This window comes from Notechis scutatus, chromosome 5, assembly GCF_049901735.1.
Source record: "Notechis scutatus isolate UNSWTSFEM ecotype Mainland chromosome 5, rNotScu1.2, whole genome shotgun sequence".
In the NCBI taxonomy this organism is placed as follows: Eukaryota; Metazoa; Chordata; class Lepidosauria; order Squamata; family Elapidae; genus Notechis; species Notechis scutatus.
In genome coordinates this window covers 22,499,036-22,643,214 of record NC_142013.1, presented here as the reverse complement: position 1 = coordinate 22,643,214, position 144,179 = coordinate 22,499,036, and the positions used below count along the sequence as shown (strand labels likewise).

The 144,179-nt window shown below is 39.0% G+C and overlaps 2 protein-coding genes across 3 annotated transcripts; one reads left to right on the top strand and one right to left on the bottom strand.

Moving 5' to 3' along the window:
* Positions 1–31,712: 31,712 nt before the first annotated feature.
* Positions 31,713–39,952, bottom strand: POLR1D (RNA polymerase I and III subunit D). The gene is made up of 3 exons (XM_087966323.1): positions 39,850–39,952; positions 34,947–35,021; positions 31,713–33,172 (listed from the first exon to the last, which is right to left on the bottom strand). Exons 1-3 carry the CDS (start codon positions 39,873–39,875, stop codon positions 32,881–32,883), a joined length of 393 nt encoding a protein of 130 aa, XP_087822449.1. The 5' UTR covers positions 39,876–39,952; the 3' UTR covers positions 31,713–32,880.
* Positions 39,953–43,647: 3,695 nt separating this feature from the next.
* LNX2 (ligand of numb-protein X 2) lies at positions 43,648–124,531 on the top strand. 2 transcript variants are annotated; one of them, XM_087966321.1, is made up of 11 exons: positions 43,648–43,930; positions 44,633–44,767; positions 107,040–107,516; positions 110,854–111,101; positions 112,684–112,883; positions 115,781–116,149; positions 117,860–118,003; positions 119,343–119,520; positions 120,090–120,321; positions 121,685–121,843; positions 123,258–124,531. In XM_087966321.1, exons 3-11 carry the CDS (start codon positions 107,122–107,124, stop codon positions 123,391–123,393), a joined length of 2,061 nt encoding a protein of 686 aa, XP_087822447.1. In that variant the 5' UTR covers positions 43,648–43,930; positions 44,633–44,767; positions 107,040–107,121; the 3' UTR covers positions 123,394–124,531. The 2 variants fall into 2 exon arrangements, with proteins under 2 accessions (XP_087822447.1, XP_087822448.1); XM_087966322.1 differs by lacking the exons at positions 43,648–43,930; positions 44,633–44,767 and adding an exon at positions 81,508–81,772.
* The last annotated feature ends 19,648 nt before the right edge of the window (positions 124,532–144,179 follow it).

The following is a 144,179-nucleotide window of genomic DNA, read 5'->3' as shown; positions in this document are numbered from 1 at the left end:
CATACAAAGACTACTCACCAAAATTTATAGGAAAAGACTTAAGAATGCACAGCCTGTGGTGCACATCATTCTGTCACTTCTGCAAAGACTGGAAAAGTTTGATAACAAATGCACTGAAAGCAGAATAATAGCTGCCTGAATAAGAAAAGAAAGTACTGTATAGGAGTGGGAGGTTATGTGGGAAACCCCCAATTGATGAGAGTGATTCATCAATTGCAGAGGAAAAACTTTCTTTAAGAAAGAAGGTTGAATGAAATTTAATTCTGGGATAGATGCACTTGAAACTATCTCAAAGAAGAGCAGTAATATGCTCAACTATGTTTTCACATTAAAGGCCATGCTATCTAAGTTCATCTTGAACTAGCTGGTGAAATAAAACTTCCATGTTTATATGAAGCAACATTGTTTGGATGAAGGAGTATTGTAAGCCTCAAGATTAAACAAATAATCATCAGGAATACCATTAACATGGGTTTCCCAAATATAATATTGCAACTTTTATCAGGTAATAGTAAAAAATGGCTTAGGAGAAAATTTACTGCCATGGCTAAAAAAGATGAAAACTGAACTATAGGCCATGTTGCTATAAGAAAAACTGTCTATATGAAGAAGCATTACGTTTACAGAAAATGATAGACATTGTAATCTTTGGAATAACTCCATTAATAACTTGTTTCTTTTTGAAATGCCATAATCAAAGTATTCTGCTTTGATTTAGTAAGGGCATTCAGCTCACACATTTCTGTACCTTAAAATATGTCATGAATCTAAAGGAAAGACATTGTAACACATTTTAATTTTATGCTTTTTTATGCAAATGGAAGGATTGCAAGACAGCTGCATTTTGTTGGATTTCTGTGGATTGTCTCCAGTCCATATTTCTTTCCCTTTTTTAACTATTTCCTTTTCTTAGCTTTTGATCTAAGAAATTGATAACCTCCCTTATTAGACATAAAAAAAGACATTAGCTCCAGGTAAAACCCACTTTAAAAAGCTATAAAATGACAACAGCAGGAGTAGCAGCAATAACAACAAAACTGTACTGGCTTTTGAGAGGCAGTAAAGTGGGGAAGCCAAGTTGGAGTTCATTTGATTTAATGGCCAAGATATTTTCTTAGGAAAAGATATGATGACACCTAGATAATGTTTGTAAAGTGTTCATAGCATCCATGATACCAGTTCTAATAAGATTCCCTTCCAATACAGGAAGTATTTACATCTATTCATTTAGGGAGCCTTTGTAGTTAAAATGGCACCGAAAAAAGTGACTTATGACCGTTTTTCACACTTATGACCATTGCAGCATCTCCATGGTCACATGATCAAAATCCAGGCATTTGGCAACTGGCATGTATTTATGATGGTTGCACTATCCCGGGATTATATGATCACCATCTACAACCATCCCAGTCAGCTACAGACAAGCAAAGTCAATGGGAATTTGCTTAATGATTACACGATTCACTTAACACCTCTGGCCAAAATGGTCATAACCCTTTGGCTCAATTGTGGTAATTAAATCAAGGGCTACCGTACCTGTATAATTTCAACATCAGCTTTCTACAATTTCAGATCCCCAAGCGGTATTATGGTGGAACAATACAACTTAGAGATCACCAGGTTTGCAAATGGTGTTCACAGCTGCAAACACTATTTAAGTGCCCCCCCAGTTAATGCAAGGATGGTAAAACTCAACATGGCTTTCTTTCTTATTAATCTAAAACAAGAACCACAAGCCACATAAGTTGTATATAGAGTCTCTACAGTTTTGCAGGCTTTCAAGAAATAGTATGTTGGGGACCCAGATCACACTTACACAAACTCTAGCCATTCCTGGCTCATTCCTCACTTGTAGTTTCCATCGTCACTTGAGTGCCAGGAAAATCCCAACTTTATTTCCAGGCCAAGGTGAGCCTACATTAATCATTGGTAGATTCAGATTCAGAATTAGAATAGAGCTGGAAGGTCTTCTAATCCAACCCCCTGGTCAAGCAAGAGACGCATTTCAGACAAGTGGTTGTCCAATCTCTTCTTAAAACTCTCCAGTGTTGAAGCATCACCCACAACTTCTGAAGGCAAGCTGTTCCACTGGTTAATTGTTTTCACTGTTAGGAAGTTTCTCCTTAATTCCAGGTTGCAACTCTCCTTGATTAGTTTCCATTCATTACTCTTTGTCTTGCCTTCAGGTGCTTTGGAAAATAGGTTGGCCCCCTCTTCTTTGTGGCAGCTCCTCAAGTATTGGAACACTGCTATCATGTCACCCCTAGTTCTACTTTTCACTAGAGTAGACATACCCAATTCCTGTAACTGTTCTTCATATGTTTAGTCTCCGTGCTCTTAATCATCTTGGTTGGTCTTCTCTGTCCTTTTCCCAAAGTCTCAGCATCTTTTTTGTAATGTGATGACCAAAACCAGATGCAGTATTCCACATGTGGTCTTACTAAGGTTTTATAAAGCAGTACTAATACTTCACTTGATTTTGATTCTGTGCCTCTGTTTATGCAACCAAGTATTGCATTAGCTTTTTGGGCTGCTGCCATATACTGCTGGCTCATATTTAAGTGATTGCGCATTAGGACTCCAGGATCCCTCTCACAGTTACTGTTTTTGAGCCAGGTTTCACTTAATCTGTACTTGTACCTTTGGTTTTTCCTGCCTAAGTGTAAAAACTTGCTTTTCTTCATATTAAATTTAATTTTCTTGGATAGGGCCCATTGTTCAAGTCTTTTTGGATCCCAAGCTTGTCTTCTGAGGTGTTGGCTATTCCTGCCAGTTTAGTGTCATTTGCAAATTTGATGAATTCCCCTTTTATTTCCTAGTCTAAATCATTTATGAAGACATTGAAAAGTACTGGGCCTAAGATGGAACCTTGTAGTACCCCACAATCCCTGTAGATGTAGTACTATTAAGACTACTTGTTGAGTATGGTTTGTCAGCCAGTTACAAATCCATCTGGTGGGGATGCTTCTATCGCACATTTTTCTAGCTTATCAAGAAGTTAAGTTGTGGTCTACTTTGTCAAATGCCTTACTGAAATCTAAGTATGCTATGTCCACAGCATTTTGTTGGTCTACTAATTTAGTCACTTTGTCAAACAATGAAATAAGACCGGTTTGGCACAATCTTTTTTAACAAATCCGTGCTGGCTTCTACTTATAATTTTATTTGTTTCCAGATGTTTGCTGATCTGTTTTTTGATTATATTTTCCAGCATCTTCCCTTTTTTGAACATGGGAATCATATTAGCTCTTTTCCAGGCCTCCAGGATCTTTGAAAAATATGGTTCTGGGATAACATCTGTCAGTTCCTTCAGAACACTGTGACGTAATCTGTCAGGACCTGATGATTTAAACTTGCCAAGATCAGACTGGTGGTTTCTTATCACTATCTATCATCTATCTATCTATATCACCTATCTATCTCTATCTATTAATCTGTTTATCATATTAACTTCTTCTTCTTCCTAGCTTATTCCCGCAGGTGCAGGGTCCACTTTTCAGATCATTGAATGCCACATTGCATGGTCAGCTGTGTCTGCATATCCCACCGTTTGCATATCTTTGTCTTGTCATTTCTGTTTTGGGCTCCCCTGAGGTTGCTGGCCATTGACTTCTAGTTAGTAGACAGTCTTGGCCACAATGAAAGGTACTGCTCTCAAGACATGTCCTTACCAGTGGAGTCGGCCTTCTCTCATCTTCTCTATAATTGGTTCCACACCAAAATGTTGTTGAATGGTGTCATTTGTAATGTGGTCAAGAAGGGAAAGGGAATTTATCATATTCACTGCTTATCTTTTTTCCAAGGAGGTAATAAAGTATTTTATTAATATAAAAATCTGTCTCACCCTTGTAATGTATATAAATTTAAATCTGAACTTCATTTAGATGAGATTCTGCTGAAACGAAGTGCTCACAAATATATATATATATATATATATATATATATATATATATATATATATATATACCCTGTTTCTCCAACAATACGGCCTCCCCCAATAGGAAGTCCCAGCATGTTTTATAGGCATGAAATGAAATTAAGCCCCTCCCCCCAAATTAAGGCCTATATTAAAACATGCGAAATGGGGGTGAAATGGTGGGGGGGGCTTGCCGTTAGGAAGTACTTTTATTGCACACCCGGATATGGTGCTGCCTGTGTTGACCCCGATACTAAGTGCCTCACCAACGCCGAGGTCAACATCCAAGCCGTCGCTGCCCGCCCGCCCAAAGATGCAAGGGGGGGAATTAAGTCACCCCTGAAAAGACGGCCTAGCCATTTTTTCGGGGCTCAAAAAAAAAAAAAAAGACCCGGCCTTATTATATGAGAAACACGGTATATATAGATAGATCTTTGGTTATTCGGGTTTTCTCCCACGTAAGATTGGAAGTATCTAGGCAACGTTTTGATGAAGTCTCATTCATCATCTTCAGGCTTGTGTCTTCGGCTCTGTGCTTCTCAGAGTGATGTGAGCTTGCAGCTGCTTCTTCCTTTTAACTGCTAGTGGGGGTGTGACTTGATTGGGTGGGGGCTTGGCTGTGTTCTGATTGGGTGTGGGTGTGTTCTCATTGGTTGGGGGTTTGGCTGTGTTCTGATTGGTTGGGGGGTTGGCCGTGTTCTAATCTGGCCACATGGGAAAGAAAAACTGAACAACTTCCTCACACACCTCAACAGCCTACACCCCAAAATACAATTCACCATGGAAACAGAAGCTAACAATCAACTTCCCTTCCTAGATGTCTTGGTATACAAAAAATCCAATGGCTCCCTAGGACACACCATCTACCAGAAGAAAACACATACAAACCGCTATCTACACGCACTCTCACACCACCACCCAGCACAGATCAATTCTGTAGCCGAGACACTCATCTCCAGAACAAAATGCTTAGCCGATGAACAACACCTAAAAACTGAACTACACACTCTCACCAATGGATTCCAAAGAAAGATTACCCACCTAATCCAAAAAGAAACCCCAACCAAATTCCAAGACAGAGAACAAGAGAACGGCAAAGCCCTCCTCCCATATATAAAAGGCACTACAGACAAAATCAGCAAGATCCTCCAAAAACACAACATTAAAACAGCATTCTGCACAAACAGAAAAATATCCACCATTCTAAGAAACCCTAAAGACAAAATCGAGTTAGAAAACCAAGGAGTATACGAAATCCCTTGCACTGCCTGCCCCACCGCATACATTGGACAAACTAACAGAAGAATAAGTGCACGCATTGAAGAACATAAGAACTCAATCAAAAAAGAAGAACCGACCTCTTCCCTGGTCCAACACCTCAAAGCCATAGGACATGAGATTGACTTTAAAAATACCAGAACTATCGCCAAAACTGAACACTTCAATAGCAGAATAATCAGAGAAGCCATAGAGATAGAAAAACGCCCACATAGCATGAATAAACGAGATGACATCTCCCACCTACCAGCCATTTGGAAACCCGCCCTCATGAACAGACGAGTACCTAACATGAAGAATGACACCAGACCCACACCCATGAGGGCCACACAAGATGCGGCCACATAAGACACCACCACACTTCCACGTAGAAAGCAGACTCACACCCACACAGAAGATGAGACACGACCACGGACCAGAAGCCGCACTGCAGCTGCATCACTACCCACTTCAAACCCCTCCGAGCCATATATGAAGCGAACTGACACCCACCATGAAGATGCGGCACGACCACAAACTCGAAGCCAAACAGCAGGATTACAGCTCACCAGCTCAAATCCCCCAGCTACCAAGACTAACCTGAGCACAACCAAGCCCCCACCTGAACAGAACACGCCTCCAGCCAATCAGAACATGGCCAACCCCCCAACCAATCAGAACACATACATATACATATACACACATATACACATACACATACACACACACACACACACACACATATATATATATATCACAGGGGCATAAGAAACATTGATGACATTATCAGCAATGTTGTATTATTGCTCTGAACATCCCAAGGAATAATAGAAAACTGATTATGGATAATTTAATCAAGTTTTATCCTGTTCAGTGCTGAATGGAAGATCCTCCTTTAGTCCAGTTTTCTCAGCCTTGACAACTTTAACTTATGTGGTCTTCAACTCCCACTTTTCTCCACCCAAGATGCTGCGAATTGAAGGCTTTACATCTTAAAATTGCTAAGACTGAGAAGCACTGCTCTAGTCTGTCCTTCCTACATTGGAAGCTAGGTGTGATCTGATCAATTATTCTAAGTAATTCTTCATTAGTTCTTTTCTCCTAAACATTAATTCCTTGTTTTGAAACTATGTTATATTGTCCATCATTCCATGGTTTAGAGAACTGTCCCCACGCTCTTGTTCTGACCCATACCTTGTTCCAAGGAAACAAACACGAAACACGAAAAACCAAGACTATTTTATGAAATCAAGGTTGGTGTTAATTTAAAAAAAGGGGGGGAAGCAGACTTCAATTCCTTGGTTATGCCCCCCATCTGGATTTGTTTTTACTGAAAAAAAATCTGATTTTTCCCCCCCTTGTACCCCATAAATGACTCTGGATAAAACATACTTCCTATTCCATTCCAGATACTTTTTTCTGAATCAAGTTGTTACTACTTTTACCGATGAGGAATTTGTAATTGTTTGCTACATTACTTAACCGATTTGATTATTGTTCCTGGAATCATCTGAAGGAACATTACATTCATACTTAATTAATTAGTTCAGTGATGTTTATACCCACAGAAATGTGAAAGTGTTTATTTTAGCACAGTGAGATTCTTTTCTTTTATAGGGTGCTTGTTTTGATTTTTAGTTCCCTTCATTTTTTTTCATACAAAAGTGGAATTAAAATATTTTATGACAAGTAAGACTACGATGGCACACTGGACTTCACATTCCAATGAAAAAACTAGAATTTTGACACTGAAGCTTTGGATAAATATGAGTTGCTCTCTTTCGGCCGAATGCTTAGCAAATTCCCTGCTGTCTTGTTACTTGAAGGAGTCTTTGCTGCTCTCTGCAGGTCAAGGCTGAAATCATCCCATTTTTTTAAAGATGAGTATGTTATTTTAAAAAGTTAGTGCTACTTTGAGGATTTTCAAGAGCATGCAAAATGTCCTGCAAACCATTGCATAGTCTTCTTAAGTAAACAACAAAAAAAAAAGACTTTTATCTATAAAGTGCTAATTCATTCTGAATCAAGGGCATTTTTCTCAGCCAATTTGATGTTCTTCCAGTACTTTGAATTAGTACTTCTAGTACATCAGACCGGTCACCATGACCCGCTAGAAGCAATGTAGCCTATGCAAGTTTTGGCTGCTAATGATACTAGTTGAGGCCATGTATAACTTTGCGTGAAATGTGGGTTTTCTTCTATAATGTTAATTCTTGGCACAGTTGTTTTATAATTTTATAATCTGATAAGACTTTAAAGCAGGGTGTCCAACCTTGGCAACTTTAAGGCTTGTGGACTTCAACTCCCAGAGTTCCTCAGCCAGCAAAGCTGGCTGAGCTGGGAGTTGAAGTCCACAAGTCTTAAAGTTGCCAAGGTTGGACACCCCTGCTTTAAACTCTTTAGGTAATATCTCCCTTGCTAAATAATTGACCTGTCAGGCCCACAATGGAATAAATAAGAGAACCACCAGATGCATAAACATATTGTTCCAATTTTTCTCATAAAGGGAAGGAGGGATCTAGATAAGCAAGTCCAAAATCTAAAATTACTTAAAACACCAATTCCTAGAATATTCCATTTTCAATCTAGTATAGCCCTGTGGTTTGGAAATTGGACAACAAATTATCCCAAGAACAATTTCCTATGTGGCTTTTCCTGAGAATAGTCAGAAATATATATATAATAGTCAGATATATACAACGCTACAAAACTAAAGAAGAAGAAAAGAGAACTCCAGGGAATCCCAGGATATAGATTGGGGAGTTGAAATAGACATCCCTAAATAAGGCAATGGCAAACTTCGTTATTTTACCAAGACAACTACATGGACATCTTCATGAAGTCATCAGACGTAGATCTTGAGTTCAAAGGAGACCTGAGCTGAAATGAGTTGACTTGACTTTCCCCACATGGTCACTGTAACTAATTGACAAACTATTTTCTTTTATGGGTTTCTCTATCCTTTTCCCAAATTATTTGGGGAGCCATCATCAACACACTTTGTGCTGTAGATCCATGATGGGAAAAATATTTTCCTCCTTCATTCCTATGTGTGCTATCAAATCACTTTCTTGTATCACCTCCCAATACTAGCGTTTTGAAATTAGAATTTTTAATACCACAGGAAACAACATTTCTGGAGCAACGCTACACTGAGGCCATTTAAAAGATCTTCTGGGTGTCATTAAAAAAAAAAGAATATCCCAGAATGTGATAAGAATTTCATCTCCAGAACTTTAGTGTACTGTCTTTGCCATTCAGTGTACTTTCTGGTACCCCCATTTAAGAAATTTCTAATGGAGAAAAGGGTAAATAAGAAAGAAGATCTCCCTGTTTTCTTTTAATTTTTCTGGGAAAGGATCTCTATTGCTTAACAAAGCAAGTTATAAATTATTCAAACTATATGTTACACATCTGTTTGTTTCCTACTCTTCCTCCCTTTTATTCAGTTTTAGCTGGAAATATATGGAAATGCCATCTCACCTCCAAGAATTCTACAATTGCAAAATAACTAATTTGCTTAAGAACAAGTTAGTTCTTTATGGACCAAGGTTCAAATCATCTGTGCCAGTTCATCTCAAACACTTTGAGTCTTATATTTTAGGAATGCTTCCGAATTTCTATGAGCTCATAGATTAAACCATATCAGTTCACATGTCAGGCATGTACACAATGGATTCATCCCTGGCAGATATGTGGGTTTCAGCACCCAAGAAGCTTTAATTGGAATTAATTACTATGAACTTTCCACTAGCAGCTGCATCATTTAATATGGAGGAGGCAGCCTTGGATCACCTAGAAGAAACTGTTGCTGATTATGCTCTTGAACTGTCTGTCCCACAGTTATTGTTTTTATAAGTTATTGTTGTTTTATAAGATGCTGTTTTTATAAGTTATTATAAGAGCATATTACAAATGTTCTTTTTCAATATTGTATGGCACATGCCTATCTCTTGCCAATATCTTGTAAATTCCAAATTTGTGAAACATGAAATAAACCTCTAGATCTCAAAAATCTTACTTATTTGTTTGCCAATGATTTCACACTTTATTTAAGATTGGAGGGCTAGTCAATGTCACCTGTATGGTCATCCATTGTCAGCCTCTTTTTTTGGCTTCTGGAATCCCTCGGATGATACAGCCCAAATCTGAGTGTCCATCATTCAAATTACACTAACATAATTTTCTTTTTGTTCAAATAAAAGTAAAAGATTAAAACTGATGTATTAAGCTTCCATTATGTTTTAGTGGACTTAGCAGTTTCATATTCTGCACGCTTATACACCTGTGCGCACCCACCCATCAATACACATTCATTAGGACTTTATTTGTTTGTATCCCACCTTTTTTATTTTTACAAATAACTCATGTCAGCAAACATATCCAATGTTCCTTCCTCCTTTAATTTTCCCCGCAAGAGTAACACTCCTGCAAGGTACTTTTCTTTGTTTGTTTCTCAAAGCCTGAACATTGGTGAACAAACGCCTGAGCTACATTATGCATAGGAAACAAGCAGTTAAAACCCATAGTGCAAAAAAACCCAACAACCCTCAATCAGGGGTTTTTAGTGCCAGTGTTGAAAGTTGTTGCACACTTCCACATTTTAATTGCTACTTCTTTTTGCTTGATTCCTTTGACGAATCATTTTGCCTTGTCCCTGGATTATCTTTATTCTATTTCTGCAGGAATGAAAATATTTGCAGTATGTTTTATCAAAAATAATTGAAGTGATTCCAGAAAAAAAATTATACACAAGTTCATTTGTGATTATTTCTTTCCATCTCAATAGGATCAGAATTTTATCATTCATTCATTCAGCTTGCCCATATACTCCTTTGCACAGTGTGATTCAGGATGGGTAACATGAAAATAATAAAAAGACTGCTAATACCACCACAAAGTCTATTTAGACAGACATATGTTATAGTAATGGTATTTTCAATTATTTAAAATAAGCCAGGTCACATTACAAATCTAACCTGTTTACTATTTTATTAAGAAATGGAAGCCTTTTACCAAATGCATATTGTATCTGAATAGCCAACCATGGTTTTCATACTTTTGATGGGAATTATTGACAAAGCAAAGCAATAAGTCAAAATATATTGTTGTTATTCTTCATCCTTCTTAGCCACAGAGTCCAATTATTTTGCACTGAGCTTGTTTAGTTATTAAAACTTACTAATCCATGGTGCAATAAGGTGTTTGTAAAGTGCACATCATCAAGTTATCACAACATCAGCTTATCTCAGAGCCTGATGCTGGTTAGGGCTCAGATGGGGTGACTGGTCCAATATTACTTTTGAATTAAATTCTTTATTGTCATTGTACGTGGAGACACAGTATACATACAATGAAATTCACACAGCAACCAGAGACCAGATCCAACATGCACACAATCCCCAATCCCCAAACACCCCCACTCACCCACTAAAATTCCCCGCCCCTAAAAACACACAAACATCCACACAACAGACCAAGTAATACTGTCCAACAGCTCACTGACAGTGGTCCTTAAGTTCATTGTTAAGTGCAATTACAGCTCTGAGATAAAACTGTTCAGAAACAATCCCCAAACACCCCCACTCACCCACTAAAATTCCCCGCCCCTAAAAACACACAAACATCCACACAACAGACCAAGTAATACTGTCCAACAGCTCACTGACAGTGGTCCTTAAGTTCATTGTTAAGTGCAATTACAGCTCTGAGATAAAACTGTTCAGAAACGTGTGGTCCAAATTTTAATTGTTCTGTATCTTCTGCCAGAAGGCAACAGCTCACAAAGATTGTAAGCAGGATGGGAAGAGTCTCTGAGAATGTTGTGCAACTTCCTCAAACAGCGAGATGCGAAGATGTCATCCAGGGCTGGTAGCTGGAGCCCAATGATATTCTGGGCAGTTTTAATGATTCTCTGTAGAGATTTTTTGTCCGCTACAGAGCTGCTCCCACACCATGCAAGAATGCTGTATGTCAGGACACTCTCAATGGTGCTGCGGTAGTAGGACAGAAGCAGATGCTGAGATAGATTTATTTTCCTGAGCATTCTCATTTTAGCTTCCATGTGTAAGGAGGATGAAAAACTGGGCCTCTCTACCCTTGTCAGTACCTTGAATACGATACTATGTTGAGTCACAAGAAGCTCAAATATACAATCATATTTCTTTATATTTCTTATTTCCTTCAACTTTTATTCCACTCCAAACATAATAACCTTGAGTGACCACAGTAAACCAATAAAAAAACAGCAAACTCATACAAAAAAAGGAAATAAATAACATAGTTAAAAACAATCCTCTCATAGCTCTTAGATTCTTATACTGCTTCATAGTCCTTTACAACCCTCTCTAAGTGGTTTACAGCAGTGATCCCCAACCTTTTTTATGCCACGGCCCGGTACCGGCATCAGCTGGGCGCCGCGGCCCGGTACCGGCATCAGCTGGGCGCTGCCATCTTTTTTTGATGAAAAAGTGCTTCCGGTGAGCTTTCTACCCGGAAAAGCTCACCGGAAGCACTTTTTCATCAAAAAAAGATGGCGGCGCCCAGCAACCAGCGGCCCGGTAGGACTTGTTCCGCGGACCGATACCAGTCCGCGGACCGGTGGTTGGGGACCCCTGGTTTACAGAGTCAGCCTATTGCCCCCAACAATCTGGGTCTTTATTTTACCCACCTCAGAAGGATGGAAGGCTGAGTCAATCGTGAGCCTGGTGAGATTTGAACTACCAAAATGCAGGCAGCCATCAGTTAGCACAAGTAGCCTGCAGTATTGCATTCTAACCATTACACCACTGTAGCTCTCATAGCATATATAATACATACAGCACAATATTTTTTTTTTTTTTTTTGAAATAAGCAACTTTATACTGTTTGAGAGTCAGTTTGGTCTAGAGGCACCAGGCTAGAAAGATGTGAGTTCAAGTCCTGCCTTAATCATGAAAGCCAACTGGGTGATTGGGGGCCAGCCCCTCTCTCTTAGCCCAATTTATCTCACTTGGTTGTTGTTGTGGACAAAATAGATGGAGGAAGATGTGTTGGATATGTTTGCTGCCTTGAGTTATTTGTAAGGATAATAGATGCAGGACACATACAAATAAACACAGAGCAGAGAAAAGGAATAAGATACAGCAAGCCAAAGAAATTAAAGGCATGAGATAAAAGAAATATAGCTAAATCTCATTTATATCAGCACCATTCATGCGGCAATACTACTTTATACTGTCCTTAAAAACCATTCTTGTTTCCAACATGTCCATATGTTTATTTTATTCGTTAAACTTCTCATTTTTTTTCTTCATGAGGATCTCATCACCCTGATGTCCTTTTCATGCTTCCCCTTCTCTTGACATATTTCTTCTTCCTTTATTGACTTTCAGATTTGAAAGATTTCAGATTTCATTTATTCATTCTCTATAATCAATCATCTCAATGTTCTTCTTTTGTACTGATCTCACACTTATGTATTCAGTCTTTCACATATGTGCTTTTTAAGTAACCATAACTATTAAATCAAACAAATCTTCCATGTAGCAAAGTGGACAGGAAAGCCATTTTTATGTCCATTTTAAATTCATGCTATGATGATTGAATGCGTGTTGAAAAAAGAACTTTTTCCAACACGCATTCAATCATCTTAGCATGAATTTAACTCAACTCTTCAATGTATTGCCAACATTCTGATATACTGTATATAAATCCCTGAAATCTTTCTTCCAGCATTTTTTTACTTTGCTTTCATCCCAAATCACTTTACCACTTTTCTTTTTAATTGCATTTACTGTGCTGGAAATTCATCATTTAGTTTTTTTCACTTATTTTTTAAATACAATTTTATTCCATTTTTACTTGTTCTGCATTACTTCTTCTTCCTATGGCTACTGTCTTTACAACTTTGGGTGTTTTTCTATACACATTATACAGTAAATTTCTCTCATTTGTGCAGCATTCATCTTCCAGTGTACATTTTTTTTGTCATCCATGCCTCTTTCAGCTCAGCACTTAACTTTCTTTTTTCATTCTTCCTATCTTTGCCATTCTGCACATTTCTATAATGATCCATAACATAATGTTTTTCACTCTGTTTCATGAAGTTTCTAAATACACTTTTCAAAGACCCACTTTCCAACCAGTCTTTGGAAAAATTAATTTTCTACTTCTTCAGCATTCACTTCTCCCTTACCCCCCCCCCCCTATGTCTACTTACCCAGGACCACTTCACTTCTAGGAAACTGTTACATCAAAGTCTGTCACAGTCAATAATCAGCAACTACAGCTTTTACCCACATTTGCTACATAGGATGGTCAACTTTGACAACCCATTAACACACTTGTAACCCCATCCTTTTCTCCCACCCAATGGTCAAACAAGAAATTTTTCAGATCCGCTCATCATTCAAATGGTACGCAATTTTTCTTAAATGCCACCTCTGGTTCTTCCATGACTACCATTAATTGGAATATGCAACTACTCTTACTGAGATTTCAAATGCGAACAATTTTCATATTATGAAATAAGCCACTTTTGTTTAGTCTTGCACTAATGCAATGAATCTTGCAATCTTATATACTGTAAGAGTGTTTCTACAGCTCCACTAAGGCGAAGGGATTTGGTTTGTCTGGATCCCTAGACCAGTGGTGGCTAACCTTTTTGGCACCGAGTGCCCAAAACACACATGCATCCCCAAAATGCAATATGCGCATGTCCCCCCCACATGTACCTCTCCCCCTGCATGCATGCTGCTCCCGCGCATCCGTAGCAGAGACCCAAAGACCAGCTAGCCACTAGGAGGCGCTCACACGCATGCACAACAGAGCTGAGCTGGGGCAACGGCTTGTGTGCCCACAGAGAGGGCTCTGTGTGCCACCTCTGGTACGTATGCCGTAGGTTCGCCATCACGACCATAGACTGTTACGTGGTTGTTCCAATGTACCTCCTCATCTGATGCTTCATGCATTTAGGAAGATATAAACAAGGATTTCACCAGATGCTCACAATGAGCTTCACCAAACATCATTCCAGCAAAGGTAGTCATGTTTAAACAAATATTAAGCTTCTGGTTTCTCCAGCATGTTGTATTTTTATCCTTTTAATGGCTATCCAGCCATCTGAGGGGGACAGGGAACCTCTAGATTGTTACTGAATCAGTGGGGTGCATTGCTGAGCAACAATAGGGTCACTTTCATGTGGATGCTGCAGCAGGCAAAGTCTTCCAAGGGCAGGGAGAGTCTGAATGTGAATTTAGCTAGTTTTGGATAAAGACGCCTTTCAGCGTCAATAAACACCATGAATGCAGCCACAGTAGAGTTACAACTTAATGAGATGAGGGGAAGTGCAGGGGGTCAGGCCTCCTCTTTGGGCCTCTGTCATGGTAATGAACTGGGCAGCCTGCAGCTGAAAAACTGATGGAATTTTTATTTGCATTTCATTTAGTTGGAAGGAAATTGACCCAGATGGTCTACAAAGGCAAGGGAAGGCTGGCAAATAGTCCAGCCCTGCACACTTTGAGAAGGACTCCCTCTTGTTTGCCCATCCTTTTCAGAGTCCAGGCCATAAAAGACTAAAATAGCGTAAGGGAATTGATTTCATGATTTTTCTTAAAGATAACTTCTCCAAGATTTCAAAAAGGACATTGGGGTTTTTAAAAAAAGCCACCCCTAATTTAATCTGCCAGGACCTCAATAGTAATTAAAGGGAAGAAAAGCCAGAGTAATGGAGGAGGTGGTCATGACTTTTTTTGGTGTTGCTGGTGGGAACTTTTCTTAATTAGGAAAAGCCCAAAAACGTAATGATGTTAATAGAGACAACCATGAACACTTATTGCAGAGTCTCCATAGCCATGGTCAGCTTTGATGATTAATTGTGCAAACAGCTGACTGTACATGAAAGCTTGAAATAAATTGCCAAGTCAAATGGTTGTCTGAAGACTATCAATGGCATTGTTACCCAAAGCTGATATTCTTACATAACTGCCATGGGGCTCCACACATCTATAATCTTAGGCGTGTTGTGATCATGCTTCTTGAAACAGATGGCTAGAGAGATGCAGAGAAAATTAATAGTCTTTTCAATGTAATGTTATAGAAGAAATCCCTTAGAAAATTCTGCTTATTTAGGTTAAGTATACAATGAGATTTCAACAACTTCTCGGGCCATCAGTTTTCTATGTCTGGTGTAATCATAAATATTTAGCTATATATTCCATTTTTATATTGCTGTAATCCCAGGGCTGTGAATGATATAAATATAAGCCAAAGTATTATGGCAAAACGTCCACCAAATAGTAATAAATAGTAATCGGCAAGAAAAATACAGACTCTTGCTACCTGTAACATTGGCATAATGAACTATGAGTCTAGTGCCAGTCAATCAGCAGGCCTCTGCATTTTATATCAACTGTTGGATTGGAGTTGTTCCCTCTAATGTAGAGTGCAGTACATCAATCTAAATCTCCTAATAATAAGAGCATGAGTTACTGTTATAAGAGCCAACCGTACTAAATATGGCTATAAGATGCACCAGCTGGGCAAACATTCCCCAGGCAATGGCTTTCACTTGCCCATTCAAGCAGAAGGCAAGAGAGATTGAACTTAAGAACTTCTGCAGGTAGAGTCTGAATTTTAAAATGAAAGCACACTACAAATTCCTCGACAAATCGGCTCTACAAAAGCCATTAAGAGCCAACTTTTCCTTGGGCAATTGGGGCCAGTCCCTCCTGGTTGTTTATATTATGGATCTTGGTCACTTTTTATATTCTGTATTTCACATTCATCTTTACCCATTTTGTATGTTTTAATGTTATGTGGTTCTTTTCTGGCTCATTGTTTTTGTTGTTGGAACCACTAGAATCATCTTGAGTTGGGGGGCCTTATAAATACAATAAATAGATAAATAAAAATTATTTTATTTAAATAAGTGTTTGAAAAGTGTAGCAGCTGAAACAGTACTGGCTGAAAAATCAACATAACACGACAAGAATGAGATCATTTTTCTCCCATGCGGCTTCTTCTTTTAGCAATATTTGCAATTTCTCTTAATCTGTACAAGCAAGGGTGGGATTCAAATTTTTTAACAACCAGTTCTGTGGGCGTGGCTTAGTTGGTGGGCATGGCTTGGTGGTCATGTGACTGGCTGGACGTGGCCAACTCAACATCACTCATATCGAGGCACGCATCTCCTCGCCTGGCCTCTCATGACTGTGGGGATGCTGCAACTGTCATAAGTGTGAAAAACGGTCATAAGTCACTTTTTTCAGTGCTATTGTAACTTTGAATGGTCACTCCACACAAGCAAAGTACCTGCAAGGGAGAAAAAAAAAACTCCAAAGAAGTTCCAGAGACAGGAAGTCTAGTCCTGCCAAGAATGTAATATGGGTTAACGGAGAGGCAGTTTCTGTAAGCAACACCAGAATGTTTCCTTCCTGCCTTCCTTACAGGATTAGCCCAGTAATTTCTTCTAACAACCGGTTCTCCAAACTGCTTAGAATGTTAACAACCGGTTCTAGAGAATAGGTGCGAACCTGTAGAATCCCACCCCTGTGTACAAGCGACAGTGGAGAAATATTGAATATAGATATTTAAATTTTCCCAGACTATAAAACCAACAGCCCCACTGCAATTGATTCAACTTACAGTACTGATAGAACATTTCCTATTTTATAAATGCCCTTCAAATGTTATCAGTTCTGATAGCAAGTTTATTAGCCTTGCTAGAACGAACAACTTGCAACCTCCTAAAAAATACGGACACATGAAAGGGTTGCCAGACCCTGGAAAGGGCAGGATCAGCCTTCCACTAAAAAAGCAAAAAGAAGAAAGGGGAGCAAAGAATCAGCTGCAGCTGAAGCTTTTAAACACCTCCCTATCCCACCCCCTCCTCCTCCTCCTCCTCCTCCTCCTCCTCCTCCTCCTCCTCCATATAGCATCATTTCACCTTTTTAACTCCAGCCATTAAATTACTGTCATTGAACTGGAGCCTATGCGGGTGATGGATGCTTCTCTTTTTATTGTAATGTCATTCTGAAGCTCGATGCTTTCAGCCCCATTCTCCCTGGATGTAGATGGAGGCAGTAGATCACTGCTCTATGTCATGTTTTGTCCTGCTTGGTCTACAGGTTAGTTAAGAAGTCTGGCAAGTGCTTTACATCACCATAGGCCCACAGGACAAGACCAGAAAACTCCTGGCTGTTTTTCATTCATGTGAGTAATGGTACATCCAGACCAAACTCTACTCAGGCCAATGCATTTCTTGAAATTTTCACTCTGCCCTGCATCTCTTGGTATGGCCTTCATTCACACGTGACATCATCTTAGAAGTGACTTTCCTGATCTATTGGGTATATAGCAATACTAGGCAGCTGTCAACGTTTGTTAGCTAAACTGTGGATTAGGCAGTACAATTCATGTCGTAGGCTGGCGAACTGCTGCCAGCATCTGGATCTGGGGAGAATGGGTACTGAAAGGTGAAACTGAGGATATGAGCCCCCTGAACAAATTGCATTGAACTCTGAACTCTGTATGCTGGCAGATATGGTGACTAAGTTGAGAGAAGGTAGTGTTCAGGTCTCTTCAGCAGCAATTGATAGCTGTGAGAGCGCAGTGCTGCAATGAAGCATGGATAGCTAGCGAGTGTATTTTTGAGGAATCACTGTTTTAGGTAACCTTGAGGCCCTGCTGAATGCACAAACTGACAGAGCTTGCCTCATAGGCTAAGTTAAAAAGGTTTATTTTACATCGGGGTATCACACTTGCGTCGTCACAGCGGCATCATGTGACATATTGGGACTTTCCCCCCCTTCACTAAACCGTGGTGTGGGCGTGGCCAGCGTGTGATGCACCTGGCCCATGGGCCATGAGTTTGAAAGTCCTGTTTTATGTGGTTAAGCAAGCTTTATAAATGATTTGAAATAATTGTTTATTTAAATATGGATTTAAATATTTAAATACAGAAAAAAGCTACATAAATGTCATATTAAGCTATATAAAGCTCAGCCATCTATATAAAGCAATATGTGGATGACTGAGAATCTCCATAGATGTCAAGCTATATATGTAAATGTTTTAAATAAATAAATAAATTTAAATAAATATTGTAAGTCCAGAGTCTTTCAATCATATTTGCCAAATAAAGTGTTATCAAAACTAGAGTGCAAACAGGGTGAATTTTCTATGTATTCCAAATGCTTTGTAGGGTTTGAATTTGTGCGTCTGTGTTCGTATGTGTGCCTTTTTCAAAGAATATTTTTGCCATTCTCTTCTGGTTAAGGAAAGATTACATAGACATGGCCTAAAGAATGATTCTGGCTTTGCATACATGTGCTTTCTTATTATTTTTATAAATAACTCAAGGTAGTGACATAACAAACATCCTTCCTACTCCTTCCTAATCCTAGTTGTAAGAGAAAGTATTGGCCCAAAGTTACCCAGCCAGCTTTCATGCCTAAAGTGGACAAACTCATGATCTCCTGGTGTCTCTCTACCTTAACTACTGTACCAAACTGGCTCTTCCTTTTGCTATAGCCTATTTCCACCTCTCTTGCAGCAATCTTGTCTACTTACAACTATAACTACTTATAATTATACTTATATAACTACATTATATAAGTACTTATAACGATAACTGTGTTGCTTGTATCTTTACAATTTATATTGTTTTATTTGTTCCCTAGTATGATTTGATTGCTTATTAGTAACCTATGACTATCACTAAGTGTTGTATCTTATGATTCTTGATGAATATATTATATTTTTTCTTTATGTACACTGAGAGCTTATGGACCAAAGACAAATTACTTGTGTGTCCAATCACATTTGGCCAATAAAGAATTCTATTCTATTCTATTCCATTCCATTCCATTCCATTCCATTCCATTCCATTCTATTCTATTCTATTCTATTCTATTCTATTATTCTATTATCCTATCCTATCCTATCCTATCCTATTCTACTACATTTAAAAAAAATGCTGTCTGGAAAGAAGCTATATGACTGCTATATGGAACTATGTCCTCCCAAATAACTCTAGTTGGCTTCATACCAATATATAAATACTAAAAGCCACAAATTCAAACATTAAAAACAATAATACAAAATTACTAGTACTTTATCTTACAAACTCTAAAAAGGAGGGACTTTTTCTCACCTCCAGAAGCACTATTATCTATACAAAATGCAGCATTAGCTAACAATTTGAAAACTTAAGAGAGTGGGTTAGTCTGTGCAAATAACTTGGTTCCCATCTTCCCATATTTACTTCCAATGAGCTGGCCAGACTCATTTGCTATTTAGGATCATAGAATTATATAATTGTGAAAAGATCAGAAGGATACTCTCACCCAACTATGTGTAGAGTGCTGGAAAACCAATGAAATCATACAGAGGGATGGTTTTGCAACCTCTTCTTCCAGAGATTAGGCATCATAACTTCCATAGGTGAACTGTTCCATGATCTTACAGTCAGGAAAGTTTTTCTTCTTATATTTAAATGAAATGTAGATAGCTGCAAGTTATATCTATTACTTTCAATCTCCCTCAATTTTCTGTCCCAAAAGAAAATAGTTCTTCATCATTTTTGCTGTATCTTCTCTTCATTTATCTGAATATGTCTCCCCTCAGATTTCAGCTCACCAGAAATCATTTGAGTTTGGACATTGGAGTCCATTTAGGTTGATGGTACATATTTTCCATTTCCATCAAGACATATTTTCTCTGAAGAAGCACAATGAAATGATAGGTCGGTTTTTCCTTTTAGTGGCTCTAAATGCATTTTAAAAAGTTTTTTTATTCCTTTCTTGCTGTCATCTATCACACTGGATTGTCATTACTGGTTGCAGTGATTGAATGTGAGTTCATATATGTTATGTTCAGAGAATCTGATCTAACACAAGCACTCCAAGAAGTATGTGTAAGGAATATAACTGTAAACATCTAAAATATATATTTCACTGGGCTAGAGATCCATACTTCCTTAATCCTCTCTGCGTTTTATTAAACTTTTTCGAACAATGTCACACAAACCCTTGAAATTTTCAGTAAGTTTTGTACCAACAAATACAGTGAACTTGCTAATAATCAATAGACTTTTCAGACCAACTTGAAAAGCTAGTTTTGTGGCTAACGATGAAGAAGAAACCAGAACACCAGAGGCATCATTCAGAATGTGGTCCTCATAAGTAAAAGTGGGTAAATGCCACTCCACTGCTGAAAAAGCTTATAAAACTCGCTGCCAGGTTGATGGTAAATATCAGTGCTCAGAGAGTAAGAAGGATGATCTAGTGACAAAATTCCCTTGTCGGATGATATCATGGACACTTGATATGGAGGAGGAATCATTGTCATCATATGTGTGTGTACTAGCAAGTACTTTGGATTTACAATTGAACAATGGATGTGCAGAGCATGAATTGGCTTATGATAACATATAAATGAGGGGAAAGTGCTGTTCTATATATCACTGAAAACCCAAGTTTCAGTGAGAGATATTTTTGGCTGGCTATTATTTTGTGGGCAATGGTAGGGACCGGAAAAGGTGTGCTTGGATAAGCACTGATGGAGCATCCATTAGTTCAGAGCAGTAGTGGGATCCTACCTGTGCCACTACTGGTTTGGTGGGTGATCGATTGTGTGCATGAGCAAATGCGCGCACCCCTAATGCATTAATTAGCTGAGAGGATGAAGAAACTAAAAGCTAGGAGCTACCCTCCCACCCACCCATGTGCTTTTCTCCTATTTTATCCTCACAGCTGATCGGAGGCTTTTTTTTTTGCTACCGGTTTGGTTGAACCGGTAGCATACCATCACTGGTACAGCATAAGGATGTGCTGTACATGCAAAAGAAATTACTCCTGAATGTCTGGATATATCCTGCTTTATTCAGAGAGCCACAACCATAAAAACTCAGCCTGTCTTTCAGTTTAGATGTGAAACAAGTGGTGAAATTAGGGATATGATCAAACTGTTGTCATGTGTACATCTTTTGAGTGGCCATGACTTTTCATTGAACTGTGTGAAGCAATGAGCAGTGAATAAAGGCTATGTTTGTCCACACAGAAGTATGGTCATTGTCAAGGAGAAAGGCTCTCACAAAGGGTTTTGAGCTGTGACAAGAAATAAAAAAAACTTTATTGATGACAGTAAAGAGGCCCACCAAGATGTTCTTCATTGTTTCAAGCAGAGTTTACTTTAACGATACATTCAGTGCTCTGAATAGCCTCTGCCTTTCATGTCAGGATCAGTATGTCCAGGTAACATTTCTACTTTAATAACTGTACTGAACTGTATTTGGATTTGGGGTGCAATTTAAAGTTCTGGTTGTCTCCTTTAAAACCAGCTAAATCATTACATGGCTTAAAAATGATATGTGAATGCAGCTATTTCGCATATAAGATGCTATTTTTGCATTGGTCTTTAAATTGCTTCTTGGTCAAGCTATTTTCTAAAGCACCCAAAGGCCAGACAAGGAATAATGGATGGAAACTGAACAAGGAGAGATTTAACCTGGAAATAAGGAGAAACTTTCTGACAGTGAGAAGAATCAACCAATGGAACAGAAACTGCCCTCAGTAGTCGTGGGAGCGCCATCAGTTGAGACCTTCAAGAAGAGATTGGACTGCCATTTGTCAGAAATGGTGTAGGGCAGTGGTGGCTAACCTTTTTGGGCTCCTCTGCCAAAAATTGTGTGTGCGCTTGCACGCTTGCATTCACGTGCCAGCACCCAGAAGGCAATGCGTGCCCCATGCCCCCTATGCATGCGCATGTAATCCCCACCCCGCTACCCCCCCCTTACCTGCACTGTGCCTCACAGCTGGTTTTCTGCCAGTTTGAGGCCTTTTCTGGCTTCCCAGAGGCTTGAGGAAGGCTTCTGCAGGTTTTGCAGGCTGAAAACTAGCCCCATTTCGTCACTTCCAGTATTTTCGGAAAAACAAGAAGTGACAAAACAGGGCTATTTTTCAGCCTGCAAAGCCTTCCTCAAGCTTTGGGAGGCCAAAAATCAGCGGTGAGGTGCGCGCATGACCAGTGAGGTAAGTTTGCCTGCAGTTCGCGTGCCATAGGTTCCCCATCACGGGTTTAGGGTCTCCCACTTGGGCAGCGGGTTGGACTAGATGACCTACAAGGTTCCTTCCAACTCTGATTATCTGTTATATTATCTGTTATATCTTTTATTACATTGCTGAAGGGAGCCCAAGGACAAAGGGAATATAATCTAGAAAGGGTGTCAATTATTAATATGTAAGTCCTCAACTTACGTTCACAATTGAGCTTAAAATTTAAGTTGCTAAGGGAGACAGTTAATTTTGCCCTATTTTACAACCTTTCTAGCCATGGCTGTTAAGTGAATCACTGTAGTTATTATGTTAGTAACACAACTGTTAAATGAATCTGGCTTCTCCATTGAATTTGCTTGCTAGGCAGTTTCAAAATGCGATCATATGACTCCAGGATGCTGCAACCGTCATAAATACGAGTCAGTTGCCAAGTGCTTGAATTTTTATCACATGACCACGGGGATGCTGCAACACTATGAAAAATGGTCATAAGTCACTTTTTCAGTGATGTTGTGACTTCGGACTAAATGAATTGTTGTAAGTCAAGGACTACCTGTGATGTACAGTACATTAATAATGACATACTATATGTTTGTATGGTATAAGCAGGAAAATCCCATCACCTGACTTGAAAGTGGTGTTTTGCTGACTGTGCTTTGTAGCAGTGGTGGGATTCAAAATTTTTTACTACCGGTTCTGTGGGCGTGGCTTCATGGGCGTAGGGGAAATCTCCAGTCAGAGGTGGTATTTGCCAGTTCTCTGAACTACTCAAAATTTCCACTACCGGTTCTCCAGAACTGGTCAGAACCTGCTGAATACCACCTCTACTTTGTAGGTGGATGTAAAAACAACTCAACTCTTTAGCTGAAGAACACTGAAGAAAAAACTTTATTCTATGTTAAAATCATAGGAAACCGGAGAAAATGTATATAGCCTTCTATATAACTCACAGTTCCATGGCTATCAGACATCTTTTTCTATACAATACATAGTTCAAAAAGGGAAAAAAGTACTCCAAAAAGGTTTTGTATAGGAACTTTAACTTCCCATCCCATTTGACTTTAGGTCTTTTAAAAACAGGTCAAATCAATGAATTTAATGAAGGCCACTGAACACAATAGCTTTGCCTTGCATTTTGACCCAGATAAAGAAGAGTCAGTCTAGGTCAAAAAGCTTTAGCAAAACTTTAAGTGGTTAGTACACAAATGTGACAGAATGTTTAGAATCTCAGAGTCTTGCTATTCCCATTGACAAGCAGTTAAAAGTATTTGAAACGACTGCATGAATGAACTTCGATAAGGTAGGCCCATTGTCTTCCATTGTTGCTTTCTCTTCATACCAGAACATCTCCCTCAAGAAAAGAACAAGAGTCAATGAATGTATAATGTAGTCCCACTTTTACTGGATTTCTTTGGACTTTTTGTGGGCTGTTCACTCCATTTAAATGCCTTGCTACACATTAAAATCTTTCCCAAATGACTGTGACTGTTGAGTCATCCATATCAGACAGAAAACCCTTTAATGATGCCAAGAAAACTATAATGGGTTGGGACACAGATTAATAGAAACGAAGATTTAAATTAGGGATCTTCTGCCTTTCTCACAAAATGAATTTTTTAAAAAAAATTCCACTGATACCAGGTTGCTTAGATACCATAGAGTTAAATGTTGAGAAAACAAAATTTGACACTGGAAAGCTGGGTATCATTCATATCTGGAGTTTTCTTTGAAAAGCAAATTTGATAACAACAAAACCATCTCTCTCTCTCTCTCTCTCTCTCCTTCCCTCCCTCCTCCAATTATCTTGTGGGACTTTGTACATAACAGGTTTAGATAAAATAAATCTCTCAGAATTAGAGGGGGAAAAAAGGAAAGAATTAAAGATTCCCACAACTGTGTTAAACTTTCTGACAGATGAAAAAGTTCTTTCCATGCCCAGCAAAATGACTAGATCTTACACAATCTCAGCAAAAAGCATGTTCTTGTTATTTAAAACAATTTTGCAAGTTCAAAGACTAATTGATCTTTTATGTATATTTTGGATGGACTGCTCCAAAGAACCATATGTTGATTTCACATGTGTTCTGTAGTCTTCTTGAGCACCATGGTTTTTGGAAGGTTTTCCCCTCAGTAATTTTCTATAGCTAGGTTTTTATTGTATTTTACTCTTTTGTTTAGTTTTTTGTGCTTGGGGAAAAAAATTCCCCCTTCATTCACAGAAAGGCAACTTTCTGTCACCCATCTCTGACTTTTCTCCTTATGTCTGCATTAAAGCTGTCATTTACTTTTTTTTATTCCCTCCCTCCCTTCTCAATATTTGACAGCCAAAAGCCCTTGTCTGCTTTTATGGCTTTTTTGTTCACATTAATGACATAACCTGTGCAAAATGGCAACAGCTCCCCCAATCTCTGCATGTAAAATTTGCAACATTTTTTGAGACGGGTCAATGCCCATTTTGGGGGTCCTTTTCTTTATGTGAGGACCGTGTTAAAAGTTTTTGCAGATGTGAGCCATTCAGGAGCGGTCTGTGACTGCATGCAGAGAAGAGGGGGGGAAGAAAAGACCTTACTATTTTCTGATTGCCATAGTAACTCAAGCATTGCCTGTGCATATGTGTGTGTGTGTGTGTGTGTGTGTGTGTAGAAGGATTTTTTGTTTTGGTTTTTGTGTGCTTTTTAAAAATGTTTTCTTTGGATTTCCCTCTTTTGGTTTAGTAGATCAAAACAATTAGATTTGATTTCCTATGCAACCAAGCATTCTGCTGACGAATCTGGCACGGATGTCACCAAGTTGCCAAGAGGACAATATGGCTTGTTTGTATAAAATAAAACTATCTAAATTCAAAACAATAACTGGCTTGAGTCTATTTTGCTACTATTTCTCTGGAACACCAACAGAAAGTCCAATTATTGGAAATATAGCAGAAGAAACTAAGATTTTTTTAAAAAAAAAATGGTGAATGATGTTTCAATAGGTAGAAAGTTCTAACTGGCTATTAAGACTACAGTTAGCCCAATCATATTATGGAGTAAACCCATTCAGATACTATAAAACTAGAGAAATTATTTCTAGAATATGCATAACATGGAATTTGAGAATGGGAATTGATAAAGGAATATACCTCCATACTCTCCTAGTCAGCATGGCCCAAATCTCATCTACTGAGTTTAGTATAAAGCATGGGTGTCAAACTCACAGTGTCATGTTGCCGTTACATGATGCTTTGCAACATTTTTTTCCCCTTCGCGGAGCTGGGGTAGGTGTGGCCTGCATGTGACACATCTGGCTCATGGGCTGCCAATTTGACACCCCTGTGTAATGTGATTTGTTCCAGCTTGGCTTGGCGTGTTACATGAATTTACCCAGTCACTTTCATTTGCAGACCACCATAAGAGTATTATGACAAAAGAGTATTCTGTGAACGCAATCAATTGGGTTGATTTATCTGCAGAACGTCAACCCACTCATGCTCAGCCCAATGGATTTGGCCTAAGTCTGCATTCCCTTTCCTGAAAGCCTATGCCACTGAAATCCATTGATGCAACATGTGTGGTGGCTAGATATAAAGCTGGAAAATACAACTTATGAAGTCCAGAGCAACAGTTCCCGAGTTGATGAACACAGGAATAGATAAGACTTGAAATAGCTTTGCTTCTTTTGCGTCTCTGTGGGATAGGGATTCATAGCTTGCAAGAGATACTAAAGAGTTAAAATGCTTTGTGGGCAAATGAAATAATCCTCATTTCCACCACTGCTCAGCTCTGTGTTTAAGCTTGATTGTATTGACACCTGCACTGGGAGGAGGGTGATGGGATGCTCTCCTTTTGTCACTTATAATAGATCATCATTATTGTTCTAACGCTTTTAAAAAGAGAAGAAAGGGTGAAAACCCACAAAACCCTAATCTTCCCCTTGGTGCTGGTGACAGTCAACAATGGCGAGATAGTTTATTTTTCCCCAGTTCTTCTCTTACCCTGTCCCTTAACCTTCCATTGTCCCTGCAGCCTTTCTGCTAGCAATACTGTGGCGTCGCCTGGCTGGTTAGGGGGCAGTTTCTTGTACTGTACTGCCCCGTGCTTGATTGTTTAAATCTTCCTTATTCAACTGTTTTTTTTTCCAACTGTTCTGAAGATTTACATTTTTAATGGCTCATTTATGTAATCCCATAAATAGAGGAGCAGCAAAAGCAGCCCCCACACACAAACGAGAGAATCGGGGGGCCTAAGAGGAAAAAAAAAGCCGCTAGTGGGGGGTCACCAGGGGTCTCAGCTGCAGAGGCCTTGATTGGTATCAACCACCTCGTAGCCACTGTGGCAATGGACTTAAGACCACCCAGTCAGCCCCCCAAATGGTGCTTTGCCAAGGAATAGGACGAAACTTCTATAGTCCCCTATTTATGCAGCAAAGACTCATTTACCTTATTGCTTTGACAGCTGCATGTCTCCCACCAAAAAAATAAAATAAAATGTTGCCGTGATTAACTTGCCTTTCTGCTAGCAAGCAGCTGAGGTTGTCAGGGTTTCCTCACATCTCTCTCCCATTCCCCTGACCCCCCCCCCCTACCCCAGTCTCCTTAAGCACTATATGCCTAGGCCTGCTGTATTCCCTTCTGTAAAGTCAGTGAATCCGACCAACTGTCCAACAATGCAGTTTGAATTCCTGGATAGAAAATTAAAAAGGAACTAATATTCGATGACTCTCCATTCTTCTGCATTCCCTCCCTGCTCTTTGCTGCAGTACAAAACTTTGGAGAATGTAAAATACATTCAGTAGGTTTACGGAGGGAGAGGGAGAGGGAGAGGGAGGGAGGGAGAGAGAGAGAGAGAGAGAGAGAGAGAGAGAGAGAGAGAGGATAAATGGCAACCTGGTGATTGCTAGTTTATCTTTAATAGCTTTTTCCATTTTCAGTGCAATTTCACCTAAATTGTAACATGGTTTTGATTCCATCACTGGTTTACTGTGCGTTGCAGGGAAGTATTAGTTTCTTATGTCAGTTGATTTAAAATGGCTGTTTTGAAAACTTTCAGAGATTGCACTATGAATATGATATATTTACAATATTCCACCTGGCAATATACACTATATACAATTGAAACATGTAATGATTAAACAGTATGGCAACCGTGAAAGTATCTCCAATATTAGGATCCATAAGAGATAACGCTCTTGATTTGAAACCAGTAATCCAATATTATAAGGAATTAAAAAAGAATAAAAATTAGTATTAGGTGAAATGTGAAATGGAGAAATGGAATATCCAAAATTGGAAAATAATTGGGCCTGGTGTTTAAGAAGCTAAAACATACTTTCTTTAAGAATGAAATTCATTAATCAGAAACTCTTATTTATATACAGTATATTGAATGCTTCAACTGATTTTTTTTAAAAATGCTGGATATCAGATATTTTTTTGCTGGCATAAGTAATTTTAAGATTTTTTAACTGATATTTAGTTTTGTCCAGTTATAGCTTTGATTTCAAATGACTTGTTAATATTATCATAACATATAAACATGGTGGTGAAATATATTCCTAAAACATGGAATCTGCATTTCACGAAAACCTTGAACTCCTCCAAGTCTGGAACATGGCAAGGAAGGTAATTGTATGTAAACTGAAAGAAACCTATCCCCTGATATTAAGAATTGGTTTCAGAATATGATTTTTATCTATGTTTTGTTATGTTCTAAAAATGAGAAGGTACTTAAAAGAATATATTCCTATATCATCTGGATCAAATGATAAGGTTGAGAAATGAATTGATTTTATGAATATCAATAGCAGATTGATATTACATGGATTTTTAATTAGTTTCCCTTTTCTGTTCCATTTAGTTTAGTCACTATAACTTTTTTCGTTGCTACATATCCTGTCAACTTTCTCAAATAAAAATTAATAAAATTAAAAACATAAATAAAAAGATAACAGAAAGAGCAGACTGGGTCTTTTTCTACCATCGGTTCTTTCTTTCTTTCCTTCCTTCTTTTTCTTTCCCTTCATTGTCTGCCTGCCTGCCTCTCTGTCTGTCTATCGTTCTATCAATCATCTATCTATCTATCTATCTATCTATCTATCTATCTATCTATCTATCTATCTATCTATCTATCTATTTTGCTAGTTGGTGGGTGAAAGTTATTCACAATTTCATAGTGAACATATTCTAGCTAGGTTATATTAATCATATTACCATACTCACCCAGCATGGCGTTTGGCATTATTTCATCTGGAAAACACACATGGTCCGTTTCTCATCAATCAGGGATTGTCATATAGGGGGACCCAGGAAATGTGTGATTTCTGTACCTGTGCCTGCCATTTGGAGTATCGTAATGTTTACGATTCAGATGACTCTAATTCTGCTCATCTTTCAGAAAGCCTTGGAGATCTGGCTGTTATTCCTGGCATGGGAGTCAGGAGACCAACTGAATCCACATTGTTGGGGCATGCTGCTTTCAGTAGCGGAAAATATTGCATTTGATTTGTTATGATATGCATGTTTTCAAAACTTTTACTACTCACATTAGTGAGATAGAAGGCAGGCAACATCAATCAATCATCAGTCAATCAATCTTAATGGTAGACAGCCAGTTGGTATCTTTTATTTGTGAGCACTAACAAAACTCACTGTAGAAATGAAGTAACCCTAAGACTTCTCCTAGCTCCCTCGTGTTTAAAATGCACTTGCTACATATTCCCAATAACAAGTGAGAGCAGTAAAAATGCCGTGGCAGGAATAATTCCACTTTCTGGCCACTGCGAAATCATGTTCACTGGTAACTTTTCCTTTACCAAAATTGGTTCCTTAGCTTTCAATTCAGATGGCATACTAAATGGATCACAGGGAATGAAATTCTTGGGGCAAGAGGACGTAATTCCAAGGAACAGGAAGTTTCAGGGACTATCAGAGGCTTCCTTATTGTGTTATTATTAGAGGCCGGGACCAATGATTGTGCAGCTAGTATGATAATCAGAGGATGACTTGCCTGCATGATATGAAGATTCAGGATATTGTGTACCTTTTAGTTCAGTAGCAGAGGTAGCATCACAAGGAACTGGTACTTATGGTGCATATCAGCACCAAAGACATAAGGAAAAGTAGGTTTGCATCCTTATGTTTTGAAAAGATTTGATTTAGCCTATCAGATCTAATCTACTGAGCCATACAAATCCAGATTAATAATTATTAAATGGCTTGTCATTTTCTGATTCCCCCCTTCCCACCAAGCCATTTGCAAAGACAGATTGGAAGGGAAAACACAGGTTTTGTCTCTGGTGAGCATAATCACCATAGAAAACAACCATGTACACAGTATAATAATTACATGGGTTTAGTGAATCACAAAGTTGAATATTGTTGTATCTTTAGTACCGCAGACTAGGTTATTTGTGGGACTGTCCCCAAGATTTTCTCCCTGTTCTAACAGGTCAGGCTGTTTTTGTGAGCTGCCCAGAGTTGAGATGGGCCGCCATTTAAGTAATGTCATATATATAAATAAAAAAAATAACTGACATTTCAATTTCAGCACAACTGAAATTGTTGTGTTGAAAATGATCAGCATCATTTTCCTAAGGAATGTTAAGGAGGGAGATTATTTAAAATAGTGATTACATAGTTACCAAACACTGTCTTGTAGCAATTTGATTCCAGAAAGTGTAGAGCAGTGGTCCCCAACCTTTTTTGTACCAGGGACCAGTTTCAAGCAGAAACACTTTTTCAAGGACGGGGGGGGTGAGTCCGAGTTTGGTGGTTTGCTTGCAGACGTTTCATTACCTGACTAGGTAACATCTGATGTTGTTACCTAGTCGGGTAATAAAACGTCTGCCAGCAAACCACCAAGTTCAGGGAGCGCCAATGCCTCCTCATTGCAACCCTGAGCGACAGATATTCTCTTCTATTGGGACATTTAAAACGGAGGGTTTCAGCTGCAGATTCAGGAACTGCGCCGGGCTGAGGAGCGCCTTCAAAACTGAGCGCTGGGCGGCGGCGGCGGCCCACGGCTCTCGGCCCTGCCTTCCTCAGCCCCATCCCTCAGGTGTCTCCCTCCCTCCCTCAGGTGTCTGCCTCGTTCTCTCTCAGTCGCTCTCTCGCTCCTCCACCAGCCCAGGAAGAAACTGCTTCAAAGAAGCCGGCAGCGTGGCTTTTCCTGTCGCCACAGCTCCTCCAAAGCGCCTGTTCACCCCCACCCCGCCGCCAGCGCGGTTCAATCCAGTGCTCCGTTCTGCCTGCCTGCCTGCCTGCCTTGGTTTCTGGTTGTTTGGGAGCAGCTTCGGCTGATAAAAAGAGGCGAATAGTTATTATTCTCAGCCGAAGCTGCTCCCAAACAACCAGAAACCAAGGCAGGCAGGCAGGCAGGCAGAACGGAGCACTGGATTGAACCTGGATTGATTGCTGGCGGGGTGGGGGTGAACAGGCGCTTCAGGGGAGCTGCGCCGACAGGAAAAGCCACCCTGCCAGCTTCTTTGAAGCAGTTTCTTCCTGGGCTGGTGGAGGAGCGAGAGAGCGACTGAGAGAGGAACGAGGCGGGAGGAAACCGAAGCCACTGAGCCGGAGAGCAGGACAGGCTTTGGTTGCTTCCTCCCTCCCTCCCCTTCTTTCATTTGTGTCCTTGATCCCTGATCCCAGCAGCATTCACCGAAGGCAAAGAAAGCCGCCATTTTTTATTTTATTTTTCTTTGCGGCCCAGTACAAAGTGATCCACGGACCGGTACTGGTCCGCGGCCCGGTGGTTGGGGACCCCTGGTGTAGAGTGTAGAAAATATAGCAAAAAAATTAGCAGGTACCAAAGCAGCAAATAAAACAGATATGGAATAGGCCACTTTTACACATCACACACAAAAAATACTTTTTATCTCTTATTTTATAACCTCAAAGTGTTGGGCTCTGACCAGAATATTTTAATGAAACTTGTTGTGAAATATTATTTCAGTTGAGAAAACAATTGAGGAAGTGGCCTTTCAATTCTTGGGCAATTAGCTGATTCGTAGAATGGTTACTTGACTAGTTACACACATCTACCAATAGGCAGTACCAAGTGTGCAACACATTTGATACTAGCAAGCTTTGTGGTTTAACATTTGTAGTGGTTTTAGCATCTTGATTTAGAACTGCTTACTCTTCTCTCTGTAATCTACCAGCATCTGATCTATCAATTACTGTATTTCATAGTTTCTCCTACATACTTTTCTTATTCTTATCAGTTTCCACCAGAAACAGAATCTGTCCTCTTGTTTTTAGCCATTCTGAATTGCAGCTTAAAAGGCCTGGCAAATGTCAGCAATTTGTAATTATCTTTTCACTTTATCAACCTTGTATTGTATATCTCAATCATGTTTTTTTTCAACTGTCCATTCTTTTCTAATGAATTCTATTTTGAGTTTTATCAGTTATTTACTATTCAAGCTGTGTTATCAGTAAAACTGAAGGTGGATTTATACTATTATGCTGAATTGATGTGAATTTTAAATGGAACAGACACAAATATATGCTGAAACCAGAATGGTACCTGCAGATAGCTGAGGATATTTTCACTTTTATTTCAAGAATGATTGTCACTGACCAGTTACTATCTAATTTCATTATTTTCAGGAAAAAAATACTTGAAATATAATAAAGTATCAATTATATAATAAGAAAATCACAGAGTTTGACTCAACTGTAGAAACTGCAATTGCCAATGTTCAATATCCTTCTGCAGTTTACATATTCAGAATTTTAAAAATAGAAGTCCTGAGATACAATTTTAATTATCTCTTAATACAGAAAAAAATGCTTCATTGCATTTATTAGCATGGAAATGCACATCATTTTAACTAGACGAATTCAAAACATTAAAACTTTACGATCAGGAAAAAAATGATGAATTCAGACATCTGAGTTAAAAGAGAACTTATTCACTTTGGTGTTGGGAAAAGTAAATCCATACATACATTTTATTATGAAAAGAACAGACAGATATTTTTCACACAGCATTCCACATCCCTACAGGAGCTCTGTTATTTAAATAAAAATTTATAATATTCAGTTACCATGTAAATGTTTTTTCAAATTAAACCTACGGCAAATATATTGGGGAAAAAAGCCTAGAGAATGGTCAAGATCCATATCTAAGAACAAAAAAAAAAATTAAAATTGTATTAAGAACTTTTCTGAACAGAGTTACAAAGTGTATTTACATATTGTACTATATAGCACAGGGGTCCCCAAACTTGGCAACTATAAGACTTGTGGACTTCAACTCCCAGAATTCTGGGGGTTGAAGTCCACAAGTCTTAAAGTTGCCAAGTTTGGAGACCTCTGATATAGCAGGAAAAGATCATTCCTTACTGGACTGGGATCAGTGGGGCAGGTTCCTTCTCTATGATTCTGATCAACATCAAACAGAGAAATCATTTCTCTAGGCAGCGAAGAAATATAGACAGCTGCCCCACAGGTGGTCCAAGAGATAATTTCCAAAATATCTGAGCCCAAAAGTCTTCACAACCATCAAAATTTAATTTGGGGTGATATAGTAACAGAAAGGAAGCACAGAATCATTTTTAGGTACGTAAGGACTCAACTTTAAACTGTTACAACAGATATTTGTACTGAGCAATACTTTCAAGTCACAAGTTAAATGAACATTTCCCCACAATTAATAGCTTAATTATATTCTTCGCCATAATGTTTTCTCATTATTTGCTGGATCGCTTTTCATCCTTGTCCTTTGTGTTCTGGTTCCTGTGCTTGCGCCTATGCCTGGGAGGAGAGTAGCTGACTCTTCTCCTAGACCGAAAACTAGGTTTGTAAGGATGCAGTCTGTGTCTCTTTGGTTTGGTTTCTTCTTCCCTGCTCTGACTTGGCTCAGATTCTTTATTTTCTTCTTGATGCTCCTGTTCTTGGTCTTGCTCTGTTGGTGAGTGCAATGTGTTCTTAATAGTGTTAATAAGAAATCTTTTATTTGTACTGGCAAGAGGACACTTCATCCTGCGAAAGTATCAAAAAGCAGTAATATAATATCTAAAATACACACAAAAATAAACATTATGAATATACAAAATGAGTACTACAGCTATTTTATTTTGGCTTTCCTTGTATGCCACCTAGTGTATACTTGAAGTACAGAAAGAAGCAGTCAAGACACGTGCATTTTATCACAGGTTTGCCCCCCCACCCAAAATCAAAGACTTAATTTCTTCATTAAAAGATATAGAATATCTAGTGACATCTGCACATCTGTTACAAATGTAATTATAGACATTCATGTGACAAAATAAACTCTAATAGATAGAAGCTTTTGCCACAATAAATTTGTTATGACATAAACCTTTGTGCTTTACTGTAAAAGATTTAACAGTTTTTCCTCGGCTATACACAAACAAGGAATTTAAATCCGACATGCTTCAACTATTTGATTCGTAAATTAAGTACACATATCAAAGCATTCTTATAAACCACTTATTTTTCGAATATTTGGTACATAATTATGTTCATTCTTAGACATTACTAAATTAATTACCAACACTGAAATTAAAATAATTGCAAACCAATATTCTTTCAGAAATAAGTGACAAATATGTCACAACTATTAAAAATCTCAAATCTCAAATCAGATTAAAATGACTATTTTCAGATAGGGAATATCCTCTATTTTCCATGGTGCCAAAAAATATTAACTAACGGTAGATGGGAAAAATAGACTTGCTGGCTTCTTTTACTGAAACTCTTCTTTCTTGATAAAAGACCTCACAAGTATTCCAGCTTTCTGAATTCAGAAAGAGGACCCCATCTTAAAAATGTCTTTGTGAGCTTTTTGTTTTTGTTATATTTGTTATATTTTGTTTTTGTTATATTTGTTATATTTTGTTATATTTGTTGACTATGCAACCATAGTGAGTTGACAGAATATGACAATTTCATGTGATTTATTTTCAAGTACTTAAAATAGCAATCATATCCTGCTGATTATTATGGTGCAACTTAGGATTCCAAGAATGTAGCATTAATTGCCAGAGTATTTTGATCTGATAAAATTAGGGCATCCAGTTAAACCTGTTTTTACAGCTCATTAATCCCACAGTAGCTACAAGGAATTTTCACTGGATATGAGTCTATTACTTACACTGAAGAAGGAAAGTGCTACCAGGTTCCTGAGAAAGTAAAATTGTTTCTACACTTGCAACCACATGCCATAAATTCATCCAAGAGTAACAGCATTATTGGAGTCTCTAGAATACCAGTATCATCTATTTCCATTAAAAAAAATAAGAGCTTCTGACGGGTGGCCAAGTAAGGTCTCTTTTCAAATAGGAAGAATGGAATTACTTAGACATATTTCAATCTTTTTCTTTCTATATAGCACTCCAAGTAGACATTCATATATCTCTGTTTTCATTTCAGAAATATAGAAAGATTCTAGAGAAATGTTTTACCAGAAAATGTGTTCAAATGTTTAAGACAATTACAGCTAGATACTGAATATAATAGACAATGACCAACATAATTTCCAAACAAGTAAGAAAAACTATACATAAAAGAAACTAATTCTTATTCTTAGTTATGTGTCTGTCTACTTACCAACAAAAAATACAATATTTTAATCCACTGGTGAAGAATTTATATAACAATGCTCACTATGCATTCTTACTCTAGTCCCTAGTGAAACTTATTTATTAAAGCACATTTGAAATTGCAATGTTTAGGATTTTTTTAAAATAAATATTATTTTAAAACATTACTATATTTAGCTTGAAGAACTTACCAGCCCATGGGCCCCATTGTTTCTGCTCTAGTTTTCCCACGCTTAGCTTCTGTCAATAGCTCTTCCACTGCCTTCCTAAATATTAAAAACAAATAATAATTTAACATCTCTTCCAATACCTTTGGAATGTGGGTGTGTTTATTTCATCCAACAGTAATGCAGATTATTACAATTCACTCAAACTGCAGTCCCTGAATCAAAATCAAACTATAATAATTGAAATTCAGATTGCAAATAATAATCTTTCATGTTCTAGATCCCATTAGTCACTGGACAGACACTTAGGCATTTATCTAGAGAGTCGCTATCTAGACAGCCAGTTAGGTATATAATTAAGGTGCCAATCTACAAGTAGCCTATAACTTTAATCCTCCCTTAGGCACAGAAACCAGCTGGGTAACTTTGGACTAATCATTCTTTCTCAGGCCAAACCACCCTCCCAGAGTTTTTGTGGTAGAAATAAAAGGATGTAAAGATACGTTAAGATTTCTTTTATCACATTTGAGATACCTCTACTCGATTTTTCCTCCACTTGATGCATAGAGCTTGTCAGCTATATAAATTGGGGAAAATGTTTTAATTTTAATTATATTAAAATTGGTTAAAATCTCATATGGACACAAGGAAATCAGCAGAGAGATTGGTAACAGTAATATATTGTGATCATGAATAATTTGTCCAATATTGGGTTTTTGTATGGATTAATTTTCCCATTAGAATTACAGCATATACTTTTATTCCACTTACATTACTTATCCTTAATATAACTTTATAGACTGGGGTTAAGGTACCCACAAGATAAGTTAACCCAAGTACATCTCCTTAGAGTACCTGACTTTTTATAAAGTCTATTTTTAAGTGGGAAGTTGCAATGCTGATCACTAAGTTTTATTTGCAATAATATATCTAGCTTTCTCACAGCTCTCTAGGCACTGATACAATATTCACCTGTATTATGGAAGGTGGAGTCATCATATACACTTTACTCTATTTGCTACCTAATTTATCAGACATCTGAATCTTTTGATCTCTTTTTCTAATCCTGATATTGATGCTAATTAATTGTGGAAAACTGATTTTAATTCAGATTGTTCTAGGTGATGGTGGAAGCTTTAATCTCACTCTTCTAGTTATCTAAACATTAGGGGTGAGGCATTTCTATCAATTACAATAATAAAGTTTTTAAACTGATTTAGGGGTAAAGAAGAGGCTGAACAAAAAGGTGTGTTTTGACCCCTGCCCTTTACCTAGTATACCTATTTTTTCACACTTCAAAGAATTTCACAGGAACAAAAAGACTTTTTTAAAAAAAGACTTGAAATTTCTGATCCCAAGAGAAAAAAAATGCCTTCTTGCATGAATATACAGAGATATTTATAAGGGAACTATGATAGTGTGTATGCTGCCATTTGTGCACCCATTTATCTCTTTTAAGAGTTAAAGTATTCTGCAAAATAGAATTAGGGTTTTGAGAACAAAAAAATTTCAGACTATGTTAACATTCATTATTCTTCCCTCCCTAGTCAATTATTTTCTAGCTGTAAATGGATCACACTGGAGTTATACTACTTGCCAATACTGTATCTTGAGTGTACCATTCCAACACTTGTAAATTGTTGATGGGATACAGGAAACAGCATGTTGGCTTGCAAGGTGGCTCTAGATCAGGGGTCCCCAACCACCGGGCCGCGGACCGGTCCCGGTCCATGGAACATTTCCTACCGGGCCACTGGTTTGCTGGGTGCCGCCATCTTGTTTGACGAGAAAGTGCTTCCGGGTGAGCTTTTCCGCTTGAAAGCGGCGTTTGTCCTGAAGGAATCCTCGCGCCTTAGTTTCATCGAAGGGGGAGGGCTTGAACGAAACTAAGGCGCGAGGATTCTTTCAGCACCCAAGGCAAGGCGAGCCGAGCAACTGTCCCGAAGCCGTCCCGAAGCCCATCGACAAAGGTACAAAGGAGGAGTTGAAGGTGGCGGGGGTGGGGACGGCCGGCTGGCCGGTCGCTCGCTCGCTTGCCTTGTCATGCGTGCTGATGCCAGTACCAGGCCGCGGCACAAAAAGGTTGGGGGCCACTGCTCTAGAGCAGGGATCCCCAACCTTTCGACGCCGTGGCCCGGTTCCGGCATCAGCTGGGCGCTGCGGCCCGGCACGGCGTCAACTGGGCGCCGCCATCTTTTTGACGAAAAAGTGCTTCGGTGACATCACCGGAAGCACTTTTCGTCAAAAGATGGCGGCGCAGCGCTCGGTGACTTTTCGGGTAGAAATGGCTTTCTACCCGAAAAGCTCACGAACACTAGCCGCCATCTTTTTGATGAAAAGTGCTTCCGGTGAGCTTTCTACCGGAAAAGCTCACCGGAAGCACTTTTTACCAAAAGATGGCGGCGCCAGCAACCAGCGCCCGGTAAGGCTTGTTCCGCGCCCGGTACCGGTCCGCGGACCGGCGGTTGGGGACCCCTGCTCTAGAGCACAGATCCTAGCACGCATAGAGTAAGCTTTAAATAAAACCAGGCTTTAGCTATACTTGGGGCATACAAATAAATATGTGGCAACCTTGACTCAGATTGCACCTTACATTTAGCAAGGAATGCTACATGTGACATAAGTACAACAAAAGGAAATGCCCTATTCTTCATTTGCCACTGTTTCTCTTACTAAAACACATGCAAGTTACAATTGGTCAGTCATGCTAGGCAGTCAGTATTCATGAACCCACCTGTTGACAACCACGGCATATAGAATCTCAAGAAAAAGGGACCATCAGGTTAAAGGAAGCAGAAGGTCCTTGTTTAAAATATTATTTCTGTAGCAATAGGTAAATATAGAAAATCCGTGCTGGATTTGTATTCTATGGCATTGTCTTTTTTTCTCTTTTCTATACCAATTAAAAAATTGGGATTGCTATCTTTGAAGTACACCACAAAATACGTTACATGAATAACACATTTTCTTTACAATTGCCTAATCTTGGCAACACTCATTTGGAACTCTTGTCTCTATATGGTAAATGCTATCATATAGTCTTGTATGCTATTTTGGATTTTTTCTTGTTTAATTTATTTGATCCCGATCTGAAGTTCTCTGCCAGCTATCTCCTCGCACACTGTTTGCATGTTCCTATTTAAAGCTGCAAACTTTTTAATATAATAGATTTGCTTTCCCCTTTTGGCAAAATGGGTGGTTCTTTGTTTAGGGTTCATTGGCTCAGGGAGAATTGCCACCTTTGGTCTTGGATGGGGCTACCACAAACAGACCCTGTGCATAATCTAGGGGTTTTCCTGAACGCACAACTCCTATTCAAAGAGCAGGTAGCGGTCGTGGCCAGGAAGGCCTTTGCGCAACTGCGGGTTGTGCACAAGTTATGGAGTTTCCTGGACCAGTGGTCCCTATTCACCATTATTCATGCCCTAGTCTCTTCCCATCTTGATTATTGCAACACGCTCTACATGGGGCTGCCCTTGAAGAACATCCGGAAGCTCCAGTTGGTGCAAAATGCAGTGGCCTGGATGGCTTTGTGCAGACCCTGGTGTGCACGTTTCACCTCTCGTGTGGGAGCTGCACTGGTTGCCAATTTGCTTCCGGGTACAATTCAAGGTGCTGGTTGTCACCTTTAATGGCTTGGGACCAGATTAACTGAGGGAAAATCTCTTGCCGGTTACATCTACCCAACCCATTAGAGCGGGGAGACAGGGAAAGCTGTGGGTCCCATCCTGGTGGGACCCAGAAGAATGTCCTCCTCCGTGGTGGCTCCCTCTCTCTGGAACATCATTCCCCCAAAGATTAGAATACTCTTCTGGAAGGCACTGAAGATCTGGTTCTGCCAGCGGGCCTGGGGAACCCAGAGCGGGATGGAATCCATCAAATGGCTTGTGTGATCTGCTGTCATTGGGGCGGGGTGGGTACGAGTTGGGGGTGATTTTTTTTTCTTCCAGATTTTGTTCTATTGTACTTTGTTAATTTATTTGATTTTTTTTTATTTTAAATATGGTTTTACATTCTGTAAACCGCCGCAAGTCGCCATGGGTGAATAGGCGGCAATATAAATTCTATAAATAAATAAATATATGATTGTCTTATATCTTCTTTGGCACTAGATGTATTGTTTACAATTCTGCAACTTGAACAGTGTTGGACTTGTAGCACCAATAGTAGAAAAATAGCCCCTAGTATTGAATCTTCTCAATCAATCACAATTTATAATCAATGGCAAACACATTAAATAGCTATCCCAATTCCCGATTCTCCATTCTTCACATATTCCCTACAAACATCTCTACATTTGCAGCATAGTTAAGAGGGATAGAATTGGGATAATTCAGTTTAGGCTTTGTAACTGTTTTATCATTTAGTCATTGCAAACTGACAAGAACCCTCCTGATTGAACTCTGCAAGTAGATAGAAAGTGACATCATAGCCCCGCCCCCTTTATTTTAGGGTCAGTAATTTTTAAAAAGCACCATTTTCACTCCCACGTTTGGATCCAATATTTCTTTATGGACAGGAAAGGACACCAGGAATTTGATGCCAGAGTTAAGGCTAGGCAACTCCTTCAAGCCCTCCAGCAAATGTCCCGGGTTCTAGGTTGCAAAAACTGTTCTAGGTTGCAATTCCCCGAGAACTGCAGCCTTAATTCTGGGAAGCCCTTGACCAGCCCACAACTAGGCGGTTAGTCAGTGACGCAGCATCACTTGACTGAGTAATAAAACCGCTCCAGGCTAACCTGGTGCCCGTGAAGACGGAGTACAATTCCTATAATCCTTTGGCCTGGCTAGGGATGATGGGAAATTGTCCTCCCAGTCGGGAGGCCGGCACCAGGTTAGAAAAGGGTGCCTGCTCGCCCTCCGCTTGGCACGCAGCCGGCGGGAAGAGCACGAGCGCCTTCCGTCTTTCCGCCGCCTTCCAATCTCACCTTTCCAGCTCAGCATCGTCCGCCATGGCGGGCAGCGGGGTCGAGGGGAGCCGCTCTCAAACTCCCACCGCCTCCATCTTGTTCGTCTTGCCGGAAGCGCAGCGGCAGTTCCGCGAGAGCGCGGGCGACGAGCACCAACAGCCGCTCGCGAGGACTCCGAAAGGGGCGGGGCTCGGCAGCAGGCAGCCCTCAGCCCCGCCCTCCCCGGCATAGCTCGCCCTCTGCCTCGTCCGAAGCGGCTCCTCTTGGGGGAGGGAGGGGGGAGGGGGCGTGGCAGCCTGCTGCCGGGGCGGGGCTTACATCTGACTGGAAACCTGCCGGTCCCCTTTGCAGATGCTGAGGGAAACGTGCGGTGGTCCTGTCTGTGGATGGAAGTTTTGATCTGCTACACCCTTTGGCCTGGGATAGTCTCCTTAACTTAACGCAACTTGTTTCTCTGACATAGTTGCATACAAGTGTAGTAGCACAGGTTTGTGTGTGTGCTTATACACATACGGTATATTGCAGGGGACTCCAACCTTGACAACTTTAAGACTGGTGGACTTCAACTCCCAGAATTCCTCAGCCAGCAAAGCTGGCTGAGGAATTCTGGGAATTGAAGTCCACCAGTCTTAAAGTTGCCAAGGTTGGAGACCCCTGGTATATTGGATGGATGGATGTAGATGTAAACACACACAGCAGATAGTTAAATCATATACAAACACATCCTAGATAGACATAACACATAGGCCTGTATCCATAACCCTAATTCCCACAACACTGTCAAACTATTTAGTAAGACTGTATTACTATTATTATTCTCATCCTTCCTATTACCTATCTCCTCCCACTTATGACTATAACCATGCAGCCTGCATCTTTGCGATTTGTATTGTTTTTATTTGTTTCCTAGTATGATTTAATTGCTTATTCATAACCTATGACTATCACTAAGTGTTGTATCTTACGATTCTTGATGAATGTATTTTTTTTCTTTTTATGTACAATGAGAGCATATGCACCAAAGATAAATTTCTTGTGTGTCCAATCACACTTGGCCAATAAAGAATTCTATTCTACTCTACTTCTATTCTATATACACCAGGTATTTATTTATACAAACACACATACAAACCAAATAGATAGGTACATTTACATACCAACATATACACACACAAAACCTACGTGCCTCCTTCCTTCTTTTCCTCCCTATTGATCTATTTGGTTGTCACAGCAAATGTATTTACTGCTCTAGCCTTTACTTTCTATGAGGGTAGAACATTCCTAATTAATCTTCATCTATTAAAGTTATTTAAGCTTTGGCCAGTCATCAAATCTTATTAATTATGTGCCACCAAGTCATTTTCAACTTCTAGGGTTCACAACGCAGGGCCGAGAGATGTTGAGGGGTTGGGGGTTCTGTGACTTTGCATTCCCTCAGAAACTGCATGCTGATGGGGCAGCCCAATATTGTTCCCTTTTTCCTGCTCAGAAGGGTCCCAAGTCTGAATTGATTGTTAGGAGAGGTCTTTAATAATATGCCCAAAGTTAGAAACTGTGGACAAGAAATTATAAACTAACAATGTCAGTGGCTTATAAAGAAAATTTGTATGTTTTACAGGTGGCACTTACCCCCAGCAAGAATAGCCAAGAAGTTTAAAGGCAAATCGGCAAAATGTTGGAAATGTCATCCGATACCTGGATCATATTACCATATGTGGTGGACATGCATTGAAGCTAAAAGATACTGGACTAGAATACACATGTGATTGGAAAAAATGATAAAACAACACATAGATTTGAAACCAAAGATATTTTTATTGGGAATTATGCCTGAAGGTTATAATAGAGAGATAACATATTTAATTATGAATGTATTAATAGCAGCTAGAATTGTACTTGCACAAAATTGGAAAATGAGAAAAGTCCGACAGAGGAGGAAACAATTAAGAAAATAATGGAATGTGCAGAAATGAGTGGACTAACAATGGCAATTAGAGAACAGGAAGAAAAAGAGTATTATAGGATTTGGGATTTATTTTATGAATGGTAAGATAGAAGAATAAGAAACCTAAAGTATGTGTAATAGTAATAATATACTATAATTGATCAATCTTGAATGAGTAAGAGAATGAATATAATTTAGCAAGAATGAGATATGTTTTTTTAAATAACAACTACGTCAATAATATCATAATTGAATAATATGATATAAAATATTGTTTAGAATGGTTTATAAAGATGATTAAGTAATGTACAATAATATTACTATGCACACAAGATATATGTACCCAACCAACACATTGTAAATTTGAAAGATGGTTTTATTTGTTGTCTTTGTATAAAATAAAAATAGTATGCCCAAAATTGCTGTAGCTGCAGCCACCTCAAAATTCACTTAGCTCAAATGATTCCAGGAATCCTACTGAAGTTCACATGATGGGAAATTACAAACAATCCATCAGAACTTGGGTGTTCTCTCAAAATCTTGACTATTTACAGAACATAAAATATGAAAATCAAAGTAAAATACATTAAGGTTTGCTATGTTTAGCGAGTTCAATCAGCAGTTATATGCAAGATTTACTGAGCATATTAGAAAGATAAATGTCTTAATGACTGTGGTTACCCATGGTTAATTGAACTAGTTTATTGTATTAGCTCAATTGTATGGATTCCTACTGTGTACAGTATTAAAGCATAAACTAACTCTGCTGCACGTGATTGCAGATTGTACATGAATGACAAGCTTGATAATCACATTTTACTCTGGCTGTTGGACCATTCATATTCTTCCTGCAGGCCAGTGTCTCTAACATGGGAATTTCAAGATGCATGGACCTCAACTCCCAGAATTCCTCAGCCAGCATGCATTTTGAATAATTCTGGGAGTTGAAGTCCACACATTTTAAGTTCCCAAGGTTGAGAAACATTGCTGTAGGGAAATGATTAAGTACATGCAAAATCAAATAGTGGCCTTAGATCACAGTGGCAGGTGTATAGCCCTGCAGAGATTGTTGGAAAGCATAATCCTTCACTTTGGCCAGGCCATTAAGGCTGTTAAGACAATTTAGCCTAGAGAGGGGGGATAGACACAACCCATCTTTTTTGCACAAGCTTTTGCAACTTTAATACAGCTCTCATCATCCCCATCCTTAATAATGGGTGGATACCTGGTGGGATTTGTTGCTTAACAAGGCCATTTAGGGGAAGGCTGCCTAGCGTTCCTGCCATCTTTGCTTCTGCATCTCTAAAAGGAACCAACCACTGGCAACCACTCATAAATGTCTCGCAATTACTGCAAGATCTATTAAGGCTACCAAACCAATCAACAAGAGAGCTTTCACCGTGATATATTTTAAGGCACTGACCACACTGGCACCCAAGACTTTTTTATAAGCTAAGGGGAATAGGACAAGACAATCCTGCTGATGAAGACAATCTCGCTGATGATGTTACCTAGTCTGGTAACGAGACGTTCAGAAACTAAATTGGAAGAAGCTTGGAGAGCAAACCACTGCCAATATTTTAAGGTTCTCTATCCCTTCCTCCCCCCCCCACCCCCAATCTTGCTCCGCCAAAGAAAACTGCTACAGCCCTCAAGAATCAGGCGCGTAACAGAGACAACAACTCCGGCAAGACTACCACGGCCTGCGCGCCGCATCCCTCCCGGAATAGCTTCCGATGGGCTGCAAGCTCTCTCTCTCTTTTTTTCTTTTTTCTTCTTCTTTTGCCTTAAGGCTGAGTCGTTCTGATTGGGCGGAACCTGCCGTCGTTCGGCCCGCCGGAGAAAGGAGTCCCCTGGCCGCGGTCGCGCTCAGGCGCGGGTGCGCGCAACCGAGAGGGAGAGAGATTGGCGGTCGGTTAAGCGCCGCTTGGAGCTTCGCCTCCTTTCCCGAGACCGGCGCCGGCGGTGTGGAGGTAGGAACCGACCGCGGAGGAGAAGGAGGAGCCAGAGCCCCAGCCCACGCCACTCCATCTGCGGCGCTGGGGAAGAGCTGCTCGGCGTCAGTCTCCCACGATCCTGCCCCTTCGCTCGGAGAGCACGATGCCCGGGATCGTGCGGTGACACCCGGAGCTTTGCGCTCCCCTACCCGGCAGGGTAAGTTCGGGGACCACCGATCCGACCTCCGAGTTCTTTTTTTTTTAAACCCCCTCTCTCCCGCCTTCCTTCCCGCGGTTGTTTAGCCCAGCACCGATGCTTGCAAGCTAGTTTTCAGAACAGATCTGACCCCCCACCCACCCCACTTCTCCGATCCTTAACGCTCTGCGCTTTCCAGAGCGATCTGGCAGCCCCTTTGCCCTCTGCAGTGGATACTGCCCGTGTCTGACTGGCTCCGCTGCCCAAGAATCCTCCGGGTTTAGAGCCTCTCCAAGATCTTCGAATTTGCCTTTACCGAACCCAGGCGCAGTTTTGGCTTGGGTGGGGGTGGGGGGGGCTTTGGGCAACCTCTCTACCTGTGAATCTCTTCCGGGCATTTGCCTCCCGCTTGGGTTTGTTATTGAACAATGTGTTAAGCAGCGAAGCCTCCTGGCTTCTCCTTTCCCAGGTCAGCCGAGAAAGGGTTGCTGGTGACTGCCTACCTATAGGGATGGGGGAGAGGCCCACACCCTTTCCAATGTACTCAAGGATGGATGGATGAATGGGAAATCGATTTCCCCGGTTGCCAAAAAATGGTGATGGGATGCAGGGTTTCTTCTTTCCTCTTCCCCTATCTGAAGAAGTTCTATTTTTTTTTTTCATAACGAAGTATTTTGCACGATATGCATCATATGCTCTTGCCTCCCACCCCTTTCATTGTAGGTTTCCAAACTGCTGTTTCAAACCATCACCTCATGGACATCTTACCTCACACACTTGAAGTAGGGGCTCTCCAAAGTTTGTTAGATGGGTCCTCTGAGGAACCGCCAGAATTGCTAGCTCTTCTTCCTTTCTCTGGTGAGCTGTAATGCATATATTGATTGTTAGAAGCTGCTATGGATTCTTCTGCTTGTAACATTGGCCTTCTAAGCCAGGGGTCTCCAACCTTAGCTACTTTAAGACTTGTGGACTTCAACTCCCTTTGCTGGCTGAGGAATTCTGGGAGTTGAAGTCCACAAGTCTTAAAGTTGCTACAGTTGGAGACCCCTGTTCTATGCTACAGGATATCCTCCTCTTCATATTCCAGTTAATCCACTGCCTCTTGCTTTTGTAAGAAGTTAAGATGAATCTTGTTACTTGGCTGGGGCTTGTGCAGTTGCGGCCTCACCTTTCTATTCTAGTCTATCGTTTCCTTAGATGTGAATTAGAAGAGCCTCTTGCTGAACTGCCTCCCTTGGTTTTGTCTCAGTTAATTGAGTGTTTATAAATGCTCCCACTTGACCTAAAGAAGCTCAGAGAACAAAGCTGGAGGAACTTTGAATCTACAGATTCATGAAACAATTGGCATTCTGTTCATTGGCAGAATATGGAGGGGTAATGTGAGCAAATGAGTCCCAAACACACAAAACTTTCCTGCTGGGCCCTCCCCTTCCACCCACCTTTTTTCAGGAAAATGTTAAGAAACTGTTTATAATCTGAAGGTGGTTACTTAAAAGGTTTAATCAAGAAACATCTTGATGTGCATGCATACTGAAGGCAAAGGTTGGCTCTTAAATTATAGATGATGGGATTGGTTTAAACTAATAGGTGATTTTATTTATTTATTTATTTATGTCAATTGCTTACAAGATAATAGGTATAAGTAAAAACATAGTTATGAATACATGGATACATATAAGAAAAAAATTTTTTAAAAAAAGAAACAAAAGGACAGGGATGGTAGGCACGTTGGTGCGCTTATGCACGCCCCCTACAGACCTCTTAGGAAAGGGGTGAGGTCAATAGTAGACAGTCTAATGTTAAAGTTTTTGGGGTTTGGGGAAGAAACCACAGAGTCAGGTAGAGTATTCCAGACATTGACCACTCTGTTGCTGAAGTCGCATTTCCTGAAATCAAGTTTGGTGTTGTTTACCTTGAGTTTGTATCTATTCTTTGGTCTTGTGTTGTTATGGTTGAAGCTGAAGTATTCATTGACAGGTGGGACATTGCAATGTATGGTTTTATATACTATATTTAGATCAGACCGAAGGCGGCGTAGTTCTAGATTTTCTAGGTCTAGAATTTCTAGTCTGGTGGCATAAGGTATTCTACAACAAGTAGAGGAGTGGAGTACTCTTCTTGTGAAATATTTCTGGACTTTCTCAACTGTGTTAATATCAGATACGTAATGTGGGTTCCAGACTGATGAGCTGCATTCGAGTATTGGTCTAGCAAATATTTTGTATGCTCTAGTTATTAGTGTCATATTACCAGAGAAAAAGCTATGTAAGATTAGGTTAACAACTCTTAACGCCTTTTTGGCTATGTAGTTACAGTGGGCTCTAGCACTTAGATCATTAGATATGAGTACTCCAAGATCCTTGACCCGAGTTTGGATTGTCAACAAGGTCTTGACTATTCAGCCTGTATTTTATTTTCTGATTTTTTTTTGCCAATATGTAGGACAGAGCATTTATTTGTTGAGTTTTGAAGTTGCCATTTGTTTGACCATTCTGATACATAGTCAAGGTCTTTTTGAAGGGTAGCAGTATTGTCTGTGGTGTTGAATAGCTTTACATCATCAGCGAAGAGTTGCTCTTGATATGGTCACAGAGGTCATTTATGGAGAGTATGAAAAGAGTTGGTCCTAGAACACTGCCTTGGGGGACACCACTGTTGAGAGGTACAGAATTTGATAGGACGCTCCCAATTTTGACCATTTGTTGTCTGTTTGACAGGAATGCTTCTATCCAGTTAAGCAGGTGTCCAGAGATACCATAAGATTGTAGTTTTAGTAGTAGTTTGTCATGTACCACTGAATCAAAGGCTTTACAGAAGTCTATGTAGATTGCGTCTATTGCTTTGCCCTGATCGAGTTGTGTAGTCCATATGTTTTTGCAGTGTAAGAGTTGCAGATTACATGATAGTTTTTTCCTGAAACCAAATTGTTTATTAGAGAGTAGGTTGTTTGTTTCTAAGTGGAGGATGATGGATTGGTTAATAATTGATTCCATGACTTTACAGGTGACGGTGCATAAAGAGATTGGTCTGTAATTTTCAACTAGGCTGGAGTCTCCCTTTTTGAAGATGGGGATGACCGTGGCTTGTGACCCTAGTTTTGGCAAGGAGCTAGTCCTGAAAGATTTTTCAAAGATTATGCTTAGAGGTTATGGCAGTGGATAGCTTTTTTCCAAGGATAGACTGCCCCATGGAGGCCTACAGCACAGAGCTGGTGAGAAGAATGTGACTGGCAAAAATGTCCCAAGTTCACTTTTACAGGGATAGCATAATAGGTCAGAATCTCCAAATTAGAATACTTAGACTTTAATGCTTTAAGGCAGGGGTCTTCAAACTTGACAACTTTAAGACTTGTGGACTTCAACTCCCAGAATTCCTCCTCCAGTCATGTTAGCTCAGGAATTCTGGGAGCTGAAGTCCACAAGTCTCAAACTTGCCAAGTTTGAAGACCCTTGCTTTAAGGCAAGTCCCTCACATAGAAATAACTGGCAGTGAACATGAACCTTAAGGGTAATTATCACAAACATATCTGAAATCAATCTGTTTTTCCCATGAATTAATGCTCACTTCTCGAGAATGATTTGAAGATAACCTAGGAACTTTGCTGAAACTATGGGTCTTGATCTGATCAGGACAAATCTATATGCACTGGCTGGGTGGCTTGTAGCTTAGAACAATGTATAAAGTAACCATTGGGATTTATTCAGTAAATCATAGCTAAGCAAACCAAACTGATATTTGTGAATCTAATAATTGTAGGGGAAAAGGGTAGAGTTTGACAGCACATTTTTCTTTCAATGTTTAATGTCCTTATGTCTAGATTGTATTTAGGTATATGGATCTAATAACTGACAGTATATTACAGCTACCAGTATTGCCTAAAGTATTTGTAGATCCATAATTAAGGAACCACATTAACAATATAATGGATTTGAGTATCTATTATAATTGCCCATTATATTATATTATGTTTGTTCTGAGAGATCAAATTGCCCAATAGAGATCAGTATGTATTCTCCAACTTGCCCTCCAGGTGTTTTGGGTTATAATTCCAAAAATGTATAGCTAACATAGAAAGAATTACTGAAATTGTAGTGTAACATACTTGAAGAATGGTTTATTAAGTTTCTATAGTGAAACTTAATAATACGTAGAAGGCTTTCTCTTTCTTACTTCTATGAGTCAGGAAATGCCCACCATTGAATAGTGACGCCTTTCATGAAGCCATTATTCTGCATTTGCAATCTTAATTTTGCTTGGGATAAATTGGCCATGAGAGTCCAGATGAAGAGTAGCAGTATATCTGTTTTCATTGAAGAGCTTATCATCATCTCCAGATAGAATTGGAGAATCCTTTCTGGACACAGGTCAGCAAAGTTTGGGTCTTTTTCTAAGATGACCTGGATGTCTCTCTCAAATTATTGAGATCTTGGGCAAACTATCTCATATTTCACATGGTTTTATCAATTTTACAATGCTCAAGGACTTTTTGGCTATTTTGTAATCACCATTTGAAGTTTCCTGATCTGGAGAGATTAGTGGTGTAAGCAGGACTGATATTCCTGAATTAGACTGGATGGATGTAGCAGTCATTTTAGCAGTAATTTTTTATAGTAATACTACTTTCCTAGTTTCTGCTAGAGATGTGATGTTTGATATATCCTGGCATTTTAGTTTGCCTGTTTTGTACTTCATGACTTTTTGTGGTTCCTACTTTTCACCTCCTTTCTACAGAGATAAACATAGTGAATAAAGAACTGTTCGATTTTCCATGATTATTGTATGCAGTTTTGGATTTTTACTGCATGTAATCTAAAGTATTTTGTTTCCTTCTGTATAATTGTACCCTTTACCTTTCACCTGCACTGTTCAGCATGGTATCATCCATTTTTTATCCCACTAGCATTTTATTCTTTGATTCCTGCAAGTTAGTCTGGAAAATATTAGATAAAACAGGATCCATATCAAACTCCACTAGATAGTTTTTCCCTCTCCACATCCACTAGCTTTAAAGTTTATTTTTGATAAGAATTATCATACCTATCAAACATTGTATTCATTTACAGAATTCATCTGCATTCTGTCTATCAATACTAGACTTAGTAAAGCCTTTAGAAAGGCGCAACTGGGATATATAATAACACCTCAATGTTAGTATTGCCTGCCAAATATGGCACCATTGCTGAATATGCTACAATTCTTTTCAAGTAATTCATTGACATGTTATGAGTAATGGATTCCATAGACACAGTTTGTGAAAATTGGTGACATATCCTGCCATTATATGATGAAGAAATACTAAGATTCTGTGATAACAATTTCTATAAACTAAATTCAACTCTGTTCATATCATACACATATATACAAAATCAAATTGCTCCCCAAACTCTTAAGACAATAGCCAATTAGGATATGGTTGCAGGGGTCTACGTCACCCCCTTCAAATTAACTGTGTCTCCTCAATTATCAAAAGGTTGCCTACCTTGATCTAAATATATACAGCCATTTTATCTAGATGATTAAGTGAGGTCTTAATGATTTTTTCTACTGTCTGAAACCGGCAATGTTTCCTCAGTCATGTTTTCCTTTTCTATCCTTTAACCCATTTCCGAACTTGCCTGTTTTCTGATTACAGTATTTGAGAAGGCAGAGGTTTATCTGCAGAGAAAAATCAAGAGATGGGAGGAGTAGGCACTTTCCTCCCACACTCCTTTGCCTTTCACTTCCCACTCAGAAGAGTTGGTTGCTGGTATTGCTATCTAGCTAAAGGGAGAGTTGATAGCTGGATGATGGTTAGCCACTCCTCCAATTAGATCATTCTCCCTTGCTCATATCCCTCGTTTACCTCTTGGTTGGCATTAGCGCAGGTTTGATGTAATGCTGGGAAGTTTTACCTGAAGCCATTAGGTGTTCAGTTTGGGCTAAGCAATTTGCTTGTGGTTTGTAAGCCAGTGCTTACAGTTTTGTGAATTGGTTGAGCTCAGCCAGATGTGCTTTCTTCAGTAAATCATGTTTTAAAAAATGCTCACTATGACACATGAACCCATGTTATGAGAGTGATTGAACCATTGACTTTAGTGAAGGAGAACTTGACTTAGAAAGAGGATATTGTTCCTTGTTGCACCTGTTGTCTTACCCCCTTAGACTCTAGAGAGAGTTGTTAAGCTTTAAATTGTCTGTTGTCAGTCAGCAGTGTGCTTGTGAGTGTCAGTTGTTTGTGTACAGACAGTTATAGATATGCTTTCCTTTTTGGGAGAGTAACATATCACCTTTTGCCTGGATGACGTTGGGTAACACAGTTCTTAGATGTGAAAAAAAATGGAATTACTCTGTGTGTGGGTGGATGAGAGAACAGCTGCAAGCCAGCCACTGTTACAAGAAGAGAATTCAGGTTATGATTAGTCCTGGCCAAAAAGAACCAACCCTTTAACACTGGGTAACTTTCTCTGGAACATATCAAACTCATAGTTCTTTGAGAATTTTAGTTTGAGTGTATCCACATCATGATTTTACAAGTTCTTTCTCTCTGACACTTTTTTTCGTTTAAAATTATAGTCTTACAGTGTTCTGTTTTTTTCCTTTTAAATGCATATTTCTGTGTTGTTACAAAAACACTGTTTGCATTTAGTTAATTGATTGAATATTAGTTTTATAAAATTGACATAATTGAGAGCCATTTAAATTTTTTAATATAATTGTAATCATTCAAACTCAAATCTGTGTTCATGCAAATATTAGCAAAGTTTTCAACATTTATGATTTTATTTTATATGAAATGAATAAATTCTGTCTGTTTTGGTTTCACAGTTTTTTCTCTCATTGCCTTTGGCTGCTTGGTAGTAGTTGGTTGTTTGCATTTGTAGAAATCTGTTAAGTATTTCTGAGTTTTGTTTCATTCCTTTTTTATGTAACATTACATTATAGGCCTTGTTTTGTTTTTCTTACATATACAGGTACGACCATAATTGAGCCCAAAATTTCTGTCGCTAAGTGACATAATTGTTAAGTGAGTTTTGCTCCATTTTACAACTTTTCTTGCCACAGTTGTTAAGTGAGGCACTGCAGTGGTTAAATTAGTAACATGGTTGTTAAGTGAATCTGGCTTCCTCATTGACTGTGCTTGTCAGAAGGCCGCAAAAGGTGATCCCGGGACTGCAATCATCATAAATAAGAGTCACTTTGCTAAGTGTCTAAATTTTGATTATGTTGTTGTGGTTCACCAGCAGCCAGTGCAGATAGCAGTGGTATCGGACCGTGAGGAAGAAAGGGAACCAATCGGGGAGTGGAGAAGACTTGGACGAGGGTCCTGCGTCCGATGCAGGGATGGGGTCAGGACCATCTGAGAGTGGGGTGCTGCCTTTGGAGCCTTTGGAGTCTGGCAGCAGCGAAGCAGAGAACCGAGGGGAGCCTGTTCCCCGTGCGCATGTGCACAGAGCTGCTAGAAGGCGAGAGCAGCTGAAGCAGAAGGGGGCGACTCGGGAGTAAGGTTGGGAGGTGATTGCCCCTCCCATACGGGATATAAGTCAGACCTCAATGACGAAAGCTTTGCAGGAAGCAAAGCAGTTCAATAGATTCTGAGCCCTTCTTGAAACGGCGTATTCTAGTCGGCTTTTTATTTTTTTATTTTTTTATTTATTTTATTATTTTTCTGCTACTCTTATAATTAATTTGTTTTTGGCAGCATTCCACAGCACTGATAGGCATCTGCTTATCTTGAGGAACTGTTTGAGATTACTTCTGGCTGTGAATGAAAATAATTCCCAGCGTTGCATTAAAATAGGTTTTGCTTTTAAAACAAGTTTGTGTTTAATTATGTTTGACGAAGCCTGGTCAGAACATATGTGACCATGGAGATATTGCAACAATCATGTGTGAAAAATGATCATTAAAAAGTCACATTTTTCAGTGCTGTTGTAAATTCATCCGGTTACTAAATGAACTGTTATAAGTTGAGGACTACCTGTGTAGAAATACTATCAGATTCAAAGTAGCTGGGAAATATATTTAGTTCTTTAAAAAAAAAATCTAATTTGTAAACATGATTGGATTTTTATTAAGAAGGAAACTGGCTAGATTTTTGATCTTTTATCTGTTATTTTGTTACCTATGTAGTCATTGTGAATTCTTCTTTCCAATTCTTAGACTTGCCAATATTTTATAGTTGTTAAGTATATAATAATCAGGCAGAAGATCAACAAGGTTAAAGAATCATGTGCATTGAGTTGCTGTTCCAGTAAAAAGAAGCTTCAGTCATATATGGTTGTTTGGAAATAAATTTCTTTGTGTAGAAATAAACCCATTCAGTACTAGCAAAATGGAAAATTGTTATACAACATTTGCAAGATGAGGAGTGATACCGCAGGCAGATTTAAAGAACCATTGCTGAGTGAAAACCAGCCAGCCTGCCTAACTGTGAGAGATATCAGGAGTTGAGATTTAGAACATCTGGATGGTAACAGTTTCCCTACACCTGCTTTAAGATGTCTTATATCCTGGGGAATTATTCAGTTATATAGGCATTCTGGTTACAAACAAGGACTCTGTGTGTTTGTGTATGTGTGTGTGTTTATTTGTTTTCAATAATAAGCATTTCATAAGAGTGTGGAAATTCTTCTGTAAGGCCAGATGAATAATTTCTTTGGCTTCATCTTCAAGAAGTATGCTAAGTCTCAAGCTCCAAAAATGGACCAGGCCAGGACAAAATTCATGGTAATTTACGCTCAAATTAAAAATTAATTAAACTCTGCTGACCTGACTGGTTCATGCCACACCTCAAATTACAATTTGGCCAAGGCTTTCTATGGTGCACCAGACCTTCTTTCTTGAAATCTTGAAGGATATCTCTTCTATTGTTGATAGGACTGAGATCAAAGGGCAGGAAGGGAGTGGCTTAAGTCCCAACATAGGCTATATTAATGACAACACAACCTTGAGGAGTGAAAGAAAAGGAAAGTATGAATGCTAAATAGAAAATCAAGAGTGAATCCTTGTTAGCATAACTGTAGATATGACTTGGCTGATCCTGGAAAATTATGTTGGGTTGAACCTAATTACCTTAATAATTGGATGGGAGATCATCCACCAGTACTAGAGCTACAGTTTAGCCTAGGTAACTTAGGGGAAGAAAACCTGGTAGGAGGCAACAGAAAAACCCATATTGTTTCCTAAAAGATAACATGGATGGATCCATAAATTTATCAGATATCAGACTTGATTCAAAAGAAATGATATCTTTTGTATATGTTTTGGGTAGTAGTCATCTCTTAATTCAGTCATGTAGACTTGCCTACTTGCCTAGAATGAATTCCACTAACCATGATACTTTTTCTGAAAAAGGATAAGATTGGGTATAAAAATGTGAACATGGAAAACAGAAACGAAATCAGCAGGACTGAAAAGAGAATCTGGAATTAATCAAATTCACGACATTTTGTGTAGAAGGGTTTTTTTGTCAAATTGACATGAATGAAATACAATATATTGTCTAATTTTAATTGGGGGTATTTGAGAGTAGGAATCGTTGAAGTTCTAAATAATCTTTAAGGCAGTAAGGTTGTCTAATTTTTTGATATGTTAGTAAAATATAGAAATAAAGTGAATAATCTACAGTATACATAGGTCTTACAATATTAGCATGTTACATTTTTAATGTTAGAAGTACTAATTTATATTATGGTACTAACTGAATTGGGCATTTTCCTAATTCAGGATGGTTCCTTTAAAGCAGGGTTTTTCAAGTGTGGCAACTTTAAGATGTATGAACTTCAATTCTCAAAATTCCCCAGCCACTCTGGTAGCTGAGTAATTCTGAGAGTTGAATTTCACATATCTTAAAGTTGCCAAGTTTGAAAATTACTGCTTTAAACTATTGTATATAATGGAATAAACTGTGCTTACCTGCTTCCTCCTTGCTTTTCTTTCCATTGTGAATTTGTTGTTTGGTTTATTACAATTTGTTCAGATCCTCTGAAACAGGAAATGCTTTCAAAACAAAGGTTTGGAAAAGATACAAGATTTAAAGCTCCCACAGGCTCGTGGAACTAGTTTTATGGTTCTTTGAGTAATGGTTCTGTTGAAATCTGCTTGGAATTTTCTCAAAGAGATAAAAATAAAGACAATTTCTTTAAAACTTATTTCTAGCCAGTTGACCAGCAGCCAAAACAGCTGTGCATTATTGAAACTATTGTCAAACATATCTTTATTATTCCACAATGGAGAAGGTTATCACAATCTAATAAGGAAATTGTTGAATTGAAGGGAGCAGCCAATGTCAGTGAGAAAAACCCAAAAACCTAAATTATCACCAGATAACAATTTTCAAGGCAATTCAAAACTCTGCTCTAACTGGGGAAGCAGTTATTTTGCATTGGACCTAATATTTCAAGCAACTTAAACTTAAAATACAATTGTTTTGATAAGAGGCAAAATAATCCTATTTTAATGTAATCTTAAATGTGGACTGTATTCATAGATGAAATTCCTCCGTGTGGTAGAGGAACACTTATCAGCTGAAGGTAACAAAATATTTGTGTCTGCTTCTACTGTGGTCAATACTGCTTGATTTTTTTACACGCTTGAATTATTAATGAAGCAATGATTTTAGACAGTAATTTAAAATCAAATGATTATTGATAAGTCATTCTCTGGAATTCAAATTCTTTTTGTTCTTTTCCAATTTACTTGTGGCACAATTGGTTTTTAGACCCAGTAAGTCCAGAAAGAACTTTGTCAGATAATAAGATGCAGGAGTATTTTTTTTTTTAAGTTGCTTGTTCTTAAAGAAATTTGAGTTCAGCAAAAGTGGCAAGGCAAATTTGGGATTGATAAGCTGAAAAAGAATTCCCTAAACCTCTATCGCAATCCACTGGACAAATATTTTTCTATGGCTTCTCTTAAGCACCTGTTGGGCAATATGTAATACAGTCTGGAGTTGAGGTGAACGATGCTAAGCAATAATATGGTTTCTTAGTGATTTTGTATGTTGCCTGCACCCAACTGTTGCCATTTATTTAACAAAAACAGTTAAAACCATGGCTTAATGTAATATGTGAGCCCAGGCACTGTATTATACTAGAATAAGAAGGGATTTTGGAGTTCAGCCCACTGCTGATTTCAGGAAACTTGCAGCTGTAGCATTCTTGACAGATGGTTGTCTGACCAACAAAAGAAAATCCTTCTCTTCCTGATGTAGAACATTTTAGTAGGCATTTTCATACTTGCTAGTGAAGCCCTGGATAGCCTGAGTATTTTCCTCATATGTATTCATATTTTCCAACATGTCCAGGTCTTATAAGGAGCCCCTCCTCTAAATTAGACCAGAATTGAGGCTAGTACAGGCTACAACCACAACTGAGCCCAAAATTTATGTTCCTAAGTGAGACATTTGTTAAATAAATTTTTGTAAAATGAATCACTGCAGTTGTTAAATTAATCTAGCTCGCCCACTGACTTTGCTTGTTAGAAGTTTGCGGAAGGTTGAACACATGATCACAGGGTACTTCAACTGTCATAAATATGAGTGACTTGCCAAGCAATTGAATTTTGATCATGTGACCATAAGGATGCTCAATGGTTGTAAGTGTGAGGAACAGTCATAAGTCACTTTTTTCAGAGCCATGTTAACTTTGAACCATTACTAAATGAACTGTGGTAAATCAAGGACTACAGTACCTATATAGCAGCAGTATTTTGTTCTTCCAATTTAGGCCACAAAGTTTTGGAATGATATTCTGGAGGGATAGCATGTTTTATGTATTCCTTTAACAATGCATATATCAGTATCATTAGTATTTTTATATTTTTTTCTTTTTTCCGTTTGTGTTATTAATTAAAAAAAAATAAAAAAAAAATTTCAGATTGTTCATCAACCCACAAACTTTCATTATAGGAAAATAATTTAATAAACACTATTTTAACTAATAGTACTATCAATAATAATATAAGTAAAAACAACAACAATTTGACTCCTTGGGTATTCCCATTAGCCCTTGGAGGCCAATTTTGATGACTTTGGGGAAATCTGATTTAACCCTTTTGTGAAAAGATTTTGCAGATTAAATTGGTGTTATTACTTTTACTTCTGTGTCTAGCCATAAGTGTAATTTATTTATTTTATCATGGAAATGGGGCATCAGAAACATATCACTTTTAAAGAGTCATTTGTGCTCTGTGTTCAGCATATATTTGAAAAAGCCTTCATGGATGTGATTTGCAACTTCCTTTCACGGTTGAATAAACTGGCAGGAAATAGAACAAGCGTTTTCTGGCACTGCAAATCGGCTGCAGCTTTCCCTCAGGGATCCCCAACCCCAGTTGCTTCTGTTTGTCAGGGGAGTTTTGGAAATGGATCTAGAAATAAGGATCAGAGAGTAAATAGCTACCACTTATTACAGTAGCACTGAAGTACAGGTAGTCGTTGACTTACAACAGTTTGTTTAGTGACCGTTCTAGGTTACAATGGCACTGAAAAAAATGACTGATGACCGTTTTTCACACTGACGATCGTTGCAGCATCTCCATGGTTACGTGATTTACATTCGGATGCTTGACACAATAGTTCATATTTATGACGGTGGTAGTGTCCCACAGTCACATAATCATCTTTTGTGACCTTCTGACAAGTAAAGACAATGGGGAAGCCAGGCTCACTTAACAACGGTGTTATTAATTTCACAGTTACCATGATTCACTTAACAAATGTGGCGAGAAAAGTTATAAAATGGGGCAAAACTCAGTCTGATATAGTACAAACCTGCTACTGATTCTTTTACAGCCTGAGAAGCTAGGGAGGGTCCCTTTTAAACTTCTTTCTCAGCCCATTATGCAGCTATAGATTATGCCCTCTCTTATCTGTTCATTCCCTAGGCAGCATCTCTCCCACACACCCCACCCCAAAGATTATTCACACATACCATTATATTCTGACAATTGAACATATGTTCATATCAGTGGTGGGATTCAATTTTTTTTTTACTACCGGTTCTATGGCCATGGCTTGGTGGGCGTGGCAGGGGAAGGATACTGTAAAATCTCCAGTCAGAGGTGGTATTTGCCGGTTCTCCAAACTACTGAAAATTTCCGCTGCCGGTTCTCCAGAACTGGTCAGAACCTGCTGAATACCACCATATTAATATTCATATTAAGTTTATATTTGGATTCAGGTGGCTCAAAGCTATTCCTGGAAAAGGTGACTGCTTAAGATGCATCTGTTTTAGCCCAAAAGGTATGGAAGTTGTAATATTAAGCATGTTAAACATCATGGGATATTTGCATTTAGCAAACCCATTTAATCATTTTGGGTGGACTCCATTATGTGTTCCGTTAAACAGAGAGTGTGCTGTAAATGTTATAACATCTGATAGGACTTGGAAAGATTTTTATTTATTCATTTTATCCCACCTGTATTATTTTTATAAATAACTCAAGGCAGAAAACATACCTAATACTACTTCCTCCTCCTATTTTCTCCCCAAGAACAACCCTGTGAGATGGGTTGGGCTGAGAGTGAGTGACTAGTCCAAAGTTTTCCAGTCAGCTTTCATACCTAAGGCAGGGCTAGAACTTACAGTCTCCTGGTATCTAGACCAACACCTTAATCACTAGATTAGGGATGTCAAACTCAAGGCCGGCAGGCCAGATGTGGCCTGCAGGGCCAACCTGGAAACAGCGAAGAACTAACCCGAGTGCTTTGCCAGCGAAAACGGGCTCCCGAGCTCCGTTTTTGGCTGCGACAGCCTCCTTCAACCCTCTGCCAGCAAAAACGGAGCTCGGAAGTGCTGCTGGTGGCCATCCCAAGCTCTGATTTTGCTGGCAGAGGGTTGCAGGAGTCCTTCGCAGCTGAAAATGGAGTTCGGGAGCCTGTTTTCTCTGGTAGAGCACTCAGGCTACCACAAGCGCCCCCGACACGAGTGATGTTGAACTGACCACGCCCACCCCGGCCTCTGAGGTCAAACAGAACCCTGATGCAGCCCTCAATGAAATTTGACACCCTTGCACTAAACCAACTATCTGGTTGTTTACCAATTCCTACTCGGCTAAGAGGGAGAAGCTGGAAGGCTCTACCTCAGCTAGTTTTGCTCTCTCACTTTTTATCATATGGTTTTCTCTGATTCTGGTTAATTCTTTTCCCTCTGCAAAGAAAAAAGTGACTATTTTTGTCTTGGATGAGACAGGTTGGGTGCAAAATGGGGAGAAGTCACAAGTCAAGCTACATCCTAACCCCAAAGAGTCATATTTTAAAACAAATCAAAATAGGCATGACTTTTACCAAAAGGGTTCAAAAGTTTCCTTATCATCTCCTAAACCAGTGTCTTCCACCTCTCTATACTCTTACTTCCTTGTAGTCCTTGACCTATAGCCATTTGTTTAGCAACAGTGGTACTGAAAAAAGTAACTTATGTTCTGTCCCCATATTTATGACTGTCATAGCATTCTCAGGATCTCAGTTGGCCACCAGCATGGATTTATGATGGTTGAAGCTTCCTGGAGTCATGTGATCACCGTTTGACATTTCCAGCTGGCTTCCAACAAGTCAATGGGGGAAATCAGATTCACTTAACAACTGCATGATTCACTTAATAACCGCAGTGATTTGCTTAATAACCATGGCAAAAAGGTCATAAAATCAGGCACAACTCACTTAACAACTATCTTGCTTAGCGATGGAAATTCTGGTCCCTTGTCAGTCAAGAAATAACTGTGCTAACTTCAGTGCGCAAAATGTAATAGGTGAATTGGGTTTCATTAATAGTTGGAAAAGAACTAATACAAAAAGAAATCATACAAATACAAACTGCCTATTTGAACAGTTTTATTTTTCCTATCTTGCTGTGTAGCACAGTTCTGAGGAGAAAATGTTGCTATATTTACTATCTGTATGTGCTTGCTCTGGAATAAATCCAATATGTTTTATATCCAAATAATTGTGTGTAGGACAGCTATTCCCAGTTTTCCATAAGTGTGTCTCTCAACCTCTGGGAGGTTGGCTGACATGGAACATGTAGAAGATGTTGATAAAAAGGGATAAATATTCTATATTGTTGAGAAAAGGGTATATTTAGGATTGGCATTTCAGCATTTTACAAGTATATCCTGATCTTAAGTGTGCTTACTCAGAAGTAAATTCCCATCAATTGCAATGAGACTGTTTCCGGATAGTGGTCCTTAGCACTGCTACCTAATACATACCCTTTTTTTTTCTCCCATGACCGTAATTGCTAATGGATTAAAATGTAACATTACCTCCCAAGAGCTGTGCAGATCAATGCCAGGATGGTTGAGGCATTTCAGTGTACCTTGGAAGGGGAAATAATCCTGACCTAAGTAATATTACACTCAATAACATTGCTTAAAGGTTCTGCTCTTCCAACTTTTGAGTTATTGACATTGACATTTTAATGTGTATTAGTCAACCTGTGACCCACTGGGGCATCATTTCAGAGAAACAGAATGACCATGCGCAAAAGAATTAGTGGGAACGGAAGTAATTTCCAACTTCCTGCTGGCATTCCCGTTGATTTTCCTTCTAAGACGCTGGCAGGGCGCATTGGAAATGACAATCTCCAATTCTCTAGTCGCTCCAATGTGACTAGTAAAAGCAATCTTTTTGGCCAGAAGTTGGTGAATGTGAATTTTCTTCAAAGAGATCTTGTTCCTTGGCTGGGCATGCCTGTGAGCATCTATGCAAAAAGGCAAAGATGTGTGGTGGGCCAGGGAGAGGGCTCAGGCTTCCTGGCCCACGACAGGTTTCCATGGGTCAGTGGGTAGTGGCCCTCCCGGGGTCTCCCACACCACATTTGGATCAGAATTTGAGATTCTCAGGGACAAAAAAAAATCCTTGTCTATAAAAGAGATGGAAGGGTCAAATTATTTTCCAAATGACCAGAGGGCAAGACAAGAAACAAGGGATGGGAACTATTCAATGACAGAAGCAACCTGGAATTAAGGAGAAACTTCCTAACAGTGAAGACAATTAACCAGTGGAATTAACCAGCCTTCAGAAATTGTGAGTGCTTCATCACTGGAGGTTTTTAAGAAGAGACTGCACAGTCATTTGTCTGAAATGGTATAGGGTCTCCTGCTTGAGTAGGGGGCTGGACTAGATGACCTCCAAGGTCCCTTCCAGTTCTATTCTGATTGATTGATTGATATGGCTGATGCTAGAATGGGTTGGATTTTATACTCAGCAAGTCTTTTTCGTTGCAAGGATCAATTCCTTTGTGGAAGATCGGTGATATGTAACATATGTGGGTAATAGGATAGAACTGGGGAAATGTTTTTGTTTTTTTTTTGAAAAATACTTTATTAGTTTTACCTTTAAAAGAACAACATAACTACAAATTATGTACAACAAAAAGACAAATAGGCCTTGGCATAGGCCAAGAGGGAGAGAGAGGAAAGCCTAAGAGAGGGGAAAGGGAAGAGTAAGGGAGGGGAAGGATAGAGTAGGGAAAACAGTTAAAATAAAACCATATTTTGTGACTGTCTGTAAGATCCTTTCTTCTTCAACAGTATCATCGGCGGTGCTTTTCTTTATCTCTGCTTCGGAGGCCCTCGGCCATAATTTTCCTAGAGGTGATCTATCTTTGGTTTAGCCAATTATACAAAGGATTCCAATTGTTGTAATAGGATGAGGATTCTTTATTTTTTAGTGCTTGGGTTAGTTTGTCCATTTCGGTAGCATTGTAAAATTTTCTGAATAACCATATGTTCAGTGGGAATGGAAGATAATTTCCAGCACTGGGCAAATGCCAGTCTGGCTGCGGTTAAGATATGAATTACAATATACTTCGATTTTTTGGGTATTTGTTTATCGAAAATTCCTAGAAGGAAGGACTCTGGTTTGTACTCTATTTGTTCCTTGGTTATTTCCTCTAGCCAGCGCCTAATTTTTTGCCAGTACTTCTGGGTTTCCTTGCCACGACCACCACAAATGGAAGAAGGTACCTTCTATGCTTTGGCATTTCCAACAATTGGGGCTCGTGTTGGGGTGCATCTTCGCCAATCTCGAAGGGGGCAGGTGCCATCTATAAAACATTTTATATGTGTTTTCTTTATAAGCTGCTGATTTCGTGATCTTAATGTTCCTGTTCCAGATCCTTTCCCATTCTGCTAGAGTAATGCTCCGTCCCACATTTCTGCTCCACGCAATCATATTTCCTTTGACAATTTCTTGTTCTAATTCAGTTTCTAATAAATGTTTGTAAAATTTAGATATATTTTTTTTGCTCGGTCCTAATAGAATTTTGTCTAAAGTCTGTAATTTATTGTAGATTCCAAATTCCTTAATATCTTGTTTATATCTACTATGAATTTGAAGGTACACCCACTGATCAATTTTAAATCCTCGCTCTTGTAATTCTTGTCGGGTTTTCAGTTTTCCTTGTGGGTCTAATAAATTTTCGTACTTAATCATTTTAGTTATATCCAAATTATTAGGGTGTACTATCGCTTCCATTGGAGATAGCCAAATCGGTATTTTTAGATAAAGTTTTTTACGTACTTTTTTCCAATTGGTTAATAAAGAGTCCCTGATAAGATGCCTATGGAAATATGATTGCCTGGGTTTCCCAGTTTCCCACAGAAAGGCATGCCATCCTTTCTGCATATCGTGCCTTCTAATATTAGTGTTCTTTTGTTAGTTAAATTCACCCATTCCTTTATCCATAGTAGGGTGGCTGCCTTGTAATATACTTCCCAGTTTGGCAGGCCTAACCCTCCTCTGCTTTTCAAATCTTGTAGGGCTTTTACATTAATCCTAGCTTTTTCCCCTGCCAAATAAATTTCAATGCTATCTTGTTTAATTCCATAAAAAATTTTTTATTTAATTTGATTGGAATTGTCTGGAATAGATATAGAAATTTTGGCAGAATATTCATCTTAATCAGAGCAATCCTGCCCAATAAGGAAAGTTGTAATGTACTCCAGGAATCTAAATCTTTCTTGGATTGTTGGAGAAGTTTGTCATAGTTGTTTTCTTTTAATGATTTGCTTTGTGGAGTAAGCCAAATTCCTAAGTATTTAATTTTTTTGTCACCTGTATTCCCATTATTGTCTCTAGTTCTTTATTCTGGTCTCCTGTTAAATTTTTAGACATTAATTTTGTTTTACCCCTATTAATTTTAAATCCTGCGACTTCTCCAAATCGTTCTAGTTCTTCTAATAAGTTATGTCCTTTTCTATAGGCTCCTCCAGAAAAAAACCAAATCATCAGCGAAGGCTTGTACTTTGTACTCTTCTGATTTAATCCTCAATCCTCTAATTCTCGAATTTTGCCTAATATACGTCAAAAGAGATTCTAGGGCGAATATGAAAAGCAGAGGAGAGAGAGGGCAACCCTGTCTAACCCCTTTTTCTATTTTTATCGGGTCAGTTTGTTCCCCATTTATTAGAATATTTGCCTGTTGAGTATGGTAAATTGTAGTGACGACGTTTTCGAATCTAGTGCCGAGGTTCATATTGTATATTTTTGAATTAAAAATGCCAATTTAAATTGTCGAATGCTTTTTCAGCGTCCAAAAACATAAATGCAAATTGTTTTTCCGGATGGGCTTCATAGTATTCTGAAATGTCTATCACTGTTCTTAGATTATTCTTAATTTGTCGAAATGGGAGAAATCCATTTTGATCTTCATGGATATGTGTGTTTAGAACCTGTTTTAGTCTATTAGCTATTATAGAAGAGAATAGTTTGTAATCTGCATTCAGGAGCGAGATTGGTCTATAATTGTTAATAAGTCTATGGTCTAGGTCCTCCTTCGGGATCAGCGAAATTAAGGCTCCCCTCCACGAGTCCGCAAACAAGCCAGGGAGATGGTTAGCCCACAAACTTAAGAAAATGAAAGAAAAAAGAATGATACACCAATTAATGGACGAGAGGGGCAATTTGCAAGAGGAGATAGAGAAGAAAAAAGAGATCACTTTTAAATACTTCAGGAAATTATACAAAAAGGAAGACGTTTGTGAGGACAAAATAATGAAATATCTACAGGAAGCGAATGAAAAAGCAATTGGAGAGGAAGAGATAGAATTATTAAACAAAAATATAACATGGTCCGAACTGAAGTCAGCAATAGAGAAGCAAATTAACAATAAAGCGCCAGGACCGGACGGGATACCTGTAGAACTTTACAAAACAATCATAGAACAAATTGGACCACTGATGCTGGAAGTATTCAATGAGGTACTCCTAGCAGCCAAGATGCCGGACTCGAGAACTGGGGAAATGTTTATATTCTAACTATGACATGCATAATTTACACAAACACACACACAAACACATTTGTTATCCCTCCCAAAATGGCAACAAATTCTTCCATCACTTTTTAGAAGGTGAGATTTAGTTAGGTATCAAAGGCCTCTAAAATGGGACTCAAGGACTGTATGTCTTCGTTTGGCATCTCAATTTAAAGTAATCAGACTTTCAGCCTCAGAACTACTTAACCTTCTACAAGGGATTACAGTACTAAATCCTATAATGCAAAAAATATATATATTCCTATGGATACTTTTTGTAAAATTATTTTGGTGGTGGATCAATTCATTATGCCTACTTTAGTACCTGGATGGAATAAAGAATTAAACATTGCTAGACAATGAGATGAGATGTTAGTATCAATACCCAAATCTTTAATAGATTACATATCATTCATTTATTGGTCTCTGTTGCCTGTATGTAGAAAATATTTGAGTAAATACTTGAAGATATAGTGATATCAGTGCCTTGACTAAACTTATTTTTCTACAGAGTACTATAATTGCTATATTTGTGGGGAAAGCTGTTGCATGCATTAAATTAACTCTGAGACAAGATTTAATATTTTCAGATATGTGTATTGTTTTGAATCCTATCTTATGGAAGTTGATATTTCAACAAAGATTGTGGATTTTCCCTGCCCTATTTATAGTTTAAAATACTTATTCTTCAGAGTTAGAAGGATATACCCCAAAATCTTCGACATTAAACTGTCTACTATTGACCTCACCCCTTTCCTAAGAGGTCTGTAGGGGGCATGCATAAGCGCACCAAAACGTGTCTATCGTCCCTGTCCTATTGTTTCTTTTTTTTTCTTATTCGTATCCATTTCATGTATTTATAACCATGTTTATACTTATACCTGTTATCTAATAATTGTTTGACAAAATAAATAAATAAATACAATAAATAAATATATATTCAGCTATTCAATGAATCATTTTTGGTATAGCTCAGCTTTGAAAGATGAAAATGAAATATGCTACTACTCACTGAAATGCTTATGTAGAACTTTATGAATATGTACTCTTGGTATTTTTGCTATTTTTATGTATGTTTTTCTTCTTCTTTTGTTGTAATTTGTATAAAGTTTATTTTATTGTTGTTGCAGTTTTATCTTGTACTCAGTAGAGGCCAAAAAAAGTTTTAAATGTAGCTGTGGATCAGACTTTGCCTTTGCTACAAAGATGTACTGTAAGGAAAAGAATTAACTGATTATGTTTTTGTTAACTGGAAGCTTCAGAAATATTTGATGGTTGTTTAAAAAGCCATTTTTCTTCTTTTTCCACTGGTGCTAGGTTCAGTTGAGCAATGCATATATTCTAAAATGTTCACACTAACACCATCCTTATGATGATGATTACTCTAAAAAATAATGTGCCATATTCATACTGTAAAAATATGGAGTGTGAAATAGCTAAAGCACCTTTTTTCCTTTAAAACTGATGAGGTATCTTGACCAAATTGTGGGGTTCCACATGAAGTTACTTATTAGCTCAATTCACAGCTATACTTGGTGGAATAAGATGAATAAAACATTTGCAGCTTTTAGATATAAGTTGAAAAATAGTACAGATTTTAACAGGCACATCAGGTTTACAAGCTCTTCATCCTCTTTGATGGAGGAGAAGATTAAATGAAGAGAAGCACAGAGATAGAAAAAGGAATGTTAGAGAGAAAATAGTGTCTCATCATTTGTTTCAGGCCTGCTTTCGTCTCTAACAGATCATCTTTGAAAGAAGGATGTCGACAGAAGATAGTCTGTGTTAAGTATTAATGTTAGATCGAAATGAACAGTGCTGTTGAAATCTGGGATAGGATTTCAATCCCGTTCTTTTCATCCGTTCTTTTGATCCGACTGCCATCAAGTCATTTGACTCCTTAGCAATCACAGAGGTAGATTTCCCAGTGAAACCTAGATCTTTGTTACTACATTATTGGATCTAATAATATTAAGATACCAGGGTATGATGGACACATTTCAGTCAATCCCAGCTATAATTTACATATATCTGAGAAATAATAGTAATTGCCCATTTTTTAATCTATTGCCTTTCAGGGAGCTAAGAACTTAGAATTTCTTAGCCAGCAAGTTCTGTAGCTTTTGACTTTGCTGACTGGGGGATTCTACATTTGGAAGTTGGCAATTAAAACTTTCCTTCTTAGAAATATTCTTGGACCATGTGTTGTTTTAATTTGTTAGAAGCTGTCTGATTAAATCATTTTCAATGGCTGCCTATATTTTGCATTTTTTATTCCATTCTTTTTATGTTTTATTGCTGCTATTAGTATTCTTATTTTTATAATAGCTATTGGCTGCCTTCATGAGTGTTTTAAATTAATGAATGTCATTAAATAAACTGCATCATATCATTTTCCTGATGATAGCGTGCATAAACTTATGGCCTTCTAGCCTAATCTCATGTGAACTCAGAGCTCACAAAAGGGAGCCTTTATATGATTATGTGAATAATAGCGAAATGATACTTTGCCTCAAAGGGTACCATAGCACTTTGTATATACAGCCTAGCCTTAGCACATTTATAGGTATATCAGATTGTTAGTGCTTCTTTCCTTAGAATTTATTTATTTATTTGTCAAACATGTACAAGATAACAAGTATAAGTATGAACATAAACAAGAACAAAGGGAGTAAATACAGATAAATGGGGACAGTAAGACGGTAGGCACGCTGGTGCGCTTACGCACACCCCCTTTAAGGACCTCTTAGGAATGGATGAGGTCCACGGTAGACAGTTTGAGGTTGAAGCTGTGAGAGGTTGAGGCTGTAACAACGGAGTCGGGTAAGGCATTTCAGGCATTGACCACTCTGTTGCTGAAGTCGTATTTTCTGCAATCGAGTTTGGAGCAGTTTACCTTGAGTTTGTATCGGTTGTTTGCCCATGTATTATTGTGATTGAGGTTGAAGAAGTCATTGACAGGTTAGACATTGTAACAGACAATTTTGTGTACTATGCTTAGATCAGACCGCAGGCGGCGCAGTTTTAGATTGTCCAGGCCCAAAGTTTCAAGCCTGGAGGCATAGGGAATTCTATTGTGAGCGGAGGAGTGGAATCGTACAGATGTTCTCTCTACAAATTCTATACTACAGTATATACTCAGCAAGAATCTATGTTTCATTATGCTTCCTAGATGAAACAACCTATACTGGTAAGTAAAAACCTATATATAAGTCTCCATTTTACCATAAGACCAAACTGTATGACTTTGGGCCAGTCTCTCTAACTTGAAAAGTTAGTGCTTGGACAATTAAGCAAAACCTGGTCTACAAAGGGCCCAGATATAGGGGCATTGTTATGGTATGTGGGAATGACTTTGGGTGACAGGACAAGGAGATGTTCAAATAAAAGGGAACTTCACCCACAGCAGGAATGTGGGTGATGCAAAAGGCTCAGAAAGCACCCTCCCTAAAGATGACATGGGAGTTATACTTTTAGTCTTGCAGGATTCTTTTAATGTAATCTTATCACAGAATAGAATTAGCTCCTCTGGCCATGTTTCCTGTGAAGGCTTGCAGTTGTGTTTGAGGCTTTATTTTAAGTGTGGCGTATGAAGACTTAATCAAACAAGCTATTAGATTTAGTTATGAATATTGCTTTTTTATTAACAGTCTTTTATCTGATATATAATATTGTTAAGTGTCTATAGTTTATAATACTCATAACCAATCCTGTGACACTAGAACTGCCTATTATCTTTCAGGAAACATTGAAATAGTTTGAGTGAACTTACAGTGGATTCCCATCTTTAAGTTCCACTTAGTTCATTGGAACATAAACTATGTTCAACTTAATGTACGTTTGATGCTTAGAACTCAAGAATGAAATGTCCAGTGTAATGTGACTGACTTCAGCACTATTTAAGCATCTAAAGAGTTTGCTTAATACATTTGTAGTAAACAAGTCCTCAAATCAAGTCTTTGTGCAATTTGCAATTGTAAAACATTACATTAAAGCAATGTATGAGTAACGGCTCCTTGCTGAACCCCAGAGAGTTAATTATAGACAGTTTTCTGCTTGTATAAAATGCTATTTACATTTGAGCACTAATAAGGAAAGACTCCACAGGACGCAAAACAAGCAACGATAGCCTTTATTTTCCAGGCGATTGGTATTCTCTCCTCCCCTTATCCTTGGGCATTGCTGTCACTTTGTTTCCTGTCTAATGGCCTGAGTCAGGATGTCATAATATCCAAAATCAAATGTACCAGAAAATGTAGTAAATTAAGGTCAAGCTAGCAGAGTAATTGAGTGATAAATGGAATTTTAAACACCAGTAGCAAATGTTACAGCATAGTTATGGCTTGACTGCTGTGCAACAACATCTACTGAATGTGATTTGAGTCCACAGGATCTTTTGCTGTTGATAGGAAGCCAGTGAAAGAGTGAAGAAATAATGTGGAGAAATAACGGGACCAATTAAGTATAGCAACATGGTTTTGCAGTAGTATAACAGGAGTAAGTACCTTCCCTTCAGATTTCATAAGGGTGGTTTGTTTGTTTTTCATAGTGCATAAAAAGTGCTTTTTATGTAGAGTAGTACTTGAAATCGTAGTGCAGGGGTGTCAAACTCAAGGCCCGTGGGCCTGCAGGACTGGCCTGGAAATATCAAAGGACTGGCCTGCGGTACCTCTGGCAGCCAAAATGGGCTGTTTTTGGCCCGGACAGTGCTGCATGAGGTCATGGAGGCTGAAAACAAGGCACAAGGGGCTGTGTGCATCCCCTTGGGCCCCATTTTGGCCAGAAGAGTGCATCCCCTTGGGCCCCATTTTGGCCAGAATCTACCCCTGCTCCCTGCCCCTCTGGGCAACCTGTGGAGAAGAACTACAATGCTGATCCGGCCGTCAAAGAAATCCAGTTTGACACCCCTGCCTTAATGGATCTATTCATCAGAGGTAAAAGATGGAAGGCATGATCATGTCATACCTAGAACCCCAATTATATCAGGTTTTTTTCGATTTATAAAGTGTCTGTAAATGAGTCAGGAAGATGATTGTTGTGATGATCATTGTGTTCTAGGTACGATATTATCATGCCTTTCGGCAAAAAGTAAAAATGCTTTTACTCTCTCTATCCCAGGGATGACGAACGATGGCCCTTTTATGATTTGTGGACTTCAACTCCCAGAATTCCTGAGCCAGGAATTTTGGGAATTGAAGTCCATAAGTCATTAAAGGACCATTGTTCCCCATTCCTGCCCTATCCCTTTCATCTGACTACTGTTCTGACCAAGGCTTCCTGAGATACTAACAATCACATGCTGTTCCCCAAAACCCTTTTTTAAATTTCAACGGCTGTGAATTATATGCATTCACAGCCCGTAATGAGTCCCAAACAATTTATGAATGTCCAACGGAAGTCTGCCACAGTCTTTTGGGATAAGGCTGATAAACACCCACCTTTATCTCCCTTGAAATGCTGTCAACGACTAAATTGCCAATTAGTTGTACAAGGCCAAACGGAGCACAAAGTCAACATGGAGCTTCAGATTTTAAACAGACCAGAATGAACAAAGTTGCTTCCTGCAAAGGCTTGTGTCTCTTTGCTCCTCCTTTATGTCTTATGGGAGGGGCCTATCATCTCCAAGCTTTACTCCCGAGTCGCCCCTTTTGTCTTAACTGTTCTTTCCTTCTTGCAGCTCTGTGCAAGTGCGCACTGGGAACAGGCTCCCCCTGTTCCTCTGCCTCACTGATGTCAGATGCTGGAGGCTCCGGAGCTCATGTTTCTCCCTATTGTCCGACTCTGCTGCCAGCTCTGCAGGCTGCTGGTGGACCACAACACTTATACTGTTGGTGCTAATAGGCTGTAGGTTTTTTTAAAAATGTTGTCAATTACAATGGAAGTTCTATGAAAAGGGGAGAATCTAACCTTAAAAGTATTTTGACAGTCTTGGCTCAGTTTTCCATTGTTTATTGCTATAGTTCTCTCATATAAGTGCTAACATAATACATACATTTTGATGGAAAATCTAGGGCGTCTGAAACCTTTCTGTGGGTTAGAACCATAGCCTCTTTATCTGCAGCTAGGGTTCTTAACCCTTTTGTGCTGTGTAGCCCCTTAAATCTGGTGAAATCTTCAAAAGATCGCATCTTGAAAAATGTAAAAAAAGAGTGCATAAAATGAAGTAAAATATAATACATTGTTGTATTATAAAGGAAACCGGTTCAGTTCAATACTGTTATTAACATACTGAAAAATAATGTGTTATAAATAATAATAAACAATATATAAATATGTTAGTAATGCACATGCTTCTCTATTTCAGTTAAGTTTAGTTAAAATAAACTTTCCCTCCACCCAACTTCACAGACTCTTTGTAATCTCTCTTGAGGGTCCCTGGAATCCTGTTAGGAACCCCTGTTCTAGAGATTAAAAGGTAATCCTAGGGGGGAAAATGCCTACTCACTGCAATCAGTGTGTCAGCTCTGGTCAGTGGTAGATTTTCCCTTTATCTCTATGTTTCCTAAGCTTCTTTCTCTGTTCTCTAACCCCCCAATCCCTTCACTGACCTGGCAACATCCAACATTTCCTTGATTGTCTTTAGACAGGAAGGACCTATGAGGCTAACTTGCCATCTGTCCCCTTGTCTTTTGTCCTATATTAAATAAATCTAGTTGGAATTAAATTCTCTTGACTTGGATAGAAATTCCAACCCACTACGCCTGCTTAGGATTTCTTCTTTAATTGAATTTGATTCCTGGCACTTCGATCCCAAAAATGTTTGGGGAGATGGCTCTCTCTCATTAAAATTAATGGGCCTTGCTTCTTGGGCATAGGTTTTCCTCTGAGTCAGCACCCTAGCTTCACATATGTAAGCAAAGCAATCCATTGTTTGCAATAACTCACGCACTGCTTAAAAGCAACTACTATTCAATCTTGTGTTTCCTTCTAAGGATCATTTCACATGAGAAGCCTAAAATGGGATCCTCTTGAAACTCTACTGTGTGAATATGGTAAAACTGTTTATAAGCATGTGCATTCTATAGGTATATTTATCATTGTCCCCACTGTTCTTATGGGGATAATGCCACTTATCATTCCTCATGGCAGCCAATTTGTAGATGGAGAAGACCTATATATGACAGCCACAATTTATTCTAAAAGTTTCAGATGTGTCCAAAAATCAAACAAGGTTGAGATCTTCAGTTATACATGATGTAGTACCTATTTTAAATATGGGTATCACATGTACAATGAAGCACAATAAAGAACGTCACTCCTACATTTTTGGTAAAGCAGGAAAAGCAACTTGTGGCATTCCAGATGTTACTAAGCTACATTTCCCAGAAAGGAGTAGGGTATATTATGTGAACTGAAGCATCATGGAAGTTTGCTTGTCTGGCACATACACGGTTGGATGTAGCCTACCTATAACCTTATAGGTAAGGTTAAGTCCTTATTAAATGTTCTGAATCATTGGAAACTAATGGAGGAAATACAGATTTTCCTCTACTCCTTCATTCATATATTAGTGCTGGAGTGATAGGGGGCTATTATGTGACAAAATGTTAAATATTCTTGCTTTGAAGATCCAAAGCTTGTTTGAAGCTGATAAAATATGAAACTGGGGATGAATAAATATAAAAGCTTTGCTGAGCTACATTTACATTAGCTAAGCATTTGGTTTTATATCTCAATGCATCTTGCAATGTTTAATGACAATTTAGTTTGTTTCTCCTCTTACAAGCTGTTAGTCAGATTTCTCCTTGGTTAAGCATTTAGTTTCCGAAAAGAAGCTTTTTATTACTGGGTGGACAAGAAGATAGAGAGAGATCCTTGTGGTGGAACTGGAGGTTTCTTAATCAACAGAAAAGTGAAGAGTTAAGGAAGAGGAAAAACCAAAGATGCCTTTTATAGGATTAGAATGTAGACAGGAAGCTATGAAATAAGGCCTTAATTCAGATGGTCAGAATTACGCAAAACAGTAAGTATGTTACAAGGGGACTGCATGAGTGAATAAAAACAGGACCAGATGGGAAAGATTGTGAGTCTAAAAGATGACCCAAGAATTGAACTTGAACAAGAATTGTCCCTTGAAAGAGTAAGATATATTGTTTTAAAATGTAGCTGGAGATTCAAAAACATTACAAAGGTGCTATGACTAAAAACTGCAGTGAACTGAAATTACGAGGGTGTATACAAAATTATCTGGAGGAAAAAGACCACACTGAATTATATCAGATTTCCTCTGAGAAGACATTGGTATCCTTATTTGGAGTTATTTCTTTGTTGAAAATCTTTTTCAACATTGCTGCTGCAGCTGACAGCAGATTGTTTCTTAAGTGTTCTGTATCAGCCAAGATTTGTGATGGAGGAGGACAGGTGTCGGTAAGAGATTTGCAAACTGTTTTGCATGGCAGCAACAGATGTCCTGGCCTAGAATATGATTGCAATGACAAACCACATGATGATAGTGCCATGAAAATCTGCACGAAAAGCATTTAGTCTGATCTCTGCCAGTAAGAATAGCAAAACTCCAATGTTTTTTTCAATTCAAATGATATGCCTGTTCCTACAGGTACTTAAACACCCTGAACCAGGGGTGTTAAACTCAAGACCCTGCGGGCTGGATGTGGGCTGTGATGTGGTTGAATCAGGCCCATGGAACCGTCCTGGTCTACCCAATGCAAAGAGGAAAGATCAGCCCGGTCTACCCAGTGTGAAGAAATCAGGCCAATGTATCTTCAGCCCAGTCTACCTGGTGCAAAGAGGAAACATGGTAGCAAATTGGGGAGTGGCGTCAAGCTGGCCACACCCACCCAGTCAGCCACACCCACCCAGCCCTCCGAGGTCAACCAAAGCCCCGATGCAGCCCTCTAAACCAGTATTTCTCTACCTGGGCAACTTTAAGAAGGGTAGATTTTAATTCCCAGAATTCCCCAGCCAGCTCTATTCTGCTCTGGGGAATTCTGGAAGTTGAAGTCGATCTGTTTTAAAATTGCCCAGGTTGAGAAACATTGCCGTAAACATCACTGGAAGACACAGGCAGTTTAAAAACAGAGCTTTGTTTATGTTCATTACAGATTAGAAGAAAGGTTAATTTATAGTTTTATCAGTGTAGATGGAGAGGGGAAAAGCATTTTATATATAGTCTGTTCTTCAAGTTCTGGGCCAGAGCTTTCATTTTAAAAAAATGGGGTACATTGAATTGTCTTGCAGACAGACCTTACAAAAAAAGTGGAAGAAATAAATGGAAGGAGACCCCAGACATAAAAGAAAAACAATTTAACTTTGATTTTGATTTTAATTAAATTTAATGTGGCATTCTTGACCATCATATATAGTAATATAATTGATTCAAATTTAATGTCTAAGAAAAAGACATTTCTTTTCTTTAGTCTTAGTCAAAAGAATTAAGTTCCAGGGGAAGTTTAAGGGCTATTCTGTAATAGAGTGTACTTATTTCCACCCTAACAACAGCAGAAGGGAGAAAACCTCTTTCTCCTCTTGAAAAAATATAATTATTTAGAGAAATATTTGCTCTCAGACTTTCAGCAATGAAGATCAGAGGAAGGGTCAGAATATCTGGTACTAAGTAGGATATACTGTATATTTTAGTGAATGAAATAAATTCGGAAAGCTGATGATAAATTGCAGAGATTATTTTCAAGGTGATGCTTTCTTCTCACCCTTGTTTCAGAGAATGCTAACCTCCAATTATTGTTGGAGGAAAAAAAGCTCCGTAAAGTACTACTCACCTAGTCTTTCTCCTGGGTGAAAATTACCAGTAGTGACTTGTTTGTAAATGCAAGCATTTGACTTTTTTTTTCCCTTCAACCCACAATTTTGAGAGGCTTCTGGGCTATTTTCTACATATACTAGACTAGGTTAATAAGGTTGGTTTTAGCAAACTTTGAGGCAAGAGTGGCTTAAGGAAGAAACATTTGAGTTTGACTTGATTATCACCTTTGTATCATCCATGATTGCATTGTACATACCAGATATTGTGAAATGAAGTTCAAACCAATATTTCCGTATGTTATCTAAGCAGCATGTTTCACATATAATGTGTCATTTCTCCTTCCATGTGCAATAAGCATAATCTCTGGACACATCTCTGTATTCTGAATTATATAATGCAGTTATTTTATTGCAAGTGGACAATTATCCACCTAATCTTAGTCCCAGAACCATTTTTTAAAATGGATTTGAATGGAGTTTCTAGATCCTTTTAATGATGACAGATGTTGCCACGGTGTAAACTATAATATGGTTATCAAAGCACAAAAGCCAATATATTGTCTTTAAAGTCAAGTGTACAATAGGTGGTTGTGTTTAGTGAGAGTTTCATGCTGTTTTAATTATTCTACTGATGTATTCTGGTTATACTACACCAGCATGCTGGCAGTTTTTCCTTTCCAGGTTCGGTATTATCAAATGATCTCTTCCAATGAGAAGAACAACGACTTTCATTCTATGCCTGCATTGTTTGCAAAGGTATGCCATTCTTCTGTTTAAGCCCATTGACAACACGAGAGATCAAGGAAATGAAGAAGAATGTTTCTGAATGGGATTGTGGGTTTGTTGCATTCTTGGTAATGTTTCTATGCTATCATTTTACTTTTCCACAAACTTGGTTTGCAAAGCTTTTCCTCAACTGTTTCTTTCCATGATTTGAACTTTATTCCAAAGGTTATCATGTAGTTAAAGATGGCACATTTACCAGAAAGTATTTTAAAACATGGGAGATGGGGAAGAAGACCATTTATGTAGAAGCAAGTGTGCATACACTCATTTTCTTACTCCTCCAGATAACTTGTAAAGAGGCAATTTCAACTGATGTCATGGAGTCAATGAAAACCTAAGGCTGGGAACTGGTATATGGTTTTATTGTTGAGTGCATAGAGTCTGTAGTTTTATAGGAGAAATGAGGAAGAAGTATTATATTCTTTGGGCATGAGAACTCAATCTGTCAAGCATGCCAGTTATTTGTTTGTAGGGCTTTACTGTAACCAGTGCATAGCAATGGCTATAAATGTTTTATTATTAGGCTGCTAACAGCAGAAAGGTCTGTGTTTCACATATATGATAATGGTATGTTTCGTTTAGAAAGTGTTTAATCCAAATAATACAGTTGAGTCAGATTTTAAAGAGAAAAACTGAATTTTTTAAATAGGATTTGGCTGATGGGTGACTTTCTTGAATTCCCAGTATTGGTATCTACCTTTTGAGGCTTTTGTAATATTCAGTCATCATTTGAAAATGTTTTATTTAAGTTATTTTCAGATTACTCTATTTGGATATATTTTGCTTGTTTCTGTTCTTTAAGTTCTCTCAAAGAGGAGGCAAAATATAATAAAATGTATTAATTGCACTCTAGAAAATCTGATTCAGCCACATATCTGGTTCCTGAGATTTGCTAAGTCTCTAAAGAAGTAGAGAGACATAGAAAAGCAAAGAATCTTGGCATATAATAAGCATACTATTGCATAAAACACATGGAATGTATAGTCTTAATGCAGAAAATAGTATTTATGTGGTCAAAAATAAGGGGCCAAAAGCAACATAATCAATATGTATTCACTCTGGCATTTCCCATACACTTTCAGATCTGTTTTTACAGTAGTAAGAACTAAAAACAGTGTTTTTATGGTTCAAATATCTCAGCAGTTCATCACATTTTTTTTTACAAATTCTAATACATATTAGCAAAAATAACATTGGAAAAAGAAAGTCATATAAATTGGTTAGTGACACAGTGGTATGGCTGGCTATTTCTCTTGTTCCTAAACTACCCACAAAGCTAACCAGAGGTGGTATTCAGCAGGTTGTGACAATTTCTGGAGAACCGATAGAGGAAATTTGGAGTAGTTCAGAGAACCGGCAAATACCACCTCTGACTGGCCCCGCCCCCATCTATTCTCTGCCTCCCGAGTCCCAGCTGATCAGCTGAGTCTTCTTTTGTTGCCCTGCACAGGAGAACGGAGCTGGAAAGCAGGTTAGTGGGGTGGGAATGAGATTTTGCAGTAACCTTCCCCCAGGAGTGGGGTGGGAATGGAGATTTTACAGTATCCTTCCCCTGCCATCCCCACCAAGCCATGCCCACAGAACCGGTAGTAAAAAAAATTGAATCCCACCACTAAAGCTAACTGAAGATAGAAGACTTCTATCTGACTGGCTCAAGACTGACTCAGCTTTCCAAGGTCAGTAAAATGAGGACTCAGATTGTTGCGGGCAATAGGCTGACATTTCTAAACTACTCAAAGAGTGCTGTAAATCTCTATGGAGCGGTATATAAGTCAGCGCTATTGCTGTTGCTATGGTTATTTACCCATTGGCAGTTTGATGCCATATGTAAAATCAGTGGCAACGTGCACTGTCAACAAGTGGAGAAGCCTGACCTCTAATGTGGAATGATTGAACAAGAAGAATGAAGATGAATCAAAATGATTTAAAGGCTGTTCAATAGTTTGGATGAAGATAATAGTTTGGATGGTAGATAAATCAATTGGGCCAAAATGCTTTTTGTGATGTTTTTCATTTGATTAAATAGAAAAGAACTGCCCATGAAAGTAACATCTGAATGAAAGTCTTCTGGACAAAATGTAAGGTCTTGGAACTTGCCCTTGTTGCAAGGTTCCTGAACAGTTGTTGTACCCTTGTATGTGTAATTCCAGTATCTAATTGAACATCTAATTGTGTTTTCAATGTTCCACAGCCTCTCTGGCTTCCAACACTTCAGTTTAGTTCAAAAGGAAAGCTTTGTGAAGGAATTCCGCCTCTGGAGAGTTCCCTTTTCAGTTTAGGCAACCAGAGAGGCTACAGAGAGGCAAAAAGATAAAACAGGAAACAGTAGCGATCGCATTTTCTGCCATTTCTAAATAAAAGCACTTACATAAATTCTAAATAAGCTGCAAAGAATAAGATGTGAAACCAAAAATAACTTAATTTGGAGAAAATTGAAAGACTCTTTTATCCTTTTTTAAAGGGATCTTAGAATCCTGGTGGACAATCATTTAAATATGAGCCAGCAGTATGCTGCAGCTGCCAAAAAAGCCAAGACAGTTCTAGGCTGCATAAACAGAGGGATAGAACCAAGATCACGTGAAGTGTTTAATACCACTTTATAATGCCTTGGTAAGGCCACACTTGGAATACCGCATCCACGATGTAAAAAAGATGTTGAGACTCTAGAAAGAGTGCAGAGAAGAGCAACAGACATGACTAGGAGACTGGAGGCTAAAACATATAAAGAACATTTTCTGGAATTGGGTATGTCTAGTTTGATGAAAAGAAGGACTAGGGGTGACATGATAGCAGAGTTCCAATTCCAATCTTGGGGGCTGCCACAAAGAAGAAGGAGTCAAGCTATTCTCCAAAGCATCTGAAGGCAGGACAAGAAACAATGGGTGGAAACTAATCAAGGAGAGAAGCAATCTAGAACTTTCTTGACAGAACAATTAATCAGTGGAACAACTTGCCTCCAGAAGTTGTAAATTCTCCAACACTGGAAGTTTTTAAAGAGAAATTGGATAACTATTTGTATGAAATGGTATAGAGTTCCCTGCTTAAGCAGGGGGTTGGACTGGAGGACCTCCAAGGTCCCTTACAACTCTGTTATTCTATTCTATCTCCTGGTCACTTTCTCCAAACTCAAAATTTCCTATGGCTGGCTGGTGTTGCATATTAAAGTTGCCATGATTGGGAAACTGCAGTGGCCATTTCTATCTGGGACTAAATGGGAGCCTGTTTGTCTTTTACACAATAAAATAAACCTTCCATGATGAGTCAGGTTCAGCCATGTTTGAATTTGAGTTCAGTACTTTGGGGGTGTTTTTGATTCTATTTTGTGTTAATTGTTTTTGTTTAATTTTAATTAAGACATTAAATAGCTAAAATGATCTGAAATTTTGACCTATATATTAAGAATGGGAAAAAAGCAAAATGAGAAGATCTTGAGATCATCAATTTGATCAGGCATATGCTTTTCTTTTTTCTTTTTAGCAAAGTCTAATGTATGGCTGGATTCATGAGATTGAAATAAGATGCATTTTTGACTTGTGTAAATGAAGTGTTATTTTAAATGGTATATTCTGTTTGTCCTACAATGATAGACATTGATTTGTGTAACCATTAATGTCACTGTCTGAAGGTAAGTTTAACATCTTGAATTGATAGTGTAGCTGCATAAAACTTTTTAATATTACAAAGCATTGGTGCCAGTTTGAAAGAACAAAATATATCAGATAGTCTTTTTTATCTATTCCTTTTGAGCTAGTAGACCCATTTCAGATCTGAATTACCAAGGTAATTATAGCAGTATAATCCTTGGCTATATGCAACATTAGCACAATCTTTTTATCTGGGATGAAGAGTGAGATGCCTATTGGGTTAAAAATATAACATTTCTTTGTTTTTTTTTAAACTGTTAAGTCTCTCACCTCCATCTGATTTCTTTTTATCTGATCATTAGGTAAATTGCTTTCTTCCTTTCTTTCTCAACCATTAGCTATCTAGTTAGAGAAAAAGGAAATTATAATCTGACACATTTGGAGGGTACAAATTGGAGAAAGATTAGGGATTTTTGCAGATGAGGCATTGTTACTTTTATTTATTTGTGATCAAACAAATGTAATTTTCTGGATGATTTAACAAAATGTAAAACAATATTAAAATTATAAACATAGCTCCAACATAGTTTAAAAATAGTATTAAAACCGTTATTAAGAGTTTTTAATGAAAATAAAATAAGTTGAAAATAATATAGATCTAAAAAATTTCTTAAGAGGAAAAATGCAACCATAATACAAAGTTGACTGTCAGGATTCTGGCAGTTACTCCAATTAAATCATGAGCCTCGAGCCACACTCCCAAAACTAAAAAAGATTTATTTGAAGTTAACATTCTAGTCTGGCATTTACCTGGGTGTAGCCAACTCTGAGATACGTAATTCACTGTCACCCTTGATCCTGCTTCCCCCCCCCACCATCCCTCTGGATGTATCATCCAACGAAAAACGTCCATAGCCAAGAACCATCAATCATACTCTCCAATGAGATTTTTGCAAGGCAGAAGCTTCAGTCATCTAATTAGTCTTTGAAGAAAATATGAATGGAATGTACTTTTGATTCCACACTGCTGCCTGCTCTCCCCACTTCTTTCTGTTGTCAACTACAAAACGTGTATACAAAATGTTTTATGAGTTGACATTGACATAGACAGAGCCAAATTTGAAAAGTATATGGGACTGAAAAGATTTGTGCCTGAAATTGAATTAACATTAACATTAAGACATCAGCTGAGTCCCTTGTCATTAAAAAAAACCTGCTGTAAATCAGAATTGGAGAAAAGTCTTTTTAGGGTGGTTTTCTTTTAAACTTTGTTCATTCAGGACAAACAGCATTTCAACTTCCATATCTGTCAAAGAATCCTACCGTGACATAAGAGGCCTATATTAGAGAAGGACTGAACCCAACATTCAGGCTTGTGGGATCATCTTTTTTTAAAAATTGAAAGTCTTCCTTTGTCAAACCATTTCGCCATGAGGGACTTACAGCATCTCTGACAATCCTTAACAATATTACTAATATCTGAATAACTGGGTAATGCAACGGGGAAATGATTTCAGATACAAAATAGTGTCTTTGTAGCAGGGGGAGCAAAATGTTTTCTGTACAGCATAGTCAGTTTGATGTAATGGTTAAGGTGCTGGCCTAGAAACCGGCAGAATTCTAGTCCCACATTAGGAATGAAAGTTGGGTAGGTGACTTTGGACCAATCAATCTCTCAGTTCAACCCATCTCACAGGATGGTTGTTGTAGGGAAATAGGAGGGAGAAGGTTATTTCTTGAGTTACCTATAAAGTAATAAAGATGGGATAAAAATCTAACAAATAAATAAATACCTGGTACCTTGAATATAGCTAAGACAGATTTTAATAGGCTAAATTTGAGAGGAGAAGAGATATGCTCGTTTTGGTTGGTGCTTATGATTTTTAAAAAAAGGATATTTTCACTTAACGACCACATTGTTCAATGTCAAAGTTGCTGGGCCCAAAAGTGTTTGCTTAGTGAACCTGTATTAAAATAATATTCCCATAACATTCAAGCATTCAAATGTTTTATTTTGGAAAATTTACAGAAAATTTGCAGAAGTAGAAAGTCAATAAGGCAAACATATAATTTTAAATCAGTCAAGAAGGAAAGTATTTTTTTGTACTGTAATTTTTAAAAGCAAGTGCCCCGATATATACAGTACTTTAAGCAATTCCAGATGCTGACTTCAGCTTGTAGATGACTGCTAATACAAACCCTCTGTCTAAAGGAATGCCACAAATAATGTTTGAAATATACTAATACCCCCCAGAGTCTATGTTAGCATAGTTCATTGGGCAACCAGTGAGGTAGATCCAGTTCAGGGAACAGTGTGCTCTGGCAATGCCGGAGTAGAGGTGACGAAAATGGAAAAAGTTGAGTCACAGCCCATGAGGGTGGAAAATCCCAATGCTTTTAGGTGTCCTTTTGTGTCCACATTTTTTCCCTACTTGTCACAATTTTCCATCTGTTCTTCCACCCTTGCTGCTCTCCTATTAGTGTATCCTTACTGCTTTTTCACCTAATTTGCTGCAACAAATATGTTTTTGTTCAGGAGTATCCATGAAGCTATATCAGATATAGCATTGTATCAATATTTATATAATTGTGTGAGATTACTAATAGAGCCCAACAGATTAAAAAAGATAAAGAAGTCTTTGTAAGCAGCATAGGGCCACTGAATAGGAGCAGAACCAACTTTCTAGAAGCTTTGAAGTTGTAGAGAATTTATTTATATTCCTATGGACGTAGTAGAACTGAGATCTGTGATCAGTCTACAAAAGATAGGTTGATTGATGGGACACAGCATGTAACTTCTGGGCTCCATTACATGTGTTTAGTATCTCCCCTTCAAACATAATCCTGAATAGGCTAAAGAGCATAAAGAAAAACAAGATAGGTGGTACAAAAGACGGAAGAATATCAAAAGGGAATAGGATTGCAGGCTAGATTGGGAAGTTTAAAATCATGACAGAACATACCAAATACATATAATACCCAGCAAACCAGTATTCATAATGCCAGAAAATCTCATTCATTAGAGTCAAGATTTGGCTGGCAGGCCATAGTTTCCTGACCCCCAGGCTTAGAATATCAGAATATGTATTAATGGCCAATTTTATGTAACTTTTTCACTAGAGCTAGAATAAGTAGAAAGCAATTTTTAAAAAATCCTTTTTGCTAAAGCTAATTATATTGGAAAGTATCCAACTTTTTCATAAACATTAGAATCAGTTGAAATAATTATTTAAAAAAAAAACATTTTTGCTATAGTTAACAATGTTGGAAAAAGTCCAGCATTTTTTACCATGACATTTTTACTGTGCTTCAGTTAGAAAATGAGATGATAGAAAATCTGCCAAATAGGTTCTCTAAAACTAAACAATTATATTTTTTGCTAATTAGACTAGGCAGGGCACAAATGTATTGGAAAATCTGGAACCTAAACTGAACTAATATTGTAACATTCTAGAAGATTACATATGGACTTGCATACAGACAGACAAACATAACCTGTACATCACCTGCTAAGAATACACACACAAACACACACACACACACATAGGTGATGTACAGATGAGGAATCCATTAGCTAGATTCTTTTAAAATTGAATTGTCATACTTGGCTACATCTAGAAGTAAAAAATTACCTTTTTCTTTTAAACACTAATGATACGGGGGAGAAAGGTTGAATGTCTTTTTGGGGTAAACAGTAAAGATTTCCCTCTATTGCTAATAATACTATTCTGAAGTAGTGAGTAACTTTAGTTTCTTCAGCGCTTTAGTTATAATGTATTCTAACTTGAGATTTACTCTTTTAGGACGTGAAGCTTTATTTTACAGTACAGGATTAAATGATTCCCCAGTATTTTTTGCAAGACATGGGCACAAATTTAAAACAGGCATTTCTCACAGTCTTCATTTAATTTTTCAAACTAGATGGAGTAAAAGATGGAGTAAGAATTGTGCATTTTTGGCGAAAGGCACATTAAAAACTTCCTTACATAAATGGGGAAATTCAGCTCTCCAAAAAGTGATTTTTTATCACTTTTTTTGTTTTAAACATTATTGCTAAGAATCTAGAATGACTGATTTTTTTTCATTCCAATAATTATTAAAGAACCTTAACTTTTCCATGTTCCGTTTGATCTCTGAAAGCAGGAAAAGAGTGGGCCTGACTAATGACATTAGACTTTGAAACCTGAAAAAAGCATTGAGGTTTTTTGTTTTTTTACTATAGTTAGACAGATTGTCTTGTAGGAATGAGATTCCTGCGCAAGCATATTTTTATTCCTCCTCTTTCCAAAACTCATTGGATCAGTGAGAAGGAATTGGCTTGGTTAATTATTCCCTTTCTCTTAATTACATGACTGCAGGCATAAAATTCTGCCTCTTCAAGCTTTTGTAGTTATTTTTTTCCTAGCATTGTCTTGTCTTAGAACAGATCTTGCCTATCTGGATTAGCATTATTTAAATATAAGAGAAGAAAGCATTTTATAGCTAGATATTCTATTCAGATTTACAAAGCGTACAATGGAGTAATCAGCGTGGATGCAATAAGGTACAGTTTAAAATGTTTTTCTCTATTTTAGAGAGATGGTTCAGCATGTGATATGATGAATTAATTGTACTTAGCTTCTATACTTGATTTAATAATACATAATTTCATATATTTTATTTTAATTGGTGAAGTTGTGGAATACACTCCAGGAGTTGTATTTTGCATTATTGCTTAACTATTTTTCTCTATGTACATTTCTATATTTTTATTTGATATCCTACGTACTGTAAAAAAAACATATTTACAGACTTATATTAAAGATGTGCAAATATATACTTAAGCCACTAGAACATAATTCAGCCTTTTATAGATTAATATCCCTCTCAAAATCTTCAGCAGTATTAACTTAATGCTACCTACTTAAGGCGAGGTCAAATAGGGATGTCTTATGTCAAACTGGAAGTTCTTGTTTAAATTTGAGGAACTATCTACCAAAAGGTCAATCTGCTGGTTCCCACAGAGGTAGCTTTTTGTGTATCCATCCTACATCAATCTGTCCGTGTGGCCAGCACCATATGTCATGGTAGTATATTTTTAATTAATTGTATATAATATTGTATGAAGAAGTCTGTAGAGATTCTCAGTCATCCAGGTCATGGTTGCCTCAAAGGTGCTTTTTCAGGAGGCAACTGGACTTTCTTGTTTTTTTTCTTTTGAAGACATTTCTCTTCTTATCCAAGAAGCTTCTTCAGTTCTGATATTCCATTCTCTAATATCCTGTCAGAGCTGAAGAAGCTTCTTGGATGAAAAGAGAAATGTTTTCAAAAGAAAAAGCAAGAAAGTCCAGTTGCCTCCTGAAAAAGCACCTTTGGGATTGAAGGAAGAAGTTCTGTTTTTAAAAAGTCTGTCCCGAGTGTTCTGATAGTAGCTTTTTAAGAACAGGTATTAATCCAAGGCAGATCTAAACCATCTTTCAAGGTCTCCTTTTATGTTGGCCAAGAAACAGAGGGCCTGATAGAGTGCCTGAAGGGATGAAAGCAAGATTTTCCGACTTTTCCTCTAGCATTTTCAGGTATCTTTGGGGAAGGATTTAAGAAAACTAGGTCCCTTCAGTTTACCAGAAACTTATATATCTATTTTAATACTTATTTGACAAAACAGAGACATAGTTATGCTACCATGACTTTTGCAGCTAAATTTTGAGTGGGCAAAGTTACGGAATGACACGATGAAAACAAGAAAATGAAGTAATGGATTTCTGTTTTAATGGAAATAAATGGTACTAGTGAAGAACTCCCATCAGTCTACCCCCTGCCCAAGTGAGAGACCCTACACCATTTCTGATAAATGGCAGTCCAATCTCTTCTTGAAGGTCTCAAGTGATGGCAAGGAGAATGGGGTTTTCAATTCCACAAGAACTGAAGTACATAGCAGTTGGAATCTGATATTACTGAAATTATACAATCCTGTTCCCTGGTTTGCAAGAAATGCTGCCCTGGAGTGACAGTCTTGCCACCAGAGGGTTATCCTAATGGCTCTCCATGAATGATCCCTGGCAGATTTTTGGACATTTACTGAGGAAGAATCACTTATTTTTGCCAATTTTATGAATGTTGCCTGATGTTATGGGGTGGATCAGGAAAGTGGTGGAACAACAAAGAACATCCGTTGGTAGAGAACAAATAGTAAAGTAATAATTGGCAGAGGAAAATAGGGTGGAAAGTTACCATTACAAAGAAAGAAAATCAGGTTGACTGACTCCCTGCTTTTTAGTTTGCAGGCTTTAATGTATAAGTCAGAGGTCTCTAAACTTAACAGACTTAACAGATAACAGATAATCAGAGTTGGAAGGGACCTTGTAGGTCATCTAGTCCAACCCCCTGCCCAAGCGGGAGACCCTACACCATTTCTGACAAATGGCAGTCCAATCTCTTCTTGAAAGTCTCAAGTGATGGCGCACCCACAACTTCCAAGGGCAAGCTGTTCCGTTGGTTGATTGTTCTCACTGTCAGAAAGTTTCTCCTTGTTTCCAGGTTAAAACTCTCCATGTTCAATTGCCATCCATTATTCCTTGTCTGGCCTACAGAAGCTTTAGAAAATAGCTTGACCCCTTCCTCCCTGTGGCAGCCCCTCAAATATTGGAAGACCGCTATCATGTCTCCCCTGGTCCTTCTCTTTATTAGACTAGCCAAGCCCAGTTCCTGCAACCGTTCGTTGTATGTTTTAGCCTCCAGTCCCCTAATCATCCTGGTTGCTCTTCTCTGTACTTTTTCTAGAGTCTCAACATCTTTTTTATAATGTGGTGAACAAAACTGGATGCAGTACTCTAGGTGTGGTCTTACTAAGGCTTTATAGAGTGGTCTTGATTGTATCCCTCTGTTAATACAATTTAGGACTTGTGGACATTAACTCCCAGAATTCTTCAGCCAGTTATTCTGGACGTTGAAGTCCACAAGTCTTAAAGTTGCCAAGTTTGGGGAACTCTGGTAAAAGCAGTGCTCCCTTTAATCTGATCCTTTGGGAATCTATGTTACTATTATATAAAATTATGTAAAAATGCCATTTTTCTATTTGAATTATAAAGTAGTATAGAGATGTAGTCCTTATGGTAACATGGAATGTTGGTTCGAGTTGAATGTATTCTCTTAATATAAGTGTTTTAGACTTCAGCTTCTTGCATGTTATTGATTTTAGTACAGGTAGTCCTTGACTTACAACTACAATTGGTTACAACCCAACATTTCTGTTATTAAGTGAGACCTATGTTAAGTGAATTTTGCCCCATTTTATGATCTTTCTGGCCTCAGTTGTTAAGTGAATCACTGCAGTTGATAAGTTAGTAACCTGGTGGTAATCTGAATCTGGCTTCTTTCTTGACTTGTAAGAAGGTTGCAAAAGGGGATCCCATGATCCTGGGACACTACAACGGTCATAAATATGAACCGGTTGCCAGGTATGCGAATTTTGATCACATGATCACAGGGATGCTGGAAATATCGTAACTGTGAAAAATGGTCATGTCACTTTTTTCAATGCTGCTGTAACTCTGAACAATCACTAAGCGAACTGTTGTAAGTCAAGGACTACCGAACTGCATAACTTCTCCCTTTAAAGCAGGGGTGTCCAACCTTGGCAACTTTAAGACTTGTGGACTTCAACTCCCAGAGTTCCTCAGCCAGCTTTGCTCCCATCAGCTTTGCTGGCTGAGGAACTCTGGGAGTTGAAGTCCACAAGTCTTAAAGTTGCCAAGGTTGGACACCCCTGCTTTAAACGGAAGCAGGATCTTATCAGCATTTCTCATATATATTGCAACCTATTAATCCCTGTGCTCGCTTTTTTAGTTGCTGCTGTTGTGTCAGGGCTTGAGGCTCATATATATTACTACCAAACTGCATTTTTCAAATTATGGCACAATGCATCCATGACTCTGCTGTGTATTTCAGAAAATGTAACACTTCAGCCGTTAGTTTTAGCAAGCCAAACAGGTGAGAATTGGCATCAGTTAGAAAAAGCTGTTAGTCAGCAAAGTTGAATGTTTTCCTCCTTTCCAAAACCATTTCTACTTGCTGTATTTTTGAGGGAAATTTCTATGTTCGGCTTCTGTCATTTGTTTCATCTTTGGTTATACATTGCTTTTTTATTACATCAAACAAGACCATAAGAGAATGATTTAAGTGATTTTAAGAAAATATTCTGCTCTTGTGTTTTTCCATAATAAAATGCATTGTTTCCTCTAATCATTGTTCGTAGATACATAACTTGTATATGCAAGTATAAAGAGTTACAGTTTTATCATTTTTTTTAATGAGAAGTTTGTGAGAATCTTTCAAAAATGAAGATAGTTTTGAATACAAATCTTTTGTATTTTAAAAGATCTTACAAGGGGTGGAAATCTAAACCCAAATCTTTCTAATTCTTTTAATTCAAGGGCTTATTATTGGCTTGAATTGAAGTTGGTCTATCACTGTTACTGGTGATAGATCAGTGATATTACTCTTAAAGAGTTGTATCCTTTGTCCTCCAGGTTATATGTTGACATGTTTTTTTTTGCTAAGAATGCTGGGAGTTGAAATCCGCAAATCAGGAAATCATTCAGATTGGGTTTGAAGACTGTTCAAGTCTGTTTTTATTAAGTGTTAACAAGGAAAGATCTCATATTATTCATCTTGCTCAGAAACGTAGGGTTTGTTTTCTTCTAAAACAGGGGGTGTCAAACTCGATTTCACTGAGGGCCATATCAGGGTTGTGTCTGACCTTGGGAGGCAGGGGGGTGGGCGCAGCTGACATAGGTGTGGCCAGGGTGGTGGTTATGGCCAGCTCAACATCATTCGTGTTGGGGGCACCTGTGGTGCTCGGGTGGTTCATTGTCTCCAGCAGAGGAATTTCTGGATGCCTTCTTGCCTTGTGATCAAATGCCACTTTTGCTAGTAGTTTGTTTTGTTAGCCGTCTACCAATGAAAATGCCCCCCCCCCTCAGCTCTGTTTTCAGCCGCGACACCTCCTGCAGCCCTCTGCCAGTGAAAACAGACCATGTGCCCCCCGAGCTTCGTTTTCACTGGCAGAGGGCTGCAGGAGGCCATTGTGGCTGAAAACGGAGCCCGGGAGGACTGCCTGAGCTCCGTTTTTGATGGCAGATGCATGGTGGGCCAGTCCTTTGCTGTTTCCAGAATGGCCTTGTGGGCCAGATCTAAGCACCCCATAGGCCAGATCCAGCCCTTGGGCCTTGAGTTTGACACCCCTGTTTCTAAAACAAAGCAAAATTTCAAATTATTTGCATCTAAATATGCTTAAAGGGGCCTGGAAGCTGTTGACAGGAACACCCCAGAAAATAAAGAGGAGTCAGCTCCAGGATGTGGGGCAGCAGAAGCGGGGTGGAGTGTTAAGTGTCCCACAGATATCTTTCCTTGTAAGGCCCCTGAACAAAGATAAACGTAATGCAGATTGTTTGGAACAAACTTCGATCATTTGTAGCATTTAGCATGAAGGCAGAGACAGCATTTGATGTATCTCCTCCCCAGCTAAGTCACAGAGGCACTGTGTATAATTTATACTTGAACCTAATATTAGCTTTTCATAAGACAACACACAGAAGTGTCCTTGGAAGGGAGAGGAACTAGTCCTGTTTTTAAAAGTCAGTGCTTTAATTAAAGCCTGAAGCCTCTGGTAACTATGGAAACTCAAGTGAAACACAAATAATGAAATGCAAGTTTTAGAGCTGTACTGTATTTAAGGGTGCTCTAATATTTGCTCCTCGTGAGGAAGAAGCAGCAACACATCTTGTTTTCTACTGGATGGGAATCTTATCTTGTTGATGAGAGAGTAAGTGGCTTTGGAAGAGAAGACATTTGCAAGTTTTAGAAGTACAGTCCAAACAGCCAACCCACTTGTTGAAAATGGCCATTAAATAGGAGATGTTCTATGATTCCATATCCTATCCACTCCTCTGGCAGCCCACATTTCCCATAAACTGCAGTGGAAATTATTTACAAATACTTCAGTGCACAACAGAAGACTGAAGATCTACAGAAACCCCCTCTCCCTTTCCATGTTAAGGGCAGAATTCCCTTGGGAGTAATACCCGTGTCAGCAATAGATGGGCCCAGAAAGTCCCTTATTTTTTTCTCCCCATTCCATTCTTCCTTCTTCCTGTGTAGCTGACCATGTTTTGGAAGTTCAAATGTCAAGCATAAGATAATCATTGGTTAAGGCAGCGGCCCCCAAACTTTTGGGTACCAGGGAACCAGTTCCACAGAGAAAGGTTTTTCTGTGGACCAGAGGGAACGTGGTTTTACATGCTGCCTGCATCCTGCAGACAGGGCTTCACTCATTTCCGTGGTTCAGTTGCTGACATGCCGTGGACCTGTGCTGGTCCACCGACTGGGGATTGGGGGACTCCTGTGTTAAGGGATAGAGCAATCTCATTCTTAATGCATTCATCTCAAATTATAACAGGCGGTATAAAGGTTATAAATTAGGGTAAGTTAATGAAACTTATATTTGTGTTCTACTTTGTTCTAAGAGTTAAAAACAATCGATAGGTGGTGAAAGAAACATTTAAACTCAGGCATGATGTATCTCCATGCAAGGAAAGAGACTTGTTTTCCTATCTGATTCCCCAGGTATAACCGTGGAAGTTCCACATAAACACTGCCTTTACCCCTCGATCCTTCAACGACATGCCCCTGCTGGTTCACAAGTCTCCTTAGCGTTGTCATCTTTGCAGTGATCTGAATTCTTCCCAAGTCAGCCAGGATGCCTCCTGTCGACTAATAGGGAAATGTAAAATTGGCTTTTAAGAAGCATTCCTTTCTTCTCATAGGGCCTGTTGGAAGAAATATCCATCTGGGCTCAGTTCCAAGCGGGGAGAAAGACACTGGAAACATGGAGGCTGCTTGGAAGGATGGTTTAATGGTGAAGCAGAACCACCAAGCACAAGGGCTAATCCTATTATGTCCGGAGGGTCATGTCTTAATTCCATCACCCTGGAGCTGAAGGTCTAATTGTCTTGTAGATAGGTTAGCCCAGTCCTGTTCAATGGGCATCAAAGACCTGCTTGGGGTTCTTTGTCTTTAAAAACCTGTTTCTCCTTTTGTCATCCAGGGAAATATAATATTCTGTCCTTTTAATATTTCCCAAAATATTTCATTCTTCTAGGAGGGGTGGGTGCTAACTTTCTTCAGGCCTTTTCCTATTACTGAGCTGATCTACTCACTGCTTATCCTAGAATTCCCATTGCCACCATGAAACTTGCCGATCTCTTCGCGGCCACGACTGCCTCGGTAACAAGCCATTTGCAATCTCTTCAAGATAAGGACTGACCCTTCCTAACAGGCACACTTTAAAAATATCTTCTGATAAGTAGCAAAAATGATTTTAATACTGATAACAACTAAGGGTCAATTAAGCTTTGCCTTTGGGTCAACACGAAGGAAAGATTACGGAGACATGGCAAGTTGCCACCCATGTTTGTGAAAAATTTGGATGGAAGTAGGGAAAAGCCTGTTATTGTCTCCTGTTTGTTTTTGCAAAAAAGGAAAAAGATACACTATGTTTTAAGAGTACAGGTAGTCCTTGACTTATGACCACAGATGAGCTCAAAACTTATGTTGCTAAGTGAGAAATTTATTGAGTTTTGCCTCATTTTATGACTTTTCTTACATTTGTTAAGTGAATCACTGCAGTTGTTACATTAGTAACACCGTTGTTAAGTGAATTTGGCTTCCCCCGTTGACTTTGCTTGGCAGAAGGTCACAAAAGATGATCACTGGGTGGTGTAGTGTCCATGGGACACTACACCACCATAAATACCGTGTTTCTCATATAATAAGGCCGGGTCTTATTTTTTTTTGAGCCCCTAGGTCGTCTTTTTGGGGGTGACTTAATTCCCCCCCCCCCTTGCATCTTTGGGCGAGTGGGCAGCGACAGCTTGGATGTTGACCTTGGCGTTGGTGGGGCACTTCGTATAGGGCTCAACGCAGGCAGCACCATATCCGGGTGTGCAACAAAAGTACTTCCTAACGGCAAGCCCCCCCACCATTCCCCACCATTTCTCATGTTTTAATATAGGCCTTAATTTGGGGGGAGGGGCTTAATTTCATTTCATGCCTATAAAACATGCTGGGACTTCCTATTGGGGGAGGCCGTATTGTTGGAGAAACAGGGTATGTACCAGTTATCAAGCATCTGAATGTAAATCACATGCCCATATGGATGCTTCAATGGTTATAAGTGTGGGAAATGTTCATAAATCGTTTGTTTCAGTACCATTATAACTTTGGAAAGTCACCAAAGAAACTGTTGTAAGTTGAGAATTACCTATACAGTTATGATATTCCCATAAATGTTTTCACCAATGTTCTTGCCTCCAGTGCTGATTCATTACATTCATTTATATACTGTAGCTGCCGATCTCACAATTGTGATTCTGAGTGGTGCACATAAGATTAAGTGTTGCAGGACTGTTCTTGCCTCGTTTTTCTTCAGTGTCACAACTGAGGGGAAGGCTTAGCTGCTTAGCTGCAGAAATGCACAGATACTGGGAGCAGATTCCAGAACAGCACAAATGCTGCACGTAAACAGATCCTGTGCTAACTGTTCCAAAAAATGTGTTTGAATGGAATAATATCTTTTTTATACCCCACCTTTTCTACTAGGGTTTCAAGTAGTATATTGTCATTCCTTCAGTTTACATTTGCAATAATGGGAGAGCAAAACTAATCACCCCAAATCTTATTTCGTTTAGAGGATTGGGGCTAAGGCAGGAAAAATATTTATTTTCATGTGTTATGGTTTAGTCAGCCATAGGAAAGAATGAGACTATGTAACATCACTGAATAAGGTTAAAAACAAGGGCAGAACTGAAGAAACGATCTTCTGAATAATTCTTTTTATAGCATTACAAAGTAAAACTCTTCTATCTGTCATCTGATACAGGGAAGTCTAAAGCTTTCTTTTATGGAAAATAATTTACATAATGCTGATTCAAGGCAGAGGGCACCCAATAAGAACTTTACCTTCCCTGGAACATAAATATGGGTGGTAGAGGTGGTGAAATAATCCCTCGTTAAAAGATGGTTAAGAAGCAATCAGCAAAAGGAAAATTGAGAATTGGGGAAAGAAACTTTGACTTGAAGTAGGGTCATATATTATATAGACTAGGGCTTGTATCCCTTTAACTAAGGAGTGCCTGGAACAAATAATTGTTCCTGACAGATACAAAGAACAAATCTTATGGTTGGCTCACGAAAGCCTATTAGCTGGACATTTTAGGTAATAACAGTACTCTGTATTGAATTGTAGACCAATTTTACTGGCCAGGAATAGCAGAGAAGACCAGTCAATTTGATTCATTCCCTCCATTAAGCCATTCATCCGGATAATAAAGAGAGGTTAATACCCCTTTTATTCCTAAAGCAGCACACTGATGTTTTAATATGGTGGATTGAAAGTTTGGCCCTCTATCTGTGAGGAACTCTTTGGGTATCCCTGCTCTATTGAAGACTTTAACTAGCTGTTGAATTATTTTTCCTAATATTGGTGTTTTTACTGGGATTATTTCTCAATAATATATTACATACATATATGGGTGGCGTTAGGAATTTAAGCACCTGCTCCACTCCAGCAGAAATGCGGACAGTCTACAACAGCTGATAACACTCTTTCTGTCCAGCCCTTCAAAAAACAAACTGAAAGACTTCTCAGTAGTGAAGAATTACAGGCCAACAGTCCTTAGCAGATAATATCAAAAAATAGCCAGTAAGAGAAGCCAAAGCCCACTAAGATGGCTAAGTAAAGGATTATTTATAGCTCAAGCTAGCATACTTGCATGAGAAAAGAGAAGTGTGTATAGGATTTAGGTGTGGTATGGCTTGGTTTGGTTTGGTTGGCCATTAACCTGGGTAACTCTGGGAGACTCACAACAGTTGTAATATTGCAACAGATATCTAATACGTATGGGGATTGACACATAAGTCAGCCTAGGCATAATATAGTATAAGTTTAGTGGTAAGAGTTAAGTGAAAAATAAAAAAATAAGTAAGAAGCATTAAATATATTAAGTCACTTTGTATTATAAAAGCCTCCTTGGAAATACAGAGAAAAATATGCTATTCTCCATGTTGGGGGTCAATATCACTTCTCCAAAGAACCTCTCATAGTCATTTTAAGAATTTAAAATTCATTTAAAATTTCCATTGTGAGGCAATACTTTTTATTATTATTTTTATACCAAGAGCTTAATGTTCACTGAATTTTTGCAAGATGGGAGAACATGATGCATTTGGAAGTACTGGAGAAAAAGTGTCACAAATTATTCTTCTGATTGTAAATTTGACACTGATCTAATCTTAGCATTCCCTTCTGCCTGTTTAGCAGCCTCTCCAGCTTTATGTTGTCAGCATCCTTTGTGAAGCAATATAATACCTTTGTCATTTAGGCACAGTGAGAACAAGGATGCTCAGTATCATTTTGTAAGATGAGTCGTAAAAAAATTTGTTCTTTCACTTTTTGAATGTAAAACTTCAAATATTTTTGTATGGTAAGACTAAGCATCTGCACAGGCTTTTTTTTCTCCTCTGTGAGAAAAATAAATAAAAAGAATGAATGCAGTATCAAGAGCCAGCCAGCATCAGAACTAAGGTTGTGGAGAATGTTGAAAACAAGAATAAAGACAAGGAAATGATAGGTCCATTAATGGGAGAAAACAGCAAGAAGGTGACGAGCCACAAGGAGAAAGCAGAACTGTTTAACTCATTTTTTTTGCACCTGTCTTTACACAAAAGGAAAAAAAAACAGTCCAACCTTTCAAAAACAGTACCGTAAAAAACAGATTAGTAATATAAATTAAAATAGGCAAGAAAATGGTAAGTCAGCATCTATCTACTTTAGTTGAGTTCAAATCACCAGGACCACGTGGATTACACCCCAAGGTTCTGAAGAAGCTGGCAGATATGATCTCAGAACCAGTGAACCATGCCTTTCAAAGGTTCTGGACCACAGGGGAACTATCAGAGGACAGAAAAAGAACTGATGCAGTTCCCATCTTCAAAAAAGCAAAAAAAAAAAGTTGATCCAGGAAATGGACCCTGATACAGACCTAATAGCCTTACATCAATACCTGGGAAGATTCTGGAAAAGATAATCAAGCAACGAATCTGGAGGGAAACAAAGTCATAATCAAAAACCAACATGGGTTTGTTAAAAACAGATCATGCCACACAAATCCTATTGCAGTCTTTGACAAAGTGACAAAATTAGTGGACCAGAGAAATGCGGTGGATATCATTTACTTGGACTTCAGTGAGGCATTTGATAAAGAAGACAACTTAGTACTTGATAAGATAAAAAAATGTGGGTTAGAACCATCACCACCAGATTGATTAGTTAACTAGCTGACCAACCATACCCAACGTGTAGAGTCCTCAATGGAACTGCCTCTGCATGAAGGGAAGTATGCAGTGGGGTACCCCAAGGCTCTGTCTTAGGCCCAATACTCTTCAATATCTTATCAATGATTTAGATGAGGGTATAGATGGGGAACTCATCAAATTTGTAAAGAACACCAAGCTGGCAGGAATAGCCAACACTACAGAAGATAGACTTATAATGCAGATGGATCTTGGGTATGTTTAGTTTAATGAAAAGAAGAACTAGGGGTGACATTATAGCAGTATTCCAATATTTGAGGGGCAAGACAAGAAGCAATGGATGGAAACTAATCGAGGAGAGAAGCAATCTAGAACTAAGAAATTTCCTGACAGAACAATTAATCAGTGGAACAACTTGCCTCTAGATGTAAATGCTCTAACATTTTAAAGAAGAGGTTAGACAACCATTTATCTGAAATGGTGCTATAGGGCTTCCTGCATAAGCAGGAGGTTGGGACTAGAAGACCTCCAAGGTCCCTTCCAACTCTGTTATTCTGTTCTGAACTGCTGATTTGCCTGGCAGAGGCATTAGGTCTAGAGATATGGAGAACTATTATCATTTGTGAGGGGTACTCATTTTTTGCTTACCTATTTGCCTACCTTGCCATCCAAATATTACCAGCATTCTTGAGCTCAGCCAAGGATAGTTCACAACAGATGATACCAATACAACCAGTTTTTTAAAAGTTGGAACATATAATAAAGTAATGGGAAAAAAAAAACCAGTTTATTTTTCAATGCATTACTCCTAATTCCTTTGTGGCTGCTACTTAAAGTTCCATGTCAACACAATTCGATGCCTGAACACAAGAAATGAGCAAGCTGAATAAATTTCACATATTAACATTTTTTAGAGGAGAACGCACACCCTCTCTGTCTCTCCCTCTCCACTCAGCCTTCTTAGAAGAACACCTTTACATAGTATGGTGTCACTAACCCTAATGCTGCCCCACTAGTCTTTGAAACTGTTCTTCTAGAATCATTTCTCTAACAGATGTGTGTCAACTCTTTACCACAATCTGGCAACCAACCTTTTGACGCAATATCATAATGATCTTCTTCCTCCTCCTCTACTTTTTTTCTAGCTTCAGTAAAAGCCAGGAGATCATCAGAGGCATTACCTTGACTCACCATTTTTTCCTGCTCGGATCAGCTAAAACCATCTTCAGTCTTAATGAGCCCATCACATCAGATTTGTAGGTTTTAAAAGTCAATCATCTTGATGCTGTTATTAGTCTCAGGCTTCTAATTGTCCTCCCTCTTCAACATCCCTCCAATCTGAATTTGTCTACCCCATGCTGAAAGGAGTAATAAAACCAATTCCTCTTTGCAGTGGTTCCTCGAAGGTCCGACTTCTAATTTCTTCATTGGAAAAAAAAAAGGCTGGTGCTCTAAAATGAACTTGCTTATCAACCTGATCAGGAAGGTTCTTTTTTTCCAAATTGGCCTAGCACAGGGGTCTCCAACCTTGGCAACTTTAAGCCTGGAGGACTTCAACTCCCAGAATTCCCCAGCCAGCAAAGCTTGAAGTCCTTGAGTTGAAGTCCTCCAGGCTTAAAGTAGCCAAGGCTGGAGACCCCTGGCCTAGCAGACATGTTGCCAGACCATAAATTTTCTCACCAAAGGTTTCTGTCTCTATAGTTTTATAAAAGTTCTGGAAATGGATGTGGAGTTGAGAGCAGTCAAGCAATCTAACTTGCATCAGTGATGTGAAAGTCTAGTAAGGATGGGATATGTCTGGCACTTTGAGAAGGAAAGAAAGGAAAGGAAAGGAAAGGAAGAAAGAAAGGAGAGAGGAAGGGAAGGAAGGAAGGAAGGAAGGAAGGAAGGAAGGAAGGAAGGAAGGAAGGAAGGAAGGAAAGAAAGAAAGAAAGAAAGAAAGAAGAAAGAAAGAAAGAAAGAAAGAAAGAAAGAAAGAAAGAAAGAAAGAAAGAAAGAAAGAAAGAATAAGAGAGATTCATTATGAAATCTACTATGAGGTAAAAGACCAAATCTCTCCTTTGACTTTGCTGGGCAAGAAAACTTGGGAAGTGGGAGAGAAAAAGGGTTTGGATTCTTAAGCTGAGATAAATTTGTGGCTTCTATATTGCTATAAAATTTTAAAGAAAAGAAGACAGGCCCGTAGAGAAATTAGAACAACACAGTTTACAGTTTTGCATCATTTATTTGCTGTTCTCTCTTGTCCATTGCCAGTTTGTACATTTTTTAAATAATCACTCAGATACCCACTGAGGCAGGTCACATTTGACAAAGAATGAAGTCATCAGAAATTGACAGGGATATTGCTTTTGTTTACAACACCAGGTGTTTGTCATGAAAAAGACAAGGCCAAAATATGAAGCAGTTTACGTCATCCTTAATTTGCTGATGTATCCCTGTCTCATTAAGACAGTCAGCTAAGTCCCACATTAGCGGCTATAATTCTGCTAAAGTGGACTGAGCATTTTCTTGGGAGCCAGGACTTAATTACGGTTCAATCTGAATTTTGCTGATGGTTTGATTTTGGATTTTGTGGTCAGATGGTTATTTATCGTTGTCAGAGCTGGCTCCAGTGGAGTTGAAGATGAAGCAGTTGGCAGGCAGTGCAGTCAGTGCAAATTCTTGTAAATCTTTCAACCAGCCTCACCTGCTTCAGAGATATGGATGCACAAGAAACTGTTCCCCTTTCCTTTCAATATCCTATTCGGCCATCTGTTGCTCTTTAATTTGCTTTTCATTCACTGTCAGAATAGTTTTGGAATCAGAATAGTTTTGGAAACATATTTGGAATATGTTTCTGAGTTCAGTGGGAGATCCAGCCAGACTTAAGGCACTTAGTCTGCCAAATTTTAGATAAATTGGACAAAACCTCCCGATATCCCTCAGATTGTAGATTCAAGACCTACCTTGTTGATCAAATCTTGGCTTTAGAAAAGTACTGGACTTAGCTTACAAAAGAGGAAATTAAACTGGGGGTGGTGGTGGACCCTGAATGGATCTTAGATCCAAGTCCATCACTACCTATAATATGTTTTCAATTTGTTAATTTATTATTCTTGGACATTGTGAGGATTAAAAAAAAGAAGTATGCTGATCCAATTATAAAAAAAGGTAAGATATAAACAGGCCTATAATTATAACTAAACTTAGCTGGACCATGGGGGGCAGAATTAGCAGATTCTGGGCACATCATAACTCCAGTAAGATTAACAAATGATTCTGGAGCTGTTTGTGATTAAAGTAGGTTTCCCTGGACAGCTATATATTGTTTCTTCTGGGAAAATGTAAGGAAGTGGTGCACAGTTTTCCAATTTGGTGCCTTGTAGATTGAATAGCCCCCTCAATTTCTAGTCATTATTTTAATTGTTATTGGGAACTATAGAAGTTGTAATTCAACATGTCTGGAGAGATGCAGGTTGAGAAAAATCGCATCCTGTATAAAAACAAAAATTTACAAATGTGCAGACTAAATAAAAATCATTGGGGAGCAAGCACATGATTAATCATTTCTACTGCATTAACATTTCAGGATGCCAAAATCCAATTTGCTTTCCTATTACAGATTGTTCTGTAACGATAGATAATGAATGCCGGCCAACTTTTAGAAACTGTGAAAGGCTGAAATGGAAAAATGTGACATTACACAGTAATTAATATTTTCTTAGATTAAGGATTGCCATGTGGAAATCACTGAATATTCCTTATATGTTTGCCTTTAAATGATTTTTATATACAGTGATAGTTTAGACTTTTCATTTAGTATAGGGTTCAGACATCCATATTTTTGTGAGCTTTTCTATAATAACTCTATTCTTTAAATTGCATTTTCACTGTTGATTAAATAATGCAACCGAATTCAGTTATTGTAATGAAAATATATTCATTTGCAGATTCATTAAATTAAACTGATCAGATTTGTTAATAGCTTAGAAAAACCACCAAAAGAATAAAAGCAGTTATTTGAGTAAGCTTTGGTGTATTGTTGAGGTTTCAAGGGCATTTTTCAAAGGAGTCGTGGTGGTGCAGTGGTGAGAATCCAGTATTGCAGACCAATTCTGCTGACTGCCAGGGTTTGATCTTCAACAGCTCAAGGTTGACTCAGCCTTCCATCTTTCCGAGGTGGGTTAAATGAGGACCCAGATTGTTGGGGGCAATAGGTTGACTCTGTAGACTGCTTAGAAAGGGCTGTGAAGCTCTATGAAGTAATATACTGTATATAAGTCTAAGTGCTATTGCTATTTGACACATGAGCATACAAAGAGCCTTGCCAGATTCAGATTAAAGATATATCTAATCCAACATCTACTGTGGCCAATCTGATTTCTTTTACGAAGCTTAAACATTTGGGACTCTCACATTTTTTCCTGAGTTAGACCTGATTCATATGGTTGGCTGTTTCATGATATGACAAGAGAAGAAAGGAAATGCAAAATAAATGGGCAGGTTTGTTTATTTATTTATTTATTTTATATCTTTATTATTTTTTTACAAGTAACTCAAAACAGTGAGCATGTCCAACCTTTCTCAACCTTTGAGTCTTCTCCAGAGAGCTTGGTCTTTACATAATGTGTCCAAAGTAGGATAATTTGAGCCTGTCGTTTGTGCCTTGAGTGAGAACTCTGCGTTGTTAACTTGAGTTGTGCTTGATTTTATAACTTTTTTTTTTGGCCATGATTGTTAAGTGAATCACTGCAGTTGTTATATATAAATGGCACAGTTTATTAACCAAATCAGGCTTTCCCCATTGACTTTACTTGTCAGAAGCCAATTGGGAAGGTCACAAATGGTGATCACCTGATTTATGCTGGTTGCAAGTGCCCAAATTTTGATCACATGACTGTAGGGTTAAGTGCGAGGACCAGTTGTAAGTTGTTTTTTTCAGGGCTATTGTAACTGAAGAGTTGTTAAAGGAACGTTTGTAAGTCAAGGACTTCTGAGATCCATCTGGCTGAGACTAGGGAAAAGATCTTTAGTAACTGAATTTAGGGTTATGAAATTTAGTGAAGATTTTCCATTTTAAGGGGTTTTTTTTTGTGGCTGCTTCTGCAAGATTTTTATTAGTACTGTTGCTGTTATGATATTTTTCTTGTATTCCTGTATATCTCGATTTCCAATTCACTTTGAAAACAGCATGTTGCTGTTTCTTTTCAGAAAGGGAGAAAGAAACAAGATTTAATATGTAGAATCTCCCTTCTAAGGCTAGGTAATAATGTGTCTCATCACTGCAGAATTATAGTTAGGAGCAAAATCAGAATCCTGATTACGTCATGAAAAAAGAAACAACAGGCTTAGGAGGGAAACAGCCTGCAGTTTAATGATTACGTATCTGGCTAGTCAATTGTGGTCTATAATTTTAAAGAGAAGACAAGGGTATCACCTCTGCTATTTGGTTATCATTCCAAAGGGGTAATTTCCAAGTGAATTATATGGTTTATACTTGTACACTTTTTCTTCTTCTTATTGATGCTTGTTTTCAATTGCTTACATTTCTTCAAGCGTCCTTAGCAACCTGGCAGTGACAAATGTAACATGGTCATTGTGTACACTCACATTGGAAATCTGATGTCACATAACTAAGTATGGTTGATCTTAAAGACATGTTTTCCACAAACGGGATAAAACCTAAACCTGTGTATATTATACATTTTTGTTTTGGAGCTGGCAGTTCAGTAGATTACTTTGAGTACCTTACAAATTCCTTTTCATCCATTCCTTTGACTATCTCAATAGCTTTCCATGTGCAGGGGATGTATCTGCCTTCAGTATCATCATGTTCTCACTCACAGTCAGAAATGTTCTATTCCAGATTCATTTTTCCCTTTTATTTTATTTATTTATTTGCTGTAAAGCTTCCTGGCTTAACTCAGAAAAGATTTGACACAAGATGGTTAGATGAGAATATTTCTTGGCTCATTCCCCCAAAAAAAAAAAAAATTACACATCATCCCCATTTAAAGATACTGGGCAGTTTTCATTATAAAAATAACTTTCCACTAAAATGACAACAAACAAAGTTAAAAAATATATTATTAAAAATTAAACTGGAATTTAAAAAATAAAACCAAAATAACTTCAGTTATGTTAACCAACAGCTCAGTGAAAACATTTCAGAACAACAACAAAAAGGCGCCATCTTTTCTGCCTTCCTTAAAGCATGGGATATATCAACCTTGACTCAGGGGGCAGAAAAAGGGGCTACTACCGGTTTATTTATTTGATTTTTACACCACCTTTATTACTTTATAAATAACTCAAGGCAATGAACATGTATAATTCTCCTTCCTCCTCCTATTATCCCCACAACAATAACCCTGTGAGGTGAGTTGGGCTAACAGGGAGTGAGTGGCCCAAAGACGCAAAGTCCTATTTTTAAGCGTCTAACCCCATAGCCTTCTGTAGGTAGGTGGAGGGATCCAAAGCATTCTCTCTGAGATTGAATGCACAGAATAGACAGATTCTGTTCAGAAAAGATAAACCCATAGATTTATAATGTATGTATTGGATTTCTATAGCCATTATATGGTTATAATGGTCATGTTTATTACTCTGGGCAACTCACAATATTAAACCAAGAATGACGCATCAGAGGGTTTATAACCAACACTTTGGATTGTACTCAGAAACAAATTAGTGGTCAAGGCCCTGTGCAGCTGGGCAAGTTTAAAAAAAAGCAAGAATAACTTCAGTAAGGCATGTTTAAAACTAGTTTGAGGATAAATACAGAACCTTGGTGACTGCAAGAGTAAATTCTCAATCTCATTTGCAGTAAGTCTCCTTGAATGATTTGAAATGTTTAAGTCTTTTGGCACTAAGTCAGAATTGTAATTTATGTCAGTGGACTTCATGCAGATGGATTTGCCTTCTCACTTAAGTGTTCCCTCTTTTCCATACTTCCCAAAGTCTCTCACATTGGCAGCCAGTACCATATTTACAGCTTAGATGTTGCTGTAATGTCTCCCTTATGCCAGCAGACAGGCTGCTGTGTTGTGCACTGATTCCAGTTTCTGAGTGGTCTTCAAAGGCAGCTCCATGTGCCGCACATTGCAGCAGTCCTATCTTGAGATGATGAGTTTGTGAATGATTGTTGTCAAGGTGATAGTTACTGCAGACTAAAATAAAGCCACCTTAAGCAGTTGATATGAAAGTGCAGTTCCGTCTTATAAGTAAAGTTACACTTGCAAATCATTTTGGTTCCTGGTGACATCTCCTGCAAGGCTTTTTGGCAGCATTTTTGGAAGTGACTTGCCAATTCCTTCTTCCTAGGGATGACTGGCCCAAGGTTACTCAGTCAACATCTGGGTCCACATTTTACCTACTACAGAAGGATAGAAGCAGTGGTGGTATTCTACCAGTTCTGCCAAGTCAGTAGCAGCGATGAGCTGAACGATGAGCTGAAAGACTGAACCGCTTCTCTCCGCTGCTCTGCTGTTGGGCCCACCCGCCCACCTGGGCTCCCATACTCACCTTTATCCTCTGAATTTGAAGCGCAGTTGCTTTGCATCGCACAGAAGAGTGCTGCGCGGCAGCTGCTGAAGTGACCAGGATTGTGCAGGCTTGCAGGAGGCGAGTTAGAATGCCTCTGTGCTTGCGCAAAGTGCACATTTGGCACACACGTGCATGCAAAGTGTGTGCATGCATGCAAAGCGTGCCCACCAAGCCACGCCCACCGAACTGGTGGTACAAATATTTGAATCCCACCACTGGATAGAAGGCTGAGTCAACCTTGAGCCAGTGAGATTTGAACTACTGAACTGCTTCAGCATATTGCCCCTAACAGTCTTTGTCCTTATTTTACCGATTTTAGAAGGATGGAAAGAGTCAACCTTGAGTTGGTCAGAATCAAACTCCTGGCTGTGGGCAGAATTAGCCTGCAATATTGCATTCTAACAATTGCACCGCCACATGTAACATTGTGTAAATCTTACACAATTTAAGATGACCTTATTTATCTTGGTTAAAACCAGGGGTGGGATTCTACCAGTTCGCACCTATTCGCTAGAACCAGTTGTTAACATTCTAAGCAGTTCGGAGAACCGGTTGTAAGAAGAAATTACTGGCCTAATCCTGTAAGGAAGGCAGGAAGGAAACATTCTGGTGTTGCTTACAGAAACTGCCTCTCCGTTAACCCTTATTACATTCTTGGCAGGACTAGACTTTCTGTCTCAGGAACGTCTCTGGAGGGTTTTTTTTCCTCCTTTGCTGGTACTTTGCTTGTGTGGAGTGACCAATCAAAGTTACAATGGCACTGAAAAAAGTGACATATGACCATTTTTCACACTTACGACTGTTGCAGCATCCCCACAGTCATGAGAGGCCAGGCGAGGAGATGCGTGCCTCGATGTGAGTGACATTGAGTTGGCCACATTCAGCCAACAACATGAACACCAAGCCACATCCACCCAGTCACATGACCACCAAGCCATGCCTACAACCTAAGCCATGGCCACAGAACCGGTTGTTAAAAATTTGAATCCCACCCCTGGTTAAGACATCAGGTTAGAAACCAAGAGGCTGGGACTTCCGGTCCCACCTTAGGCACAGAGCCCTCTGGGTGAGCTTGGATTAGTCATTTTCTTTCAGCCCTAGGAAGGAGGCAATGGCAAACAACTTCTGAAAAACCTTGCCAAGAAAACTGCAGGAACTTGTCCAGGCAAACTCCAGCAATTGAACACGATTGAAGGGAAGGGGGAAAAAGTTACCTTGTTCATGAAGTTGGCCCAAATTAGAGATGGGAAGACTGCTGATCACACACATTTCACTCAATGCTGAAGGATTCAATTCCACTTATGGCTGAAGTAGACCTTTCGTTGTGGACAAAAACCTGGTGATTATTTCTGCTATGGGTCACAATAAGATAACGTGACTTTCATTAGGGCTTTTTATGGTTTGTTTTATGTAAATGGATTAAATTCACAGGTCTTGCATTAATGGGCAGATAAGAACTTCATACACCCTTCCAGCTCTGAAATTTGGGGTGTAGTTTTCAGTTGTCAAGGCTAAAGCAAAGTGCAGATGATCCTCTATTTTTCTGAGTACATGATGCAAACCCAGACTTTTAAAAGAAGCATAGCATTTAGGCAATAAAATTGAAGCATTATTGTTTAGTGATACATAGATTTTGTTCTAGAAGAAATGTCTGTATTTTTCCTCATAGTGTGATGATGAGAGTCTAAATTGGAGCATTCCCAGCAGAGAGGAAATAAACAATCCATTCACAAGATTAAAATATAACTGAAAAGGAAAAAAAAAACACATTAGACCCTCCCTCAACTCTGTCTTTTCCACCAATTGTTCAGGTGTTTGTAGATATCCTCAAAATAACCTCAGTTGTGGAAACATGCAGTTAGCCACATTCCTTCAGCTTCCTGAAACTCTTTCAGAATATTTAGTGATACGATTTCCCATTTAGACAAGCGGCTGTAGTTGAAGAGGAAATGGCCATTCCGGGTTCTGTTGATTCAGAGGAAAGTAATAAACACCATAGAATATACTGGTTTTCATGCCCAATGAGCCTTTTCAATCTTATTGAGACATCTAGGGAAACAGCCTTTCTAACAGCCGTGTTTTCTGTCCAAGATGATGAATGAGACAGAAAGGTGCAAATAGATCAACATCTAAGATACATGCCAAAGGCATAGTGTTTGTTAGCATCTATGGATAATATCCTTGTACTCTAAATTGTACAATAATTAGACCACTACCACTATACTTTTTGCACCTCCTTTTATTCCATAGTAAGATTGCTTGAAGACAAATGAAATGCTTGCCTAAGTAGCTGGCTTGTTAAATTAATTTCTGCTCCTTATTATGAAATACACATAGAACCGTGCAGTGGCCTAGAGGTGAAAAAGCATTCACCTTCCACTTAGAAGGTTGAGAGTTCAATCCTAGGCAGTGACAGATGTTTCTCTAACAGGGTGCAAAGGGAAAATATCTGCTGCGAACTCCGCAATAGGCGTCAGGAAGAGCACGCGGCCAGTAAATGCTCAGCTCCATTCAGTCACCCCAATTCCACCTCAGTGAAAAGGTATTTCATGGATTTGAAAAGAAAAAAAATATATGAAAATATAAATGACCTAAGCAAATCATGACAGATTTAGCTGGTACAATAGCCCTTTTCTATTTAGTGATTTCAAGCCATGACCCATCATATATGTGAAATTAGGTTTGCTTTAAAAAAAAGAAAAAAACTGTGTAAAGTGATACACACTTTTTAGCATTCTATTGCATTTTCTCCTGTTGTGCCCATTCCTTGAATTACAGAATTCCTTACGTAGAATTTACTTGCCATCCCTTTTATTTTAAGTATGCACGAGAAGCCACTTTACTGCTCCATTCCTACGTCTGTGTCATTTAGGAATAAATAAAAAGCACCAATCTCAGTGCTGCACAATTTGCAGACTCCATTACAAAACAGACTTTTTGTGAAGTTATAATTAAGCTCGGATATCATCTAAAAGTGAAAGTAAACAAATTCATCACCATATTTTCATTGGGAATAACAATATATTAATAACAATTTAACACTATGGGTAAATCCAAGCTGTCACACTTATAATTGGAAGTGGAGAGTAAAGCTTACTTTTTTTTTTTGAGGGGGGTGAAATTTCAAAAGCTCTGACAGCAAGACAGACAGCCATATGTGTGAGATGCTTTAATTTGGATTTCTGCATTGTGTAGGAGGCTGGTCTTGATGGCCATCTTAAATGACAACTTCCAGCTTGGCAATTCCACGAGTACCAACCTAAGTGCTTGGGAAAGTTGATAATCTAATGCCCAAATAATTTGGAGAAGAGGAAACATCACTATATTTCTCCTTCTCATTTAAAGCATATCAATAATTATTTCTATGTTTCCCAGTCTTCCTGTCTCAAACTTCATCCTATGTATTAGTTAGTAAGCCTACATATTTGTCGCTTTCTCTGTTCATTCCCATTTTTTCCATTTCCTCTTCCCTTTATTTCAGTTGTGAAAAGCTTGGGAGCCAGTGGTGGTATTCAAATTTTTTTTACTACCGGTTCTGTGGGCGTGGCTTGGTGTGGCTTGGTGGGTGTGGCGTGGCTTTGGTGAGCATGGTAGGGGAAGGATACTGTAAAATCCCCATTTCTTCCCCACCCCACTAACCTGCTTTCCAGTTTTGTTCTCATATGCAGGGCAACAAAAGAAGACCCAGCCGACCAGCTAGGACTCGGGAGGCAGTGAATAGATGGGGGCGGGGCCAACCAGAGGTGATATTTACCGATTCTCCAAACTACAGGTTCTCCAGAACCTGTCAGAACTGGCTGAACATCACCTCTGGAGATAGCTGGGTGTCAACTGTTTGTACAAGGAGGTAATAAAGGCTTAGGATAAACCCTGCCAAATAACTAGGCAGTGAAACATCCCAAGCTTATCATCTAGGTGAGGATTACCTTTGCTATTAAATGGGTTTACACATTCTTCAAGGTATTAGTTTTTGTGAATCAAGTGGATAAGAGCAGTGGGATTCAAATAATTTAACAATCGGTTCTCTGCCCTAATGATTTCTTCCCACAACCAGTTCACCAAACTGCTCAGAAAGTTAACAACCAGTTCTTCCGAACTGCTGTGAACTGGCTGAATCCCACCACTGGATAAGAGGCAGGTAAATAAATTTAGAATAGAATTAAAGAGAAGGATTTGGGGTGCCCATTGGTTGTTCTGTGGCTAGGTGAATACCTGGGTGGGAATGAAACAAAATAACTCAGAAAAGGTGATTGGGCCATTTGGAAAGAATGGGAATGGTTTGTTTGTTTCAAATACACTTTTTAAAACTTTGAAAAAGAGTGAATACAAATGTAAACAAAGTGTGGTGGATTAGCTTGCTTTATGAAAAAAGTTTGACAATATGAATGAAGAATAGTGAATAGTGATTCTGAATTCGGAACAGAAAATTTATTTGTAATGTCACAAATATATCTGGGGGGGAAATAAACAAAGAAGGAAAAAAGTAATTGGAAGTAGAATGATTGCAAGAAAAGAAAATATGAATCATGTAGGAATATATGAATCAAAATGAAATGATAGTGAGCATAATAAATAGAAATTAGGTATACTAGAGAGGATGTGAAAGTTACTTTGGAAAGAGTAAAAATAATTATGTTACAACATGCCTCTGAAATGGGTTGACTGCGTAAAAAACCCGGGCTGATCAAATGAAGAAGTAAAGGAACATATGGATGAGAAACATGCATGTAAAAAGATGATACAAAAATTCTAGCATGTAAATTGTTGAGAAGAGAACTGATCATGATTCTGAGAGCAGAATAAAGATGTAATACAGTGGCCCCCAACCTTTTTTGTACCACGGCCCGGTACCGGCATCACAAAATGATCCATGGACCGGTACCGGCATCAGCACACTTGACCAAGGCAAGGCGAGCCGAGCGACCGGCCAGCCAGCCGTCCCCCGCTTCTCCCTGCCACCTTCAACTCCTCCTTTGTACCTTCTCGTGGTCGATGGGCTTTTTGGGCTCTTTCTTAATCTCCTCCTGAGTAATGCGAGACTCCACTGCCATCGGGATGGCTCTTCGTTCGAAGCCACCCCTCCCTCTTCGACGAAACTAAGGAGCGAGGATTCCTTCAGCACCCAAACGCCGCTTTCCATCCAACCAACGACCAACAAGCTCACGCGGAAGCACTTTCTCAAGCGCCGTCGAAACAAGATGGCGGCGCCCAAGCAAAGTAGGCGGCCTGGTACAAAATGATCCACAGACCGGTACCTGTCCGGGGCCCGGTGGTTGGGGACCCCTGATGTAATATACTGTTCTATAATATTCTGGACACACACTATGTGCCCAGAAGGTAAAATAGCTGCAAACGGTGTAATTGAAGAGGGGACAGGCGTTGGAGGAGAGAGAGAATGAATATAGAATGATTTGGGTGGAAATAAAACTTATTTTGGAATTGGATAAATAACTGTAAAGAAGAAGATTAGAATATATAGCGAACTGAATTGGATAAATAACTGTAAAGAAGAAGATTAGAATATATAGCGAACTGAATCTGTGTGCAAAGATGATGGAAAAGACTCAAAGGTTGTAAGAATGTTGGAAAATTGTAAGGCTGCAGTTATAAAAAGTGTAAGTAGAGAAATGTAACAGTTGTTTATGAAGAAGCTGTGGAACTTGTTTAATGTTAAGGTTTAAGGTTATATCCGTGTCTGTGAATTAAAAGAATACTGGTATTGTTCCTCTACCAAAAGAAAAATATGGTAAAACTAAATGCCAAAACTTGACCCAAAGGCTGTGAGAAGTGGCAATCAGCACAATTTGGCATATGCAGTGCACCTGGATTTTTCAGCCTTTTTTCATAAAGGATTATTAGAAATACAGAAGTTTGCATACTATTTTATAAGCTATTAATTGGTCTACAATAATGAAGGTGCAGCCTAATATAATTTCTGGATTTTTTGGCAATATGACTGCTTTTGGTTTCCATGTAATCTGGGAGAAACAATGAACAAGCATACATTGTAGTTCAGTTAAAGATTAAAATGTGTGCAGAACAATTCATCTAGCAAAAAAATTTTTTTAGGTGTTTACAAAGGTACATATGCCTTTGGACTATTAATGGTCCACTCCTAAGATCAGCAGACAATGTAAACTTTTCTTGTATGCATTTGACTTTTGATATGCACCCTGTTAAATTGGACAGCAATCCTAAAAGTGGAAAGGAAAAGACATGTGTCATTTTCCTACAGCTTTAAAGGGAAGGATTGATTAATGGGGTCTCTTCAACTTTACTGAACAATGAGAGCCTTGATTTTGTGCTTTTTCAAAGAAAAAAAAAAAAGAATTACGTACTAAGAGCTCCAGCTGTTTTTTTCACTTATAGTCAAAAAGTCCATAATAAAAAGTATGCCGCCTTAGAAAATGTTTGACTGTGGGAAAAGAGCAGATAGCGCTATGCATTTATTTCCATATACAGCATTGGCTGGAAGAATTCCATGCATACACAATGAGTCAGAGAACGAACAAAAAGAATGCACAATAAGATACTGGATAACTAATTAATTTTCCCAAGAATGTCAAGATTAGTGCTTGGGATACCCTACTAGTTATGGTTGACCATCAGTCAGTGTTTGAGTGCTAAACGCAGTAAGACTGAATTATGATTTAGAATTTACACACATTTGTATATGATAAAATCTTGGCTGCCTCTTTTAAGGAATGAGCAGTTAGCAACAGAATTAAATGCCACAAAACTTCAAAGGGAAACCAATGTGTTTCCTCTTCCTGTCACCCCCCTCCCCTTTTCCTGCATATGGCCAATTTTTAGTCATATGATGTATGTATCGCAAAAGTATGAAGTTGCTTCCTGCATTGTATTTTCAGTATTCTTGTTCATCTTAGCTTTAGCAGCTGATCTTTGCACCAGTAATTGTACATTTGTGTATATTTCAGAGTAATGACTCTTTACTAAAGGACCTTTACAAGCAAGATCTCTACTGGGGAAAAAAAAAGAACTGATCCAATTTACCATATAATGGGCACCTCGAACGAAGAAATGGTCTCCACGGAACAAAACCTGAACCCACTCTGCTTTGAATGTGGCCAGCAGCATTGGACAAGAGAGAACCACTTGTACAATTATCAAAATGAGGTGGACGATGATTTGGTTTGCCATATTTGCCTTCAACCCTTGCTACAGCCATTAGACACGCCTTGTGGTCACACATTCTGCTATAAGTGCCTACGAAACTTTTTGCAAGAGAAGGACTTCTGTCCCTTAGACCGCAAAAGGCTGCATTTTAAACTGTGCAAAAAATCTAGCATCCTTGTTCACAAACTGCTTGACAAGCTCTTGGTGCTGTGTCCCTTTTCTTCAGTATGCGAAGAGGTAATGCAGAGATGTGATCTGGAAGCACACCTGAAAAACAGGTAAATAGTGAGACGATGGGCCTAATTGACTTTATTATTATAATTATCCTCTATGTTGCCTGCCTGCCTGCCTTCATATATTTTGTTTCTTTCCCATTCTATCTCCTTTTGGAATGTTATTTAAAAGGTAGCAACAGATCAGCCTTGTGCTTCTTAATAAAACAAAGTGAAAGGAGAAAGAAACTATCTCTGGGACTGTTGATATTTTACAACCCTATGTATGCATTCTGTTTGGGTAAAAAATCATGTGATAAATAAGACTCTTTCTCCCTTCTGATTTTCTGAAATGTAGACACAATTGCAAAACTACATTAGAGAAAAGATTCTCTAACGTAGAATTGTCCTTTCAAAATGTGGGCAGCAGGGAGAATAATTGAGCTAGACTACTTGGATTTGCGCTCCTATTAAACAACCAATGGAGCACATCAATTAATTAAATCACTCTCAATTTTCTTTTTCTTTTGACCCTTTCCTGTCAAAAATAAATAAAATCTTACTTTTCTAGAGTAAAAATCAGTGATCGTTATCATACTCTGGATTGCAAAATAACAAATAGAAGGTGTTATCAAAGCTATGCACCTGAGGATGCCCACACAAAGAGAGATCTCTACTCTACAAGCTGTTTGTAGGTCATGAAAAGAATTCCCATGGGGCCCAAGGGATGATTAAAGACAATGTGAAATATGGAAAAGGCATTTGGGAGATCAGGAAAAATTGAATAATTGCTAGTAGCTGCTTGCAGCTACTACTACTACAGTGTACCATCTACCTAATCAAACTGCTATCCAGTATTAATTGTCTTCTTCCTAGAAAACTTTGTTTCCTAACTTTTTGCTCTTCGTTGCCTCCCAGTTCAACTTAGTACATAATTGTGGCAGAAAAAAATGGAGGAACTGATGCTGTGCTTGAAAGTTTGAATTCTCCAAAGAAAGGCAGAGTTATAAATATAACAGATAAAACAGGTAGACATTCTGCTTCACAAGTTAGTCGAGTATCGACTGTGACTTTAACATCTTTACTTCTGGATGAGGTGCAGTACCCCAGACAGACCTGGTCCACAACTTGGGGTTCTCATGACCCCCTGCTCAAAAAGCAGCTGGCAGTGACAGCCTTTGCACAACTTCAAGTTGCAGCATTTCCTGGGTCAGGACTTCCTGATCCTCCCAAGTCACTCAAATCCTAATCATTTCAGATCCGGATTATTGCAATGCACTCTACCTTTGAAAAACATTTGGAAGCAATAGCTGGCACAGAATGCAGCAGCGCAAGCAATTCTTAGTGCTCCTAAACTGGCCCATGTTATACATACCATTGCTTTGCAAGCTGCACTGATTGCTGGTCTGCTTCCAGGTGCAATTCAAGTTTTTGGCATCACCTTTAAAGCCCTGTGTGGCATGACACCAATCCAGTGGTGGGATTCAATTTTTTTTTTTTTACTACTGGTTCTGTGGGAGTGGCTTGCTGGACATGGCTTGGTGGACATGGCAGGGGAAGGATACTGTAAAATCTCCATTCCCTCTGCACTCCTGGGGGAAAGTCACTGCTAAATCCCCATTCACTCCCCACCCCGCTAATTCTAATAAATGATAAATCGATTATATGATTCCAGCCTTGAGGAACAATCCCCAACTAAGGGATTGAGGAGGGGTTTGGACTAGAAGACCTCCAAGGTCCCTTCCAACTCTGTTATTCTGTTCTGTTCTGATTGATAGCCCATTGGAGGTCCCCACTGAACACTGATGGAGTTTAATGATGTGATGTATTAAGATCACAGATATTCATAGAGTGAAACCTTTGGGTGTCAAGACAGCCAACCGTATCCACAGAAAAGTGCAATTGTTGTTTGCTACCCGTCTCACCAATTCAACTTTGGGCAGCTAAAGGAATTTCAGCACAATATAAGTACAATGTATATTAAATAAATAAATACTGTTCCAAAGATTCCCAAGCACATCATTCACTAACAGCATAGACTTGATTCCTCTCCTGACCCCTGTGCCTGGAAAAACACTCCGGTCTTAAAGGTAAGCAGAGTCGGGACCAGCTGAACCTCAGGTGGTATGGTGTTTCAGAGGGCAGGTGCAGCTAGAGGAAAGGCATGGTTTTTGGTCCTTTAAATCCCTTAATGCATCATAAAGTCTGGACTAAGTCCTCTCCTGACCAACCTAAATGAGACGGGTAGAAGTTATGCTGAAATAGTGACATGTGCATTATGATGTCGTTGAACAAATGCCACCATTATGTGCTTTTGTTCTGACATCTGATGCAAAATATAGGTGTGGGCATTTGTGTGATGATGCCACAAATGTCGTTTTGCTCTGGTTGCGGGCAGCTATGAAGTCAGCTAAGTATGTTTTGATTGCTTTCAAGCTTCATTTCTTGGGAGTATGAGGCAGAAGATTTCTTCTTTTGTTATATGTGTTAGTTCCCTCACTTACAGAACATGAAAATAAAACAAAGTCTGCAGCTGGTTGGAGTAGTCAAAAACATGTACATATAATCCTCTCCCCTCCCCTCCCCAGCCCTCCCCTCCCCTATTCTATGCCTGCTGTACCGGAATTCCTATGAGGGTTACTTCCTTTTCTGAACCTAAGACAAAGATCATTGTTCTAAAGTTTGTAGACATTTTTCTTTTCTTTAAAAAAAACAACACCACAAGTCATGGCAGTAAGAAAGAGTGCTGAAAGTCCCAATCATACTTAATAATAAATATTGGTGGACCACCCACAATCATTTCATATAGGAATCACCAAAGAAGAGGATAGTTGTAGCTCAGGGTTGAACGGTGGAGTCCTTGTGCTCTCTTGAGCTTCGTTGTTTAAAGAGATTTCGTTACCCAACTAGGTAACATCATCTGTGTGACTGAATGAGATATATAGTAGCTTGTCCTGCCAGTTTTGGGTGTGGCTTTCTCCTTGACAGTTGTTTTCTGTTTTTAACAGTAACGGAGAGCAAATCCTACACTCACCCACACTGATGATACTACCTAGTTGGGCAATGAAATCTCTGTAAACAAACCACAAAGCTTAGAGAGCACCAAGCACTCAACAGAAGTTCCAGAGTCTGAACGAAATGTATGTGTGAAGAAATTTGGAAGATCTGAATCCAAAGGACATTCGTGGCATTGGCTAGTTCTCTGTACAATATCAATATTGCAGCAACGAACTTTCCTGTTATATCCAGATTTTTGTCTTTTAATTATAGCTCCCATCATTTCCAAGCGACACCATATGGGGACGCTTATATTACATTACTTTACGCAACTAAAGATAGTTGTTGTTTTTTCCAAGCATCTGTTCCCTGTTTTTATGATAATATAGAAGCATTTCTTCTCTAGGTGTGCTGGGGCTTCCAATCGAAGGGCTGCCTTGGAGAGAAGGATGAACAGCAAACTGCAGGCAGCCACTGAAAGTGAAAACGAGAATGCCATGCTAGATCATCTGGACTCCCAGTCACCTGAAGCAGAGCATGCTGGGACCGGGATGGCATCGGTGGAGCAGATCATGACCTCCGCAACGGTTTCAGTGTGGACCGATGAGTCTGGGGTTGATAACCCTGCTTTTGAGGAGAACGTAGGAACGGAGAGTGAGTTTTGTTCTTCTTTTAGTTTTCGGTTTGATCGGTGCACTTTAAATGGTAAACTTTGAGAAATTTCAAAATCAGATTTTCTCCTGCACTGCAACCAAATAACCTGTTTTTATGTATGTATGTATGTACGTAAATGGTAAACTTTGAGAAATTTCAAAATCAGATTTTCTCCTGCACTGCAACCAAATAACCTGTTTTTATGTATGTATGTACGTACGTATGTATGTACGTATGTATGTATGTATTTAACTTACATGCTGCCCATCTCACATAGAGGCAACTTTAGGCAACTTACAATCAATATAAACAAGATAGAACATTACAACTAAAACAGTATTATTTAAACATTTGTTTACAGAAACCTTGAGAATTAATTAGAGCTACACAGAATAAATACTTGTGTTAAAAAATAACCAGAAGGTGTTTTTTTTGTTTTTTTTTAAAAAGTCCTATTTATCTTCAGCTTTCTTGATTGTGACAACCACCAAGCATTCACTTTTGATCCACAAAACTGGGAGGTACAATTTGCTCAGAATCAGGATCTGGAGAGCTCCATGCCCATATTGGCATTTATACCTTTATTTTATAAAATAAAAAGCATTTATGCCAGTGATATGCTGCATATGTACAACATCAGTTTTAATCTATTGTGTTGTTTATACATTTGTATGAAAGGCTCTGATATCACTTTAAGTGAGTGGCCATTACAAATTTAAATTTGTCTGAAGCCAAATCATATGAATTTTCCTTTGGCTTTCACATACATCTTTTTGTGAAACAATTTTCTAAAACTCCATCATTATTATCCCACACAACCTTATGAAATATTCTCCCTTCCCCTGGGAAGTGAGTTTAATTCCATCCTTTATTTCCAAAAGTCCCTAAAGATTTAGCTACATCATTAAGCCTGGGATTCCCAGGGGACTGTTTGAAGTGGCTCCATTATTGCTGTTAACATTTAATCTTTTTGTGCCTAATGGCTTTTTAAAATGTTGTAATTGTGACTCTCTTTTTTTTTTCATGGGCTTGTTGTTTTTGTATCTTTGTTGTATGCTTCCCAGAGTCTTTTTATAAGATGGGCAGCCATATAAATTTGATATACAAATAAACAAACAAACAAATAAATACATAATTGGAGATGTACAAGCTGCTATATGGTATCTGATAATCACTGGCTGACTATATAGCTCTTGCTGATCTGCTTTGGGCTTTAGCAGCCCTGTTAAAAGTCACATTTCAGATGTAAAGATGGGTAAGGCCTGGAAAAAACCTGGAAAAATTGGGACGAAACAGGGTTTTTTTCCACACACACATCCCCCCCCACACACACACACAATTTTTCCAGATTTTTTCCAGCCTTCCAGTCTCTATTCAGGTGTCCCCACATTAGCTACCTACTATCAATTTGAGTTTGGTCAAAAAGTCATGCAGGCTTAGTTTTAATTTGTTTGACTTACGACATATCGGGTGTCTTTTTTTTTTACTTTGTTTTATTTTATTTTATTTTTGTCTAGCAACATATTGCATTGAAAAAAAAAGTATTTATATGTACATATTGACTTCTTTCCCAACTGGGCAGCAATCCATCAGCCATCAAGTTTACCGGAAGGTGAGATCACCACCATTGAAATTCATCGGTCCAATCCTTATATTGAATTGGGAATTAGCATAGTGGGTGGCAATGAAACACCTTTGATCAATATTGTTATTCAAGAGGTTTATCGTGACGGGATCATTGCCAGAGATGGAAGGCTTCTTGCTGGAGATCAAATACTGCAGGTACATATCCGATTATATATTCTTCTCAACTCTGGTGTGTCTAGATTGTGCAGCTCTGTATTAGATGATGAGTAAGCAAGAAAGCTTCATGATTTCCTGGCACATTTTTGGAATTCTCTGTTTGGGATAAAAGTTAATGTAGCAGCTAATGGCCAGAACATGCCACAATTAAAGCAAAGTAAAATACTGTAAGCTTTTTCAGTAGCTATATTCCTGATTTCATGATTTTTATATTCATTTCATATTTTTCAACAAAAAAATAGGGAAATCAGAATGATTGTTTATTCCTTCTTTTCTGAGCGATATGCTTCATATAGAACAGACGGTATAATACAGGGTGTCCAACCTTGGCAACTTTAAGACTTGTGGACTTCAACTCCCAGAATTCCTCAGCCAGCACAGCTGGCTGAGGAATTCTGGGAGTTGAAGTCCACAAGTCTTAAAGTTGCCAAGGTTGGACACCCCTGGTATAATACATTGGAAGAATACAGCAATGTCATTTTTGTTTATAAATCATGTTCGTGTCTTCCTTTTTCATAAAAATTCTAAGAGATTAGGATTAAGATTTTGTGGGTGTCCATGCCTTCTCAAATTAGAATGAGGTCTTGCATTTTATATGAGGAAGAAGGCCGATGGAGGATGGAAAATCTTATTGGAGTTTCAGGAAATCCATTATGGAAGTTTTACAATTACCAGTTCCTCAGGTTGATAACCTATTGGAAGGATCAATTCAAGCCAAGTCTTGCCTCCCCCCACAAATTTCCTGCTGTACTGCTGCTTTTTCCTTCCCCAGAGGCTCTCTCTTGAGCACAACAAGACAGAAGCAATTTTACAGACTGCAAAGAAGGCCATAGAGAATGTCATCCTGAATGTCGCCATTGAACAGAACATTTTCTCCCACCGAACTGAGAGATATTGTGTCAGAGATGGTTGCATCTCTACTGCTTCTCTTGTCCTCTTGCTTCCTTTCAATTTAGCAGGTGATCCTCAGATAGAGGTTTTTTTTAAGGGGACTAGTCAGGATCATGGAAGATAAGACAGTCAGTGGCTGCTGAACTGTAGGCTGCATACTCTAAATACTGGTTGTTGGAAAGCAGCAGTGAAAAGGGGCATCACCCTCCACTCTAGCATTGTGAGCTTCCCAAATATATGATATATATAGTTGGTACCAACAGCAGAGAAGTTGACCAGTTGGCCATTTGTCTCGCTACGATCCATCCAGACTTTCCTTATATTCTTATGCCTAGTGAAGGTTTCAACAAATTTGTTCAAAGATAGCAGTCCTTTTAACAGTTCAAATACGCAAAAAGAATTGATAGCTTGAGAGATGACTAATAGGATGTTTATTATTTCCTAATTAGTTCTATTGAATGTTGTCTAAGGTGCCTGCTTAGAATAGGAAAAGAGTTAGGGTGCTACCAAAGCATCACTTAATTCAAGAGGTGTATCCAAGGTATTTATTCTAGGTTGATGAAAATGCTTGAGTGTGAGAAGTAGCACAAAAATACAACATTGGAAAAGAGATTGGATTCCGCTTTCTGCTTGCTGAGCTTACCTTAGGCTGCATAAAATCATTCCAATACCATCCCTGAAGTCAGTATTTGTGCATAGGTTTAGCCTAATATCGCCAATCAAAGCTGAAGACGAGCTACAGTGACAAAATAAGGCAAGAAAGAATTCTAAAGTTGCTTTCTAAAATCACTTGGACTTCCTGAATAGATCCTCTTTCTATATTTATTGTGTCTCTTAAATTCCCTTTATGTTATGTTATGTTATGCAACTATTACCAATATCATTGAACTATCATTATTTTGCTTTGGTAAACTCTGTTCCTTCATTTCCCTTTAAAGTTTAAATAAAAGCTCATAAATATGCAATTGAGAAGGATTTTGCCAAATTTCCCCCAAATTTCAGTTCTCTGAGAATATATGTTCTCTACTGGCAGGAAAAGTGAGAAATGGAGACATGTCACAAAGTTTAATTAACATGCTTTGGGAATACTGAAGCACATTGTGAATTAAAAGAGAGAAAAATAGATTAAAAGAGAAAGAAGTAGAATGTATTTTTTACGCCTTTACTAATACTCAAGAATGTGGCAAATAGCTATTTCACACAGAATGTGAAAAGGAAACAGTTGTTTGAGTCTCAATGATTATTCTAATCTAGTCAACACATCTAGTCAACACATTTAGTGGTTTAGATTTTGGATTGGTCTTTTTCATCCTATTAAGTGATACTACAGCTTCTTTTCTTCTAATGTTTCAGGCTCTTTCCTTCAGGGTTCTTCTTTATTTTCCTTCCTCATCATGTGGCACTAGCTCCCCTCAATCTAATGTAACTGGGGAAATGTAGTACAATACCTGTGGAAGGCACCGAGTTGAGGAAAGCTGATAAGGATAGGATAAATTCATTATACAGAGTGTACTATTAGCATTCCTGGCTATCAGTAATGGTGAAAACAGACTAATATAGGTAAATATGTAGATCTTTTCAAAAGATCTACCTAGCTGCAAAAGAAAAAAAATGTTCCCCAAAGGTTGTTCTTGAAATTGCCAAGAATATTTGTGAAAAACGTTCAGTACATTTGGCTTCATTCTTACAAAGTGCGAATTCTGTATATTAATAGCTCACTCATTCCCTGAATGCTTAACCTTATGCTCCCAGAACAGCAGCTTTCATGCAGAAAAGATGGTGGGAAAACTTCCAGAAATGCAAAATCCTTGACCTAAATGTAGTCATGCTGATTATTGCAGGAACAGACAGAGAAACTGGGAAATGGGAGCCAAAAATGGTATAGAAATAAATGGCATGTCCTGGAAACAGATGCCCGTCTGGAACATTGAATAGGGCATATTGTCACAAAGTCCAACGTTTCTTTTCTGCTTCTTTTCTTTCAGGTGAATAACTTTGACATCAGTAACGTGTCTCACAACCATGCCAGGGCCATCCTTTCTCAGCCCTGTACATCACTGCATCTCACTGTCCTCCGAGAGAGACGATTCGTAAGCCGAACACACAATCATAGTGATAGCCCTCCCCAGAGAGAGGATAGCTTCCATCTGACCTTACACAAGCGAGACTCCAGTGAACAGCTTGGCATTAAGCTGGTGCGCAGAACAGATGAGCCAGGAGTATTTATTCTTGACCTGCTGGAAGGGGGGTTGGCTGCTCAGGATGGCCGGCTCTGTAGCAACGACAAGGTGTTGGCTATCAATGGGCATGACCTGAAGCACGGCACACCTGAACTGGCTGCTCATATTATCCAGGTAAAATCCGGTAGCTGGGGATTCACTCTCTTTTGTGTACTGTGATTTGCCCAAGCTGGACCGGGGTGGTTGGGAATGATGGGGTTTCTTGCCTTAATACACCTGCCAGTTGCCAGATTAAAGAAGGCTGGCCTTCTAAAAATCAAGGATGTTGATGCCCAGTGGTGGGATTTAAAACATTTTACCACCGGTTCAGTGGGTGTGGCTTGGTGGGCGCACTTGGCGCGCATGCACACACTTGTTTGTGCGTGTGTACCAAACATGCACTTTGCGCAGGCACAGAGGCGTTCCAACTCACCTCCTGCAAGCCTGCACTTTCCCGGTCACTTCAGCAGCTGCCGCACGGCATTCTGCTGTGCCACACAAAGCAGCTGCGCTTCAAAAGCACAGGATAAAGGTGAGTATGGGAGCCCGGGCGGGCAGGTGGGCCCAACAACAGAGTGGCAGCGAGAATTGGTTTGGTCTTCGCTGCTCATTGCCGCTACTGGCTCAGCAGAACTGGGCTGAACTGGTAGAATACCACCACTGTTGATGCCCCAGATTGCATTCAAACAAAACCTTAGTAACAAACACATAAATTGGTAAACATTGTATACGGGAATGATTAGTAGAGACACCTGCAATAATAAATAGGGTTGTGTAGCATTGCAGATTCAGAGGAGGAAAGGTGAGTCAGAAGGCATATGGCATGTAGCACCTGCCGGCAACTCCTTAAAGTTGTGTTTTCCTGGGATTGTGCCCAAGAAAAGAGCTGGTTTTTGTTTTGTTTTGAAACCAAAGCACTGCACAACTCTATTGATTATATAGCATTGTTTTTTCAAACCTTTCTCCCTTTTTCCCTCCCCACACAAGCTGGTTTCCATGGTAAAGTTGGAAAGCTATCTGTAGATCTCTTGAGTCATGAAACAGTATCCTGGGATGCCCTTGGCTTGTTCTGCACAGCCATTGGGGTTTAGATTCCGTGGACTAGAAAACTTGATAAGTTTTTCCTTTTCTCCCTTAATAATTCAATTTCTGAGATAGCAACCAGCAACCAGATAGTGAAATCAGGTGCTGGCAAACTGATTGAACTAGTCCTCTGTCATGCCAGAATATGGATTGTGTTATTATGTGGAGAAAATAGAGTCTGACCAGTATTAGGTCCTCAGAAAAAGTGTTGATTTCCTTCATACATACAATATAGTCTTCATGGCTGGTTCATGAATAGAAAATCAGGTAGTCCTCAACTTAAGACCATAGTAAACCCCAGAATTTATTTTGTCAATCATGATGTTATAAATTGAGGCACCCACATGACTGGACACAATTTTGCATCTTTTTCTGGAGCAATTGTTAAGTGAATGCTACAGTCGTTTAGTGAATCAATGTATTTTTATGTGATTTATTTTTTTTGCTGGAAACCAAATAAAAACTCCAGAACCAGCAAAAAAACATTGTGAGTCATAGTCCCATGACTGAGGAATGCTGAACTGGCAATAAAAGTGAGCTGGTTGCCAAGCACTGAAATAAGTCATGTGACCATGGTGTGTGAGGGTGTGAAATTGCAACGAAATGGCAAAACTGGCTCCTAAGTGGCTTTTAGTGGGTTTGTTGTAACTTGAAACAGTCACTAAGCGAAGACTGCCTGTATTTTGACTATTCTTTGCTCTCAGAGCTAGCCAGTGTTTATGCCCCAATCCTCCTCCATTCATGTTTCATGTGAATTTGCAGGCCAGTGGCGAGAGGGTGAACTTAACCATTTCCAGGCCTACCAAGTCCCAAATTGTAAGCATTCTGAGAGATGGAGGAACCCATCTTACCAGTCATCTTCAATCCTATCAGCTATATCACAGCAACAGGCCAAGCCCACATAAGGTAAGTTTGGGAACGGACAAGATATTATTTAAATGTATATTCTAATAAAAATCTACCTCTGTGTTTCCTAAACAAATAAATGAATTGAAATGCATTCAGTGCATTTCAGTGTTCGTATCTTTACAGAATTTTTAATACAGTTTTCCAGTAAACTAGGTATTGAAATCCATACGGGAGGAAATATCCACATAAAATTTAGTGTATTAATAAAAAATAATATATAAAAATAATGTATTAGGGAACTGGGTGTTTTTTAAATGCACTTATTAAGCAAACCAACATATAAAATAGGTATATTGAAGGAAAATGCATATTAAGATGTGAAAAACTTTTTATGTATATTCCTTTTAAGAAATTGCAAACTAAAATGGAATGAACCCAGAATTGGGAAATTAAGAAAAAAAAAACAGAAAAAAAAACAGGAGTTACCCCTTACCTCTACAATGTTGATTGCTGAAAGAATGACATGGTCCATACATTTTTGTTAAGGTTAAACATATTGTATGATTAGATGCCTAGGAAGTTGGAAAAATGCACCCTCTACTGGATAGCATAGCTATTCCCACAGGCATCTGTTAATTTTTATAATTAAAAATATTGGGCAGGCACTTAAAATACCCCAGCAGAATAGATAGGAATGTGCCACCTCTCACTATACAATTTCTCAACTTGAAACGTACATTCAGAGCCAAAAGTACCATTTCCAAATGCACACATATCCCCCCCTCCAAATTGTATTGTATATTGTATTGTTATACAATCCACACAGCAAAAAAAAAAAAGAATTTTAGATCAGAGAGGTTGATTGGGGAGAGCACCAATATTTTGTATTTGTAAGAAGGTTTGTGGAGGAGCACTTAAGTTCCTGAATCTTTGAGGGGAGGGAATGACAGTGTCTTAATTTAAATAACTATATGAGTCTTTTTAAATGAAACATCTTGTCAGTATCACTGTGACAGTAATTCATTTGCAAAATGTTTTTTAAGAAAATCCACGTGCATTGATATACTTAATTTTCTGTAATAACAGTTGTGTTGTGAACCACTCTAATATATGCCGTTCTAAAAACTATTATCCTTAATGCGTTCCGTTAGGTATGAAATCTTCTGTGAAATATATTTCAAAATGCAGTCTCCCACAGTGCATGTTTTTTGCAAGCATATTTCAATATTTAAAAATTGTTGAGCTACAGTTAATGGGTGCTGGCAAAATTTACATGACTATTTGTTCTCCATCAGGATCTGCATGTGCAGATCATTTGGCTTCCCTCCTTCAGGCTTAACCTAAATTAAATGTGTGCCTAAACTCTCGTTTGTTGTTGTTGTTGTTGTTTTTGTAGGACCTCTCACAATGTGTGACCTGCCAAGAGAAGCATATCACAGTGAAGAAGGAGCCACACGAGTCCCTTGGCATGACAGTAGCAGGAGGTCGAGGCAGCAAAAGTGGGGAATTGCCAATATTTGTTACAAGTGTACAACCTCATGGCTGTTTGGCAAGAGATGGCAGGATCAAAAGAGGTAAAAGCAGAAGGCAATATTGAGCCAGTCGGATGGATGGATGGATGGATGGATGGATGGATGGATGGGAGGGAGGGAGGGAGGACGGAAGGAAGGAAGGAGGACGAAGGAAGGAAGGAAGGAAGGGAAGGAAGGAAGGAAGGAAGAAGAAAGAAAGAAAGAAGAAAGAAAGAAAGAAAGAAAGAAAGAAAGAAAGAGAAAGAAAGAAAGAAAGAAAGAAAGAAAGAAAGAAAGAAAGAAAGAAAGAAAGAAAGAAAGAAGAAAGAAAGAAAGAAAGAAAGAAAAGAAAGAAAGAAAGAAAGAAAGAAAGAAAGAAAGAAAGAAAGAAAGAAAGAAAGAAAGACTGCCTCTTTTAGCATATGAGGCTGATTGGAAAATGCTGGCATTGCAGCGCAGAAATAACAGACATTATAGTTCTGTCAAGCGTGATGCAAAGCTGCCATATGTCCTCTGCATCTGTACATACGTGACATCCTGTTCTTAGATAAAGCACAGAAAATAGCAACTTGGTGGTATGCATTTGCAATTGAACATCCCCTCAACAGGATCTCTTGTTGGTTTTTGCCCAGGTGACGTGTTGATGAATATTAATGGCATTGATCTGACCAATCTGAGTCACAGCGAAGCTGTGGCTATGCTCAAAGCCAGTGCTGCTTCCTCGGTCGTTGCTCTAAAGGCTCTAGAGGTCCAGATTGCAGAAGAGCAGCCCCAGGCAAATGATGAGCAGCCGAGCACCATCAGTGAGAATGAATATGATGCTAGCTGGTCGCCATCTTGGGTCATGTGGTTAGGACTTCCAAGGTATGAGTAATTTCTTCTTCTTCTTCTCTGTAGCGTCTGCATTTTTTTTTTCTGAGCAGGGTTAAAGAATCATGCTGTTTTCTGTATTCAACCTCAGTTCTTTGCAAGTCCTGTGCATGCCATTCTCTTACAGTATAATGTGTTAAAAATAGAAGACATCATTGTAATTTTTAATAAGGTTTCTATAAATATACATGATTAGTAGAGCAATACCTTTTTTTTTTTTTAGAATTTCTTTCAGAATATCAGGATCAGCCTATAGTTTCTTGTGAAAGCCCAAACCAACAAAACAAAGAAGCAGGCTGTTCTGACCAAGGCTTCCGAGACTGTAATTAAGCACACGCTTAGTGCAAACAACTCTTTTTTTATTTCAACACTGAGAATTATGTTCATTCCCAGCCTGTAATGAGTCTCAAACAGTCCCTCGAGATAAGCACCCACCTTTATCTCCTTTGAATTGCTGCCAACAACTGAAGCGCCAAATTAACTGTAAAAAACCAACCGAAGTACAAAGTCCACACAGAGCTTCAAGGTTTAATCTGAAAAGAGCGAACGACTTTGCTTCCTACAAAGATTTCTTCACCTTTGCCTGTCCTTTATACCTTATGGGAGGGGCAATCACCTCCAAGCCCTACTCCCGAGTCCCCCCCCCTTTAGTCTCAGCTGCTCTTGCCTTCTAGCAGCTCTGCGCACATGCACACTGGGAACAGGCTCCCCTCGTTCCTCTGCCTCGCTGCTGCCAGACTCTGGAGGTTCCAGAGTCAGCACCCCACAGCACACCATCCCAGATAGATGGTCCTGGCCCCATCTCTGCATCGGATGCAGGACCCTCGTCCGAATCCTCCCCAGGCTCCTGAACTGGTTCCCGTTCTTCCCCACTGTCCAATTCCGATGCCGTCTGCACAGGCTGCCGGCGAACCACAACACAGGCCCTGTTTAGTAAAAAGGAGTCCATTTTCAAAAGGAGCTATAAAAGTGATTTGTCATATATTTATTATTTGCTATTTTATGTTTAAAATGTATCTGCCCCTTTCAAAACCTCAAGTTACTTTTCCCAAGAGTTTCCCAAAATTAGTTATTTTCCACGCATCAGCATTCTTGATCTCATAGAATATGGATCCAGGTTTGGGTATGAAGTCAGTTGACTTTATGTTTTGCCTGGATATTTAAAAGGTGTGCCACGCTTCAGGGAAAGAAGAGATTTTGTTTAGAAAGACATCTTACCGAACGATTACTGTTTGAATTATTAAAAATCATTAATTCGTTGTATGCAGGCAAGCCTGAAAGAGTTAATATTATTTGTTAGCGGGCTAACAGATTTGCTTAATAGATTTTACAACTCCTTGCCCTTTTCCCCCCACAGCTGCCTACATAGTTACCATGACGTTGTGTTGAGAAGGAGCAATCTAGCCAGCTGGGGATTTAGCATTGTTGGTGGCTACGAGGAAAATCACACAAACCAGCATTTCTTCATTAAAACAATTGTTATAGGAACACCAGCATATTTTGATGGAAGACTCAAGTAAGGCTTTCTTTTGGGGTTTTTTTTTATCTGTGATTTTAACAAGAGAAGGATAAGTCACCAGAGCTCACAGTTGATACTTCAGATTCGTTCTCAAGTCCAGCATTTCTTAATCTTGGTAGCGTTAAGATGTATAGACTCCAACTTCCCAAATCCTGGGCGTTGAAGTCCACACATCTTATGTTATGGTGGACTTTTAAAAAGCAAACAAATGATCCATCCTCAAAGTTATGGCTACCTCCCCCTCTTGCAGTCGCATGATCACAGCTGGGTGGTTGGCAAGCTGCTCCTATTTACAACCAGTTGTGTGTTCCATGGCCATGTGATCATGATTTGGGACCCTTTTTTTTTTGCTGATTTTCAGTAGAAAAGGAAGGACATAAGTTGTCTACCTAGTTGAGTTCCTCAATAGTTTTTTTTTTTTTTTTAGAAGGGAATGAACCAGTTCCTTCTTCAAAATTGGCAGGACCATGCCTTCATTCCCATCACCAGATCCTAACTCCATGTCATCTCCTGGGGATGTTTGGGTAACCAGGAGGGGCAGGGATCCAAGCTTATAATCTAAGAATCCTATACACTTGCTGTGAACTAACAGGATCAAATTCCTCCCAGATAACCAAGCCAGACTGAGGCTCATAACCTTCATGGCACATGCCTCAAGGCTAGAGTCCAACATTTAGCAGATACTTTAACTCAGAGGTCTCCAACCTTGGCAACTTTAAGACTTGTGGACTTCAACTCCCAGAATTCTCCAGCCAGCTGAGTTTAACTGACAGATACCTAGTATATTCCTCATAGCAGCCTTGCCTGGTGAACTTCTGACTGCAGCTTCCTCAGGAGGATCTGGATCATTTTTCCAATTTGATATCCTTCAGGTGATCTATCACAAACCAAGAATCCATTACCCACCAAATCAACCCACATTCCTCTTTTTTCACAATTTTAAATGCTAAGCTGATTTTTTTCAGTTTTCTGCCTTTCCAGATATTTTCCACAGCTATGCTATTTAGTGACTTCACTGTAAATTGTTCCATTAACTGAAGTGTTCTCAATTACTCAGTCAATCAAGTTAAACATTCAAAATCATTTGAATTCAATTGTTACTTTTTAAAAATCTGAATTACCAGCATCATCTTCAAAGAGGCATGCTCTTCTGCAGTAGAGACAGTGAGAGATTGTACTTGCTGTAAGATGTATATTTAATGTAAACAAAATACCTTCTTCTTTGGAACAATTATTTTTTGCATGTATACATCAGCCAGTTAACATTACCTTTGCAACGAGAATTGTGTCAAATTTAGTTTTCCATCATACCTAAACAGAGGTATCTAAGAATTGATCATGCAAACTCAGGTCATTTCCTGCAGTATGTGGGATTGTGTAATTTAGTAATCCTCATTGTTTCTCTCCTTAGATGTGGTGATATGATTGTTGCTGTCAATGGACTTTCAACCATGGGTATGAGCCATTCAGCGCTGGTTCCTATGTTAAAGGAACAGAGAAATAAAGTAACCTTGACTGTTATCTGCTGGCCAGGAAGTCTTGTATAACATGCAAAGAACATATACATTGGTTGAAGCAGCTTTTTTTTTTAATAGCTGGCTCGACTTTTTCAGGCAAAGCTGTGTTTTTTCCCCTTTTCTACTAATGCAGCTGGTAATAAGCTGGGCCAAAAAATTGCTACCTTCAAATCTGACAAATGTGTCTGAAGAGCGGGGTGCGTGGGGAAGGAAGATTTTTAACTGTACTGTGGTGTTCTTCTCATCCTAAAGAAGCCATTCCTATCAAGTTTTCTTTATTATTATTTTATTTTCCATCATTATGTCATTGCAGTATCCATGTTCATATACTTCAGTTTCTTGGTTGGCTTAAGGAGATCAGCCTATTCCAACTATTGTAGTGAGAACAGGATTGCACCTAGTTTGGGTGCCAACATGCTGGCATGTTAGCTACCTGCTAGGCTGATCTCCGCATTGTTAAATACAGGTGCAAATGTATAACCTGAAGACAGCAGGTTAACAACAAGGGACATGTAAGGCCTTCTACATAAGTGATGGTTATTCTGTAAGGTGTTTCCTATTGCTCACGGAAGGCACACCTGGAACCCTCCGTTTCAATTGTTAAAATGTGTTGCTGCGTTAACATTTAGTAGATTAACTTCGACATATTTTTTCCTACATTTCAGTATTCTTCTGTTTAAATGAGCCTGAGCCATTGTTTGTGCTATGACTGCCACATAGAAGCTGCAGGAAGTAACTCCATGTAGCACATGCTCCATATAATAGTCTTAACCCATAAGAAGGCCCACTGTCCCAAGGTTACAATTGGTTTTCTATCATCACATGCATTGGATGGCAGGGAGTGGTGGAAAGAAAGAAAATGGTTGTCAGCCTTTGTCCGAAAAAAGTATTTATGGCATCATAATTATAATATACCAATTTGTCCCTGGCTACATGTAATCAGCAAGCCCATGTTTCATGTGAAGCATGACAGCAGCTTGTAAGAACCTCTGGTAGCATAAATAGTTGCCCCAAGGCTGAAACTGCATCAGTATTATTATCTAAGGCATGCACTGATGCATGATCAACCTATGAAAGCAGAATTGGATGCAGAGCAGTGCTTTGCTTATAGGCAGGTATCTTTTGTGACAATTCCAAATCCTGTAATCTGAATAAATTATGAGAACTTGCCATTATGTCTGCATTTTCTGTTTTGCATAATTTATTCCTCCATTAAGTCTTCATTGTGTATTTTGCATTATCATTGGACAAGGCATGGGGTACAATGGAGCTTCTTGCCACAGGAAGCTTGGCTCACCCATTCACTGACTTTCAAGATTCATAAAATAATAGGGCAGGAAGGGACCTTGGTCTTCTAGGCTAACTATAATGAATAACCAGCCATTGTTCTAGAGATGGAACCCTCACAACTCCAGAATGCCACTGCTTAATAGCTGTTATCGTCAGGATATTCTTCCTAATTTTAAATGTGGATCTCTCTTTGTGAAGCTTCCACCTTTTAGTTCTTGTCCTATCTTCTGACACTATGAAGAATAAATGTACATCCTCTTCCCTATGTTAGCCCTTCTGGCATTGTAAAGTTTTATGTCTCCCCTTAGCCGTAACTTCTTTAGGGTAAACATCCCCTGTCCTTTTAATTGTTCTTGATGGGATTTAATTGCCAAACCCCTCATCATCTCTTGTTCTTCTCTGCCTTCTTTCCAATTCCTGTACTGTGGCAGCCAATCCCAGATATATTATTTTAGTTGTAATCTGAGCAGGCCGGTGCATGGTAGAATTGTCGTTCCCCACAATCTCAGGATTATACCTCTGTTAACGCAGCCTAAGGTGGCATTGGCTTTTGGGGCAGTTGCAATACATTGTTGGCTCTTACTTAAGCTGTGATCTACCAGGACACCCAGATCCTTCTCGCCAATACTACTTTCAAAACAAATACCACCAGTATTGTACTTGTGCATCTGGTTTCTTTCCACCTTAATTGCAGAACCTTACATTTCTGACCATTGAACTGAATTTCATTGAAAGGGCTCAATATGCAAATCAATCAATATCCTTTGAGCTGGTCTTCTAATGTATTACCAATCTCTCCTCTCAGCTTTGTGTCATCTGCAAATCTGCTTAGCATCCGTTCTATAGCTTGCATAAATCATTTATAACAATGCTGAAGAATGCTGGGTCCAATATAGAATTCTGAAGTATCCGCTCCTCTTGATCTACTAAAAATCATGAATTGGTTACTATTGTTCAACCAACAGAGAATCCATCTGCTAATACGACCAGCCATTCCAGAACAGTTTATGTAAAAGAAAGCTATGGTCAATTTTATTAGACTAGGCAGCATATTTCTTCAACCATAAGGTCCAGATTTTTTTTAAAGTGAAAGATTGGAATGATAAGTGAAAGTGGAGGTACAAAGTATACAATGACCCTTCATGAAGTGTACACAATTGTTAGAGTAGATACAATATAAATTCTTTCAAAAGAGTGATGCTTTAATGAAAATCTGCCACTTCTATATATAACTTTATTTGCCTATTACAGTTCTTGGTCATCTAGGCCCTGCCAGTTCTCTCTTTCACTAAGGAGATTTTAGATTTAAGAAATCTAGCAAATTAAGTTGTGTGTGATTTAGTCCCTTTCAAAGGAGCAAAAAATTATGTGTGTCTCAATATTCCTAATCCCTACAAAATTTATTTGAATTTCTTTCCATCCTGACTATGTTCACTGAGTAGGACCAAAGCCTACTTAAAAAAAAAAAGAACTGCAATAATTGGATTGGTTTTTTTAAATATTTCATGTGTAAAGGGGGTTGTACCCTTCAATAAAATGTAATGTTGGTATGATAACAGTGCTGGCAACAGTAACAAAAATTAATTGGGGGTGACATTAGTTTAATCTGCAATATTAATATGCATTGATAATTGCTGTCCAAAGTGAATGTTTTGCTATGTAACAAAATGTTTTTCTAAAAACCATTTTTACATTTTATACTGCAGCTAACTGTAGCTTTCTTGTGTGTCTTATATGCAAAAGCTGAGAAATAATTTAGAAAAGGGAAAAAACTATTACTAGGAGTGCTATGTTATAATTTCAGGAAGTCTAATGGGGAGAAGGAACCCAACACCCATAACTGGGAGAAAGAATGGTATTTTCCCTCGTTATTTTGTCTCCTGATAAAAGCCCAGATGCCTTTACCTAAAATGCTGAAACAACCTACATTGTTTATGGAGTCGTTTCCTTAATTATTTATCTTCTCTGAGCTGAGGACAGCTAGTTTGTTTTATACACAGATTCACACTTACATTCTAAGACAAACTTTTATCAGAGGTAGATCACAGTTGGACAATATGGACATCCTTTTGTAAAGCACTCAGCGTTGGCTTTCAAATGAATCCAGATTTCCTCTGCAAAAGTTATTTGGCCTACTTGAAAGTAGTCTAATTCATAATGGTTAAGTACGTTTAGAATGATCTGTGTATTATAATGCTAGTATTACTTATCTGAGAATGTATTTTACCCTTACATCTATCTAATATGGGCATGCATTTTTCCTGCCTCCCTTCACTCCCATGTTTGAAATATTCTAATATGGAATAATATGGCATGTCTTTTTGAGCTCTTTGCTCTAAAGAAAGCGGTAAGACTTTGATTTAAAAAAACAACAACCAACACAACGAATATTTTATTTCTGTCCTGTGCAATGCAAAATCTTTTGCTTTCACATTGTAGATCCATACAGTATTACCGGGTTTAATAATATCCATCAAGGATAGGGATTTATTCAGCCCAGTCAAAACTGCAGTGAAAATTCCCATTTGTACACAGACCAAAGTCCAAAGAACTTCCTGGGGTTGCATAAGGACTATTGTATCTCCATGATTTTTTTTCTAACTGTCTCTGATGCTATATTGCATGTTGCTTTTGGAATTCTCTGTTTCAAAAGCAGTTGATGTGATGCATAAGGAGGAGGTACTACCTTGCAAAACTTTTCACGTTCTAGTTCTAGTTATTGCTACTATGTATGTAGCCTGCCATATTTGCTGTAATAAAATGGTCCACCTTCGTAAAGAATCCCATTGTGGAATCCCTTGAAGGTGGGGATACATTTTGGGACCCAGCAGCCACAGAAATCAGGATTAGGACGAGAGAAATATGGCTGTGGATAAGAGGATATCACTGTAAAAAAAGCGAGCTGGCATGATGAGGTCAGTGTTGTACCACCATTATGGACACATTGAAGATGAAAAGATTGAGGGCTAAGCCTTAATGTTTGTACAATAATAAGCAAGAACAAGTTAACTGTTTTCCCTTCCTTGAGTGAATGATGGGGTATAACTTTTCAGTTTTAACTTTGTAAACAAAGCACTGCATTTTATTGCAAGTTACCCTAAAGCAGGGGTGTCCAACCTTGGCAACTTTAAGACTTGTGGACTTCAACTCCCAGAATTCCTCAGCCAGCAAAGCCCTAAAGGCTAATGAGGAACATGGTTGTCCTATTTTCAGCACATGCCATTTGAAATTAGGCCATTGCACTGAATGCTCAGGCAAAACCATCATCTCATGTAGTGGCAAAAAGTACCATAGACTTTGTGCTAGGATTTTGTACTACCAATTACCATCTCTATTAGTAGAAGCTGGTACCAGGTGGATTCTCTTATCTTTGCCCTATTTTTTTGTTTTTTTGCTGACATGTTATTTCAATTTCCTTATTATTCTCATGTATATCATTGGGTTGGTTCTTCAGTGCCTTCTGTCTTAAACTATACTATACAGTGAATTCCAGTGCTGTGGTATTAACTGAAGGATAAGAGAAAAATAAAAATGAGTTTTCCTTTTGCAATGGTGTATGGTCTTGATTGTTGTCTTTTATAATGTTCTTCTCTCACTGGTTAGCCAGGTCTACTTGAACCTTCAAGCACATCTCAGTTCTTTAGCATAATCGTGACTTTATTGAGCTTCCTGCTACTATGATATGTATGTTTTAGCTATAACACTTTGTTATATACATTGGCTTATATTCTCACAAACCTGTGAATTGAAAAAATTCCATTGTTGCTCTGCTATCCCTTCTTGCATGGAAGAAATCCACCATATGGAGTACCAATGTGGTATAGTGTTCCTATAGTAAAGTATGCTTTACTATAGGAACACTTAACAGAACTCCACAGCTCAGCTTCAATGAATAGGATATGCTTCTTGGTTAAAACGCTCTATTCATGAAGATTGATATATTTAATTCTATAACTCTACTTTGGTCTTACATGCTGGGATGGATAAAGCACCCTCAGAATTGAGCAGTTTTATGGTCTACTTAATAATATTTGTGCAGGGCATGGACATTACCTACCCATAGGTTAATTATCCTAGTTCTCATCTCCATGTCCCATGAGAACCTTTTTTATTTTGAAATTAATATATGGCCTAAACAGCCCCAACTTGACTCTTGTTGAACTGAACTGAACTGAATTCTTTATTGGCCAAGTGTGATTGGACACCCAAGGAATTTATCTTGGTGCATATGCTCTCAGTGTACATAAAAGAAAAGATACATTTGTCAAAAGTCAAGAATCATAAGGTACAACACTTAATAATAGTCATAGGGTACAAAAGCTTGAAGATGGGGTACACTTTGGGACCCAGCAGCTACAGCAGTCAGGATTATATAAGTTCACATGATGGTGATACGTTTCCTGGGTCCATAATTTCAACAATCTTATTTCACTGCATGTTCCACAGAATCTAATCTTTCTAAAATTAGTTACAAACTATTTATACGGTTTGGTTTTTATCAAATTCCTCTTTCATAGGGCAGTCTGGGTTTGATCATCATTGATAAATTTGTGGCTCAGATGATGGGAATGAAGAGGGAATGCATTTTAGGAAGAGGGTAGAAAAAATATATATCAGTGCTTCAAACTTTTGACCAGATTCTGTATCAATAGCACATTCAGCTAGCCAAACCGGGTAGTAAAGATCAGTGATTAACAATAACAATGGAGCCAGTTTGGTCTAGTGGTTAAGGCATCAGGCTAGAAAGCCAGAGACCAAGAGTTCTAGTTCCACCTTAGCCACTAAAGCCAGCTGGTTAATCACTCTCTTTCATCCCAACTCACTTCACAGGGTGGTTGCTGTGGGGGAAATAGGAGGAAGGTATGTACTTTATGATTTGACTTATATTCTTTCTAATCTGCAAGTCCTCGAAATAGCAGACAATATATTTGAAATATGGGTTAAAATTAATGTTATCGGTACTAAAATTGTTCTGTTGCAAGGGTCTGTTCGTCTGCATGTCACTGAGATGCTTTTCTCGTCGATCTCCTTTGCATTATATACTTATGGTTGTGAGCAATCTATATCACAGTCATGTAATTTGTACATCCTAGAATCCACTGGTGCTTAGTCAAAATGGAGCACATCATAAAGAGATCTCATTATGCTATTCATACCACAGTTCCAACATTTATTTGCAATGTTAAGCTAGAAATAGTGTCATTCTTGACATGTATTATGGTACATTCTATTCATCATTTTATCCTCTCAGCTTGCTTAGGTAGCCGACATCTACTATACATTGACAGAATCTTAATTTGCATTTCTATTGCATTGAGAGTTAATTCCTTAAGTAATTATTTAGACAAGGGAAATGTTTCACATGTATTGACAAATATTTGAAATGATTCACTATTTAATCCTTTAAAAACTCTGTAACATGAGTAGACAATGATTTGAATAAAGCTTTACAGGAGAAAAGATGAAGGCAAGAATTCAAGATTCACAGAAAAGCAATCTGAAAGTGATGATACTGTGTTCACAAAAATCTCATTTTAGCCTGATTTCAGAAGCCCAATATATTTTAGGCATTGTTATTTTTAAATAACTCTGTTTTAGATTGCAGCCTTGGTTGGTCTTCTGGTTTGCTCAATTATCATATCCAATCTTCTCAGAAGCAATGGCTTTGTAAACCTTTTGAATCAAATCCCACAAAACATTTGGTCAAAGAAATTGAGTCCCATACAATAACCACCAAAAAAATCTTCCTTTCCCAAAAAAGATCATTTACATGATCTTTTACATCATTTATAGTAGTTTCAGGACATAATTATACTTCAATGACTTGCCACCTAAACTATTTCTAAGTTCCCCTTGGGATATACTGTATGTATTACAGCCACATCCTACTTACAAGAGGGTGTGCATACTTATGCAACTATGTTATTGTAAGGTTTTTTTATTTTTACTCTCCCCCCCCCCAAAAAAGATTTCAGTTTGTTTTTCAATTGAAGCTCGGCATCTTATGGGTTAATACAAAATATCACTTATACAACTGATATTTTGTATTAACCCATAAGACGCTGAGCTTGTCAATCAGAAAGGTCGGCAGTTCAGTGGTTTAAATCCCTAGCACCACGTAACGGAGTGAGCTCCCATTACTTGTCCCAGCTTCTGCCAACCTAGCAGTTCGAAAGCATGTAAAAATGCAAGTAGAAAAATAGGGACCACTTTGGTGGGAAGGTAACAGCGTTGCGTGCGCCTCTGCCATTTAGTCATGCTGGCCACATAACCACAGAGATGTCTTCGGACAGCACTGGCTCTTCAGCTTTGTAACAAAGATAAGCACCATCCGCTAGAGCCGGAAATAACTAGCACGTATGTGTGAAGGAAACCTTTACCTTTACCTAGTGGTCTTCTGTCTTGTCACCTTAGGAAGGCTATTTAATCTGCTCAACCTGTTAAGAATGGTTTTGCCTAACTAAGGTAGAATATTTCTCCTTCCAATTGTCTCCATCAGCCTAAATAGCATCCTTAAAACTGTGACAATCTACAAGATGTTTTTTTTTTTTTTTTGCCTATTAACAAGACTATCAGCCAGATTATTTAAAAAGTTATCTGAGACAAACAGAAACCTAAGTGTGTAGCTTTTGATAGTGGATAAATAAAAATGGTTAAGAAAATGATGCAATATAACACGCTAGAGTAGACATTAAACACTGGCAAATCAGATTTTATAATAGTGGCAGAGCTCCACAGAACTGCAGAGAAGGAAGCAGGCAAACTTTGGGTTCCTGAAGTTGGCCAACTTTACTTTCTTTGGTAGGAACAATGGCATGGTAATGAATAAGAAAACCAGCTTGGATACATTCCCCATTTATCTTTCTTTCCTCTTTTGGTCAACATTTTCCATTTGTTTCCACCATTTGGAGGAGAATGGTGAGACTGTGATTTTTCCCAACTGTGCAATTAACAGGGTGCCAACCTTGTTCTGTAGCTGCAACATCCTATGTGTTTATAACCATGTTGAACTGATTGATGCTACGTTCCATAGTAATACATTATACCTTCGGGAATATACCTTCAGATCAATGTTGATTCCTGCAATTGTCTGGACAAGTTCTTGCAGTTTTCTTGGCAACATTTTTGGAAGAGATTTGTCTTTACCTCCTTTGCCTCTTTTCACTTAGGGCTGAGAAAGTGTGACTGGCCACAATCACTCTGACAGACTAGAACTCACGGTCTCCAGTTTGTAGCTTGGTGCCTTAGTCATACCAAACTGGCGCTCTCATAATAATAAATAATATTTTTAAAAAAAAAAATGTAAGTAGATATTGTACAATTGTGAACTGAAACTTGAGTGTTGCTGTATGGAGTGCTTCAGACTAGTTACGTCTTTCTCCAAACTGCTTCAGTCAATTTCAGATGCAGCTTTCCACTTTCTTCATAGCCTACGTGTTCTAAATGTATTGGGTTAGATGCATTTGGGCAGGGGGGAGGGGAAATAGTTAGGCTTCTTAAGTTTTAATCATCCTCTTTATACACACAGAGAAACAGAGAGAGAGAGAGACATGGACACACTTTGCAAATCTCAGGATTACTCCCAGTTTGCTAAATCCCTCTCTTGTGCATCAGTGGTGCTGATTTAGCTATAGAAGGATCCAGATAGCATTACATTAATACACATTATGTTAAGAGCTAAATTAAATGCAACATGTCTTTACTGGGGGAAAAAACAAAACAGGACTGATTTAAAAGTAAGCTCCTTGATCTACTGACTTAGACATTCAGTTCTGAAAGTAACAGATAACAGATAATCAGACTTCAGCAATAGAGTGGTCAATGTCTGGAATACTCTACCCGACTCTGTAGTCTCTTCCCCAAACCCCAAAAACTTTAACCTTAGACTGTCTACTATTGACCTCACCCCTTTCCTAAGAGGTCTGTAGGGGGCGTGCATAAGCGCACCATCGTGCCTACCATCCCTGTCCTATTGTTTCTCTTATTCTTTTATTTTTCTTATATGTACCCATTACATGTATTCACAACTATGTATACACTTATACTTATTATCTTGTAAACAATTGGCAAATCAAATAAATAAATAAATAAATAAATAAAATAAATAAGTTTGAAGGGACCTTGTAGGTCGTCTAGTCCAACCCCCCCCCCGCCCAAGCGGGAGACCCTGCACCATTTCTGACAAATGGCAGTCCAATCTCTTCTTGAAAGTCTCAAGTGATGGCGCTCCCACAACTTCCGAGGGCAAGCTGTTCCATTGGTTGGTTGTTCTCACTGTCAGAAAGTTTCTCCTTAAGTTGTACAGCTTTGATCACTTCGTCATTTGCCAAGCACATGCCTGTTAAGATGTTGTGGCATTTGGAACGGAGATTGTTCGGCACAATTTAAGGGCCGTGAAGCTTATAGATGCTTTGTGCGTTACTCTGTGCCCTTGATTTCAGTAGGAAACAAAGAGTGCAGATTTTTAGTACACAACGCATATAATATGCATTCTGCACATTATACGTTTCCTCCCTATACTGTCATCAACTAAATTTTCACAATTAGTAAATTAAAACCGCATATGAAAAATATTCCCCCCATAAATTGTGATTCATAGACTGGAAAGATAATGGTTAGAATCAAATCAAATTTAATTTAAGATTTATTTATGTTTCTCCACAGCTAAATTGAAACACTGCCTACTTATCAACAGAAAATGAAACAGGCATGAACATTGCTATCCCCACTGTCAGTTCCTAGCTACCTCTATCGTCTCAATTTCAGTTCCCAAGTTCCCTCCAAGATCCTGGGTGAGAGTGCCTAACAAAGTTTACATATTGTGGGCTGCCCTTGGAGAATATTGGAGTAAGGAGGACAATATCCCTTCCTAGTACACCTAACAATGACCTCCAGGGCTGGGGGTTCGCAGGGGTTTGTGAGAGCCCCTAGCTAACATTCTGTGCAGTTGTTAACATTCTAAGCAGTTCAGAGAACCGGTTGTTAGAAGAAATTACTGGCCTAATCCTGTAAGGAAGGCAGGAAGGAAACATTCTGGTGTTGCTTACAGAAACTGCCTCTCTGTTAACCCTTATTACATTCTTGGCAGGACTAGACTTCCTGTCTCAGGAACTTCTCTGGAGTTTTTTCCCCCTCCTTTGCTGGTAATTTGTTTGTGTGGAGTGACCATTTAAAGTTACAATGGCACTGAAAAAAGTGATTTATGACCCTTTTTCACACTTACAACTATTGTAGCATCCCCACAGTCATGAGAGGCCAGGCGAGGAGATGCGTGCCTCGATGTGAGGGATATTGAGTTGGCCATGCCCAGCCAATAACATGACCACCAAGTCATGTCCACCCAGTCACATGACCACCAAGCCACGCCCAGAGAACCGGTTGTTAAAAAATTTGAATCCCACCCCTGCCCAAATCCCACTCCTGGCTGGCCCCATCCACCCCACCCTGCCCCTCCCAGGAGTCTCCCACACATCCTATTTTGGATGCAAGTAAGTGCAGGGTGCGTAGAGAGGCTCAGGAGGGAGAAAAACAGGCTCCCCAAAGGTTCGGGAAGGCCAGAAATGGGCCCATTTCCAGCCTCCGGAACCCGGGGAGGCCGTTTTTGCCCGCCCAAAGGCTCAAGGGATGCTTCCAGAGCCTGGGCAAGGCAAAAATGCCCCCTTGGTGCAGGAGACCGACTAGGCCACGTCCACCATGGCCACGCCCACTCAGCAACCGGGCAGAGAACCTGTTGGTAAAATTTTTGAAGCCCACCCCTGCTTACCTCTGTCTCACTTAAGGGCTGGTGGACAAGATGAAGCCAACATTATGTACCCATGGCACATGGCAGAAAAAAGTTTCAAGGATATGTTTGTAGCATGATTGCTGCAGGTAAGGATCAATATCAGTTTAAGATTTAGCAGATTTGTGGTCAACTAACAAGGCTTGTAGACCATACAGGAGGCCCCGGCATTGTTTTTAACTTGGCACTGCTATCTGTTCAACTATCTTTCCTGACTTTATAAATAGATGCAAGAGAGAGAGAAAGAACAGAAACTTGCTTTTCTCCCTATTACTAGGTAATAACAAGGATTACTGACAAAAGGAGACAGTGGTAAGTAAGAAGTTCCTCAATCAAAACAGGGGGCATGAAGGCCTTCGGTGGATATAGATGGACTACTACCTAAAGTATTTGAAAGCACAGAATGGGGTAATTGCATGCAGGGGTCTCAGCAGTGTGGTAAAAAAATGAAGATAGTATCTACAATAATGAGATCAAAGCTCTGTGGGTTGTTGTTTTTTAATGTATGGTACACATAAAAAACAAGCAGCGTTTCAAAATGTACCATCATGGCTGCTATATTGACATTTTAAAATCTTCCCCTGCAGATGCTTCTTGATCTGATTAATTCTGACTAAAATGCACAAAGAAACAACAAAATATGCAAACATAGTTAACATTAATCTTTACTCCAAATGAATCATGATTAAGATGTTTGCAGATCTAATCACTCTTTTTAACAGTGTTTGGATGAACATAAGACATTGGTTTGAAACACTGGAGACTTAGATCATAGTAAGTGAAGTTCTTTACATTTGAGTTTTACAGAGGCTTTCATAATTATGTCCCTTCTGATTATTCTAGATGAAATTCTGATCATGCCCTTCTAAAAATGCCTCAGATTAAAAGCTTTTACGAACTCTTTAGGCCATGGGCCTGCAATTATAGAAAATGAACTGCATTTTAGCTTTCCATTGAAATTAATAACAGCACTTCTCCAATTGACTCAGTCAGTAGTTAATGGAATAAACTCCATATTTCACTACAATATGGTTTTAAAGCCATTTGAGGTAGGTTCTGTGTTTCAAATGGGATAATAATTCACACAGTACAACCCCTTCTCTGGGGCAGATGTTACAAAATCCAAAACGTGTCCTGATTTTAAGATGTAATGGCTCAACAATAATTAACTGTATGAATCTGATGTTCCTCGCTCAATATTTCAAAACAGAGTTTTTTAAAATAAAGATAGTAATATCTAAATAGAAATAAATTCATAGAAATAAATAAAAGTTTAATGGTAGGGTGGTAGATAAACAGGAATCTACCATTAAACAACTTTCCATTTCATCATATTTTTCAGCATCAAAGAAAACAGATTTTTCCAATTGCAACTATCATTGATTGGGAGAATATCCACAATTAAGATGAATATATTGCCTAGAGTTTTATATTTATTCCAGACAATTCTATTTGATTAGGGAAAGAGTTTTTTGAAGATTTAAATAGAATTGTGTTGAAATATATTTGGCAGGGTAAAAAAGCAAAAATAAAATTAAAGCTGTTACAAGATGCAAGAGTAAGAGGAGGGTTTGCCTAGCCCAATTGGGAGCTGTATTACCAGGCGACAAGTTTGATGTGGGTAAAGGAATGGATGACACTAAGGAACAGTAGATTATTGACTTTAGAAGGCTATGACTTGCTGTTGGGATGGTATGCCTTTCTCTGGTATAAGGGAACTAAAACACAGGGGTATTTTAGAACACATTATATTCGTGAGGCATTGTTTTTGAGCTGGGAGAAGATAAAAAGACAATATTATTTAAAAATTCCAACATGGATATCAACTATTGAAGCTTTTTCTTATCCAATAATATATAAAAAGGAACAAACAGTTAGATATGGGGAGTTATTGAATGAAAAGGGTGAACTTAAATCTATGCAAATGTTGGAAGATCAAGGTGTAAAAATGAATTGGTTTTCTTATTTGCAAATACAATCTAGGTTTGATAAAGACTCCAAGGCAGAAGGTATTTATGATGTTGACTGTCTTAGATAAAATTTTGATGGGTACTGATGAAAAGATAATTAAAAAACTTTATTAGAATTTAAATTGGAGGAGGAGCAAGTTAAAAAAAACGATGATTGCTTGGGGGGAAAATTTGGATATGGGATTGATTTGGAAAAATGGCAAAAATTGTGGTGTCAAAATTATAAAATGACAATGTCAACTGCATATAAAGAAAATTTGTATAAGATGTTTTACAGGTGGCACCTACTCCCGACGAGACTTGCGAGAATGTTTAAGAATAAATCGGATAAATGCTGGAAATGTCATCAGATACCTGGTTCATTTTACCATATGTGGTGGACATGTTCAGATGCAAAGAAATATTGGACTAAAATCCACACATGGTTGGAAAAAATGATAAAACAACATATAGACTTTAAACCAGAGATCTTTTTATTGGGAGTCATACCGGACATATACAATAAAGAACTGAAATATTTGATTGTAAATGTTTTAACAGCGGCTAGAATTGTATTTGTGAAGAACTGGAAAAAATGACAAAATACCTATGCAGGCGGACGTTATCAAAAAAATTATGGACTGTGCTGAAATGAGTAAACTGACATTCGAAATTAGAGAACAAGAAGATAAGCAACTTTATATGATATGGGATTTGTTTTATCAATGGTTGGATAAAAAGGCATGGTAATATAATAGACTAGATAATTTTGTGATAGAAATCTAATAGATTGATATAAAACATAATATAGACATATATAACCATTGGTTGAAAGTATAACATAAATTTTAAGATAAAACTTGGAACATCTCATATAAAACGATGGAATGAATAGTTTAGTCATGGATGATTAATAACTGATAAATATATAAACATATGTTAGTTTGACAAAGTGAAGACTGATATAAATTGTGAGTAAATGACTACAAAAGTATAGCACAAAAGATACGTAACCAACTGACACACTGTATGTATATAAAATGGAAGAGTATTTTATGTTTTTATGTTTTTGTATGTGTATGTTTGTGTATAAATAAATAACTATATTTTTAAAAAAAGAAAGAAAACAGATTTTTCCTAGCTGATACTTTCCATACATGTTCTACTACAATTCTTAGCTTGGTACCTGCAAATCATATCAGCTTACTTCCAGTTTTGTTTAATTACAACAAAATAATAATCTCATCTGGATCAGGACCACTGCCAGTAGGGTAAATGAAGCCTGAGCCTTTCCCAATCCCATTCAAAATAACTATTTATTGCCAGCATCTCAAAAAAGGAGTTAAAGCACTCTTTTAAAACAATTAAAGTAATGCATCTTTTTCTTGGTTTGTATGGCTGCTTGTGGAATACATTACAAAGCAGCCATTAAAACATGGATAAAAATGCAGCTACTTTCATTATTCAGAAAAAAAAAATTGTGCTCCGTCCACACTTTCATGGATCATAAAACTCCTTCTTATGAAGAAGCACAGATGTCATGTTTAGTAGTGGCGTATAATTTTGTTTACTCCTGAAGTAAACAAAAATACCTGACAGAACAATTAATCAGTGGAACAACTTGCCTCCAGAAGTTGTGGATGCTCCAACACAAGTTTTTAAGAAGAGATTGGATAACCATTTGTCTGAAATGGTATAGGGTTTCCTGCCTAAGTAGAGGGGTTGGATTAGAACAGTGGTCCCCAACCTTTTTTGTACCAGGGACCGGTTTCAAGCAGAAACATTTTTCAAGGACCGGGGGAGAGAGAGAATCGAGTTTGGTAGTTTGCTTGCAGACGTTTCATTACCTGACTAGGTAACATCTGATGTTGTTACCTAGTCGGGTAATAAAACGCCTGCCAGCAAACCACCAAGTTCAGGGAGCGCCGGCCCTGCCTCCTCAGCCCCATCCCTCAGGTGTCTCCCTCCCTCCCTCCCTCAGGTGTCTGCCTCGTTCCTCTCAGTCACTCTATCGCTCCTACAGCAGCCCAGGAAGAAACTGCTTCAAAGAAGCCGGGGTGGGGGTGGGGTGGCTTTCCTGTCGCCACAGCTTCCCGGCGCCGTTCACCCCACCGCCCGCCCGCCCGCTCGCGGTTCAATCCACAGTGCTCCGTTCTACCTGCCTGCCTGCCTGCCTTCTTCGTTTCGGAGCAGCTTCGGCTGATAAAAAGAGGCGAATAGTTATTATTCTCAGCCGAAGCTGCTCCCAAACAACCAGACAGGCAGGCAGGCAGAACGGAGCACTGTGGATTGAACCGCGAGCGGGCGGGCAGGTGGGGTGGGGTGAAACGGGCGCTTCGGGAAGCTGCGGCGACAGGAAAAGCCACACACCCCGGCTTCTTTGAAGCAGTTTCTTCCTGGGCTGGTGGAGGAGCGAGAAAGCGACTGAGAGAGCTGAGCCAGAGAGCAGGACAGGCTTCGTTGCTTCCTCCCTCCCCTTCTTTCATTTGTGTCCTTGATCCCCGATCCCAGCAGCATTCACCGAAGGCGAAGAAAGCCGCCATTTTTTAAATTTTTTTTCTTTGCGGCCCGGTAAAGAGTGCTCCACGGCCCGGTACCGGTCCATGGCCCGGTGGTTGGGGACCCCTGGATTAGAAGACCTCCAAGGTCCCTTCCAACTCTGTTATTCTATTATTCTATGTTTACCTGTCACATTCCTTCTTCCCCAAAGAGAAGCCATTTTCCAAGATGGCCTTGGGAGACAATTCTCAGGGACCAGAATAGAGGCAACATGAGGTCAATAAGGGCTGTGCAGACAGCATTGTCAGCCACAGTGTCAGTGAAGTATGCCACCTTGTATGCACCACTGAATATATTCATTCATGCTGCTTGACTCTGGGCAGTTTATAAATAAAAATGTGACCCAAAAGAAAAGGGAAAACACCACTCTAAAATTGGAGTCACTGATGGTGACTAAGCTGGTACATTGCAGGGTGAGAATGCAAAGAAGACAATATCATGAGGATGTGCTGGGGGAAAAAATACAGCAGGGCATATTTGTGCAGCATTTCGGCAAACAGAACATAAAAAAGATAGGAACTCTGGATACAAAGCCTTATTGTATCCCTTCTTCTGGATCACTGTCTTGCAGTTTTATCACCAGTGAATGGCCCAGGAGAAATAGTCTTCCAACAAATAGATCTGGGTACTCATGCTAAAACTTTATTCTTCTGGAAGAACAGAGTCCACCCTTGTATTCATCTCTTAAAATGCAATCCTATATAGACCTACCTGGAAAATAATTCTACTTAAGGCAATGGGATTTTCAGTGTTACACAGATCTATGGAAGAAACCCAATAGAAGTCAGTGAGGAATGTTTCTGGGCAGACTCTGATAGCTCTGTGATGGGTAGTTGATAGTGCGTTTAGATAAGAGCTGTTCTTGATGGAGGGCTGGAGATCTCTGCAGTTGAAGCATTATGAAATTTGCCATGTAAAATTTTTAATGGTGATTCTAAGCAGTGATAGCTCAGGATGGGTCCTCTTCATGATATGAATGTGAGGGCTCCAGTAGTTACCCCCATTTAAATGATGAGTCTCTAGCCGGATTTTCAAAGCTTAAAGAAGATTTATTAGGAGAAGACATGCTGGTGCTGCCTGGGTGTAGCCAACTCTGAGATACATCATTCATTGTCACCCTTGACCCTGGTTTTCCCCCACTCCCTGGGTGTATCATAATTCATATTGTCCAAGGGGACACATCCATAGCCAAGAGTCATCAATCATACTCCCCAGTTAGAATTTTGCACAATGGCAGAAACTTTGGTCACCTAGAAACTATCTTTGAAAACATTTATGGAATGCAAGTTTCAGTTTTGCAAGCTGCTGCACTGCTCCCCTTCCTTTCTGTTGGCAACTCTAAAAGACCAGAGAAATTTTTATGAGTTGACAATGAAATCATATGCCATTGACAATGGGCCATGGTATAACTATATTACTGACAACATTTTCCAAAACCAGATGATGAGAGGGAGGGAAGGAGGGAGGATAGATGATAGACCGACAGAGAGACAGACAATCTTTATTTTAAGGCTGGCTGGACAACCAATAATCAATCAAGAAATGCAGTGAATGCTTTGAGAAAATGGCATCATACAGATCAGTGGTGGTATTTAAATTTTTTTACTACTGGTTCTGTGGGTATGGCTTGGTGGGCATGGCAGGGGAAGTGTTAGATCTGGAGGAGTGGGCGCAATAACGGAGACAAGGCATCGGGTAGTGACTCAACTCTTTAATAGTGACTTCAGAACAGAGCAACCAACTTGGGCAGCAGCAGCTCTTTTATAGAGCTGGCTGCTGCGCAATAACCAATGAGAACGAGTTTAACCGCACTTAGTCTTCCAATCCGGGATGGCCGCTGTCAGCCAATCAGGTTAGCCGAAGGCAGCCAATCATGATCGCTTACTTGTGGACCAATCCGAACTGCAGGTTTATGAGCCTGCAGTTGGAGCGGAGCTCGAAGAGTTTTTAATAATGAGTTTATTTAGTTAGTTCGTAACACCCCTCCCCCCTAGGTTACGTATGAGGGGTGGGGTGATGTATTCTCGCAAATAGGCAGGCCGTTTCACCTGCCTATTTGATTTCCGCTGTTCTACCGGTTTCCGTTCAGGTTCCGGTGGATCGTTTGTAGAACCGGGTGGTGACGACGGTTCCACTGTCTCGCTGGGTGAATCAAGGCTGTTTTCTTGGTTGTTTTCTGGGTTCTCTGGGCTTGCTTCCCTGACTGGGCTGCTATGTGGCGAGGCCATCCCTCGGCTCAGGCTTCCGTCGGGTGGTGAGTATCCCCTGGCTGGTTGTACCATCTGCTGGGCTTCACTGATTGGGTCCTCTGTTATTTCTATTTCGGCCCCCTCGTCTTCCCTTCCCCCCCCCAGTTGGAAAATCAGGGGGTGAGAGAGAGTTAGGCGCCAAACGGGAACGAAGTTGGTCTATATGGCGCTTCCACAGTTTGCCGTCATTAGTCTGCAAACGGTACGATCTGGGGCCTGTTAGCTGTGTGATGGTAGCGGGGACCCACAATGGGTCAGCCGAGAAGTTTTTTGCAAAAACTAAATCGCCTACCTTGAACGCACGACACTTGCTGCTGGAACCGCAAGGTTTTTCTGGCTTGTAGGTTGGGTGTAGGCGATCGAGATGTGAGCGAAGTTTCCGGCCCATCAAGAGTTCGGCCAGGGTTCTGTTCGTGGTGCTGTGCGGCATGATGTGTTGAAGAAGAAGCATCCTGTTTATCTTGTCGTCAATATCACCATGTTCCATTTTGTGCAATGTTTTTTTAATGAATTGTACCATACGCTCGGTCCTGCCATTGGCCACAGGGTGAGCTGGCGAAGTTAAGGCATGGCAGATGCCCCGGTCAGCTAGGTATTGCTCGAATGCAAGGGCAGTGAACTGGGGGCCATTATCCGAGACTAAAATGTCCGGCAGTCCGTGCGTAGCGAATAGTCTATTTAACTTTTTAACGACGGCTTCTGTTGTGGTGCTTTTCATTTTGTGGACTTCGAGCCAGTTTGAATAGGCATCCACCGTTATTAGAAAAGTGTGTCCCTTGGTGGGTCCCGCAAAATCAATGTGGATGCGGGACCAGGGGCCACGAGGTGGATCCCATTTAGTTGGAGGTGCCTTCGGTGGGGCAGCGTGGATTTCCTGGCACTTGTTGCATGTGGCCACCCAGGCTCATATTTGTTTATCGATACCTGGCCACCACGTGTAACTTCTCGCTAATGCCTTCATCCGCACGATGCCTGGATGACCGTTGTGCAATAGTTTTAGGACGCTGTGTTGTAATTTTTCAGGAATGATGACTCTGTCTCCCCACAAAACGCAGCCCTTCTGTGAGAACAGCTCCGTCTGTCGGTTTTTAAATGGTGTGAAGATGTTGTCAGGTTCGTTGTCAGGCCAGCCTCGTTCCACTCAGCTGAGGACCCGAGCCAATGTGGGGTCCTTCTTTGTTTCCGCTGCGATGTCTCGTGCAGTCAGGGGTGGCGAAGGGAGAGTTTCGATCTGGAGCGCCGTAAGGGTTGGAGCTGGATCGTCTATGGCTTCCGGCAGCGGAGAACAGCTCAAAGCGTCAGCGTGGGGAATGGCTTTCCCGGGGCGGTGTAGCAGTTAATAACCATATGCGGCTAGAAACTCTGACCAACGGGTCATCCTTGGTGATAAGATGTGGGGAGTAGGCTTGTCCCCCGCTAATATGCCAAGCAATGGCTTGTGGTCGGTTATTATAGTAAGCGGCCGTCCATAGACATATTCATGAAAACGTTTAATAGCGGCTACAATAGCAAGCGCCTCTTTATCGAGTTGGCTATAGTTCCTTTCAGTCTTTGATAATGTTCGGGAAAAGAAAGCAATAGGTGCCTCATTGCCGTTTGGTAGGACATGGCTTAAAATGGCTCCCACCCTGAACGGCGAGGCGTCACACATGACTGTTAAAGGCAAAGTCTCGTTATACTGCATTAATACAGCGTCGGAGGTCAAGAGATCTTTTACTTGCTGGAACGCTTGTTCTTCCCGTTGTCCCCAGACCCAGGAAGCTTTCTTGTCTAGCAGACGATGTAGGGGCTCAGCTACAGTCACCTTCTGGGGCAAGAAGATATTATAAAAGTTAATGAGTCCCAGGAAGGCTTGGAGGTCCGTTTTATTCCTAGGTCTGGGGGCGTTTTTTATGGCTGTTACTTTTTTTTCGGTAGGATGAATTCCCTTTTTATCAAGGAGGTACCCCAGGAATTCGACCCTCTCAGTACAAAGTTGATACTTGTCTTTCTTTACCTTTAACCCGGCGTCTTTGAATTTTTGGAGAACCGCTCTGAGTCGGGTCTCCAACACATCTCTAGTGGGGGCAGCTATCAAGACATCATCGAAATAAGGCACGACCCCTTTTATGCCTTGCAGCAATCGCTCCATCAGGCTTTGAAAAATGCCTGGTGCTACACTCACGCCGAACTGGAGCCTATTACATTTAAACACACCTCTGTGCGTGACGATAGTCTGGGCCTCAGCAGTCTCTGCATCTACGGGTAGTTGCTGGTATGCCTGGGCTAGGTCCAATTTTGCAAAGATCTTTCCGCCACCCAGGGAGTGAAGAAGATGTTGAACCACCGGTACAGGATAAGCGCTTTGCTGAAGCGCGTGGTTTAGGGTGGCTCGATAATCCCCACAAATTCTTATCGATCCATCCGGTTTTATGGGTGTTACAATCGGGGTTTCCCAACGGCCATGATCGATTGGTTCTAACACCCCTTGGGCTATCAATTTGTCCAATTGTTCATCAATCTTTGGTTTGAGTGCGAAAGGCACTCGACGAGGCTTAAGGCGTATGGGTGCAACATCGGGGCTGAGGCTAAACGATATGGGGGACCCCTTGTACTTGCCTAGCTTCTCTGTGAATACGTCCTGGAACTCCTGGATGAGGGCGGCTTCCCAGTCACTGCTCCCGGCTAGTTCAATCCCCAGTGGAGCGAACCACTGTAAGCCCAACAAACTGGGCCGGTCTCGATCTACGATGGTAAGAGGCAGAGTTGCGGTGTGGTCTTTAAAGGAGACCTGGACGTGGCGGGACCCAGCAATGGGAATTCGGTTTCCCTGATAGTCCCTTAATATGACTTTCTGGGTGCTGAGGTCTTGACGACAGATGTCAGGGATCAGCTGTTTGAAAGTCCTCCACGAGACCATTGATAGGGATGACCCCGAGTCTACTTCCATTACGCATGGACGATTCTCAATGGCGACCCTCACTCGGATCTTCCTTGCATCCAAGGATG

What these genes read in the sequence shown, in the direction of transcription:
- POLR1D (XM_087966323.1), bottom strand. Translation starts at nt 39,875, where the DNA reads ATGGCGGACGATGCTGAGCTGGAAAG. An exon ending in GACGATGCTGAGCTGGAAAG is followed by an intron (nt 35,022 to 39,849) that starts GTGAGATTGGAA and finishes TTTAATATTTAG; the next exon opens with GAAGGCAGTGGAAGAGCTAT. An exon ending in ACAATGGGGCCCATGGGCTG is followed by an intron (nt 33,173 to 34,946) that starts GTAAGTTCTTCA and finishes ATACTTTCGCAG; the next exon opens with GATGAAGTGTCCTCTTGCCA.
- LNX2 (XM_087966321.1), top strand. Translation starts at nt 107,122, where the DNA reads ATGGGCACCTCGAACGAAGAAATGGTCTCCACGGAACAAAACCTGAAC. An exon ending in ATGTGGTTAGGACTTCCAAG is followed by an intron (nt 120,322 to 121,684) that starts GTATGAGTAATT and finishes TTCCCCCCACAG; the next exon opens with CTGCCTACATAGTTACCATG. An exon ending in TATTTTGATGGAAGACTCAA is followed by an intron (nt 121,844 to 123,257) that starts GTAAGGCTTTCT and finishes TTCTCTCCTTAG; the next exon opens with ATGTGGTGATATGATTGTTG.